The sequence below is a fragment of the Schistosoma haematobium genome, chromosome 2, assembly GCF_000699445.3.
Source record: "Schistosoma haematobium chromosome 2, whole genome shotgun sequence".
Taxonomy (NCBI): domain Eukaryota; kingdom Metazoa; phylum Platyhelminthes; class Trematoda; order Strigeidida; family Schistosomatidae; genus Schistosoma; species Schistosoma haematobium.
Genome location: NC_067197.1, coordinates 3,691,063 through 3,835,241, shown reverse-complemented (window position 1 = coordinate 3,835,241; position 144,179 = coordinate 3,691,063). Strand labels below are relative to the sequence as shown.

Below are 144,179 nucleotides of genomic sequence, written 5' to 3'. Positions count from 1 at the left end.
CAAAGCAAGGGCCGCATCCCTACAATTAAAGAACATATGGAACTCAAAGCAACTATCAACCAATATCAAAGTGATAATCTTCAATACGAACGTCAAGGCAGTCCTACTGTACGGAGCTGAAAATTGGAGAACTACTACAACCATCATCAAGAATGTACGAGTATTTATAAATAGATGTCTACGCAGGATACTCAACATCCATTGGCCGGGTACTATCAACAACAGCCTACTGCAGGATAGAACAATTCAGCTTCCAACTGAAGAAGAAATTAGGAAAAGACGATGGAAATGGATAGGACATACATTACGCACATAATCAAACTACATCATGAGGTAAGCGTTAACGTGGAATCGTGAGGAGAAGCGGAAAAGAGGAAGTCCAAAGAACACATTACGTCGGAAAATTGAAGCTAATATGAAAATGATGAATAACAACTGGAAAGGGCTAGAAAGGTTTGCCCAGGACAGGGTTGGAGGGAGAGTGCTGTTTGGCGGCCTATGCTCCTCCACAAGGAGTAATAGGCTTAAGTAAGTAAGAACGTAACTATAAAACTGTACATTTTTACTATAACACTCTGAAAAATAATTTCCATTGTTATTGTTACTCTTTTAAAAATGTTCTATGTTAGAAAGGTTTCGCCTTCGTTGTTAATCAATTGAAAGATTTACGAATTCACCTCGAAAATTCATAAATTTACCACGAATTAATAGATTTCATTGATAATGAAAATTCTGATTGATCAAGCTTCAATCTATTTAATCGCTTTCAAATTTAATCATTAGGACTAATCATACTCTTTTATTGCCCGAAACGATGTAGATAGAGTTGAGTCTAACCTGACACTTATTGTTTGTAAGTCGGCTGCTTTGATTATTATTCCTTTCAATGGAGGAATACGAATGAGGATAATATGAGGCTGATGACCTCGCTAGGGATTAAACCCAAAATCCGCAAATTTTTGTCATTATTAGATCATTTAGTCGACAAGCAGAGATTCAGTGTTTTCAGTTTTAATCAGTTGACTTTTCTGAAACAAGATCATCCATCGCCATTGATGAAACAAGCTATTACTGAAGTTACATTTCAGTACACTACATTACTGAAGTTACATTACAGTCGATCGAAAACTAACCTCCATTATCTGCAACCACAGTATTAAAGTTTTAAAACCTAATCAATCATTATATTAAAGTTATATGGTGGCGAGTTTCATTCTATATACGACTCACCAGATGGATATATGTATATTAAATTGATGATGTTTCACTCAGATTCAAACCTTCGCTTTAAATGTCAACATATTGTCTACTGATCTACTAAATCCGAATATTAAACAATTGTTGTAAGTATCCAAGATGAGGTTCGTACTACTGATAATAATCTAATCATAATTTTAGTAAAACGTATAAGCGAATTTGTTTTGTAATATTATGATGCAAATTACTTGGTTTGGGTGCGCGCGACTATTGCAACTAATGGTTGGAGAATCTGGGTGACATGGCTCAGAAATGATCACAGTGGTGTAGGTGCACACACTCTTTGTCTTCCCTTAAACTATGAGATTGGAATTACTTTATATCTTTCTGTCTATGAACTAATTCTTTCTCCCTGTCTCATATCGTGATACACAACCTTTCTTTTATATATATCACTATCATTGATGTAGCTGCTTCGACGAATTTTCCGATCATTATGTTGTGCTAATGAGGTATGGCAACTTGGATCGATGCATATAAGTGCCTAATCCTACATTATACATGACTGACTGTAATATTATAAACTTTGAGTGCAAGTGCATCCACTCCTTGTGTTCTCTCAAATTTTAATCTTCTGAATTCTTCATGTCCCTTTCTTTTTTTCTTTTTCCAAATTTATTTCACTGGATTATAGTGCTTGAGTAACATCTTCAAACGCGTATGTTTCCGATTACTGCTTATACGTTTACTACCTCTACCGCTATGTGATTTGGATCGAAAACTGTATTTTTGTGCTAATGTGGTATGGCAACTTGAACTGATGTATGTACGTAGGAAGCTCTACGTGATTGCTGACTAACTGACTGCTTAACTCCTTAACAACATGATTAATACTTCATATGGATATTGGAAAATTGTCATTTGTTTTTTTCGAAAAAGTCTCCGATAAAATATTTTCATATTTATTTTACAATTAGATACAACTCGTACACCACGTAAAGATGAAGTGAATGGAAAAAATTATTATTTTATTTCACATGATGAAATGATACGTGATATTGCTAATAATGAATACTTAGAATATGGTTCACATGAAGGAGCAATGTATGGTACAAAATTGGATACAATAAGACAAATACATGCAACTAGTTTAATTGCTATATTGGATGTTGAACCACAAGCATTGAAAATATTACGTACTGCTGAATTTGCTCCATGTATTGTATTTATTGCAGCTCCAACTCTCACTAATATCACTAATGGACAGAATAATAATAACAATAATGGTAATGATAATGTGAGTTGCGTAATATCATTTTTACAAACGGATTTATAACTTTTTCAGTTATGCCTTCCTTCTTTAAACTTCAGCACTGAATTTTTAATGTTTTCATTAACGATCAATCTGTTCAGGATTCTTGGAATTTTTTTCGAGATCATGAATCGACCGATATTATACCACTATTGGTAGCGTGGAAGCATTGGGTGACCGTTTCTTCCTAGTGTGGGTCACCTCAGTAATGCACATCCACTATATCTCACATGGGATTCGAAATCAGAACCTTCGGTTTCACTCAAACATCGATCGGTTCATGATCACAAAAAAAATTCAGCTGTTTCCATAAATGTATACTGATTTCTACCAATTAAAAATTGTAATGCTATTACACTGTAATTAGGCTCCAATTCATTTCATTCATTTCTATTTGGGTAATCTTTGACCTTTTGTGTAGACGAGGCTAGAGAGGTGGAATACTTAGAAATATTTGATTTATATGTTTGAAGAAAAACGCTGAACATGCTTCCATATTGACAGCGATTATTTATTCACAATCGTGTTTGCCTTTAACCTGATTCCGGACAATCAAAATGACTGCACAAATAGTGACATCATGTGGAATGAAAACAGTCTATTCAATGTAATATGGGCACAATAAGATTTTTGTTAATAGTGGAGGGATTCTGAAACTCCATTTTTTTTAAAAGTATAAACTGATTAGGATATTGTTCAAAAAGGCAGTGCGAAATTTAAAGTTAAGCCACTCGAATCAAAAAGTGCACTAAAATTCCGATTGTACAACCGAATGTATTTGAGCAAAAAATTACAAAGCATCAAAATAAAATCTGAGAAGCATACAGTAAATACTTTATTTGCATAGTGTCAGTCAATCGTCTCCAACTTCATCGTTCCTTCGTTTCCACACCAATCTTTTTTTGTTCTCGTCTTCTTTCCTTTGATCTTCTTAACCTTCTGCTGCCAGACATTTCACTTTTGATGGATGATGCATACTACTGATATATGTTGACATCAGTAGCATACATCACATTATCATAAGCTACAAATCCATGTAATTATCTTATAAATATTAATTTACTTGGTATTGTTTAACTTGAATCTTACCATTGATGTTTAGGACTGAAATTGATCAGTCTCGTATTGGCATATGTGCATACTGTGCGTATTGCCTCGATATTGCCTTAATTTACAAGCATTCTAAGCAACGATGGATGGTGGATAGCAGTAGAATCCAAGACGATTGATGTTAGACCACCATTAAAAACTTTGGAAAACTGGATGGTCGTTTCGTCCTATTGTGGGACTCCTCAGCAGTACGCAACCAAGATCCCACTCGTGGGAATAGAAACTAGGGCATTAGGTCTCGCACGCGAACATTGAACCTCAAAACTACTGAGCCAGAGATTATCCAGAACGACACGATATTCAAGGATATTCAGTATTTAGATTATCTAACGAACAGGGCAAAACACCAGAATATATGGGCACTGTTAAAATAAGTATTTCTTGACTTGCCTAGATCCATGATTTGACAGCACCTTTCAACTCAATTCTCAAACAGTGGCTACTAAGATTAAGACAGATAAGCATATGACTGACAGCTATAAATTCTTTTATTGAAATCCCATATATAATTACTGAGAAACAACCAGTCACGGCACTTAAGTAACTTTCCTACTGGTCTATCACTTTTATATTGGCCTCTCAAATTCATAGAAGGTCATTTTTGTGTTCATTTAAATACGTGGAGACATTTTTGGTTTCAAAATTGACTTCATGGATTTGAAGCCACCAATACCGTAGTTGCAGTTGGTAGTTTAACAAAAACGCAAAGTATTCATAACTGAGGGCTGGAAATTTCAAGAGCTTATTAGAAATTATCATATGACAACTTTTAAACTTCTCAAAGTCATCTGTCAAACTGAATGCAAATTTTTCCACACGCCGGTTCATAGCCACAATGATGAGTTGCTAAGATACTGCTATAACTCGTAAATTACATCAGTTTTTGTATTATGTGTTGTTACTAGAGAGATTTTTACATAAATAAATTCAAGTCAACTGATCTAGTGGTCTGGAACATAGTATGTACAACTACGGGAAGCACACTTTATGAAAGCCGTCTTGGTTATTGTTGAATAATGTTGCCTAGCATTCCTAAGTACACTTATTTAGACCTGACTGTGAATATAACATCTATTACTTTTTCAAATGGAATAAGTGGAATATGTCTAGCAGTGAAACCTAAAACTCTCGTCTCACTTGGGATTCGTCGGCCAAATATATCACTAACAGTTAAGCTATTGGTTTTTGGTTACTAGTGTTCTTTTCATATATACTATCGGCTACATTTGTGAACCATTCACAGACGTTAACCTAACATACTAATCAGCAAAAACAGGGTACCAAGTGAACAATAAAATTCATCACCAGTTTTCAGTTTCAACAGGATTCCCGTTAAAATAATTTCTGGCAGGATTAGAAAATTAGTTGTCGCCTAATTTTATTGATAAGCTGTCTTTATATTGTAAACACATTATTAACACATGCATTTTGAGTGTGAAAGAAGCTATTATCAATTTTCTACTAAGCGTGTTTGATATCTCTCATTTAAGAATCAAAATTACTTGTGAAAGACAAGAATATCACTGTAGTTCATCAGTTGATTTCCTACCAACAGAAAAGTAAGAGGCAATGTTAGTCATACAGTGACAATAAAAGGAATACTGAACAAATTATAAAAGGTGGTTATCCCAAACAACGTATGTGGTTTTACAATTAAAATCATATTTGGAAATCATTTTAAACTTTTAATTAGGTAAAGGCTACATTTGACTGCTGTTTTAAAAGAAATAATTATCGAATAGCTAAAATAAGAAGAGATACAAGTAAATCAATATTTCAATTGACGCCATGTTTCATATAAACGCGTGCTGCGTACTGCAAATACAAGTAAGGATTCAAGTTCAACTATCTCCATATTCATTTTTTGAATTAATTACTCACTCCGAAAATGCTAAGTTGGCCAAACGACCCAACAAAATTTGATATACCACAGATGTTCGGCGCTCGTTAACGCTTTTATCTGCAAAACCTTGGTAATTGAAGGATTTCAACCCAGTAAACTCAGAAGTCGGGGATGATGAACGTGTTTACAGCGTGATTTTCCAGCTTGTTCGTATGTTAGGAAGGGGTTAATCTATGCTGGTTTGTGATTGCAAGGGTTGCATAGCAACGGATATCCACTGGTAATCCGGTGCACATGTTTGACTGAATGCCTTGATCTAAAGTGCGTCCAGTCAAACTGGTGAGGTCGTTATCAGTTTCAAACGCTAATAGCGCTATTTATCTTGAGATGGTGGATTCATTCACCGCTACAAGTTCACTGTTTGGTTTCCAAGTGTGGTTTACTGTAACCAAGTTAAAGATTAGATAAGCCTAGTGGAAATTTATCACTGTCGCATATGAAATATAAAAGCGATAAGAGCTCAGCTTGCAGTGCTGAACAAAAAGTTTTAATGAAGCTTTCAAGTCCACGACAAGTTCCCTCGAATTACAGACCCGCAAGCCTCACCAGTGTTGTAGTTAAAATACTGGAAAGAATAATCAAACTGACCATAACGGCATTTATGGAAACCAATAACTTGCTGAACATGGCACAACATGTTTTTAGAAAGGGTCTATCCTGTACAGCGAACCTCCTTATAGCTGGGGATTTCTGGATTAATGCGCTAGACAACAGAAACTCAGTGGATGTTGTCTACATAGACTTCAGTAAGGCTTTTGACAAGGTGTCAACTAATAGACTGCCATTGAAGTTGGAAAACCTTGGTATTGCCAGACCTCTTTTAAAATAGATTAAGGATTTCCTAGTAGGTCGTAGACAAAAAGTAAGAATAAATTCCAAGTGCTCCATCTGGAGACCAGTACTTAGTGGAGTACTCCAAGGTTCCGTCCTAGGTCCTTTACTTTTTATAATGTACTTTAATGATCTTACAAGTACAGTACAGTCTCCAATGTTATTATACGCTGACGATGTAAAACGTTGGCGAGTAATAACTGGAGATACAGACGCATTTAATCTTCAGGCAGACTTAAATAATATGATAAACTGGTCTCAAGAGTGGCTGATGCCTATCAACTCGGAAAAGTGTGTCTACATGCACTTGAGGGATTCAAAGGTTAATAAGTACAACATAGGGGATGTGTCATTACCCGTATTCCGGCCTCATAAGGATCTAGGGGTGACAGTGAGTCATGATCTTAAGACGATGGCCCATTGCCGGGAGGTCGCAGTTAAGGGGTTTCGAACCCTCTGGGCTTTGAAAGGGACATTCACCAAGTTAGATACTACCATGTTCACCACAGTATACACATCCTTAGTGAGAACTAAGCTAGAGAACTGCGTTCAGGCTGCAAGCCCTTGCTTAAAAGGTGACTCAGACATACTAGAAAAAATACAGAGGGCGGCTACGCGTGCAATTCCGGAACTCCGGGGTTTATCATACAAGGAGCGGCTTGAAAAACTGAACCTCTTTACTCTGTCCTATCGCAGACTAAGGCGAGATCTAATTTTGATGTACAGAATACTAAGAAGTGATTTCGGACCTAACTTATTCTCTCTCTTTCTTCCCACTAGATCGGGACACCTCAGAGGACATAACAGGCGAGCAGAAAAGCCAAGAACGGACAAAATACCGGTGGCATACAGGTTTTCACACCGAGTCATCAATACTTGGATTTTGCTGCCTGAAGCAGTGGTGTCCGCACTTTCAATTGACTCTTTCAAGAGAAGACTGGACACTCACAGAAGCATATTAGAAAAGGAATGACATAGGCCGTAGACCTACTGTCCTTACTACACAAATCTGAATCTGAATCTGAAATCTTATACTTATCCAGTTATCAAGCATCTCAAGAGCAGTGAGAATAAAAATCCTTCGATTAAACTCACTCAAACCTGTATTCTCTTGTTATTTGATTTGCATTACTGTTTTTACTAACTTTGCTTTTCATAGTATCCGCTCGAAATTTTAATATTTTACTCGTTTCATTACACCTGCGCCCCCCGCAGATAGACAAATTTTCAAAACTCCGTGCACATATTCTCATGAATCTACCAGGAATTTCATTACCACTTTACACAATAACTTGCCTACATTTATGTTAAATCTGTCAACAACAACAATAGGTTAAACGTCATGGACAGATAGTTGTAGATGTAAAACGTGATGGTTAATTGCCGAAAATATATATTTCCTTATGCTATTTATCGAATGAATCACAATAAGGATTTGAAAGTCAAATTCAGGTCTCTTATCATCTATTTAAACCGGAAACGCTGAAGATGAACTTGCTATTTGGTAAAAATACAAAGATTTCTCGAATATTGTATTCAAAATACATCAACTCGACAAGCGCAAAGTGGTCAAACACAATTTTATAGAGAACGAACAAAACAATTGATTTCATCCACACTACATGGTAAATAAAGTTAAAAGGTGTCGATCGTCCATACTGAAATTTTCTCTAAACACTGACTAACATCAATTGCTTCACCGTTTATTTTCACAGATAACTTTGTGATGTTCATTACATATTTTCCTCACAATTTCAAACTGCGAAGCAGCATCAATGGCTGTCTCCCAAAGCTCCGGACTTGACCGTTCCATGTTTCTAAGAAACATGCGAAAAAGATCATCTTCTCCGTTATTAGTAATAATAAGACAACGTACCACTAATTTCGATAAGTTTTTCCTCGACTTTTCTTATGTTTGATTTTATCATTTCAACTTGTGCATACATAGTCGTATAAACTTCGCTTTTACTTTATGTAGAGGCTTCAGCATTGCTATACAGCTTTATTTTTAAGTCATTGTTGTCATACCTCATCATGAATTGAAGAACGCATTTACACCTAACCCTTTTTAAAAGAGGCACCAAAAATGGTCCAAATATTTCAAGTGGTTCAAATGGTTGTGGACGGAATAGAAGAAGCTTTCACAATTGATTGATCACTGGGTGGTGATCAATCTCATGCTTGTCTAGTCCTTATTAGTGCAGATCGAATGCTATCGATCATGTTGCAATGTGGCCACCAGTCTAGGTGACTCGACACTGCGAGCACTATGTAATGAGATTAGATGGTGGTTGGAGGTAGTCAACAGGAAACCCTGGACCCGGTTTTCGTGCTACTTGGCACTCGTCAGCAAGGTGTACCTGTAATCTTGAGGGAACTGGTGCTCCCTGGCGGATTCGATCTCGTGTCACCCAGCTTCACAGTCAGAGACGTTACCACTGAGCTATCCGAGCAGTGACTAACCTCCTGTAGGACTGAGATGTAATCACAATTGATTGATCACTGGGTGGTGATCAATCTCATGCTTGTCTAGTCCTTATTAGTGCAGACTGGTGGCCACATTGCAACATGATCGATAGCATTCGATCTGCACTAATAAGGACTAGACAAGCATGAGATTGATCACCACCCAGTGATCAATCAATTGTGATTACATCTCAGTCCTACAGGAGGTTAGTCACGGCTCGGATAGCTCAGTGGTAACGTCTCTGACTGTGAAGCTGGGTGACACGAGATCGAATCCGCCAGGGAGCACCAGTTCCCTTAAGATTACAGGTACACCTTGCTGACGAGTGCCAAGTAGCTTGAAACCCGGGTCCAGGGTTTCCTGTTGACTACCTCCAACCACCATCTAATCTCAGAAGAAGCTTTCGCTTAACAGGCTTCTGTGTCTAGTAGCAGAGATCATCAAATCCTCCAGGCAGGAACCTAGGTATGTTAACGATAAAAGAGGAAAAGAAATTGGTAAATCATAGTGTGATGCTGTCCATGATCCTTAAGAATAGGTCAAGTTGCCGCTTGAAAGACTCCTGAGAAGTCGCTTGGAATAGCTGATCCGGTAGCGAATTCCAGCTTTTGACAACTCTTAAGGAGTAGAGGTTGTGTCTACATTCCGTCTTGCTATGTTGTGTTTCCAGTTTCTGGGTGTTACCCCTTAGGTTGTTATTCGAACTAAGCTTAAGTAGGTGTTTAAGAGGATGTCCAGAAGTGTTAAGAATACTATAAGCCATTAATAAATCACCTCAAAGACGCCTATATTCTAATGGGTAAACGTCTAGTGAATTGAGGCGTTCTTCGTAAGGTTTAGATTTCAGTCCTCGAACTGATTTCCTGGCTCGCCGTCGGATACGCTCCAGAGTGTCCTTATCCTTTTGGAGTCAGGGAGGAAATACTGTAGTGGCATTGGACAATAGCCACACAATCCACAAAGCTGTGAACACGAGACTACTCAGGAAATAGATATTCAATATTTAACGCGGAGAAATACCTAACAATGGAGAAGGCGCGAAGAATTGAATTGAATGGACTGGAGTTGATCGGATGGCATGGCTCGACCATGCAGGCGTGGTTCATCTGAATATTACCTTATATCTTCTATTCATATTAAATATGTTGTTCCTTCTCTAGCCTAACCTTGTTCTACATCATGTATTGGTAATTGATACGACACAGTGAGTTGGTGTAGTCGATGATGTGACTTCCACGTAAGATCTTATAGATTAGGCAGTTATATCATGACAAATCTACAAATTTAGGATTAGGTCTATTGTTAGAGCAGCACTAATATCATAGTAGACCATAGTTCTACATTGGTGAGCCCAGCTAAAGAAACGCAAGCCATTACTGTTAATCCTTATTTCCACCTTAACCTTCTCAGTCGGTTTTTATTTTTGTAAACCCAGTATTCTAATAGTCCTTTGATTAATGGTCACATATATTATCGTAATGTTATATCTACTAGTTCACATAACTTACTAGCTCAATCGATAATAAAAGTTGATCATCTATATCAACTAATTAGCTTTGATGGTTCGTTAACTAGCTTTAATAGCATTTACATACTTCAGCGACATAGACTTGTTTAAACATCAAGCTCTAGCAAATATGACCTGTAAATAGCGTAAATATACATTGACTAACAATTCAATCAAGGACTGAATAGTTATCTGGATCTAATTCTCAGTGTTCCTTCACTTAACACCTCATCCGGTTTTAAACTACGCACTATCCTGTAATACCTTTTCTTCCGACCACTGCCTGCCTAATTTCATATTCTCGAGTTCCATTGCCAAACAACAAGGATGACACTTCTCCAAAAAATACGGTGAGTTCCAGCTATAAGTTTTCTGCAATCATAAGTTCATTTTAGATGGCTCATTCATTGGCACACACAATTATCTGGATTCATTCAGTTGTTCTGATCAGAGCGAGTCCCAAAAACTTCAACAGCATCAAGCACCCTGGAAGTGATTGCCATACTGCATGTTTTATTCTGGATGCTTTTGGATCATTTCTACTCCTCACGAATGGCGTTATATATGTCGTCCACTGAATAATCTGATTTTCAAAAAAAACCAAGGCGAGTTCAACTATTTTACTTAATGATTTTTTTAAGTTAACATGTATATGTTTTCCGGTTCCTTTTGCTATATATTTGTAAGTGTCCCTAGGTTAAATGCAGTAACTTCTTATGGAATGTTTATAACGCGTCATATTCCTGCCTGAAGTTTCACAAGCAGTCTTAACTTGGAATTTATTTATCTGGTCATGTTCATTATTTTTAAATTGTCATATACGTCAACAACCTGTTTGTTAACCTGGCCCGCACATACGTTACACTATATCTTCATGTCTTCTAAGTTTAGAAATCATCTGGATCGCCTTTAACATTTATCAATTAATCAATCATAGTCGTTGTTGCTAATCGTATTTGAGTTTATGGATTGATTTATCATATTAGCAGCCTAAAATGCGAACATAGTTTAGATAATAAGATTGAAAATTTAGGTACTATCAACTACACTAGTAAAATAACTAAATCCCTAGGTAGCTGTGGGCTAAACAAACGTTTAAAATCAAAACTCCACAGCCTACTAGAATTAACACTAAACGAATCTTTCTGAATTGAAATTTATAATTAAATTAGGCGTCTCGGATTCTTTAATGTTACAAATTTCTGATAATTTCGAATCACCTAAAGCAACAATACCTATTTTTCCACTGACCAATCCTCATTCAACACTGAAAGTAGTTAAACATAACAGTTTCAGGATATCGTCATAAAGCATTGTCATGACTTGACAATCACGTAATATGATTGATAAAATTAATGAAACTATTAACAAAATCGGTCAGCAAACTGACTTGTAACTATCACTAGTGTTGTTTTTCTTTTACCTTCATTCACTACAGATGATTACTGTATGTTTCTTTATCAGTTGCTCATTCAGTAAATATCTCAAAACCTTGTCAGTGTAATTGATGGTTTAGCGACACAATCATGCATGCAAATAATCAGTATAAGCAGTCGAGCAAATCTCCTGCAAACTGAAAATATCAATGTCGAATTTACCCCAACACTGACTAAGGTTCAAGCCATTACCATAGACGTGAGTTGGGAGTGTACTCCCCTTGGTTACAACTTATGTTCTCCCTGATAATCACATGAGCATCACTGACGGTTAACCTTGTAAAAACTTATTTAGCCAAATACATCTTGCAGCATCATATCACTTAGTAATATGATACATAGGCTTGACTGATGTCAATAACTTATAACCACTATATCTCAATTAGATCGTATTCCGCCTTATAATAAACTGCATACTTGCAACTAACTTGTATGCCAAATCAACCGGCAAGTATAAATATAAATAAATAGTCTGCCGCAGGTCAGAACATTGAGTCTAGAGCATGTCTCTTACGAATACACTCATGTTTAACGATTTGTTCCTAGCTATCTGTCCAAAATTCGTACAATTATCACTAACGTATTTAAATTTTGTTTTGATCACCATTCATGTGTATTGGTAGTATACTAAATTCTATCACGGTCAAGTAAAAATGAGGTTGAGGAAATCTCCCCGTAACTAAATAAACCGTATCAAACTAACTGGAACACTAGTTGGAATTCTTTTCCACGTTATTACTTTTGTTCCTTCAGTTAGCCTACTAATACAGATGCAATTGGAAATCAACTCATATGGACAACCTACCGGCATAATCGTTATTTGATTTCATAATTTAAACCAAAACTAATACCAATATTAACATTTCTACAATATTCATTACTTTAATATTTCTAAACACAAAATACTTACTACCTATACGTTAAGTTATTAACCAGCGGCTATTAACACGCATCGTTTTATTATTATTTTTATTATTATTGTAATCCCATTTTTTATGGCTCAAATAATCTTCACCCAAATTTTTATTTCAAGCATGTTAAGCATAAAGGCAGATATTTTAAAATTATTACATGTATTTCCCGACCAGATGCTGCCGCCTTCTTTTTGATTTATCTTTCAGCTTACCAATACCCGGAGGATTCTTATTATCCTTGGTAACCTCCGGCGCGCGACGACCCCATCCAATTTGGTATCGAACCAACATCACGTTGATTCTGGTGTTAGAGTAGTGTAGTGGCATTGGACAATAGCCACACAATCCACAAAGCTGTGAACACGAGACTACTCAGGAAATAGATATTCAATATTTAACGCGGAGAAATACCTAACAATGGAGAAGGCGCGAAGAATTGAATTGAATGGACTGGAGTTGATCGGATGGCATGGCTCGACCATGCAGGCGTGGTTCATCTGAATATTACCTTATATCTTCTATTCATATTAAATATGTTGTTCCTTCTCTAGCCTAACCTTGTTCTACATCATGTATTGGTAATTGATACGACACAGTGAGTTGGTGTAGTCGATGATGTGACTTCCACGTAAGATCTTATAGATTAGGCAGTTATATCATGACAAATCTACAAATTTAGGATTAGGTCTATTGTTAGAGCAGCACTAATATCATAGTAGACCATAGTTCTAAAATACTATGTTTCCGTACCGTAAATGGGGACGAATAAAACTGTTGAAGATTATGTGGAAAGTTCTTCCGTCAAACTGTCCAAAAATGCGCTTCAACGTTAACAGTGCAAGGTTTGCTCGAAAGGGATTTCTGTCACAGTCAGCGTAGGACTTCAAATCACAGGGTGAGAGGACTCATAAATCTTTTTCGACTCAGGATACTTCTAGAGAAATGTTGCTCAAATTGTAACTGTAGACTATAACATGTCGCGGATGGACTACTTTACACTTTGAAGTGTTGAAGGTAAGTCCGTTGTCGCCTGCCCAACTTTGAAGTCGAGTCAGATCCTCCTGAAGTGCCTGTATATCGTCTTGATTGCGTATCTCTCTCCAAAGTTTCACATCGTCGGCAAAGAGTAATATTTCTGACGTTACCTGTTGAGGAAGATCGTTTATGTAGATCAAGAAGAGAAGAGGCCCTAGTACTGAGCCCCGGGACCCCACTTGTACATTCCATAGCCTGAGATAAAGTGAAATTAACCCTAACCTTAAAGTGTCGATTTTTTAGGTATGAAGTAAGCCGATCGATTAGAGGTGGTTTGATACCTAGTCGTTTGAGCTTATTGATAAGACACAAGTGGTTAACCTTATCAAAAGCTTTTGAGAAATCAAGGTAAATAATATCGACCTTTCCCTTGCGATCGAGGATGCTTGTCCATCTGTCCACCGCTGTCAGCAGGTTGGTTATACAAGAGTAACCCTTCCTGAAACCATGCTGTTGGGGTGAGAAGAAATTTAAGGAGAGTAGATAGTCGTTTAAAACGTCGCATATCATGGACTCCATGAATTTTGAAGGTAATGACAGAAGAGCCACTGGCCGATAACTTGAAGGTTTATTGCGTCGACCTCCTTCGAAAATTGGTGTGATGTGAGCCAACTTCCGATTTTCCGGTAATTTGCCTCGGCTAAGCGAGTGTGAAAACATCACGCTAAGCGGCATTGCCAGGATTGAGGCTGCCTCCCTCAGTATGGCAGGATGAACCATATCCGGGCCAGAAGACGTATCTAGTCTTAAGTGCTGCAATTTCTGGAACACCAAGTCAGCGCTCAGGTTCACTTTGGAAAGTCTTCTGGAGTTGCAGATGAAGCTTTCGTCAGTGAAGTTGATGTCAGCCGGTTGAAATGTTTGAGAGTAATGTGCCGCCAGAAGGTTAGCGGCGTCGCCATCGTTGTTGGTCGAGCCGTTAAGACCTAGCAGTTGAGAAACTCCTGTTTTGGCTTGACAAAGAGAGGCCGCATAACAGAGCACCATATGAATTCCTCAGGATTGTTAAACTCGAGGTTGTGAACTTGGTGCACCTCCAAGCAAGAGCTTATATATATGGCTACTCCGCCCCCAATTCCTGTTTTTCTGTCGTTGCGGAACAAAGTCATCCCAGGTAATGCTAACTCTTGGTCCGAGAACTGAGAAGATATCCAGGTTTCAGATATTCCTATCAGATGGGCCTTATTAGCATTGCTAAGTTCACGTAATTCATCCAGTTTGTTTGGTAGACTCGCGGCGTTCATATATAAGCAGTTTATGCTTTCAATTTGGAACGCGTGAGCTTCGTCCTGTTGTTCTGTATGAGCCTTATGTGAATGGACAGGTAGCCCACCTATATGAGGTTTGCCGAGGTGGTAGGCTCTGTCCTTTACACGTTTTTTATCATTTAGACAGTCCACAAGTGGAATGGTCAGCTCCAACTTGCCTTTGTGTTTGGTCCTAGCTTCATATGGCCTATCCGGGTTCATGTGGATTCCAGGTGGCAATCGACGTCTGTTGGCACGTAATGCTTCCAGAACTGCAGCCACCATGTGGGAAGATGGGAAGGTTATCTTCATTAGACGGGGTCTAGGGTCACCGTCCTTCTTGGCTAGTCTCGTCACGTGCTGAGTCAGTATGTGTTTGAGCCTCAAGGACTGTTTGATGAATTTCCATTTCCTGATGTCAGAATGTGATTGAGTAGGGTCTGCATTTTCCGGTATACCTTGAACAATTATGTTTCTACCGCGGAAAAACTTCTCGCGAGATTCTTTAGGGATGTTTCGTATGATATTGCGCTCAGAGTACGGTATGTCGGGCAATATTCTTACGTTACCATCTGATTTCAGCAAGTGACTTGCTAGCAAGACGTCCTCTACGTCGGTAGCATTCTTAAATGTTACTCGGAGAAGCCTCGGGTGATTTAGATGCTTAGAATCCTTTCCTCGAGTGAGCCGGGTGACCGTCAAAGGCTCTATTCTAGGAAGTTCAAGCTTCTTGTTCAATTCACCCCAGAGCATCCTGTCATTTTTGTCCTGCAGACTGAGAGGAAGGTCAGGATTGTCAACGAGGTTCATGATAATGAGAGAATCGTCACGAACTGATGTTAATTTACCAGGTTTCACGATGGGTTCAGGTTTAATAACTTGTTGTTTGGAGGTCAGTGTGCGTTTTTGAATCTTGGGCTCTTTATTGACCGGACGAACAGTCTTGGGGGTAGACTGTGCGACTAATTCACCAGTTATTTTCCGTGCAGCAACACTTGGGTTGTTCGGCTTAGGCGGTGATGCCTGATTCTTTTGTACTCTCTTAACGTAGGTCGAATCACCTACAGGGTTCTTTGGAACCACTGTTGTGTTCAGGGACCCTGAGCTGGGAGACCCGGGCTTGCTTAGGGAGTCTAATACCGTCAACGTAATGGTGGTGCTGAGCCTCGACACGTCATCATTAGTGTTGATGGATGCTCCATCGATGGTATACCTGTCGACATCCCCACTTTTGTATCCGTCGCACGCTCTTGTTTGTCTACCGGTTTTTTACTATCGTTATATAAATTAACCGACAACTTGTTCCGCAGACCTCTCAGTAAGACAATGATGTTACTGAGCAAGAATACAGCGTCCATGCTGCACGTGACACATACCCACTTTTGGTCTGACTTGCTGAGTCGGTTGTAAGCAGTTGCTGTCAGATCTGTGCATGCTTCGTGGGACCAACCTTTGCAGTTGTCGCACTGCATGCCAGTTGTAACAGCAAAATGGCATCCCCAACGTTCGCATGAGTTTTTCATGACTATGTTGAAGCAAACTGCTATAGATGCTTGCAAAAGCCTAAGACCTTTGAAAAACACTAAAAAGCACACTGAAAACGGACAAAAATGGATAAAACGAGTGATATAAACTGAAACTATTCTTTACGTTAAAAACAAAAAGAAACCTAATAGTAAGCTGGTACAAAACCACAGGTAACTATTAAATATGGTGAAACTCAAACAAAAAAGTTATTTACCGAACGTATAGCTCAGGAAAGATTCTTAAGAACTGAAATGGTACTTTTGTTGCGTAAGAACGAGGCTAAAGTTTGATAAATGCAAATCACGTTAGGACTAAACTTCCCGTTCGAAAAGCGCGCTAGCGGAAATGCTTCCGCTTAACATGATTTTGCATCTAATAGCAGCGTATCAACAATACTTCATGGCAGGAATCTAGGTACATTAAAGTTAATAGACGAAAAAAGAAAACGGTAAGGCATAAAAAGATTTTATCCTAAGTCTTTAAGAATAGGTCGAGTTTCCTCTTAAAGGACTCCTGGGAAGTCGCTTACACTAGTTCAGTAGGCAGTGAATTCCAGCATTTGACAACTCTTAAGGAGTAGAGGTTGTGTCTACAGTCCGTTCTGCTCTATTGTGTCTCCCGTTTCTGGGTGTTACCCCTTAGGTTTGTATTGGGACTAAGCCTAGGTAGATGTTTGGGGAATGTCCAGAAGTGTTAAGGATACTGTAAGCCATTAGAAAGTCACCTCTAAGACGCCTATATTCTAATGAGTAGAATGTCGAGTGATTAGACGCGCTCTTCATAAGGTTTGAATTTCGGTCCTCGAACTGATTTCCTGGCTCGCCGTCGGATACGCTCCAGAGGGTCCTTATCCTTTTGGAGTCAGGGAGGAAATACTATGTTTCCGTACCGTAAATGGGGACGAATAAAACTGTTGAAGATTATGATGGTTGCATAGCAACTGATATCCACTGGTAATCCGGTGCACATGTTTGACTGAATGCCTTGATTTAAAGTGCGTCCAGTCAAACTGGTGAGGTCGTTATCAGTTTCAAACGCTAATAGCGCTATTTATCTTGAGATGGTGGATTCATTCACCGCTACAAGTTCACTGTTTGGTTTCCAAGTGTGGTTTACTGTAACCAAGGTAAAGATTAGATAAGCCTAGTGGAAATTTATCACTGTCGCATATGAAATATAAAAGCGATAAGAGCTCAGCTTGCAGTGCTGAACAAAGAGTTTTAATGAAACATTCAAGTCTTGTCTTGTACCAGTGATTGTTTTACTGTACTTGTTTGTTCAACTGTTGATTGTGACCTTTCACGAACTCGGTTACGCTCAGTAACCACACTTATAACCTGTCACCATCTCGGTATTCTTTTGATACGACGAGATCGTCAACAAATACATCTCGACTACAGATATCAACTGCCTTCTGATATCTTATCTGTTAACTGGCACGTAGTCCTCTTGTAGTGTTGATCATAATCAACCGCGACTCAACGCCGTACTACTCCTGTATCCTCTTGTTATTTGATTTGCATTACTGTTATTACTAACTCTGCTATTCATATTATCTGCTCAAGCTTTTTATTAGTTTACTGGTTTCATTAGTCTTATGCCTCCCCAGATAGACAATTTTTTCAAAATTCTATACACATATTCTCATGAATCTATCACAAGCTCCATCATCAGTTTACGCAATAATTTGCATACATTTATTTTCGATCTCTCAACAATAAAAACAGCTTGAACGCTGCGGATTGATATTTGTTATGTTATTTGTCGAATGAGTCACAATAAGAATATGAGGTTCAAATCAAGGTATCCTGACGTTTCCTCAGATTAAAAACGCTGAAACTGACCCCATTATGTAGTTAAAATACCAAAAACTTTTAAATGCAGTATTTAAAAGACGACCACTCGGCAAATGAAAAACGAACAATGGGAATTTTAGTAGATAGGATCAATACAATTGGTTGCATACAAAGTATACGATAGACAAAAGTGAAAAGCGCTGATCATCCATACTGAACATTTTTCTGAACCTTTATTAACCCCGAGCGCTTTACTATTTATTATCACAGATAACTTTGTGACGCTCATTACATATTTTCCTCACAATTTCGAACTGTGAAGCAGCATCGAAGGCCGTCTTCAGAAGCTTCGGACTTGACCGTTCCATGTTCCTAAGACACACAACGAAGAAAGCATCTTCCACACTATTATTAATAATAAAACAACGTACCACTTACATCGAGACGTTTTCCTTCGAATTTTATTAATTTTGATGTTATCGTTAGTCTTTAAGAAAACGTCGGGGTTTCCGCTCCAGTGAAGTCGCTTGGACTAGTTCAGTCGGCAGTGAATTCCAGCATTTGACAACTCTTAAGGAGTAGAGTAATAAGTCTGACGATACCTGTTGTGGAAGATCATTTATATAAATCAATAACAGAAGAGATCCTAGTACTGAGCCCTGGGGTAACCAACTAGGACATTCCATAGCCTAAGATAAAGTGAAGTTAACTAAGTGTATCCCAACCATGGGTTTTGATTAAAGCAGTATTCATACTAACCACAAACGTAAGAGAGCCTAACATCACAAAAGGAGGGAGGGTGGCGTTACTGACCACCAAACATGATGGTGGGGATATAACTTCAATCCACCCGTGTCTGTAGGGCAGAAGATTTTGTTTCATTACGGCTCCTTATGGTCAAGTGAGATGTCACGAACTTATGGTATTGATGCTGATTTATCATGCAAAATACCTTAATAAATCGTGTTTGGAACGTCGGGTTGGTTTTACTTCCTACCCAGTAATCCTATTACAAGCAAACTACACAATTCACTAATATACAAAGCCTACTCAAGACCCTATAAAATCTATAAAAAACTGATATAAAGATAAAAAGGCTCCAATAGCTTCAATAGAAAAGGAGATAGTCAACTTTGTACCACAGTACTGTCTTTAGCTTTATATTTTATAACTGCATATAATCCCACACTCTCTTCTCCTTGCTGAACCACCTCAGATATTGAAAAGCGGTATAAAATTGCGATTTCTAGAAGCGCACACCTTCAGTGGAACTATCCCTGACCATCAGTTGCACGTCGCAGCTCCACTATCATGAAGCGAGCCAAATATTACACTGACAACAACCATTTACATTTCGTATTTTATAAATTATCAACCCTGCAGAGAAATTTACTACAGTGCATATTGTATCATTTGTAAAAACTTGATCTCGCATGTAAACTGGCATGCTTCCTGTAACAACAGTTATTTGAGAATAAAATATTATTGTTATTATAATAAGATGTTGTCCCTGGTCCTTAAGAGTAGGTCGAGTTTCCTCTTAAAGGACTCCTGGGAAGTCGCTTACACTAGTTCAGTAGGCAGTGAATTCCAGCATTTGACAACTCTTAAGGAGTAGAGGTTGTGTCTACAGTCCGTTCTGCTCTATTGTGTCTCCCGTTTCTGGGTGTTACCCCTTAGGTTTGTATTGGGACTAAGCCTAGGTAGATGTTTGGGGAATGTCCAGAAGTGTTAAGGATACTGTAAGCCATTAGAAAGTCACCTCTAAGACGCCTATATTCTAATGAGTAGAATGTCGAGTGATTAGACGCGCTCTTCATAAGGTTTGAATTTCGGTCCTCGAACTGATTTCCTGGCTCGCCGTCGGATACGCTCCAGAGGGTCCTTATCCTTTTGGAGTCAGGGAGGAAATACTATGTTTCCGTACCGTAAATGGGGACGAATAAAACTGTTGAAGATTATGATGGTTGCATAGCAACTGATATCCACTGGTAATCCGGTGCACATGTTTGACTGAATGCCTTGATTTAAAGTGCGTCCAGTCAAACTGGTGAGGTCGTTATCAGTTTCAAACGCTAATAGCGCTATTTATCTTGAGATGGTGGATTCATTCACCGCTACAAGTTCACTGTTTGGTTTCCAAGTGTGGTTTACTGTAACCAAGGTAAAGATTAGATAAGCCTAGTGGAAATTTATCACTGTCGCATATGAAATATAAAAGCGATAAGAGCTCAGCTTGCAGTGCTGAACAAAGAGTTTTAATGAAACATTCAAGTCTTGTCTTGTACCAGTGATTGTTTTACTGTACTTGTTTGTTCAACTGTTGATTGTGACCTTTCACGAACTCGGTTACGCTCAGTAACCACACTTATAACCTGTCACCATCTCGGTATTCTTTTGATACGACGAGATCGTCAACAAATACATCTCGACTACAGATATCAACTGCCTTCTGATATCTTATCTGTTAACTGGCACGTAGTCCTCTTGTAGTGTTGATCATAATCAACCGCGACTCAACGCCGTACTACTCCTGTATCCTCTTGTTATTTGATTTGCATTACTGTTATTACTAACTCTGCTATTCATATTATCTGCTCAAGCTTTTTATTAGTTTACTGGTTTCATTAGTCTTATGCCTCCCCAGATAGACAATTTTTTCAAAATTCTATACACATATTCTCATGAATCTATCACAAGCTCCATCATCAGTTTACGCAATAATTTGCATACATTTATTTTCGATCTCTCAACAATAAAAACAGCTTGAACGCTGCGGATTGATATTTGTTATGTTATTTGTCGAATGAGTCACAATAAGAATATGAGGTTCAAATCAAGGTATCCTGACGTTTCCTCAGATTAAAAACGCTGAAACTGACCCCATTATGTAGTTAAAATACCAAAAACTTTTAAATGCAGTATTTAAAAGACGACCACTCGGCAAATGAAAAACGAACAATGGGAATTTTAGTAGATAGGATCAATACAATTGGTTGCATACAAAGTATACGATAGACAAAAGTGAAAAGCGCTGATCATCCATACTGAACATTTTTCTGAACCTTTATTAACCCCGAGCGCTTTACTATTTATTATCACAGATAACTTTGTGACGCTCATTACATATTTTCCTCACAATTTCGAACTGTGAAGCAGCATCGAAGGCCGTCTTCAGAAGCTTCGGACTTGACCGTTCCATGTTCCTAAGACACACAACGAAGAAAGCATCTTCCACACTATTATTAATAATAAAACAACGTACCACTTACATCGAGACGTTTTCCTTCGAATTTTATTAATTTTGATGTTATCGTTAGTCTTTAAGAAAACGTCGGGGTTTCCGCTCCAGTGAAGTCGCTTGGACTAGTTCAGTCGGCAGTGAATTCCAGCATTTGACAACTCTTAAGGAGTAGAGTAATAAGTCTGACGATACCTGTTGCGGAAGATCATTTATATAAATCAATAACAGAAGAGATCCTAGTACTGAGCCCTGGGGTAACCAACTAGGACATTCCATAGCCTAAGATAAAGTGAAGTTAACTAAGTGTATCCCAACCATGGGTTTTGATTAAAGCAGTATTCATACTAACCACAAACGTAAGAGAGCCTAACATCACAAAAGGAGGGAGGGTGGCGTTACTGACCACCAAACATGATGGTGGGGATATAACTTCAATCCACCCGTGTCTGTAGGGCAGAAGATTTTGTTTCATTACGGCTCCTTATGGTCAAGTGAGATGTCACGAACTTATGGTATTGATGCTGATTTATCATGCAAAATACCTTAATAAATCGTGTTTGGAACGTCGGGTTGGTTTTACTTCCTACCCAGTAATCCTATTACAAGCAAACTACACAATTCACTAATATACAAAGCCTACTCAAGACCCTATAAAATCTATAAAAAACTGATATAAAGATAAAAAGGCTCCAATAGCTTCAATAGAAAAGGAGATAGTCAACTTTGTACCACAGTACTGTCTTTAGCTTTATATTTTATAACTGCATATAATCCCACACTCTCTTCTCCTTGCTGAACCACCTCAGATATTGAAAAGCGGTATAAAATTGCGATTTCTAGAAGCGCACACCTTCAGTGGAACTATCCCTGACCATCAGTTGCACGTCGCAGCTCCACTATCATGAAGCGAGCCAAATATTACACTGACAACAACCATTTACATTTCGTATTTTATAAATTATCAACCCTGCAGAGAAATTTACTACAGTGCATATTGTATCATTTGTAAAAACTTGATCTCGCATGTAAACTGGCATGCTTCCTGTAACAACAGTTATTTGAGAATAAAATATTATTGTTATTATAATAAGATGTTGTCCCTGGTCCTTAAGAGTAGGTCGAGTTTCCTCTTAAAGGACTCCTGGGAAGTCGCTTACACTAGTTCAGTAGGCAGTGAATTCCAGCATTTGACAACTCTTAAGGAGTAGAGGTTGTGTCTACAGTCCGTTCTGCTCTATTGTGTCTCCCGTTTCTGGGTGTTACCCCTTAGGTTTGTATTGGGACTAAGCCTAGGTAGATGTTTGGGGAATGTCCAGAAGTGTTAAGGATACTGTAAGCCATTAGAAAGTCACCTCTAAGACGCCTATATTCTAATGAGTAGAATGTCGAGTGATTAGACGCGCTCTTCATAAGGTTTGAATTTCGGTCCTCGAACTGATTTCCTGGCTCGCCGTCGGATACGCTCCAGAGGGTCCTTATCCTTTTGGAGTCAGGGAGGAAATACTATGTTTCCGTACCGTAAATGGGGACGAATAAAACTGTTGAAGATTATGTGGAAAGTTCTTCCGTCAAACTGTCCAAAAATGCGCTTCAACGTTAACAGTGCAAGGTTTGCTCGAAAGGGATTTCTGTCACAGTCAGCGTAGGACTTCAAATCACAGGGTGAGAGGACTCATAAATCTTTTTCGACTCAGGATACTTCTAGAGAAATGTTGCTCAAATTGTAACTGTAGACTATAACATGTCGCGGATGGACTACTTTACACTTTGAAGTGTTGAAGGTAAGTCCGTTGTCGCCTGCCCAACTTTGAAGTCGAGTCAGATCCTCCTGAAGTGCCTGTATATCATCTTTGTAGTTATATGTCACGGTATAACAGCGGACGTACGCTACCGCACCATATCCAGTTTCCGTGTCATCACTGAATGCATGAAGCTTCAGGAGCGATAGATCTTGTTGTGGAAACCATCATTCTGAAGGTCGCTTAAAAATTCCAACAAACGATTTCTTTCGTGTACTAAAGTCTAATCATTTCAGCCTAGTCCAAATTCGCACAAACGTTGAAGTAACTGCTTCTTGGGAAGCATGAACAGTGCTAACAAAGTTTATAACCTGTACGTCTGAGTCTATTACATTAATACTATTCTTATCGCTATCCGTCATGTCGAGTTATTGCCAGAATATTATATATTAAAAAATATCAATATGAAAATATGCGACAGATGTAGATAGATAAGTAATAGACTCACCGCGATTGACTTCTTTGGAAGGTTTGGTTGCGATTGCCAAGTGTTCGTAATTTCAGGTTCACCAGTTGTAGCGTGGCGTCGAGTCGCATTTGACTATGATCACCACTACAGGATGAGCGTGTACCAGAAAATCAGAAGGCGAAAGGAGATTGTAATCAGATTTATTCGTCGGTGATCTCGTGGTATCGAAAGTATACCAAGATCGTGCCAAAGTAAATACAAGTGGAATCAATGGGCGACCGTGCGGGCGTCACAGTCCACGGAAGAAGAATGGAGGAATAATGGATGTCTTTAGTACAGTTAAACAGAAAAGCACAGTAAAAAAATTACTGCTACAGTTGGTTATAATAATGATTGTTTCCATTAAACCAATCGCGTTCTCTTGATAAAAGTATGTCTCTACAAACATGAACAAACAAGTTCAAAAGTCGAGTAAAACGAATACATCCAAAAATTCGGTAAAATCATTATTATTTAATATAAAAGTTTTTAATCAGCCAAATGTTTTCAGTTCTCCTGTAACAGTGATCGTGACATTGTTTACTAAACGGTTAAGCGAATATTGACTAGTCTCCGAGAATAGAATGTGGGATGCTGAATTAGTATCTTATCTGGGGCTAAGTGATAATTCACTGGTAAAGCAACTTCCCCGAAGTCCTTACTGGAGAAACTTGATACACTTCTAAGTACATAGAACAGCAGTTCACACAAAGCAATATCTATGCTTCTTTTACTTAGCCCATTTGAGCGGCATATAACTACAAAGATGATATACAGGCACTTCAGGAGGATCTGACTCGACTTCAAAGTTGGGCAGGCGACAACGGACTTACCTTCAACACTTCAAAGTGTAAAGTAGTCCATCCGCGACATGTTATAGTCTACAGTTACAATTTGAGCAACATTTCTCTAGAAGTATCCTGAGTCGAAAAAGATTTATGAGTCCTCTCACCCTGTGATTTGAAGTCCTACGCTGACTGTGACAGAAATCCTTTTCGAGCAAACCTTGCACTGTTAACGTTGAAGCGCATTTTTGGACAGTTTGACGGAAGAACTTTCCACATAATCTTCAACAGTTTTATTCGTCCCCATTTACGGTACGGAAACATAGTATTTCCTCCCTGACTCCAAAAGGATAAGGACCCTCTGGAGCGTATCCGACGGCGAGCCAGGAAATCAGTTCGAGGACCGAAATTCAAACCTTATGAAGAGCGCGTCTAATCACTCGACATTCTACTCATTAGAATATAGGCGTCTTAGAGGTGACTTTCTAATGGCTTACAGTATCCTTAACACTTCTGGACATTCCCCAAACATCTACCTAGGCTTAGTCCCAATACAAACCTAAGGGGTAACACCCAGAAACGGGAGACACAATAGAGCAGAACGGACTGTAGACACAACCTCTACTCCTTAAGAGTTGTCAAATGCTGGAATTCACTGCCTACTGAACTAGTGTAAGCGACTTCCCAGGAGTCCTTTAAGAGGAAACTCGACCTACTCTTAAGGACCAGGGACAACATCTTATTATAATAACAATAATATTTTATTCTCAAATAACTGTTGTTACAGGAAGCATGCCAGTTTACATGCGAGATCAAGTTTTTACAAATGATACAATATGCACTGTAGTAAATTTCTCTGCAGGGTTGATAATTTATAAAATACGAAATGTAAATGGTTGTTGTCAGTGTAATATTTGGCTCGCTTCATGATAGTGGAGCTGCGACGTGCAACTGATGGTCAGGGATAGTTCCACTGAAGGTGTGCGCTTCTAGAAATCGCAATTTTATACCGCTTTTCAATATCTGAGGTGGTTCAGCAAGGAGAAGAGAGTGTGGGATTATATGCAGTTATAAAATATAAAGCTAAAGACAGTACTGTGGTACAAAGTTGACTATCTCCTTTTCTATTGAAGCTATTGGAGCCTTTTTATCTTTATATCAGTTTTTTATAGATTTTATAGGGTCTTGAGTAGGCTTTGTATATTAGTGAATTGTGTAGTTTGCTTGTAATAGGATTACTGGGTAGGAAGTAAAACCAACCCGACGTTCCAAACACGATTTATTAAGGTATTTTGCATGATAAATCAGCATCAATACCATAAGTTCGTGACATCTCACTTGACCATAAGGAGCCGTAATGAAACAAAATCTTCTGCCCTACAGACACGGGTGGATTGAAGTTATATCCCCACCATCATGTTTGGTGGTCAGTAACGCCACCCTCCCTCCTTTTGTGATGTTAGGCTCTCTTACGTTTGTGGTTAGTATGAATACTGCTTTAATCAAAACCCATGGTTGGGATACACTTAGTTAACTTCACTTTATCTTAGGCTATGGAATGTCCTAGTTGGTTACCCCAGGGCTCAGTACTAGGATCTCTTCTGTTATTGATTTATATAAATGATCTTCCACAACAGGTATCGTCAGACTTATTACTCTACTCCTTAAGAGTTGTCAAATGCTGGAATTCACTGCCGACTGAACTAGTCCAAGCGACTTCACTGGAGCGGAAACCCCGACGTTTTCTTAAAGACTAACGATAACATCAAAATTAATAAAATTCGAAGGAAAACGTCTCGATGTAAGTGGTACGTTGTTTTATTATTAATAATAGTGTGGAAGATGCTTTCTTCGTTGTGTGTCTTAGGAACATGGAACGGTCAAGTCCGAAGCTTCTGAAGACGGCCTTCGATGCTGCTTCACAGTTCGAAATTGTGAGGAAAATATGTAATGAGCGTCACAAAGTTATCTGTGATAATAAATAGTAAAGCGCTCGGGGTTAATAAAGGTTCAGAAAAATGTTCAGTATGGATGATCAGCGCTTTTCACTTTTGTCTATCGTATACTTTGTATGCAACCAATTGTATTGATCCTATCTACTAAAATTCCCATTGTTCGTTTTTCATTTGCCGAGTGGTCGTCTTTTAAATACTGCATTTAAAAGTTTTTGGTATTTTAACTACATAATGGGGTCAGTTTCAGCGTTTTTAATCTGAGGAAACGTCAGGATACCTTGATTTGAACCTCATATTCTTATTGTGACTCATTCGACAAATAACATAACAAATATCAATCCGCAGCGTTCAAGCTGTTTTTATTGTTGAGAGATCGAAAATAAATGTATGCAAATTATTGCGTAAACTGATGATGGAGCTTGTGATAGATTCATGAGAATATGTGTATAGAATTTTGAAAAAATTGTCTATCTGGGGAGGCATAAGACTAATGAAACCAGTAAACTAATAAAAAGCTTGAGCAGATAATATGAATAGCAGAGTTAGTAATAACAGTAATGCAAATCAAATAACAAGAGGATACAGGAGTAGTACGGCGTTGAGTCGCGGTTGATTATGATCAACACTACAAGAGGACTACGTGCCAGTTAACAGATAAGATATCAGAAGGCAGTTGATATCTGTAGTCGAGATGTATTTGTTGACGATCTCGTCGTATCAAAAGAATACCGAGATGGTGACAGGTTATAAGTGTGGTTACTGAGCGTAACCGAGTTCGTGAAAGGTCACAATCAACAGTTGAACAAACAAGTACAGTAAAACAATCACTGGTACAAGACAAGACTTGAATGTTTCATTAAAACTCTTTGTTCAGCACTGCAAGCTGAGCTCTTATCGCTTTTATATTTCATATGCGACAGTGATAAATTTCCACTAGGCTTATCTAATCTTTACCTTGGTTACAGTAAACCACACTTGGAAACCAAACAGTGAACTTGTAGCGGTGAATGAATCCACCATCTCAAGATAAATAGCGCTATTAGCGTTTGAAACTGATAACGACCTCACCAGTTTGACTGGACGCACTTTAAATCAAGGCATTCAGTCAAACATGTGCACCGGATTACCAGTGGATATCAGCGCCAATCGATTAACTTTTGACGGAGATTTGGGAGATGTAGAAACCTTTACATATCTGTGCAGCATCATTGATGAACACGATGGATCTGATGCAGATGTGGAGGTGCGAATCGGCAAAGCAAGAGCAGCATATCGACAACTGAAGAACATCCGGAGCTCAAAACGTCTATCAATCAACATCAAACTCAAAATTTTCAATACAAATGTCAAAACAGTTCTAATGTATTGGGTGAAAACTTGGAGAACTACGAAAGCCATCATCTAGATGATGTCTATTAACAGAAGTCTACACAAAATACTTCGAATCGATTGGCTAGACAGTATCAGCAACAACCTAATATGGGAGAGAACAAACCTGATCCCAATGGAATAAGGAATCAGAAAGAAACGCTGGGAGTGGATAGGGCAAATATTGAGGAAAGCACTCAACTGCGTCACATGGCAAACGCTCACAAGGAACCCTCAAGGCCAAAGGAAAAGAGGAAGAATTAAAAAACAGATTACGACGAGAAATGGAGGCAGACAGACATGAAAAGAACAAACAACAATTGGATAGAACTACAATGGAAGCCCCATGGCAGGGTGAGTTGGAGAATGCTGGTCGCCGGCCTATGCTTCATTAGAAGTAACAGGCGTAAGTAAGTATGCAGGTGAAAAAAAAGGATTCGAATGAAACCGAAATCAAGTTGAACAGCTAAGGCAGAATTATGACTGAATGCTTAGGAGATTGCTACAACCAAGATTAATACCAATTCTACGACTTGATACAGAAAATTTTACTTTTCAATATGGATATAAAACTTGTGTGGCAACCACCATAATCACGCACATTAGTTGCTTGGTATGTTTAAAAAATGAGAACAAAGTATCCACGGTAATTAAAGAGTGGTTTGCACAACGTATTATTATAATCTTCGAAGATAACTAAGGAATTCTTTTATATTTTGGAGACAGTGTCAATTAGAGTTCTTTATAGTTAGAAAACAGGCATATTTTATTGATGTGAAGCGCTGACATATTTCTGTTTTGTTTTGGCGGCACTGTGACCTGATAAGCATTTTATTATTTTTATGGAATTCATTTATTTTATATATGGTAATTAATATCAGATTGATTAGTCTATATTAGTCTATATATATTTGTTATTTGTGTATATAAGCAGCTTATATTGATAAACTCAGTCAATCTTCTTCATACTTCTGGATGAAAATGCTACTTTCTCAATTATCCAGACGACAGAAAATTTTATTATTTGTTCTTGTCATCAGTGTAGCTTGTGCGGCGATTGTTGGAATCGCATTATTCGTATATTTCTCGAAGAGACATTCATCTGGTATGTTTTTCAAAACTATTTCATTTTACTTATATCATGATGATCTTGCTTTAGTTGGTTATTTGATGACATAACATGGTACATAAGATTAACTTTGACTGTATTGTTAGTTGTTAGATTATTATGCTACCTCTTATTTTGTGTTTTTTGTAAATTCGAACATCTGGTTAAACAGAGTTTAGTGAAAAAAGTCAAACCACAAGAAAACTGGATTCTTGATTGTATTGTCACATTTCCTTACGAATTACCATGGAATTCCATTTTCAAGTTATATTTTTATTTCGCATAGTCCTTGAATATCTAAGTGACTAGTGATTTCATGTAAATGGAATTTACATTTCAAAACATCAAGATTCTCTGTTTGGAATAACAAAGCGGAAATCAAAGAAGACATGCGCTTCATCATGAAAATATATCCACAAGACGTATCTATTTGTCAGAAGACAATTTCATATGTAGTGATGGTGGCCAGTATGAACAGAATATACGTTCAGTAATTTCTACTGATTATTTAGAACCTACTCATAACAAGTACACAGTGATGTTATACTAAATAACAGATTGATTGAATTGAAGGAAATCATTATATTCTCCATGAGGTGAATTAAGAACATGAAAACTGTTGACAGTGAAGACATATCGATTTTAAAACACGATGATCATAGACAGTAATAATAAATATATATACATATATAATATAAAGTTCGCCTATGAAACATAACAGAATAATAATGACGATACACTTCACACCAACACTGCCACATAGTTTTCTCCCAGTGAACTGAATTATTCGTGAAATGGTACATTGGCTTTTGGTCTTGGTAGAGTGAACTGTGTTATCCGGTACGGCAGTTGCTAAATATTCCTCTTATCTTTGAATAATTAATTGTAAGATTTTTAGAGATTCAGTCAATGAATGTTACCCTACATTCCTAAATTTACGATAATTGTACTCATTCTCAAGAGTGTGAATTTATTACTTCGTTGTTTCGACTTGAGTGATAAGCATGAAGTAACACTTACTCTGTATGAAATTTGCTTTGTCCTCTCTCGTTTAAAGTAAAACTGTGCATCAATGATAACTGTTCAACTGCTAATACCACTGGTAGTATCGATATAATCTGTGATAGTTTTGAGCAACACTCTTGTGACAAACACTCCCAAAATGATTATCCGGATAATCTGCCAGTTAAAACAGATGATATCATCATGAAGATGTGTGAGTTTCATATATTTTGTCTCGTGGTTACATTTGTTCAAACGTGATCTATTTACAATTAGTTAACGTCGATTTGGTTTGTGCTCGTTTTCATTGAATCCCATGCTTTGTATTCATAAGTATGTGATGGTTGTTGTTAAGAACTCGTCATTCGTTAAGCAGCATATATATGGAATTACACAACCAGGTACATCTAGTCATATTTATAAACGAAGGCTAGTTCTGAAGTATACATCACCATGGAGGTTGGTGCTGAATAAAACGAATAAGCAACGTGATACCGAAGTTACTAGTTTTCACGAGTCCAAAATAGATGTTGTCGTGCTTGCATTCTGACTTGCTACTTTTCAACTCTTGCTCTGAACTCTTATTAGAAACAATTTAGGAAAACTAGATCCGGACATTTATAAACAAGTTTGTTGAAATTAAACAGTTTGCTTGAATAAGTGTGACAGCTAGAAAGGTAGCATTAGCAGTTGGAACACAATTCATAAAGCGCTGATTGGATCAATGTCGTTCATCACCATTCAAAACATTATATATCTAATACTTCAATTCAAGTTTCATGTACGGTTAACACTTCATGCACAAATCCAATCAGAATCAAGCCCAACAATTCATCCGAGCACTTCATTGCTTTTAATCTGTTCATTTTTCTGAATATTGATCATTCAGCTCAAAATTCGGTGTTGTTAGCAGTCTAAATTAATGTAGCTAGAAAGAGAATGTAAAGAACAGTTGTCTGCACATTCATTGAAAACTGAACATTGGAAACTGAACAATGGCTGGAATGCACCAAATAATTTGATGCGGTCTTCCAGTGTTTTGTATTGTCATTCAAAAGTTGAAAATTAAAACAGCTGTGTACTCCGCCTCGTCTTGTTTCTCTGGTCGTGCCTCGAGAATAATTGTGTCCTAACTGGCTTAAAAAGCACTTTCATAATAGCGTATCTATTGGTGAAAACGTGTGTTCAGCTACGTAAACCGCCTCAATGCAATCATTATCTATGGAATATATAGTGATTCTTCGAAATAACAACACGGCGTTCAGAATGACGAACAAGAAGAATCTCAAACATCGGAGAGTGTGTTGGAAAACGAAAAGTACTGTTCAACACAACAACATCGGGAAAATGAGTTGCTCAGGTTTGTATGTCTGAATCTCAACAACTGAATTCAGCGTCCTCTCCTGCATGAATGAACGTGATGACTGATATGTGGAATACAACGAGATTAATAAACGAATTGAATGATTTAATGGAGCAGTGTACTGCAAACCATCATGTATTGCCAAATATATAAATAGGTATTAAATAGATAAACATCACTAAAACCCACTTGACATTATCAATTTATGGATTTCTTTCACTTTTAGTTGAAAGTACAGAATTTAAAAATTCATCGAGTATTAATGCAGCTAAAACTTTCTACAAAACTTGCACGATCGACCATTCGATGGAAAAATCGTTCATTCAGTCGAAAGTTCATGAAATGGCAGAAGAACTTTTCAACGGATGGAGGATGTCATCAGATGAGAAACAGTATAAAGATTTCTCGGAAAATGTTCTCAGACCTGAACACTTTAATCTGACCGCTTACGTTTTACCACTGATATTTCAAAGTGGTAGAACAACTTTCTTTTCCATCAATCTAACTGAAGGTTATTCACAAGGAGATGATCGATTAATTCATGTAAGATTTCAAACAATACATGATTTAGTTATTTTCATGCATATTAAGTTCTAAATACATAGTTTAGATACTCTGTTCAGCTTACAATGCCAGCAATCTGAATTCTGATTGAAAACCAGTAAAATGACTGAACAGGTTATCAAGTACGTGAGTTATTCTTGAATAAATTTTAAGCGAGTCAGATTTTTCTGTGAGCAATTTCCCATTCAGTCTATTGATGAGTTTGACAACAGTACCGTCATGTACTGATAACTTCTAGTACATTGGTCTAATGATTTGTCCTAAAGTGCAAGTTGGCGTATTTTCTCGCTGTTCCATAAATCAATAGAATCTACTTATTCTACTTATTCCAAATCTGTGCACCTTTGTTCGATGATGAAACACCATTTGATTTTGCCAATGACGTTATCTAATTCAGCGAATCAGACATGTTTATTTTCTTCATAATGAGCGAATAAGAATATCAATGAATAACACACATTGAATGAAGTATGCGGTGAATGAGAGTTTGATGATTTCTGACAATAACTTGCGGTTATTACAGTTTTCATTTTGACCCTTTCTAAAAGTGAACGTAAATTTGTTCTTCCAGATTTACTCAGGATCGCTCGACGCATTTGACAAGGAGAAGTTAAACATGGTGAGATGAAACTGACATACGTATTCAATCATATTCATTGCAGTGATTAAGAAATTTTTGTTTATTAGTTTTTTGTTAACATGTTGCTAGCTGTGATATTCAAAACACGAAATAGTTTGTCAAGTTTATTTGAACAACTAGAGGAGTAAACGCGGTTCGAAGAAATTCATGAAATGATTCGACTAAGGGAATGTTGTGTACACTATTCCTCATGTTGATGTTTGAATGGAATTACACGTCGGTCAGGTCGAGCGTTATTCTCAGGCATCTATTGATAAAATGTTCATCAACACTTCACCAAAATAGAGTCTTGTCTGTCTTTTGATATTTTACCCATGATTACGCGGAACATTAAAATGTGACTGGTAACTGATGATTTGAGAGTAAATAATGAGAAATACAGGAGGTTACATATACAGGTAAGCAGAATGAGGAAAGCCAAACTTCCGATGATACGATTTGACTATTTTGAGCGCCTAATAATTCAACATTGTTACCGGTTGTGTCGATCTTTGCGACGATTAAATACAATTACTAGTTGAGATTTGTGAATTGAACAAGAATAAACCCAGTAAACATTGTCATAGGTCTATCAGAGCAGAGCTGACAAATAGGATCTATAGCTTCGATGTCTATAAAGTTAAGTTTGATGAAACCGGTAATCACTATTGAATAAAAGTCACAAACTGAACATTGCCAGTCAGGTTTGTATTCTGATTTCGAACAGAGTTGACGCCGAATGCAATTCATGATCTTGATATCTTACCGTAATTGCAACCCTGGTTGTATTTTGATCTGTTAGTTTTCATTTCACATCAAAGATTCCCATAAACAATATCCGTGGAATTTCCTGCAATGTCTTTGATGTGTTTTCCCAATTTCCTCTTTGACTGAATGCTTGTTTGTTGTTTATCAGAGTAGATTAGTGCTATTGGTCTACGGTCAATGGATTCGGAGTACCTTGAGTGGGCAGTTAGATGTATATATACCTTATTTTGCTAATGATCTTAATAGCTATCCAAGTTTCAGCTTTGTACAATGGAGCCGCCTTGACATTAGTGTTGAAAATTCTATCTTCGGTCATGTGTAACACTTCTTTTGAGTTTCAGGTCAACCTCAATTTCAGAAACGTTTTCCTTATACTGATGCTTTGTGCCTCACACCTGCAAAGACTTCATCTCTCCCCACCACGTTCCCATGTACACGCTGTCGAATGCTCTCTCGTGATCAAAGATGGTCTACTGAATTCTTGTAGTATCACCTGTACAACTCTTCAACGATTACTCATTATCATGTTTAGTTTGACGACGATCGTGTGATGGCCTGATGATATAACAGGTCCTTTCTTTGTTATGACGTCTTCCATGAACATTGTTAGCCGTCTATTAACGAAAGTACGTCTTATCTGGCTTCGTGCTGGTTTGAAGGTTGGGATTTTCATAGTTCGTATGTGAATTTGTAAAAGAGAACGTGACTGCGTGTAACTTAGTTTTCAATAACACATGCAGACAACAACCACTCGCCATTGTTGTTCTCTCCACAAGTCCACGTCATGATATGAAGCGTTCATACTTGGTGTTCTCCATCATGCCCATGATGTTTATCCTGCACATATGATAAGAAACAAATTTGTGTCTTGTGCTTTCCATTTCCAACAGTCAGGTCCATGGGACCACGAGGTCGGAGAACAAATTTTCAAATATATAGAAAAAGTAGGGGCTCGTGAACAGAGGAAATTAATAATGAGCAGTATTTTGAAATTCTATTCGAAAATCAATAAAGTGAGTAAACCGATAATGATTTGTCAATTTTTATTCACAGTGGTAATTTCAAATAATTTATGGATTACAGTACTTAACAGAAGGTGAACTAAGTAGTTGTTGAGTAGAACATATATATTCAGTCGGTGAAAACCATGGCATTTGGCTAGTACAATAGAGGTCTTTATCGGTTATCATCAGATTGAACTTTTGATACGGAATTTGCAGGAACAAGTGAATAAACGGACACTCAACTTCCTACTTCACAATGACACATTTGAGTATGTTGTTTGCTGAGTATAAAACAGTATGTGATTTTGTTATCAGAGAGATAAATATGAAACCAATGAGTCATTTTCACAAGCGATCATAGACTTCAGATTTCGCAGGGAATCAAACCAACACTGGTAGTGTTGAAAAACACGAGGCTGTCAGAAAACTCGACAATACTGATCATACTGTTTAAACCTCCTTGAATATCATGTATGAAATAACTGGTATTGTTTATCATGTGGACATATTGTCTTAGATACAGGAGGAAACCGCGTTTGGTGAAGCAACGCCTGTCAGTATTGAAGAACTGGAAGGAATCTGTCCAATAGTAAGTTGAGAATGAGGTCGATTTTACAGTAATTTGCTAACAACCCTGACATGAGTATTAATGTGAGGAATTAGATGTTCTTTACCCCGATTCGCAAGTGTGTGAATACAAAGGTTATATGATATTTTCAGGTATTTGAGATAACGATGGATTGAAGGTCAGATTGAACTGGAATTTTTGTGTATTACTATCATTGATTAAAATATTCTATTAAAAGTCACTTCATTCGCAGTAAGTGTGTGGTTGTGTCCATGGTTAGAACGAGGTAAAGCACAATCAAAAATTAGACGAACTAAGGGTAAAACACTTACTTCACGTTTGGTTCATGGAAGCAGATAAAACATTCTCGTGAAAGCATTCGAGTGTTATATATGTAGTGAATGAAGACTTGGTGGGGATAACCAATCCATTGTTTAATGCAAAGTCTTACATAATTTGTGAAAACCATACAGTGAACACATCGTTTGCGAATGTTTTATCAATTGTCCTTTACATCCCTCATGTTTCTTACATTTCTCAATTCCTTTACGATTCTCTTCCTGTTTTCTCAAGTGAAATCTTCTCAGTCTTCTTTTGACAGGCATCCAACTTCTGATTATTGTTACATATTGCTTAGGTAGACAGACAAACCTAGCACACACAACAGTATGCAGTCTACGTAAATGACTGTGTCAGACAACATGATAACAGTGGAATTTTGTGTTAATGTGTGAAAATATTGTTGTCAAACATAACATGCCTCGTTGAACTTGTAAATTAAATTCAAATTATTTATTTTGATCAGATCAATTGGAAGGTTTTATTTGAAAATGTATACATGAATGAATCGTATAACAAATCGCGAGTTATTGTCCAACATAAAGAAGTCTTGCGGAAGATTTGCGAAACTGTCAGATCAGAAATGACATATAAATATGGGAAAAAGTAATTTTATCAAAATTTTTTTTTGCTTTTATAAACATGAGCGAAACATTATTTCATGGGCGACCATTAACGAATCTTTAGTCACTCTGAAGTATATTAGTCAATCAGGAAACAGTTAGTGCAGAGTAAAAATACAGTATACAAAACCAAAGAGTTAATAAGGATACACTGCTTGAACATGGTTCAAAATCTTGTCAAGGTTAGAAAGTGGGTCATATGACCCAAAATCGTAATGCATATGGTAGAGGAACTCATCCATATGGCTCCATAATTGTCGACCGTTGGAGCCATGTCATGATTGTAAAACTCTGTCAGCCTCGACCGCATAGCTTCAATATGATTTGTGTGCAGTCCGGTTGTGTAAGCTTTTCATTTTTATCACGTATATATTTCTACAATACTCAATCCAATGAACAGCAGAAGCTTCAGTAACATTTACAAATGTTGCAACCTTTGTTATACGGTTTCCAACAATTATGATGGCTTGCCTTAGTCTCAGTATGGATCGAGCAAAATAGTTCCTATTCTATCAAACTTCTTCCTTCAACATATATTACGTCGAAAGACAACATCATCATGTTAGTCTGCACAAATTCCATATGTCATTTGATTACCCTAATTACAAATAAAGGAAAGTCTTAGTAGTCCAGTTAGTTATAGCTGCTCAATTGTCACGTCTTCGCTATCATCCTCTGTGAACAGATTGAACGTAAGAGTCAGGTATTCAAATTGACGCTGAGATTTTCATATTCACTAAACGCGTGTCATCGTCTCGTCCATAAATTATAATCTCACCGAAACAAGTTGCTTACATAAATACCATGTTATCATATCCTGTCTGTATCCTGTTGTTCTCATTCATGTACACGAATTTCAAATTAATTTAGTTGAACATGTGAATGATGCATGAGAATCTCAGAGATTCATCTATGTTTATTATAAGAAATACTATTTGATGTAGATATTGCTAACAACAGACTAATTTATTCTCATTGGTTACTTAAATCAACATTATAACCGGCTGAATTCGAGTCTCTATATATACACCTTAGGCGTAAAACGGAACAACGTTAATAATTTTCATTAGAAAATAAGATGACAGTTTGACATGTCTTTCAATACACATCAATCATTTTGTCTTCACACAATCTTCATATGGACTGAAGGTGTATGATTATCTACAGGATCCTCTCAATCTGTAACCACAATTTGCTTCATAGCATCCAGGGAGAATGAAGTGTGTGGAAAATGATAAGAATATCATATGACCTGGTTAAAATCACATTATTCACTGTATATATAGAGAGTATACAAATGGCTATTATATCAGTCGATTTCTCATCAAAACTACGGACAAGGAAATATATGAAGAGAGTTTATTGTGTTTATTCCATATCACGTCTTTCTGATAAACCTAGATGTTGAAGTATATCGACATCGACTCTTAGGAACCACAATCACTGTTGATTTTAAATCAAATGCCATTTGTACATGAGTGGAGAAAACGGTCTTTGTAATTTTTCTTGTAGTGGAATACACACTATGTTAGTGATAGATTTCTTGTACAAAATGCGACCTTACTTGAAGAAATATGTCGAAGATTTTTATCCTTCAGATATTGGTAAGTACCATTGCTAGTTACATAAGCAAAATTATACTGGACGTTTTCTAGGCTAATTACTTTATCTCTAAATAAAGTTGTAAATTAGATAGAAGACAAATAAACATAAACGATGTTTTGTTATTTGATGATACATCCAACAAGATATGTGTCGACTTTATTTGGACACAAGCCGGAAAACAAATCTGGACAGGGAAATTGGGAGAACTGTTCAAGTAGCCAGAAAACAAATTTGCAGATAAATTAGCTTCATTTATCCACACTTAATGCATAGTGAGATTAGTTAAAGTGCCAAATCTTGTACTTCAGTCACATTGTTCCTCTCTTCTCGTGTTTATATGGTTTTCCGCATGATTTGAACGATAAAATATAATTCAAATGAAAGTCATGACGTTGTTTGTCATTTCAAACTATACCGTTAATAGGAAATATACAAATACAGTAGACGAATTATGAACACCATGATCCATATGATCTGAGAATGAAATAGGTTGTGTTCCTTTCAATTAATTATGATTAATGATGTTGAAAGTTATCTGTTTATAACTTGAAGTATGTGTAACTACATGTTGATGTTGATGATGTCACAGGTATTCAGTGTTTTACAACGCTTCTATCAGTAACACCTAATATATTTCGTTCCCACTCAGAGAAATCAGAAGACAGATTCGAGGAGATCGGAAGAGTATATTTGGCGATGACCAGTATATCGGAATTCTCTGATCTAATCTGGCTAGCGATTGCGGTTGATGTTGAGCACGGCGTTGCCACACGTGATCTAGTGCGGATGGCTGACCGAGCGCCTTCAGCTAGATGAGTCCACTGAAACATATGGTCAGCATCCAATGTCGAAAACGTACAGAGCTATTTATTTTGGGGATTTATTTACTGCTACAGATCACTCCCCCCTAGTGGGACAGTGACGACCCTAAGACGTGGCCAGCCAGAAGTTTAAACTCAACGAGTTTGTCGTTGGTAAACACTCTTCTGATAGCTTACTAAATTTAGCAGCGTCTGGTCGTCTTACCCTACTATATGGGACCGAGGTACAACATAGCAAAAAAGAAAAAGTTACAACGAAAAATTCGACTCCTCGTTAACTGCATTGTTCTTTTCCAGCCGTCCTGGAAAAGAAAAAAGAAAGTGTAAGTGCATGTCGAAATACTCTCGTATGTGCGTCAAAACACAGTGTCGGCGAAAAAAAAGGGAGAATAAACCCAAGCACACGTAATAGCGTTAAAAAAATAATTTTTTGTTTTTTGATTTTTTAAAATTAAAATATAAATATATAGGCATATTAAAATTTTTTTAGATATTATATATCGTAAAAAGAAAAATCGAGATAATATAAAATGTCGAGCACTGCCTTACGTGCTGTAGTCGTTTATATGTTCTGGAAATCTTACTCTTCTTCCAGAACGCGTCGTTTTAGGTATATTTTCAGATACATTCGGAGTATCATCGCTAGTGTTGGTTGTCGGTTGAGGAATGAGTGTAGGAGTCGTGTTTTGCGATTGTACCGAAGGAAAGTCGACGTGAATAGGATTTCCTTCTAAATACGCTGCTTTTAAGCGATCGATGCTGATTCTATCGTTTGTTCCGTTCTTATCGACTACATAGTACTTAGATTCATGTTGTAGAACTTTGAAGGGTCCTTCGTATGCTGATTCGAATGGTCGTCGATCCGAGTCTCGACGAACGAAAACGTGTGTACTATATCGTAAGTCAGGTTGAACGAAAACATCGGTTGATTGTGGTCGAGTGGAAGCAGGTTTAACTGAACGCATTGCGTTTGTAAGCCTGTTCGTGTAGGAGGTTAGACCCATGTTCATTGAAGAGGACGAAGGATCCACGAATTCTCCTGGAAGTCGAAGTGTCGTTCCATAAACGAGTTGAGTCGCAGTGTATCCAATGTCAGCTTTCACTGCATTGCGGATACCTACTAAGACGAGTGGAAGAGCGTCGGTCCACTGTGAAATGTTTGCAGCTGATAGTGAAGCTTTGAGTTGTCGGTGAAAGCGTTTTACCAACCCGTTTGATTGTGGGTGGTAGGCGGTCGTTCGGAAGCGAGTGCTTCCTAAAAGTGTGGTCAGACGACGGAAAATTTCAGATTCAAACTGACGTCCGCAGTCTGTAGTGATGGTTGAAAGGCAGCCGAAGTTTGCTACCCATCGTTCGACGAATGTGCGGGCCACTGTTTCAGCAGTGATGTCCTTGATAGGTACTGCTTCTGGCCATCGAGTGAAACGGTCTACGCAGGTTAAGAGGTAAGAGTATCCATTTGAATCTGGTAAAGGCCCTACCAAATCCAGATGAACATGGTCGAAACGGGCATCGGGAGTTTTAAACGAGCCTAAGGGACATTTATTGTGTCTGATAACCTTAGATTTTTGGCAGCTTACACAGGAGCGTGCCCACTCCCTCACGTCTTTATTCATGCCAGGCCAGCAAAACCGTTCTGCTATGAGATTGATGGTTGCACGAACACCTGGATGAGAAAGTTTGTGCAATGTATTGAAGACATTGCATCGATAATTTTTCGGCACGATTGGGCGATCCCTACCTGTAGATGTGTCGCAAAGTAAGGTTTCCTTACCTGTTCCCATCTGTTTGATGCGTAGTTTAAGGCTTGTGGACGATAACTCGTGCTGAAGATCAGTATCTTCTTTTTGAAGCTCGGCAAGTTTAAGAAGGTCGATTCCTTGGAAACTGTTCAAGGAAGTTATGCGAGATAAGGCGTCTGCAACTACATTGTTTGCTCCAGAGATGTGTTGAATATCTGAAGTAAACTGCGAAATGTAGTCCAGTTGTCGAGACTCACGGGGAGAGTACTTGTCAGAAGGAGAGCTTAACGAGAAAGTGAGCGGTTTATGGTCCGTGAAAAGAGTGAATTCACGGCCTTCGATATAGTGTTGGAAATGCCGTACAGCACAATACATAGCTAGGAGTTCCCTACCGAATGTGCTGTACCTCGATTCGGTGTCTAGCAACCTTCTAGAGAAAAATGCCAAGGGTTGCCAAGAGTTGTTAACCCATTGTTGTAAGACGCCACCGATTGCCGAGTCGGATGCGACTACTGCGATGCTAATGGGTGCTCGTGTGTCCTGATGTGAGAGCATTGTTGCTTTAGCAATCAGTTCCCTAACTGTGGAGAATGCTTTTCGTGCGGTGTCGTCCAAATTGATGGATTTCGCATTTCCACGAAGTTGGTCGGTCAGAGGTTTCATAAGTAATGCGCATTTCGGTATGAAACGTCTATAGAAACTTACCAGGCCGTTAAACGTGCGTAATTGCTTGACGGTGGTCGGTTCTGGGTAATCCAGAATGGCCGCCACTTTGGTTCTAAGGGGTCGGATACCTTGAGCATCGATAGTGTGTCCCAGAAAGTCTAATGAGTCGGTTCCGAATTGGCATTTCTGAACGTTTACAGTAATGCCATGTTTTTGTAATCGTTCGAAAACAAGATCCAGATGCTTGAGATGTGATTCTCTGTCCGGACTTGCGATTAGACAGTCGTCAACATACGCGTGTACGAAGTTGAGACCTCGAAAAACGTCGTCTATGAATCTTTGGAATGTTTGAGCAGCATTTCTTAGACCGAAAGGCATTCGCAAAAATTCATAGAGTCCGAAAGGAGTAATTATGGCGGTTTTTGGTAAGTCGTCAGTGGCCATGGAAATTTGGTTATACGCTTTAACCAAGTCGATTTTCGAAAAGACAGTTGTACCTTTCAAGGTAGCTGTCAAGTCGTGAATGTGAGGCAACGGGTAACGATCGGGAATGGTTTTCGCGTTCAATCGCCGATAGTCACCAGTTGGACGCCAATCATTGCTGTCCTTTTTAGGGACCATGTGCAACGGAGATGCATATGGGCTACTTAACGGTCGTATGATCCCTAAGTCTATCATATGGTCGAACTCGTTTTTCGCTAACCTTAGCTTTTCGAAAGCTAGTCGTCGTGCTTTAGAAAATACAGGTGGTCCTGTAGTCGTGATGTGATGTGTAACGTTGCTGGTTACACACAGTAGTTTCGGTTGCGTTTGTTGTATCCCAGGATACTTATCGAGAAGTGGCTGATAGAGTGGGTCTATCATATGTTTAATTGTGACTGGGGATAATTTGCAACCAGTAAAAGAAGTTACGCAAACGGATAACTTAGTGTTTCCGTCTACTAGCCTCCTTTTGCGCGTATCGATGATCAGATTGTGGTGTTGTAGAAGGTCCATACCAATGATTGGAATAGAAACATCTGCAACAACGAAGATCCAGTGAATGGGTTCGCGTAAACCCACGTTAAGGTAAACGTACCTTTTGCCATACGTAGCGATCGGTTTTCCGTTTGCCGCCTGTAAGTTTAGGGTCGATTCGTGAAGTCGGTCGTTAGGATTTGCTGGGAGAACGCTAACTTCTGCGCCAGTGTCGACGAGGTAGCGAACTCTCGCTGTAACATCTGTGACGTATAACAGACGGCTATGTTCGCCGGCTACGGTTGCCGTTAACGCGTGCCGGCTTGGAAGTTTCCCGAACTGTTTTTCGAATCAGTCGGTTTCGTGTTGGGAAAATTGCGGCGTTTTCTGCAATTTCTGGAAAACTTCACATACTAGTTATGATACCAGCACCAGTCGGGGTTATCTGTCTCTCGTGGTCTAGAGACAGATCGCTTACGTGAAATGCTTCTACGTGGGGTGCGCGATCTCTTACGGTCAGTACGAAGATTGAGACAACGCGTGAGTGTATGACATAACTCGGTTATGTCATTCTGAGTCCTTTGAGGTTTTTCTTTGATTGAAAATACCTCGGTGGTAGAAGGTTTCGTAATTTCTAAAATGCGGTCGGCAGATGCAGCTAGTTCGTCTAAGGCGTTGTTCTGGAACGAGACCAGAACTGCTTGCACCTGTTGGGGAAGTTTTGACAAGAAGAGTTGTTTGAATAGAACTTCGTCGAAAGTTCTTGGGCCTATAACCTCTCTCATCCGTTGCAGCATGTCCGTCGCAGAACCGTGTTGCAGGTCGATGTTATTGAAGAGTTGATCTAACCTTTGTCGATCGGTTAGATCTCCTCGTTTAAGAATCGAACGTTACAAGTTTTCGTAAGTTTCGGAAACATCACTAGTAAACATACTAGGTGTTACGTACCTGTTGAATTTGCGCGGTAGTGCCTTGACTACTGCGAGGAATTGTGCACGTGTGTCGATCACGCCGTGCTCGGAGAAGTCGGCTTCTGCGTAGCAAAACCAGGCTTCGATGTTGTCGGGCCAGAAGGGCATCAGTTGAAACGAAGGCGGGGACAAAGTCTTAAGCTTGAGTACTTTAGGTGTCTGTTCAGTCATGATGAAGTATGAAGTACGATAATGAACGAGGGGAAAATATATATATATCCAAGAAAAAACACGAAAAAAAATCACAATGTTTAAAAAATAAAAAAATTAGGCAAAGATATATAAAAATCCCAAAAAGGAACAGACTCACAGTTGCAATTTGGTGTACCAGATCACGTCGGTCTCACCAATGATGATGTCACAGGTATTCAGTGTTTTACAACGCTTCTATCAGTAACACCTAATATATTTCGTTCCCACTCAGAGAAATCAGAAGACAGATTCGAGGAGATCGGAAGAGTATATTTGGCGATGACCAGTATATCGGAATTCTCTGATCTAATCTGGCTAGCGATTGCGGTTGATGTTGAGCACGGCGTTGCCACACGTGATCTAGTGCGGATGGCTGACCGAGCGCCTTCAGCTAGATGAGTCCACTGAAACATATGGTCAGCATCCAATGTCGAAAACGTACAGAGCTATTTATTTTGGGAATTTATTAACCGCTACAATGTATTTCAATAAACATTTCAGATGAGACGCCACCAAGTTGCATTCAGGAATTGAAGGAGAATTTCTGGTGGACAATAAACAAACAGCACGAATATTCTAGTATAAGTAAGGGTACAAAAGATGAAGTGAGTTCCGATTTCAATAATTTATCATTTACCAATTGTTCATAATTGAAAGTATGACAGGTTATTACAATGACACGATTTACTTTTTGTGTTGAAGAAACTGGCGGATAATGTAAGGCGTAGTTTGAAAATTGAATTTTCTCTGTGAACATGAATTTGATTGGATGGTTCAATTAAGTCTGTGTGATTCAACAACTGGAACAATTATGAGATATGCTGGATAATAGGAAAGAGTGTAAATCAATTCTTCCGTTATCTATTCAGTTCCTAACTAGCTTACAGTCATGTAATAAAGTACGAATAACCTCTGGTGACATGTATCATTTATTTTGTCACTTTGATCGTTATGTCTGTTTGTACGCAATAGGTGATTCAAATGTTTGACGGAATGAAGCGCAAATTGACTGAATTATTCTCTCAAGGATCGTGGAGGAGTGAAGATGACAAACAAAAAGCTATTTCAACGGTTTGTTTAGTTTTGATAGTGTGAATAATAACCGATTGTATTATTCAGGTTTCCAATATGAAAGTATTAATAATGGATTCAGAATCCTTGAGTGAGGAATACAAAGGCCGAGATAAAATACTCGAAGTACGTTCCTCAAGTGTAACACTGGATATTTTATTATTGCTTAACGTAATGATCAATGACTCAGCTAGATAATTGGCTGACTGTTTATGATTGAGAAAATATTATTTCTTTCTATCAATCTTTTCACCATCTGACTTGTGTGATTGTTTCCAACTCATGAATAGAACAAAATCAGAATATATATAGACAAGTATTACCATATTTCGAAGTGTTGAATTTGTCAAGCTAGATGGTTTGATTGCAGTGCCTTATTTATTCGTTCTGAATGGCATCTTCAGTGCTCACCCCATGCAAACGTATTAGTGTTTCTTTTGAAGGTTCCTATTGCTAACGTCTCTATTTCACGTCCTACACCCACTTCACTTAAGACAGCCTATTACGTTCGCCTTACGTTGTCTAACGTTACCGACACGAAACGTTTTTGCTATCCAAGGCGCATTGCAAACAAGCTTATTTTGCGGCTAAACAGAACGACACATAGAAGCAAAGACTACTAAACGAATAAAATGGCGTATAAATTTGACATCGCATAAGCATATAAAACTATCTTGAACCAAAAATGATGTGTCGAGCTTCGATGTGTCGAGCTTTGATGTGTCGAGTTCTTTAGAAAACATTCACAGACGTTCACAAACGCTTATAAATAATAGAATAAATATTCGTAATTACTTGCACATGACTGAAGCTTATCGGAGTGATATCAATATGTGACGACAAAGCTTCATTTTCAACTGTGTCGATGAATACGTAAAGAAAAATTCAAGAAAACGTTTGCACCTACATTTCAAATCTAACATTGAATGAAAACAATATTGCAACCAAAATGGTAAAGGATTTGCGCTAAAAAAGAATAACTAACATATAAACTAGTATACGTTTCCTAGCAGCTAAACTTGCTCAACATTAAGATTATGAAATTGAAATAAGAATGAATGCAGATATGATACTATTAATCATTCGATTCTGTATCGATCATTTAGTCAACGATTGCAGTTGCGTATATCCTTCGTTACACTACGTGTTTCATTTTCTTGATTCATTATCTATTACGTCTGTAAATCGCATTTCGATTTGAGACTTTTCATAGGAAGGAAATATAGAGAGTAGAAGCAACTTCACTCGTTCTCACACATTATTCTTCTTCAGAGGTGCCATCATTCAGAGAAAATATTTCAATGTGTCCTGAGTAACCTTAACAATTACCATTACTTCTGTAACTGAATTAAGCCAGATGTACAACAATAGAAATGAAAGTCTTCCATCAAGCTATCCTACTTATTATGCCTCAAATCTCCGAACATATGTAGATTGATCTTCAAAAGATTGAATTGTTTATGGTTTACACAGTTGTTTGCTTCATGTTTGTCCAGTGTATGTTATACTGTCACCAACAGAATGTAGATTATTGTGAAATATAAAAACGCATTAACCATTTTGAAATGGACTATCATTTAGTATGCATCGTTTTCCTCATAGTTCATATCTGATGCCAGTTTTGTTTTAATTGATCTTCCAAGCAAAAGTGATCCATCATATCAGTCAGTCTGTCGTTGTTATTTTATGTACCTTCCATGGAATTGCAATGAAATGACTTCCGCATTTAAATAAATGAAAGTTGATATGTTGAAACGTCTGTATGATTACGATTTCTTTCATTTAGTAAATCAGTAACTTTGAAGGTAATAAAGAAATCATTTTATTTCAGTTTCAGAATAAACTTTCTGCAGATAACTATCTTATAAATGCATACTACTCGATGAAAGCTAAATTTCTAACATCATTGAAGGCCACTTCGCGCAGATACGAATTGTGAGTTGTTCTTTGTTACTATGGCTTTTTAATCACTACTGACTCTCATGTAAAATAAACTCTTTGTTCATAGAACAAACACTATTTATGGCATCGTGATTCACAACTGGTTATGTTTCAAATAGTGATTTTATGAATGATGGTAAAATGGGTGAAATCGCTCAATTTAGAAGAAAACGAAACGTGTTTGTCAGTATTTCAGTGTAATGTAGTTGCATAGCATTTAGGGAGCAAACTTCATACGGTACAATCTACTTTGATCTAATGTAATCAAATAAGGCAAATTTACAACGATTCAATGAAAGTGTAAACACATTTAATTAGGAGATCAAATATGATCACGTGCGTTTATTGATACTATTAGATGGGATTCAATAAGTTGTTATTCTAAAATAATTGACAAATTCTCGTTCCATACACCCTAATTCAATTCACCAATGTACATTTACTTTGCAAAATAAGTATGTCAACAGGATCGAAACATAAGGCACCAGTTTTTATACTATTCATCCAACATTACTTCTCCTGCACACCACATATAAGTAGATTATGACTACTGTGTTGATTTCTGGGACTTAAGTCTTTCGATACATAATCACTACTGCATGTGTAGTTTTACTGGTCCTATCCACACATCCTCAAAGCTGAACATGAGATAACTGGGAAGATGGATATTCAACATTGAACACGATGAGAAGGCCAATAACAGTGAACGGGGGAATACTCACTCAATTTGATGGCATGGCTCAGCATTGCTGACGTGATCGTTCTATATAACTTATCTTTATTCGCATTAAATATATTATCCTCTCTTCAGCTCAGACGTGTTCTTCAAAAATGCCAAGTATCATATTGCTAATTGTTACGACACGATGATTGAGTATAGATAATGACTTGACTTCCACGTAAGATCTTATAGATTAGGCAGTCACATCATGACATACGTAAAATGTTAGGAATAAGTCTGTTATCATAGCAGTGCTAATAACGATCTCTGAAATATTATCATACATATTATCTCATTTTGTGTCGTACTTTGGATGCATCTATCATCATGAGGACGGTTGATCTCAAATAGTTGCATTCGGTTACGCAAATTGAATCCCATTCCTTGAAATAGGATATTCACTGTACAACATATCATTAATAAATAGACTTACACAAAATTATTATTGACAGGTTCATTCATCCACTCATTTTTCACGATTTATTAGTTCATTGATCTCTCTGAATAAATTAATGTTCGTTGTTTGTTTATAAATATTTAGACCTGGTTTCTTCACCTTCCAACCGCACATATTTGACAAAAATCTTACCGTGGTTATGACATCCGGATTATTACATCCACCGTTTCTAAATACATCACAAATAATGCCGGAAAAGTATGGAATTCTTGGTTGGCTTCTCGGTCGTCAGATTATGTCTGCAGGTAGGTTTCAAGATATCACTCCATGTCGGTGAACCACAATGGTATCACAATCAGGTATTAGGAATTGGTCACTAACAATTGAGAAATGTGCGTGTATGTGAACTGTTTATGTGAATCTACGAAATCTCTATGAACTGAGACCAATGGTGCTTATAGTAGATGTTTTAGCGCAATTTCGATACTGACGGTAATGTGGTTTTTCTGAATTACTCATCCGGATGCAAACAGTATGAATGAAGATGTGCCATCCACATGCAATCTATCACAATTCACAAGATAGTGGTTCGGTTAAGTTATTCAACCGAATTCAAGCAGTATTAACAATGAATAATTGTTATTTAAACTTGTATTATTAGATGAGACGGCATCTGATTTCTGTGCAAATTGAAACTTTTTATTCCGAATATTCCTCATATTGATGGAGAACTATTCTCACATGAATGTGGCAAGTGGAATCTGAGTGTAGTTATTCTGATTTGATATATAAGTGATTGTATCTGCAATAAGATGGACAGTAATATATTAGTAACGAAAGTTATTATCGTCAGGCATAAATATACTATTTTAGGTCATCAAGAGTTAGCATGTTAAGAGGAATGGTTTTCATTGCGATGTTGTCTTGTTAGCTGTAATATATGGAATACTATTCACACTTGACAAAGAAACCACTATAGCACTCATCCTATTTCCAATTCACGTTATATATACATGTATATTGATTCTCGAAAACCCAGTGCAATAAACGGATATTTACATTACAGTTTTCAGAAATGAACACGTACAAAATCAATCAGAATATCAGTCAAAGTGTTCACCAAATGCTTCTACACCGTTAAGAACTCAACTGTGTTGTTTATCAGAACAAGTCAACTCTGAAAGACTTCAGAAAGAAGTAAGAAAAATTTAAACGTACTTTTAATCCAAGAATTGTTTCGAATCTTTACACAGTTTTCGGCATTTCAATTTCGAAATGATTTTTAAGGAATCCATACTGAAAGATGACTGGTATATATGGAAGGTGTAATTCATTCAAATTGTAATGAATATTATGATAATAAAATACAGAGATATAATGGACTTGTCATCTGTACATAGTTTCCGAATGATAAGTTGATCAGTCTTTCAGTAAAATAGAAAAATAGTTAAAAGCAGATGTGAATATTGATATCAATAACTTGCTAGAAATATCAAGTTAAGGAAAACTGTAGAATTGTATTCATCCAATATGTGAGTTCAGGTGAAATGTCAACCCAAAACCAAATTATTTGACGGTTTATCGTGTCTATTTTCTCACTGTTGCCTTTGTCGAGTTTCTTGGGATTATTGTCAATAATATTGAAAACTTCAATTAACAAAACGTCTTACAAAATGAACTCTTCTTCACAATCGGAAGTTATAACGATCTAGTATAGTGTCATGTTGTTACTTCAGGGAAGACAAGTACTACGACTTAATCTTATATGAGGATCCACAAAACTTGATAATTTATGACTCGTTCAATTTGTCAAGCTAACATAGTTGAAATCACTTAACATTGTTGTGCTTAAATGTTCCAACAAATGCAGTGAATCACATATATGAGCAGTTGTTAGTGTAATAGTCATCTAATAATCAGTTGTCACATACTGCGCAAAGATATTCAATATCTTCTCTGAAATATAACTAGAATAATGGACGTGATTATTTGAAACCTTCCGACATTGCCAGAACTGTCGACAACTGATCAATCTCATAAGTCGCCACGCTGTATTTCAATCTACATACAGGCACCTAAGAATTCAACTTCTTTGAGCGTTTTTCATGCCTAATCGTTACATCTTACTTGTCAACGAGACCATATAAGTTGAACGTAGAAAACGTGATGTATATGTGGCAGACGTTATATAAATTTATGTGATCTCAACTATTTTCATACTCACTAGAATTTGGAACAATTGTCAGCTGGTATAAATGGTCTTATGCTATCGTTCGAAGTAAGTGAATTTGAATAACACAGTATTCATTTTATTCCTCAATCGCTAATATTGACAATTAACACATGCATTCTGTATACGCTCTCTAGATTCAGAGTAAACGAACTCATTGCTTGGATTTAAATTTCATTGAATAATTTTCGAATGCAATATACAGTTGACCACGCTCGCATTTCACAATAAAGTGGTGAATAAATAGATGATATTTCGCTAGTGTTTGATTAGCTGTCTAATACGACGAAATAATGATATATTTATGATATTCAGGAGAGCGAAACATAAGATATTTGACTTTCCGAGATTTATTTTAGGTCGGTTCTCCAGTGTAGATAAGCAAAACTAGTCGATGTCTGGGACATGACTAGTCAGAGCAATTTGTAGATGGTGAAGATAGGATCTGTCATAGACGTATTGAGAGAATGACGAAGCTGTCCGATGTCAGAGAGATGCAGGAAAAGGCGACAATCATAGGGACACTACTGGGGAGCAGGTCGTGGGTGACGCTTCATAGAGTGACTCTTGTGAACAAGATAGCACCTTGGAATGTCCTCGATACGAATAGGCATGAAACATGATGTCAGATTCTTTGAGTGTAGAAACGTCGTAATTTATAAATGACGGAAACGAAACTTGTTTAAACGTTACCACATGCCTTTTGTTCTTCGAAAGGAGCTTGTGGTTATTGAGTTATCCGGTAGATGTTCACTGTACAGAAGGATTCGAGTTATTGGCAACATGTTAGCTTGCATAGTTGATACGAACACAGCAAAACCGTTGATAGACGAAGAAAACTGTGGTAGAATAGGTCGTCTATTGTTCAGCGCCATAAAGTAAAAGCACAAGGGCGATAAAACACTCGAAAACCAGACTCGAAGAAAGTTCTAGCTGCAGAAGGCACGAAAAGATTCAAATGGGTGACCAAAGTGTATAGATACTTATTAACTAAACACAGAAAGCTCTCTCGTCAACATTCGTCTACCCAATGCCTTGTTCAACAGCGGGATACTTTTCAATATATAATATTCTTTATTGTTAATTTACCCACATTTATTTCAGACATACAAGAGAAGTTTAACTGGAACACGTGAAAGCTTAAATGAAATGAAGTTGTTTTTCTCAGCATTTGCGAAAGTAAGTTAAGCACACTGTTCAAAATTCATTTGAACAAAATCTCACTTTCCAATGATTCATGCTAAATGTGGTGAGCTGTAGTCAATATTGAGCTTAGTAGTGGCACATTTAAATTTCAACCATCTTATGAGTAAAAATGTTATGCACAAAAGAAACTGATGATAGAGACATCTTTGAGTAAGCGGAGTATACCACTTGAGAAATAAAACTGTGAAAGATCGATTCAGAAATGGGTTCTTGTTCTGTCGAATTTATATTCAAGTTTTGCAATCTCAAATATAAATCTGTTTCACAGAGCGATAATCAACGTTATGTCTGCTAGTTACAATCGAAATAACTACGACTATAATGAGAAGTTTATGGATATGGCAAGGAATATATTAAGTTGACAAGGAATCAAAATTGTTATTCTCATTAATAAACTCTAAATGCGGTTGCTTTGAACTTGAGCATTCACGAACAACGAATATTAATTGTGAAGGAGAGGTTGCGTGACGTGATAAGATGTAGCGTTGAATTTGAGATGAACTATGATCAGAAAGAGAGTGGACGGGCTTGCCAATAACTCACGATTCTAGAATTATAGGGTTGATTTCCAAGCAATCGGTGGCAACCAGTACAATTTGTTCACTCTGTTTTATTTTAATAAAACAGTTTACAAGTAAGAATAAATTATCACTCCTTCAGTCAACTGTCGTTTTTCTGCTTCAACAATAACTTCACTGGGAATTTTAGAGCCTAATATGTCAATCATAATAAGAATTTCCATTCATTGGCAGCCACGGTCCGAGATCTACTGACACTATAAAAGAAGGACAATTACTCACTGAGAAACGACAAATATGTCACATCTTGCAGAACCAAAAATGATGATGTTGATTTTCGCGTTGGTTCATTTATTTGAATGAATAACAATTACCCAGTACTTCGGTGTATCCTCGCTCCTTAAGTTGTTTATCTTAATGTGTAAGAAAACGTAGTTGAAAGCGTCTTTTCAGTTTTCTCGAAGTAACTTTCCTGTCTCATGACGTTGTGAAATGATCATTAGTTGCCTTCATTGAATTATAACTACAATGCACCAATACACTTTTGATTATTCTCTTCATTTCGCCTATCCTTGATAACTGAAGATGGTGTGCGGCGGCTTATCATCACAAATTGTTGATGACGATTTACGGTCGTCAATCCAAGTCTACAAATCCAGGTAATTCATTTGTATTTTCATAAGTTCATTCAAATATGTGGCCATGACATATATTTAAAATATTGGCAGTCAGTTGTGGGCTGTAACCACTATCATGGAATCTTTGATTTTCACTCGGTTATTTGATACAGGAAAAGCTCATGCTACAAATATGCTCTCATTTCAAGCGTAGTCTCAACAATGCAGATGTGATTGTAAACGTCATCCAATGCAAATATTGAACATACATTCGTTGACATTAAATAAATACTGTCAACATTTGCGTGGTGTCCATGAATGAATTGTCGCAACAGCATATTAACTTTTTCATTAATAGTTCCATATAGTTTGTTCTAATTTTCTTCGTTTTCAGTGTGAACGATGTTGTGAAACACAGTCAAGGATTTTCAGAAACGTACCAATGTAAGAGTGGTTCCGCAATGAATCCTATGCGCAAATGCATTATTTAAAATAAAACATTCATCATGTGTGTGTGTGTGCAAAAATATTCGTTTTTCTGTTTAATTGATTCCGTAATTAAAACTTTTGAAATGTCTCACTTTAATTCATTGAATAGTAAACATTTTAAAACTGTAAATAATGTCGATGGAATAGTCTCATAATGATTTTTAATAGGTTCTACACATTATGTCACTATAATTGTACTCCTTACTGGAATAGGTGCTCGTGAAATTTTCTCAAGTAATATCATTTCTGCATTTCGTCAGAAGTTCCAGTGGTACTGTAGTGGATCTTGGTAAATCACTGTAGATTCGCAAAACATTTTCTCGAGATTACACTTATTGTAAGAGCTACAATCAGGAAGGTAGTTCATTAGAATATCAGGCCTGTAGGCAAACGAAAATCAGTCGTTTTTCAAGCAAGCGAATAGCATCAAGACTTGAAGAAGTTCAGCTTGACATGAGTATCAATGATGAATGACGAAGGGGAATGCAATTCATACTGGAGTGCGATAGCAGGCTACAAGCGTTCTACATACTGTCACATCACAGTGGTACGCTTCTTCGTTCAAATATGTAAAACGTAGACAGTTGATAATATGTTTTATATAATAGTGCACAGGCTTACAAATTGGCACAACGACGATACTGTCAGGTTAATTGCAATTATAGAGAATTTGAGAAAACACCTTAGTGCTGTCCTACATTATATCCGTCGGTAGCACGGATTCGTTCCTGGAAATCAGCTTGGCAATTTCAGCATAAATGTTATTGAACCAATCTTTGAGATACGGCCTGACAAAATGAAGATGCTTGCCCGGTCAATGTTTCTCACGTGTGTCACAGAAAACAATCTCGGTCACCATATAACGGTGTCCGTGAAACTCAGGAAGAAAGTTGCTTGTAAACTGGCAATGCATCCATCATCTTTCGTTGGAATTTTGATGAAGAAACCTTCTAAGTCAGTCTCATAGTATAAACTATGTAGTCGTATATGTTTCAGAACAACATGATAACAAATCACATTTGTTTGATATTAAAGAGATGGAAATAGTGCGCGCAATAAGAATAACTTTCGGGTACATTGTTGAACCAGTTTCTCAAATGTCAATTTGACGTTTCCTAAAAACATAATGCTCACTGTTATGAAGTGTTATGATCTATCTGTAGCTAAAATATTCTGAATCAAAACGCGAGACTAAGTGTGATAGTGAGAACAAACGAGAGCAAAACATATATTTGCATTGATAGACTAAACTTCAATTGATATTTTCATCAGCATTTGGGTTTGTCCTGATTGTAGAGCTGATTAGTCCACTGCATCGCCTGTCCTTAGTTAAACAACCATCGAAAACTTGGAAAAGGTGCATAGTTGATTCGTCTAGACACGGGATTTCAAATAAGTACCCATTCGTGAATATCATCTTTTCAGGTTCTACACGTACATACGATCGTTTTGAATATAATCATTTCCGAACCAGCAAACTAAAGTAGCAAATTGAGTTTCTTTAAGAGCGGTAACAAAATGGTTAACTGCCGATATTATCCACGGTTTTCCTCTTGATCATAATGTTATCAAAATATACATAGCCACGATCACACGATTGGTGTGTTTTCAATGAAAGTATCTGTCCGAGTCATGAAGTACCTGAACAGTAATGGAATTTTCTTTATATGTTTCTATGTACCAGTTTTTAACGAAGTCTGAACAATTAAGATCTCAATCTGTTTATTTATTTCGTAGATGATGTTATATTTGATTTCGTTTGTTATTTCATCCTTTGATTTGCATAGGGTTGATTGCACTACTTTTGTCGGTTTGTATGCCACACCTATCGTGAAGGTTTTCAGCAGTCTCGTTGCGGTTTCTGATATGTCTTTTAGTATGGTAGGGCGATCCTTTTGTTGATTTCTGTGCCTGACTTGGGTTCTGATGTTGCATGCCGTTGGTAATTTTTGATGAAACTTATCGAGTAGCAGTTCTTTTGAAATACGTCCCTCAGGTATTGCTCTTCATCTTTTCGTGCTGCCAGTGTGCTGCAGTTTGTCTTCAACCTCTTGAACAAAGTTTGTACGCAGTTGATTTCGTGACCTATTGGGTCATTGCCATTGTAGTTGAGAATTTGATCTGTATGGGTCGGTTTCCTATACACTTGAGTTTCCATTTTTCCTGTGTCGGTTCTAGTGAATAATATATCCAGGGATGATAGTTTGTTGTTTGACTCCTGTTCAATTATGAACTTAATGTCATCGAAAACGTTGTTGATCAGCTTGTAAGTGTTTTCTAGTTCATTCTTTTCGACGATGATGAACGTGTCGTCAACATGGCGAATCCATATTTTTAGCTTGATCACTGGAAATATCGCGGCTTCTACTCTTTGCATCACTGCTTCTGCGGTCAGTCCTGTGTGGTGTTTGAAGGAACTAATGATTCCTTTGTACCTGTTGGATGCTTGATTTCAGATTCTAAATACAGTACATTCGTTCATGCTTGTATGGTACTTCTTGATTAGATTGCGTTATTTCTTGGATTCTTAGTTTATACTATAATTCAAATACTCCTGATTATCACATTGGCGTCGCGATGGAGCCTGTGATGGAACGGTTGGACATTCATTCAGATTTTGATGCTTATAAGGATTACTTTGAAAGGTTCGAAATTTGAGCTATGACCAAGGAAGATGATGAGGATGCTAATATTGTAGCACTTTTCCTCACATTCATCGGATAAGAAGCATATAACTTATTAAAAACTCTGGCTTTACCGGGAAAGCCCACTTCGCTTTCTTTTACAACTCTCAAGGAACTGCTGCTAGACTATGTTCAATATACAAATGTCGAATGTGGTAAAGGAGGACGATTTCGTAGAATGATTATGGGGATATAAAAAATTCCGCTACATTACGCAATCCCAATCCAGTGTATACTGAAGGTTATGTAGATAATTTATTGAGGAGTTGCGATGCAGTTCACGAAAATGGGTACAAGTCTGGCCAATGTTTGCCCTGTGGCAAGTTCCACTCTTTTAATTCATGTAAATCTAGTAATTCTGAGTGCTTCAAATGTTGTAATACTGAACATATTAAGTCAGTTTGTAATACTACTGTTCATCTTGCTGCAATGAATATTAGGTCTTGTAATTCTGATTCTATTTCAGAAGAGTCAAAGCTTGATATCATGCCAAATATTACTTGTCCTCATAATGAATTAATTTCTTGTGGGAAGCTTGTTCAATGCAAAGCACAAGTACTAAATGACCTCGATTTTGATTAGTATTCGGATGATTTCATATCAACTTCTGTTTATCCTTATCACAAAATTACTTCTAATGTTTACTCTAACCAATGTGAGAAATATATTTTAAGTGAAGCCACATCACTCATAAATACGGGATATAGAGAGTCAACATTATTTGATGGGGGCGGATAGTCTAAATGTCTATGGTTCAAATTCTAGGTAGCAGCTGTTTCAGTACACAACCGAAATGATGATCGTACAAAATCCCAGGAAGCAGATGAGTCTGTTCCGATTTCGGTTGTTAATTCCAATACTAATGAGCACATCCTAGATAATACAGAGTCTATATTCAATACACTGTCGGACAAACACAGGATGAACTTAAGAAGAAGACGTACAATCAATTACAGACAGACTCCAATTTAAGCGGTGGCGGATGTGGTGTTTGAATGAACTAGTGATTCCTTTGTACTTGTTGGATACTTGATTTCAGATTCTAAACACAGTACTTTCGTTCGCGCTCGTATGGTACTTCTTGATTGGATTGCGTTATTTCTGGGATTCTTAGTTCATACTATAATTCAAATACTCTTGATCATCACATCCTGATATTTGTTATCCCATTGATGTCCCTTTCATTTGTTCGTAGATTTTGTTGTTGAATTAAATATATGTTCTTAGGCATAATTCAATGAGTTCTAGTAGAATTTGAGTTTGAAGCTTCGTATACTTAGTGAGATTTGTTTCGTTGGTGAGAAGCAGGGATATAGTTTCTTTTGCTAATTTTGGTTCAATCGAGGTGAATGACGCTTTTACAGCGAAGGATATCATCAGTTCGTCGTTGTTTATTTGAATTTCTCTAATTTGGTCTGGGAATTATGTCGGAGGTTTGATGGAGTGGTTGGATGAATCTACTAAATGTTTCAGTATTCGTGAAATTTCTTTTGAAAAATTGTATCTTGGCGTTCCGGGGATCGCTACAGTTAGACGTAGTGGAATGTTTGGTTTGCGTATTTTGGGTCTCTCGTAGAATCGAGGGAGTAATGGTCCATTGGATTTCATCCTCTATTGGTCTTGTTTTGTTATTTCTCCTGATTTGATTAGCTTGTTTAAAGTCTTTGAGATTCGGTTGTCCAATTTGTTCACGGGATTTATATCCATCCGTTTGTATGTACTCATATCTTCAAGTAGTTCCTCGAGTTTTTGACGTTTCCTTCTTTGTGCATAATTACTGTGGTGCGTCCTTTGTCCGCTGGAACTATGATAATACCCTTTCTAGTTCTGAGATTCTTCAAAGCTTTTTCTTTTTGTGGCGTCAGTCGATTGTTTTCCTTCACCTGTTGAGTTAGCGGTACTAAAGTTTGTCTTATTTCCTGCTGTTTCTTCGCTGATTCCGGAAGTCTTGAGTGATGATTCTAGTTCTACGAAGAATTCCAATTTTGAGGCGTTGCTTGTGTTGTGGTTTGATCCTTTTCGGAGTAGGTGTTCTTCCGTATTTTTAGTGGTTCTTTTGACAGATTGATCACGAACTTGTTTGTGTTTTCTTACATGAATGGTTTTGAGATCTTGATTTGTTTTTAACTTAAGGTGTTTCTTCTTTGTTCTCTGTGTCGTTCGCATGATCTCTCGATGGCTGTTTTCAAGATTTCCAAATGTTCTGACGTGAGTGTCATTTGTAGCTTACAAATTTTAGTCCTCTATGAACTCTATGAGCTACAAATCTTCTCCACCATCTCAAAAATTTTTCCTAATGGCTTTTTACCAGATGCTACTTTGTTGGAAGTTCAAACAAAACATTTGCTGAACTTGGAAAACTCGCCTCGAGCCAACTTTACTGCAACATTGACACTATTGTTAGACAAAGCAGGTTTATTATTACAGCACTCTTACATTTCAGTCCCAGGATTGATGCAAATATGTATAACGCGTTTTGTTCCCGTTAGGTGACAATTGTTCATATGGTTCCTACCCTCCTTCTCACTATTCCTCAAAAACATATCAGTAATGTAGTCGCCCGAGATTTCAACATACAACTGATTTAGTTGACCTGCACACTTATTCGGATATTGTGGAAGCAATATTTCCGAATAATTCTTCAACTGGATTAAAACCATATTGTTCCCATGAGTTGGCTTTTCAGAATCGATTCACCCAATTGTATCAATCAAATATTCAACTTTACGTAAAATTTAAAAATGTTTACTATTCAATGAATTAAAGCGAGACATTTCAAAAGTTTTAATTACGGAATCAATTAAACAGAAAAACGAATATTTTTGCACACACACACACATGATGAATGTTTTATTTTAAATAATGCATTTGCGCATAGGATTCATTGCGGAACCACTCTTACATTGGTACGTTTCTGAAAATCCTTGACTGTGTTTCACAACATCGTTCACACTGAAAACGAAGAAAATTAGAACAAACTATATGGAACTATTAATGAAAAAGTTAATATGCTGTTGCGACAATTCATTCATGGACACCACGCAAATGTTGACAGTATTTATTTAATGTCAACGAATGTATGTTCAATATTTGCATTGGATGACGTTTACAATCACATCTGCATTGTTGAGACTACGCTTGAAATGAGAGCATATTTGTAGCATGAGCTTTTCCTGTATCAAATAACCGAGTGAAAATCAAAGATTCCATGATAGTGGTTACAGCCCACAACTGACTGCCAATATTTTAAATATATGTCATGGCCACATATTTGAATGAACTTATGAAAATACAAATGAATTACCTGGATTTGTAGACTTGGATTGACGACCGTAAATCGTCATCAACAATTTGTGATGATAAGCCGCCGCACACCATCTTCAGTTATCAAGGATAGGCGAAATGAAGAGAATAATCAAAAGTGTATTGGTGCATTGTAGTTATAATTCAATGAAGGTAACTAATGATCATTTCACAACGTCATGAGACAGGAAAGTTACTTCGAGAAAACTGAAAAGACGCTTTCAACTATGTTTTCTTACACATTAAGATAAACAACTTAAGGAGCGAGGATACACCGAAGTACTGGGTAATTGTTATTCATTCAAATAAATGAACCAACGCGAAAATCAACATCATCATTTTTGGTTCTGCAAGATGTGACATATTTGTCGTTTCTCAGTGAGTAATTGTCCTTCTTTTATAGTGTCAGTAGATCTCGGACCGTGGCTGCCAATGAATGGAAATTCTTATTATGATTGACATATTAGGCTCTAAAATTCCCAGTGAAGTTATTGTTGAAGCAGAAAAACGACAGTTGACTGAAGGAGTGATAATTTATTCTTACTTGTAAACTGTTTTATTAAAATAAAACAGAGTGAACAAATTGTACTGGTTGCCACCGATTGCTTGGAAATCAACCCTATAATTCTAGAATCGTGAGTTATTGGCAAGCCCGTCCACTCTCTTTCTGATCATAGTTCATCTCAAATTCAACGCTACATCTTATCACGTCACGCAACCTCTCCTTCACAATTAATATTCGTTGTTCGTGAATGCTCAAGTTCAAAGCAACCGCATTTAGAGTTTATTAATGAGAATAACAATTTTGATTCCTTGTCAACTTAATATATTCCTTGCCATATCCATAAACTTCTCATTATAGTCGTAGTTATTTCGATTGTAACTAGCAGACATAACGTTGATTATCGCTCTGTGAAACAGATTTATATTTGAGATTGCAAAACTTGAATATAAATTCGACAGAACAAGAACCCATTTCTGAATCGATCTTTCACAGTTTTATTTCTCAAGTGGTATACTCCGCTTACTCAAAGATGTCTCTATCATCAGTTTCTTTTGTGCATAACATTTTTACTCATAAGATGGTTGAAATTTAAATGTGCCACTACTAAGCTCAATATTGACTACAGCTCACCACATTTAGCATGAATCATTGGAAAGTGAGATTTTGTTCAAATGAATTTTGAACAGTGTGCTTAACTTACTTTCGCAAATGCTGAGAAAAACAACTTCATTTCATTTAAGCTTTCACGTGTTCCAGTTAAACTTCTCTTGTATGTCTGAAATAAATGTGGGTAAATTAACAATAAAGAATATTATATATTGAAAAGTATCCCGCTGTTGAACAAGGCATTGGGTAGACGAATGTTGACGAGAGAGCTTTCTGTGTTTAGTTAATAAGTATCTATACACTTTGGTCACCCATTTGAATCTTTTCGTGCCTTCTGCAGCTAGAACTTTCTTCGAGTCTGGTTTTCGAGTGTTTTATCGCCCTTGTGCTTTTACTTTATGGCGCTGAACAATAGACGACCTATTCTACCACAGTTTTCTTCGTCTATCAACGGTTTTGCTGTGTTCGTATCAACTATGCAAGCTAACATGTTGCCAATAACTCGAATCCTTCTGTACAGTGAACATCTACCGGATAACTCAATAACCACAAGCTCCTTTCGAAGAACAAAAGGCATGTGGTAACGTTTAAACAAGTTTCGTTTCCGTCATTTATAAATTACGACGTTTCTACACTCAAAGAATCTGACATCATGTTTCATGCCTATTCGTATCGAGGACATTCCAAGGTGCTATCTTGTTCACAAGAGTCACTCTATGAAGCGTCACCCACGACCTGCTCCCCAGTAGTGTCCCTATGATTGTCGCCTTTTCCTGCATCTCTCTGACATCGGACAGCTTCGTCATTCTCTCAATACGTCTATGACAGATCCTATCTTCACCATCTACAAATTGCTCTGACTAGTCATGTCCCAGACATCGACTAGTTTTGCTTATCTACACTGGAGAACCGACCTAAAATAAATCTCGGAAAGTCAAATATCTTATGTTTCGCTCTCCTGAATATCATAAATATATCATTATTTCGTCGTATTAGACAGCTAATCAAACACTAGCGAAATATCATCTATTTATTCACCACTTTATTGTGAAATGCGAGCGTGGTCAACTGTATATTGCATTCGAAAATTATTCAATGAAATTTAAATCCAAGCAATGAGTTCGTTTACTCTGAATCTAGAGAGCGTATACAGAATGCATGTGTTAATTGTCAATATTAGCGATTGAGGAATAAAATGAATACTGTGTTATTCAAATTCACTTACTTCGAACGATAGCATAAGACCATTTATACCAGCTGACAATTGTTCCAAATTCTAGTGAGTATGAAAATAGTTGAGATCACATAAATTTATATAACGTCTGCCACATATACATCACGTTTTCTACGTTCAACTTATATGGTCTCGTTGACAAGTAAGATGTAACGATTAGGCATGAAAAACGCTCAAAGAAGTTGAATTCTTAGGTGCCTGTATGTAGATTGAAATACAGCGTGGCGACTTATGAGATTGATCAGTTGTCGACAGTTCTGGCAATGTCGGAAGGTTTCAAATAATCACGTCCATTATTCTAGTTATATTTCAGAGAAGATATTGAATATCTTTGCGCAGTATGTGACAACTGATTATTAGATGACTATTACACTAACAACTGCTCATATATGTGATTCACTGCATTTGTTGGAACATTTAAGCACAACAATGTTAAGTGATTTCAACTATGTTAGCTTGACAAATTGAACGAGTCATAAATTATCAAGTTTTGTGGATCCTCATATAAGATTAAGTCGTAGTACTTGTCTTCCCTGAAGTAACAACATGACACTATACTAGATCGTTATAACTTCCGATTGTGAAGAAGAGTTCATTTTGTAAGACGTTTTGTTAATTGAAGTTTTCAATATTATTGACAATAATCCCAAGAAACTCGACAAAGGCAACAGTGAGAAAATAGACACGATAAACCGTCAAATAATTTGGTTTTGGGTTGACATTTCACCTGAACTCACATATTGGATGAATACAATTCTACAGTTTTCCTTAACTTGATATTTCTAGCAAGTTATTGATATCAATATTCACATCTGCTTTTAACTATTTTTCTATTTTACTGAAAGACTGATCAACTTATCATTCGGAAACTATGTACAGATGACAAGTCCATTATATCTCTGTATTTTATTATCATAATATTCATTACAATTTGAATGAATTACACCTTCCATATATACCAGTCATCTTTCAGTATGGATTCCTTAAAAATCATTTCGAAATTGAAATGCCGAAAACTGTGTAAAGATTCGAAACAATTCTTGGATTAAAAGTACGTTTAAATTTTTCTTACTTCTTTCTGAAGTCTTTCAGAGTTGACTTGTTCTGATAAACAACACAGTTGAGTTCTTAACGGTGTAGAAGCATTTGGTGAACACTTTGACTGATATTCTGATTGATTTTGTACGTGTTCATTTCTGAAAACTGTAATGTAAATATCCGTTTATTGCACTGGGTTTTCGAGAATCAATATACATGTATATATAACGTGAATTGGAAATAGGATGAGTGCTATAGTGGTTTCTTTGTCAAGTGTGAATAGTATTCCATATATTACAGCTAACAAGACAACATCGCAATGAAAACCATTCCTCTTAACATGCTAACTCTTGATGACCTAAAATAGTATATTTATGCCTGACGATAATAACTTTCGTTACTAATATATTACTGTCCATCTTATTGCAGATACAATCACTTATATATCAAATCAGAATAACTACACTCAGATTCCACTTGCCACATTCATGTGAGAATAGTTCTCCATCAATATGAGGAATATTCGGAATAAAAAGTTTCAATTTGCACAGAAATCAGATGCCGTCTCATCTAATAATACAAGTTTAAATAACAATTATTCATTGTTAATACTGCTTGAATTCGGTTGAATAACTTAACCGAACCACTATCTTGTGAATTGTGATAGATTGCATGTGGATGGCACATCTTCATTCATACTGTTTGCATCCGGATGAGTAATTCAGAAAAACCACATTACCGTCAGTATCGAAATTGCGCTAGAACATCTACTATAAGCACCATTGGTCTCAGTTCATAGAGATTTCGTAGATTCACATAAACAATTCACATACACGCACATTTCTCAATTGTTAGTGACCAATTCCTAATACCTGATTGTGATACCATTGTGGTTCACCGACATGGAGTGATATCTTGAAACCTACCTGCAGACATAATCTGACGACCGAGAAGCCAACCAAGAATTCCATACTTTTCCGGCATTATTTGTGATGTATTTAGAAACGGTGGATGTAATAATCCGGATGTCATAACCACGGTAAGATTTTTGTCAAATATGTGCGGTTGGAAGGTGAAGAAACCAGGTCTAAATATTTATAAACAAACAACGAACATTAATTTATTCAGAGAGATCAATGAACTAATAAATCGTGAAAAATGAGTGGATGAATGAACCTGTCAATAATAATTTTGTGTAAGTCTATTTATTAATGATATGTTGTACAGTGAATATCCTATTTCAAGGAATGGGATTCAATTTGCGTAACCGAATGCAACTATTTGAGATCAACCGTCCTCATGATGATAGATGCATCCAAAGTACGACACAAAATGAGATAATATGTATGATAATATTTCAGAGATCGTTATTAGCACTGCTATGATAACAGACTTATTCCTAACATTTTACGTATGTCATGATGTGACTGCCTAATCTATAAGATCTTACGTGGAAGTCAAGTCATTATCTATACTCAATCATCGTGTCGTAACAATTAGCAATATGATACTTGGCATTTTTGAAGAACACGTCTGAGCTGAAGAGAGGATAATATATTTAATGCGAATAAAGATAAGTTATATAGAACGATCACGTCAGCAATGCTGAGCCATGCCATCAAATTGAGTGAGTATTCCCCGTTCACTGTTATTGGCCTTCTCATCGTGTTCAATGTTGAATATCCATCTTCCCAGTTATCTCATGTTCAGCTTTGAGGATGTGTGGATAGGACCAGTAAAACTACACATGCAGTAGTGATTATGTATCGAAAGACTTAAGTCCCAGAAATCAACACAGTAGTCATAATCTACTTATATGTGGTGTGCAGGAGAAGTAATGTTGGATGAATAGTATAAAAACTGGTGCCTTATGTTTCGATCCTGTTGACATACTTATTTTGCAAAGTAAATGTACATTGGTGAATTGAATTAGGGTGTATGGAACGAGAATTTGTCAATTATTTTAGAATAACAACTTATTGAATCCCATCTAATAGTATCAATAAACGCACGTGATCATATTTGATCGCCTAATTAAATGTGTTTACACTTTCATTGAATCGTTGTAAATTTGCCTTATTTGATTACATTAGATCAAAGTAGATTGTACCGTATGAAGTTTGCTCCCTAAATGCTATGCAACTACATTACACTGAAATACTGACAAACACGTTTCGTTTTCTTCTAAATTGAGCGATTTCACCCATTTTACCATCATTCATAAAATCACTATTTGAAACATAACCAGTTGTGAATCACGATGCCATAAATAGTGTTTGTTCTATGAACAAAGAGTTTATTTTACATGAGAGTCAGTAGTGATTAAAAAGCCATAGTAACAAAGAACAACTCACAATTCGTATCTGCGCGAAGTGGCCTTCAATGATGTTAGAAATTTAGCTTTCATCGAGTAGTATGCATTTATAAGATAGTTATCTGCAGAAAGTTTATTCTGAAACTGAAATAAAATGATTTCTTTATTACCTTCAAAGTTACTGATTTACTAAATGAAAGAAATCGTAATCGTACAGACGTTTCAACATATCAACTTTCATTTATTTAAATGCGGAAGTCATTTCATTGCAATTCCATGGAAGGTACATAAAATAACAACGACAGACTGACTGATATGATGGATCACTTTTGCTTGGAAGATCAATTAAAACAAAACTGGCATCAGATATGAACTATGAGGAAAACGATGCATACTAAATGATAGTCCATTTCAAAATGGTTAATGCGTTTTTTATATTTCACAATAATCTACATTCTGTTGGTGACAGTATAACATACACTGGACAAACATGAAGCAAACAACTGTGTAAACCATAAACAATTCAATCTTTTGAAGATCAATCTACATATGTTCGGAGATTTGAGGCATAATAAGTAGAATAGCTTGATGGAAGACTTTCATTTCTATTGTTGTACATCTGGCTTAATTCAGTTACAGAAGTAATGGTAATTGTTAAGGTTACTCAGGACACATTGAAATATTTTCTCTGAATGATGGCACCTCTGAAGAAGAATAATGTGTGAGAACGAGTGAAGTTGCTTCTACTCTCTATATTTCCTTCCTATGAAAAGTCTCAAATCGAAATGCGATTTACAGACGTAATAGATAATGAATCAAGAAAATGAAACACGTAGTGTAACGAAGGATATACGCAACTGCAATCGTTGACTAAATGATCGATACAGAATCGAATGATTAATAGTATCATATCTGCATTCATTCTTATTTCAATTTCATAATCTTAATGTTGAGCAAGTTTAGCTGCTAGGAAACGTATACTAGTTTATATGTTAGTTATTCTTTTTTAGCGCAAATCCTTTACCATTTTGGTTGCAATATTGTTTTCATTCAATGTTAGATTTGAAATGTAGGTGCAAACGTTTTCTTGAATTTTTCTTTACGTATTCATCGACACAGTTGAAAATGAAGCTTTGTCGTCACATATTGATATCACTCCGATAAGCTTCAGTCATGTGCAAGTAATTACGAATATTTATTCTATTATTTATAAGCGTTTGTGAACGTCTGTGAATGTTTTCTAAAGAACTCGACACATCAAAGCTCGACACATCGAAGCTCGACACATCATTTTTGGTTCAAGATAGTTTTATATGCTTATGCGATGTCAAATTTATACGCCATTTTATTCGTTTAGTAGTCTTTGCTTCTATGTGTCGTTCTGTTTAGCCGCAAAATAAGCTTGTTTGCAATGCGCCTTGGATAGCAAAAACGTTTCGTGTCGGTAACGTTAGACAACGTAAGGCGAACGTAATAGGCTGTCTTAAGTGAAGTGGGTGTAGGACGTGAAATAGAGACGTTAGCAATAGGAACCTTCAAAAGAAACACTAATACGTTTGCATGGGGTGAGCACTGAAGATGCCATTCAGAACGAATAAATAAGGCACTGCAATCAAACCATCTAGCTTGACAAATTCAACACTTCGAAATATGGTAATACTTGTCTATATATATTCTGATTTTGTTCTATTCATGAGTTGGAAACAATCACACAAGTCAGATGGTGAAAAGATTGATAGAAAGAAATAATATTTTCTCAATCATAAACAGTCAGCCAATTATCTAGCTGAGTCATTGATCATTACGTTAAGCAATAATAAAATATCCAGTGTTACACTTGAGGAACGTACTTCGAGTATTTTATCTCGGCCTTTGTATTCCTCACTCAAGGATTCTGAATCCATTATTAATACTTTCATATTGGAAACCTGAATAATACAATCGGTTATTATTCACACTATCAAAACTAAACAAACCGTTGAAATAGCTTTTTGTTTGTCATCTTCACTCCTCCACGATCCTTGAGAGAATAATTCAGTCAATTTGCGCTTCATTCCGTCAAACATTTGAATCACCTATTGCGTACAAACAGACATAACGATCAAAGTGACAAAATAAATGATACATGTCACCAGAGGTTATTCGTACTTTATTACATGACTGTAAGCTAGTTAGGAACTGAATAGATAACGGAAGAATTGATTTACACTCTTTCCTATTATCCAGCATATCTCATAATTGTTCCAGTTGTTGAATCACACAGACTTAATTGAACCATCCAATCAAATTCATGTTCACAGAGAAAATTCAATTTTCAAACTACGCCTTACATTATCCGCCAGTTTCTTCAACACAAAAAGTAAATCGTGTCATTGTAATAACCTGTCATATTTGCAATTACGAACAATAGATAAATGATAAATTATTGAAATCGGAACTCACTTCATCTTTTGTACTCTTACTTATACTAGAATATTTGTGCTGTTTGTTTATTGTCCACCAGAAATTCTCCTTCAATTCCTGAATGCAACTTGGTGACTTTTCATCTGAAATGTTTATTGAAATACATCAAAATATTGTTACACATAGTTCAAGTTATAAACAGATAACTTTCAACAATATTAATCATAATTAATTGAAAGGAACACAACCCATTTCATTCTCGGATCATATGGATCATGGTGTTCATAATTCGTCTACTGTATTTGTATATTTTCTATTAACGGTATAGTTTGAAATGACAAACAACGTCATGACTTACAGTTGAATTATATTTTATCGTTCAAATCATACGGAAAACGAAATAAACATGAGCAGTGAGGAACAATCTGACTGAAGTACAAGATTTGACGCTTTAAGAAATCTCACTATGCATTAAGTGTGGATAAATGAAGCTAATTTATCTGCGAATTTGTTTACTGTCTACCTGAACAGTTCTCCCAATTACTTTGTCCAGATTCGTTTTCCGGCTTGTATTCAAATAAAGTTGACACATATCTTGTTGGATGTATCATCAAATAACAAATCATAAGAGAATTGAGATATGGAAGAAACATGAAAGATTCAAAGGACGATTGATAAAAGATTTGCAAACGGTGTGTTCACTGTATGATTTTGACAAATTATGTAAGACTGCATTAAACAATGGATTGGTATTCCTTACCAAGTCTCCATTCACTGCCTACATAACGCTCAAAAGCTTTCACGAGAATGTTTTATCTGCTTCCATGAACCAAAACAGAGGGAAGTGTTTTACCCTTAGTTCTCCTAATTTTTTATTGTGCTTTACCTCGTTCTAACCATGGACACAACCACACATTTACTGCGAATGAAGTGACTTTTAATAGAATATTTTAATCAATGATAGTAATACACACAAATTCCAGTTCAATCTGACCTTCAATCCATCGTTATCTCAAACACCTGAAAATATCATATAACCTTTGTATTCACACACTTGCGAATCGGGGTAAAGAACATCGAATTCCTCACATTATTAGTGTAGTCAGTGAGTTAGCATACTACTGTGAAATCGACCTCATTCTCAACTTACTATCGAACAGAAATCTTCCAGTTCTTCAATCCTGACAGGCGTTGCTTCACCAACCGTGGTTTCATCCTGTATCTAAGACATCATAAACGATACCAGTTATTTCATGCACGATATTCAAGGAGATTTAAATAGCTTGATTATGAATTGTCATTGATTTCAGAACTTGACAAAAATGTTGCTCAATGCTTGTTAGTTTAGACTGGTCCTGGCGTCAATCTTCCCAGGAATTTTATTGATCTAATTTTGCAGTCTACGTTATAGGACCATGAATGCTATTGTTGATTTTTCTGACAGCCTCGTGTTTTTCGACACTACCAGTATTGGTTCGATTGACTACGGTATTTGAAGTCAGTGATCGTTTGTGAAAATGACTCATTAGTTTCATATTTATCTCTCTGATAACAAAATCACATACTGTTTTATACTCAGCAAACAACATATTCAAATGTGTCATTGTGAAGTAGGAAGTTGAGTGTCCGTTTATTCACTTGTTCCTGCAAATTCCGTATCAAAAGTTCAATCTGATGATAACCGATAAAGACCTCTATTGTACTAGCCAAATGCCATGGATTTCCACCGACTGAATATACGTTCTACTCAACTACGACTTATTTCACTTATTTCTGTTAAGTACTGTAATCCATAAAAATTATTTGAAATTACCACTGTGAATAAAAATTGACAAATCATTATCGGTTTACTCACGATTTTAATTTTTGAATACAATTCGAAGACTTCCTCCATCAATCTTTTATTATCTTCACGAGCACCTACTTTTTGTAGATGTTTGAAAATTTGTTCTTTGACTTCGCTGTCCGATCGATCTGACTGTTGAAGATGAAAAACGCACGACAAATTTGTTTCTCATCAAATACCACAAGAATTCAAAAATATGATGATGTGGAGGATAAACACCATGGGCATGATGGGGAACACGAAGTATGAACGCTTCATATCATGACGTGGACTTGTGGAGAGAACAGGAATGGCGAGTGGTTGTTATCTGCATGTGTTATTTAAAACTAAGTTACACGCAGTCGCGTTCTCTTTTACAAATTCACATACGAACTATGAAAATCCCAACCTTCAAACCAGCACGAAGCCAGATAAGACGTACTTTCGTTAATAGACGGCTAACAATGTTCATGGAAGACGTCATAACAAAGAAAGGACCTGTTACATTATCAGACCATCACCTGGTCGTGGTCAAACAAAACATCATAACGAACAATCGTTGAAGAGTTGTACAGGTGATACTACAAGAATTCAGTAGACCATCTTTGATCACGAGAGAGCATTCGACAGCGTGTACATGGGAACGTGGTGGGGAGAGATGAAATCTTTGCAGATGTGATGCACAATTCAGCAGAATAAGGAAAACGTTCCTGAAATTGAGGTTGACCTGAAACTCAAAAGAAGTGTTACACATGACCTAAGATAGAATTTTCAACACTAATGTCAAGGTGGCTCCATTGTACAAAGCTAAAACTTGGATAACTATAAGGACCATTAGCAAAATAAGGTATATATACATCTAACTGCCCACTCAAGGTACTCCGAATCCATTGACCGTAGACCAATAGCAATAATCTACTCTGATAAACAACAAACAAGCATTCAGTCAAAGAGGAAATTGAGAAAACACATCAAAGACATTGCAGGACATTCCACGAATATTGTTTATGGGAGTCTTTGAAATGAAATGAAAACTAACAGATCAAAATACAACCAGGTTCGCAATTACGGTAAGATATCAAGATCATGAATTGTACTCGACGTCAACCCTGTTCAAAATCAGAGTACAAACCTGACTGACAATGTTCAGTTTGTGACCTTTGTTCAAGAGTGATTATTGGTTTCACCAACACAACTTTACTGACATTGAAGCTATAGATCCTATTTATCAACTCTGCTTTAATAGACCTATGACAATGTTTACTGGGTTTATTCTTGTTCAATTCACAAATCTCAACTAGTAATTGTAATTAATCGTCGACAAGATCCACACAATTGATAACAATATTGAATTATTGGGCGCTCAAAATAGTCAAATCGTATCATCGGAAGTTTGGCTTTCCTCATTCTGCTTACCTGTATATGTAACCTCCTGTATTTCTCATTATTTACTCTCAAATCATCAGTTACCAGTCACATTTTAATGTTCCGCGTAATCATGGGTAAAATATCAAAAGACAGACAAGACTCTATTTTGGTGAAGTGTTGATGAACATTTTATCAATAGATGCCTGAGAATAACGCTCGACCTGACCGACGTGTAATTCCATTCAAACATCAACATGAGGAATAGTGTACACAACATTCCCTTAGTCGAATCATTTCATGAATTTCTTCGAACCGCGTTTACTCCTCTAGTTGTTCAAATAAACTTGACAAACTATTTCGTGTTTTGAATATCACAACTAGCAACATGTTAACAAAAAACTAATAAACAAAAATTTCTTAATCACTGCAATGAATATGATTGAATACGTATGTCAGTTTCATCTCACCATATTTAACTTCTCCTTGTCAAATGCGTCGAGCGATCCTGAGTAAATCTGGAAGAACAAATTTACGTTCACTTTTAGAAAGGGTCAAAATGAAAACTGTAATAACCGCAAGTTATTGTCAGAAATCATCAAACTCTCATTCACAGCATACTTCATTCAATGTGTGTTATTCATTGATATTCTTATTCGCTCATTGTGAAGAAAATAAACATGTCTGATTCGCTGAATTAGATAACGTCATTGGCAAAATCAAATGGTGTTTCATCATCGAACAAAGGTGCACAGATTTGGAATATCGTTAAACTCTACATATTCATGTGGCCGTCTCATTCAGGTCAGCAAAAATAAACAATTCGACGATGTAGTTGGAGATAAAAGAAACAGTGACAGTAAATCATACCGATTTTGTTGATTACGAGTGTGTTTATTCACAACTGCGTTTAGTGACACAAACTGAATAAAGTAATGGGAACTACTAATAGATTGAAATCGAATTTGTGCTTTATAAGTAGATTCTATTGATTTATGGAACAGCGAGAAAATACGCCAACTTGCACTTTAGGACAAATCATTAGACCAATGTACTAGAAGTTATCAGTACATGACGGTACTGTTGTCAAACTCATCAATGGACTGAATGGGAAATTGCTCACAGAAAAATCTGACTCGCTTAAAATTTATTCAAGATTAACTCACGTCCGTGATTATTTGTTCAGTCATTTTACTGGTTTTCAATCAGAATTCAGATTGCTGGCATTGTAAGCTGAACAGAGTATCTAAACTATGTATTTAGAACTTAATGTGCATGAAAATAACTAAATAATGTATTGTTTGAAATCGTACATGAATTAATCGATCGTCTCCTTGTGAATAACCTTCAGTTAGATTGATGGAAAAGAACGTTGTTCTACCACTTTGAAATGTCAGTGGCAAAATGAAAGCAGTCAGATTAAACATTTCAGTTGCAAGAATCTGGTTCCAGAAAAAGGCTGCCCGGTTATTATCTAATGAAATTGCCCATCCGTTGAAAAGTTCTTCTGCCATTTCACGAACTTTCGACTGAATGAACGATTTTTCCTTCGAATAGTCAATCGTGCAAGTGTTGTAGAAAGTTTTAGCTGCATTAATACTCGATAAATTTTTAAATTCTGTACTTTCAACTAAAAGTGAAAGAAATCCATAAATTGATAATGTCAAGTGGGTTTTAGTGATGTTTATCTATTTAATACCTATTTATATATTTGGCAATACATGATGGTTTGCAGTACACTGCTCCATTAAATCATTCAATTCGTTTATTAATCTCGTTGTATTCCACATATCAGTCATCACGTTCAGTCATGCAGGAGAGGACGCTGAATTCAGTTGTTGAGATTCAGACATACAAACCTGAGCAACTCATTTTCCCGATGTTGTTGTGTTGAACAGTACTTTTCGTTTTCCAACACACTCTCCGATGTTTGAGATTCTTCTTGTTCGTCATTCTGAACGCCGTGTTGTTATTTCGAAGAATCACTATATATTCCATAGATAATGATTGCATTGAGGCGGTTTACGTAGCTGAACACACGTTTTCACCAATAGATACGCTATTATGAAAGTGCTTTTTAAGCCAGTTAGGACACAATTATTCTCGAGGCACGACCAGAGAAACAAGACGAGGCGGAGTACACAGCTGTTTTAATTTTCAACTTTTGAATGACAATACAAAACACTGGAAGACCGCATCAAATTATTTGGTGCATTCCAGCCATTGTTCAGTTTCCAATGTTCAGTTTTCAATGAATGTGCAGACAACTGTTCTTTACATTCTCTTTCTAGCTACATTAATTTAGACTGCTAACAACACCGAATTTTGAGCTGAATGATCAATATTCAGAAAAATGAACAGATTAAAAGCAATGAAGTGCTCGGATGAATTGTTGGGCTTGATTCTGATTGGATTTGTGCATGAAGTGTTAACCGTACATGAAACTTGAATTGAAGTATTAGATATATAATGTTTTGAATGGTGATGAACGACATTGATCCAATCAGCGCTTTATGAATTGTGTTCCAACTGCTAATGCTACCTTTCTAGCTGTCACATTATTCAAGCAAACTGTTTAATTTCAACAAACTTGTTTATAAATGTCCGGATCTAGTTTTCCTAAATTGTTTCAAATAAGAGTTCAGAGCAAGAGTTGAAAAGTAGCAAGTCAGAATGCAAGCACGACAACATCTATTTTGGACTCGTGAAAACTAGTAACTTCGGTATCACGTTGCTTATTCGTTTTATTCAGCACCAACCTCCATGGTGATGTATACTTCAGAACTAGCCTTCGTTTATAAATATGACTAGATGTACCTGGTTGTGTAATTCCATATATATGCTGCTTAACGAATGACGAGTTCTTAACAACAACCATCACATACTTATGAATACAAAGCATGGGATTCAATGAAAACGAGCACAAACCAAATCGACGTTAACTAATTGTAAATAGATCACGTTTGAACAAATGTAACCACGAGACAAAATATATGAAACTCACACATCTTCATGATGATATCATCTGTTTTAACTGGCAGATTATCCGGATAATCATTTTGGGAGTGTTTGTCACAAGAGTGTTGCTCAAAACTATCACAGATTATATCGATACTACCAGTGGTATTAGCAGTTGAACAGTTATCATTGATGCACAGTTTTACTTTAAACGAGAGAGGACAAAGCAAATTTCATACAGAGTAAGTGTTACTTCATGCTTATCACTCAAGTCGAAACAACGAAGTAATAAATTCACACTCTTGAGAATGAGTACAATTATCGTAAATTTAGGAATGTAGGGTAACATTCATTGACTGAATCTCTAAAAATCTTACAATTAATTATTCAAAGATAAGAGGAATATTTAGCAACTGCCGTACCGGATAACACAGTTCACTCTACCAAGACCAAAAGCCAATGTACCATTTCACGAATAATTCAGTTCACTGGGAGAAAACTATGTGGCAGTGTTGGTGTGAAGTGTATCATCATTATTATTCTGTTATGTTTCATAGGCGAACTTTATATTATATATGTATATATATTTATTATTACTGTCTATGATCATCGTGTTTTAAAATCGATATGTCTTCACTGTCAACAGTTTTCATGTTCTTAATTCACCTCATGGAGAATATAATGATTTCCTTCAATTCAATCAATCTGTTATTTAGTATAACATCACTGTGTACTTGTTATGAGTAGATTCTAAATAATCGGTAGTAATTACTGAACGTATATTCTGTTCATACTGGCCACCATCACTACATATGAAATTGTCTTCTGACAAATAGATACGTCTTGTGGATATATTTTCATGATGAAGCGCATGTCTTCTTTGATTTCCGCTTTGTTATTCAAAACAGAGAATCTTGATGTTTTGAAATGTAAATTCCATTTACATGTAAGTTCTAGTCACTGATGAATTCAAGAACTATGCGAAGTAAAAATGTAACTTAAAAATTGGATTCTATGTTAATTCGTAGAGAAATGTGACAATACAACCAAGAATCCAGTTTTCTTGTGGTTTGACTTTTTTCACTAAACTCTGTTTAACCAGATGTTCGAATTTACAAAAAGCACACAATAAGAGGTAGCAAATATCCGCAAAATAATCTAACAACTAACAATACAGTCAAAGTTAATTTTATGTACCATGTTATGTCATCAAATAACTAACTAAAGCAAGATCGTCACGATATAAGTAAAATGAAATAGTTTTGAAAAACATACCAGAAGAATGTCTCTTCGAGAAATATACGAATAATGCGATTCCAACAATCGCCGCACAAGCTACACTGATGACAAGAACAAATAATAAAATTTTCTGTCGTCTGGATAATTGAGAAAGTAGCATTTTCATCCAGAAGTATGAAGAAGATTGACTGAGTTTATCAATATAAGCTGCTTATATACACAAATAACAAAAATATATGTAGACTAATATTGACACGTCTATCTGATATTAATCACCATATACAGAATAAATGAATTCCATGAAAACAATAAGATGCTTATCAGGTCACAGTGCCGCCAAAACAAAACGGAAGTATGTCAACGCTTCACATCAATCAACTATGCCTATTTTCTAACTAAAAAGAATTCTAATTAACTCTGTCTCGAAATATAAAAGAATTCCTTAGTTATCTTCGAAGATTATAATAATATATAATGCAAACCACTCTTTAATTAACGTGGATACTTTGTTCTCATTTTTTTTAAACATACCAAGCAACTAATGTGAGTCATCATAGTGGTTGCCACACAAGTTTTATATCCATATTGAAAAGTAAAATTTTCTGTATCAAGTTGTAGAATTGGTATTAATCTTGGTTGTAGCAAACGACTAAGCATTCAGTCATAATTCTGTTTAATCTGTTCACCTCTATTTCTGTCTTATTCTATTCCTTCTTCTTCTTGTTCTTTACTACAAACCAATTCTTATCAATCATTACTGTCAATTATTATTGTTCAGCCCAAAGGTTAGAGGCGTCGCTGTTGTTATTGTTTGGGCCATTAGGGCCTATCAGTTAGGAAACTTCAGTTTTGGCTTGACGACGAGAAGCTGCATAACGGTACAAGCTTATCGGATTGGAGACACATTTATCCATAAGCTTTATCTGGTACTGGAGTCTATCTTCTCTTATAGCCTTCGTGCATACGTTCTTAATATGGTTGTATTACCTGTACGCGCCGTTGTTGTCAGTTCGCTTGTACTCTGCTCAAAAGTGTCTTTTGTGGCCTAGAAAACAAAGAGTGAGGTTCTTGATGATTGTAGCTATTGAGGACCGTTTGAGTAACTGAGTGCTTTGTAGCACACAAGAGCGTGTGCAGTAAAAAGGCTCAATGAAAATCTACATCAAGTTGAGGGTGAACATCCCAATCCACCTGACGAAACCGAAGTCTATCACGGCTTGATCGCTTTTCCTCAGGGAGGCCAGAATTGAGAGGTTGCCAACTAGAAATTTTTCGTTTGTAAATACCCAGTCTAAGCACGACTGTATCCAAAGGTTTTCCAACGACTTGCTGACTTCACATTTTTGCATAATCTCAGATTCTCGATGAGGTTAAAGAACCGAGCTACAGTTGAGTTTGCGAATACGAATGTTTCGCGAATTTGGCTCTAGGGAGATTGAAGTCTGCTAGAATCATTCAGTTATTGACATTCTATTTTGCTATGTCATTTTGTATTCATTGAGTTTATTAATCAATTAGAAAATGGTTCTAGTCGAATAATCATTAAATATCTCTTTAAATCTTGATCAATCAATATACTTCTGTAAAGAAACAAAACTCGTGTTGTGGTTCTTTCATATGAGGCTTTGGTAAATGAAATGACTTAGTTTACAAAGATTTTACCCCTCTCAAAATCTTATTATTTAAATGTTCAATAATTTCAGTATACAGTTTCCATTATTATCATTATATCTATTAACATGATAAAAAGTTTGTTATTTCAGGCATTATTACAAACGTATGATGTAATAGCTCAAGAAGTTTATGGCCCTGAAGCTATTTGTGTCACTCCACCACCATTGTCATCATTTTTAAATGGTGATGAAGATGATCATATGGAATCAGATACAGATCAACCACAAGTAACACGTGTACGTCTGGTACAATTTCAAAAGAGTACAGATGAACCAATGGTAAGAAATTAAAAGAGATAATCTTCATTTATAAACAAATTCAATCTTTAAAACTAATAAAACTCTCTGGTGGAGGATATTTGTAGCTGAGGTGGATGATTTTGATAGAGTTTTGTTCTCTGAGCTGGATAGTTTGGTCGTGAAGATTTCATCGTTCTTCTGAACGACATCATCAGCACAAACTTCAACGTCAAGGTGTACAGGACAAACAGTGAAACGCATAAAGCGAAATTCAAACACTTCACTTCCATCTGAAGTTTGTGCTGAAATATTCATTCTAGACATCACTACGCATTAGGGTGCGCCACTGCCCGTGTGCCCAAACCGAAACTGATGATTTCCTTAAGGGGCCACAACCGGAGCCTTCGACCCAAAGATTTGATCCATAAGGCGATGGAGAGACGTCAGGAGATGCAGTCTCATGGTAGCCAGTGACCAACAATAGGATCCTTCAGGATACTGGAGCCCATGTGCACCATTGGTTTGAAATCAGGGTTTTCTGACTTTCCTAGGTGAATCCATCATATTCACCGACCCGGTTAAAGTGCCGGACATACAATTTCGTAAATAGCATCATCGCCGTGAGAAGGCAGTGAGTAGGATTTCGCTAGCAGTGGTTGTGTGCACGTGGCCTTGTGAGAGCATTTCAAGAGGAAGAGCTGAGTTTCCCCACTCTCGGCCGTATCAAAGCATAAATCGAATGATTTATGAGGCTCATATCTATTTGGTGTCTCCTTGTACCAATATTTATATGTTTAGATAATTAAATAAATAAACGCATTACGGTTAAGTAATGGCTATTCATAAATTTTGCATTTCACAAATACATGTCGATTGAAAAGATTTCAAAAAGTTTTAACACTGAACTTTTACCACTCAAAATTTCTAGTTCTATAGATTTTAAGTTTGATATATGTAAGCTGAAAGTTCCCATTTTTCAACACTTTTGATAAAAAATAAATCATTGATCTTGACTCATAATTTATCAGTTATATAATATACCCTGGTGGGCCAGGGTAATTTTACATTGGTTTTCAGGGGAACCAGACACCATCCGGACTTTCACGTGACAACCCAAACAGAACAGCTCAACCCCGTTTAGCAGGAGAAACAGATACCGTATAGGCTTTAACGCTACAATCTGAATAGCACAGCACAATCCCGTGGCGCAACCACACAGGTATCAAGCACCCTGTCTTCAGCACCGGGTTGGGCACCCAGGCAGTATCACAGCCCTCACACATATTGAATGAGATCTGTGTGGCGCATATGTATTTGGTGTCTCCTTGTACCAATATCTATGTGTTAAATAAATAAATAAAAAAGTAAATAAATAATCTTGCATTAACAACTTTGTCAAACGTGTAATCACCAACTAACTTTATAAAACTTTTTTTAATTAGTACTTCATGACAAGTTTTATTTCACGTTTACAAATGTTTAGAAAGAAGAAAGAGCATAAGTGTTAGGTCCCGATAAACATGATGATTGGTAACTTTGAAATCCTTTTATGAACCAATACTAAACGTATATTTTTATCGTATAATTGTTAAATAACTAAACAATTCATAATCATATTCCTCTTATTATAAACTTTATTTTGACCTAAAGACTACTGTTATACGACTTACTGTTATACCCAGTCTATTAATTATTATCTCCCATATTCACAGCTACATTTGGCCAAATTTTGTACAAATGTTATTTTCTATTTTATGCTACGTTGTGGTCTGTTTGATTAGTATATAAACTCAGTATGTTTGAAATATAACGATTCATCTTGCAGAGGCTGTGACTGGTGTTCTGGACTTAACTGACTGGGCTAGGCAACAAGCAGGACCAATAAGGACTCTAGGCTGCTCGCACGTGTTTTACGCGTCCTTGGTCCGATCGGTTATTCGCTACTTCTGATTGGCGGCTTTGAGCCATAACAATAAGTTACATTTTCATCTTCCGTAGAGCTTTACAATGCCTGATTACATTTCAAACAAATATCAACATTCAATAATATGATTTGACAATAACATGGATATTTTGAAAGCATAAATTGTACTTCATTTTTTTGTAATTTAATATCACACCTATGAAGAAGTTAGTTCTATCACTAAGAGTCCAACATAAGAATAATGACTTATACTTTTGGATCAAGCCAATATCAACACGCCAACATCCGTTTGTATGATCTTTTATATCATCAAATGGCTAAAATACACACACATACACACTTACCTCTACTTTGTGTACTTGTTACAGTGACTTCATTGAAATGATTATTATTTCATGATCTGATTGAAATGAAAAACCCTTAAATCCCATTTACCACAACTTTTCCATTGATTATTTAAGGTCAATTGTTTTATTTTCCTTCAACAATTTATTTTGCTGTAATTCAAGGTTATGTGAACAATATTTAATCGGTAATATTTGTCCCTACAAGAGCTTTCCTCTCTCTCTTTCTCTCGAGACAGTAAACGTTTTCGTACAAAAACTAGTTCATATTTTTTTCTGTGTGTGTACCAATGAGCTTTTTGGGATTATTAATGATACTTGTGTAAATGTTATCATTGTATTAGATTTGTAGTAGAAGTAACTGTTGTCGCTTGCTCATACCCCCCCTCGAAAATGAATCTATACCCCTCTTCAACGTTTATGCGAATAGTTGACTGAAATAGTGGTGGGTTAAGCAAAAGCCAGCAAATTAAAATGTAATATCAGTTCATGAAGTCATCGACTGTTAATCCTAGACGTGTTGGCTTCCTTTTGATAACTACGATCAATGGTTGGTGACGTTGGTTGAAATGGCTACAAATTATCCACATTTGTTTACATGAATTCACTTTTTATCTTTCTGTCAATTTTGAGTTTCAGTATTTCTTGTTACACACCTTGTCATTCTTTCTTCGGGAACCAAAGTCTCAATGTCCAATCTTTCCTACCATTATTCTTACTGTATCACATAGATCTGTTTTGTTACTCATCTTCCTAAATTTCTATCGTTATATTGATGTGGTATAGGAACTTGGGTTAATCGACGAAGCTTTATGCAATTTGACAAACTTAATTAATCAAGTACATAACTTAGTCAGTAGAATTGTATGGAAATGCCGAATATCTCTGCGTCTTCCAATGACTTTTATCTCGGATGATCACTTAATCAGATGTAAGTTGAAAATGCAAAGATATGAAAATGACGAAAACTTTAAAATAACACTGGCGGACTGCTTGAATACTTGGGCTACCTGTTACTGTCATACAGATATTTCAACAAGTTATATGTTTTTGTTTGTTTTATCACATAATTATGTCTACTAATCGCATAACCTATTCATCTGCATTTATGAAAACGTTTACAACCTTTCTCTGTACAAGTTGCAAAATAGTGCAATCCGAAACATCGTGGTGTTAGGCAATATGCATTAGAATGAATGTACGTTATTCAGATGTCGTTTCCTTACTTGCTACTATCACTCGATATTTATCTCAGGATCGATCAAGAAATAAGAAGATGAAACCTGTTGAAATACTTTGCTTGAAACTCTTTATTATACGAAAAATATAATATTGAATAAGGTCATTAATAATAATAAAGGAATAATCAGTTTTGATTGTGGAGATTGTTGAGTTTCGATTGAGACCAGAAATCGATCAATTTTAGACCACCTTTGAATACCTGGAAGCATTGGACGCCCTTTCAACCTAGTAAGGGATGCGCATTGCTGAGAAGTCTAATACTAGGACGAAATGACCGTCCAGTACTTTCTGGTTTTCAATGATGATCTAACATTGTTCGATTCATGATATCAATAAAAAATAATACAGAAACTGTTAGAAATATAACTAAATTTGAAAAAACTACGCTCGAACTTCAAGTGTACGTTGGTAATTTTTTTCTTGCTAAAATGCTAATAAAATATTCATAATAAAAGCCAATTGAATCGGTAAATTCAACTTACTTACCTCCTTACGGCTGTTGCTCCCCGTGGATGAGCATAGGCCGCCAAACAGCACTCTCCATTCAACCACCTCCAGCTCTTTCCAGTTCTTATTCATCCTCTTCATATCTGATTCTATTTCCCGATTTAATGTATTCTTTGACCTTCCTCTTTTTCCCTTCTCTTCACGATTCCAAGTTAGGGCTTGTCTCGTGATGCAGTTTGGTGATTTCCTCAAAGTATGTCCTATCCATTTCCACCGTCGTTTCCTTATTTTTTCGTTAAACCAATCTTATTTACTTATGAGTAATCAGATATTTTATACTTAATTTTCTATTCAAAGCGTAATGCTCGTGGAAATGTGAGTTTGAAAATTATTCCCAGTTATAGAACACATCCATTACAATGTGAAGTAAGTGGTTATTTTTAAATGAATGATTGAATATGTAAAATTCATTACGAATATCAAAACTTTGTTTGATTTGTTATAATAAAATTTTCAGCAAGACTATATAAGATATAAGATATAAGATAACGAGTCACGAATTTTTGGCGCGAGATTCATCCATCCATTTGAATAAATAGAGTTTTGGTATTATAGCTGATGTCAGTTCGTGATGTAAATCCTAAATCTAATTTCTAACACAAACCATCAATTGTGCATGAGAATTCTAACTGCTTTATAACTGTCATTTAGTCCTAATCTGTAGGTGTTCACGTTCATGGTGTCACTTCAGTATCTCTCAAAGGTCGTCCATAAATTATAGTTTCAACATATTTTCTACAATGATGTCGTAATCTGTCTTAAGTAGAATGGTCAAGTTTACAGTTTGTGTTCTTCAAAGCTTTTGATGAATAAGTGAATTTTAAAGTTTTCTTTCTCATATCTTCAGCAAAGGTTGAATGTTATACGTAGAGATAAAAAACAATGGACTTTTAACCAAGTGAAACATAACAAAGTGAATTGTGGATAATGAATTTTTTTATTTTTCACCTAATAGACTGTACTAATTCGATTTTGTTGACAGTATTCTTTGTCTATTTACAATTCCTTAGATTTGATCGATTTAAAATTACAAGTATTATATGTTTAATTGATCTTTGAGTCAAGACCAGTATCTTAATTGTGTAGTGATATAGTACTGATCGAATTCTATTGTGATCAAACTGCAATGTCACCATTGATTTAAGTGACTCAATGTTATATAAACTGAGTTGAAATGTCAGAAAATATCCATTATCCAAGATTGTGAATACGCTTTGCTAAAGATTGTCATCTGACATGAAACTGAAGCCCAGAGTTTTCTTACATTTTATTACAACCATCCACCAACTCAATAATATGATATGTGTTTATAAATTCCCGACCGTTGTTGCTACCTTGACGTGGTGGTCTGGCTTGCCTATCAGGATGAAGCAACCGAGCTATATTGGCTGGAACAACCGTTCCTCTAGGTCCTACCATGTCAGACAGGTCAGTTGAAGGGCGGTAAAACTATAAGCAACAAACCTAAGGTCCGGAGGCGAAGTCGTACTGCTGACTGTACAGAGGTGTGACAGCGATGCTACCTTCCCAAATGGAGGAGTGGGGTTAGAAAAGGTCGACCCTAAAAATGCACACCTCGCCTTATCCCACGGATATCTGTCTCTGGCGGTAATGGTCTCAGCAAGTACGGAGCTAACACAAAAATTACCCATAAAAAGGTCGTGTGTGACCGACCTTAAGCAGTTGTCCCTTGAGCACTGTGGTCACGCTGTCAGGTCACTAAGACCACCACTAATCTAATTTCCTTTTCAGGCACCTCCAGAACAACCCTTCCATGGTGTGGGCAACCGGGAAGTGATAACCGCCCTCAAACCACTAACAGCACTCAAGACCACTGACTGACTGACTGTATATAAATTAAAAATATGACAGATCGATTACTTGGTTATCTTATCTTTTATAGACTACTCAAAACGTAATATACTTTTGAAAATGAATTCATCATTAGACTATTGTGTTATTTCAGAAGGGGGTTTACGGAGATTGTAATAATTTCAATAATTGAAATCATAAGTCAATTGATATTGTGTTATTTCTTTGTTAAGAAATATGGCAGATCATCAAAAAGATTCAGTAGGTTATCCCATAACAAAAGTTTACCACGAATGAAAACTAGTCGATTAACATTAATGTCAAGATTGGACATGATCATTTTAAATAAATGGAGCATTAGATAAGAATTTAAATATAAATGTATTTCCTTGTTATATTCCAATGAGGAGGAAAATGAATACAGTGACTGGTCATACAAATTCACCTTGACCAAGAATAACTTAACATTGACCTATTCAGACCTAATATGATTTTGATTGTACTGAAAAACAAATAAACTATTCTGCATTATTTCCTTTGTACTACTTACACTTGTGTTTATTTAATGTTAGTTATTTTATTTACTCTGAAGAAATGGTTTACATTCGGTTACAAAACGTCGTCAGTAAATGTTACGTCCCGATCTGCATAATGTATGGTAACTTTTGTGATCCATCTATGGATCAATACTATATGTACATTTTCATCGTATAATTGTTGAATAAGTAAAGTATGCATATTCATGTCTCTCTTGTCATGAGCTTTATTTTGACCTATGAACCATTATTATACGATTTACCATTCTTGAATTATGCCCTGTCTATTAGTCACTGCCTCCCACTTTTGGCCAAATCTTGTACAAATGTGTATTTTCTATTTATTGGTACGTTGTGGTCTATTTGATTGGTATATAAACTCAGTATGTTTTAAATATAATGATTCATATTGCAGACGCTGAGATTGATGTTGTGAACTTAACTGGCTGGGCTAGGCGGAAAGCAGGACCAAGCAGGACACTAGACTGCTCATACAGGTTCACGCGTCATTGATTTGATTGATAAGCCACTGCTCTCTAAACGGCAGTCACAAGTTAAAACAGAAATATAATGAAAATATATTTATTATTTTTTTTGTCATGTTATTAATTAGAATGAATAGACATTTATCATTTTGACTTTCATTGTTCAGTGTAGTTAATAAATAGCTGTGCTTCTAGAGGTAAATATTGATTTTTGAAGGTGAATTGTTACCACACTTATTATCAAATACATAGAACTGAACTTGTATTAAACGTTTTTTTAAACTTGGGAATCGGGTACTACAACTCTTTTTTTTCTCGGATTGATCAACTGTGTAATAACTAACATCCTATTTAGTCTCCAATGTTGGTCGATTTTTACAGAAGGTCAGTTACATCCTGAATAGCTCAGTAATGATGCCTTCAAATGAGATAGCGGATGTAATGGGTTCATACTTTAAAACGTACATTAACATGATACTTAAATTCAAAGTTTTCTTGTGATTACCTCCAGTTACGGAAAACTTACTGGAATTTTATGTATAACTATTGGAAACTGAGATACATTTGGTAGCTGTAGTTTTTAGTTTCTACGATTCTAGAGAACTTTAAACTCACAGCTTCATATTCATAGAGAGGATCTATGAATCTGTAAGGTTTAATGTCATCTATTATCATGAATGAATGAATGAATAACTAATCAATCTCATAGAATATAAATGTAAAGATTCCTTGAAGTTAGTCATTTCACTCTGTCAAGAAAATGAACTTCAACCGATGAATAAAATTCTTTTGAAAAAAATACATTTTAAAGCCCGTTAAATTATATATATTTTCTTTTGTTTAGATCTATGTTCGTGCAATGTTTGATTATAGTCCTGAAAATGATGATTTAATACCATGTACTCAAGCTGGTATACATTTTCATATTGGTGATATATTACAAATTATTAGTAAAGATGATCATTATTGGTGGCAAGTAAGAAATAGATATTCATTATAATCATTTATCATATACTCATTTAAAATGAAAGCACTGGAAGGCCGTTTCGTTCTATTGTGGGACTCCTCAGCAGTGCGCAAACCAGTAGGTCCTGGGTTCAAATCCCGAGATCGTGGATGCGCACTGCCCAGGAATGTCACAATAGGACGGAACGACCATCCAGTGCTTCCAGGTTTTCCATGGTGGTCTGGCTTCAACTGAATCATGATCTTAACCATTGAAATTACTATAATATCCACAAAACTCATGTGATATAAATCAATAATAATCTGTAATTAAAGGTCTTAGACATGAATGTGAACAATGTTAAGGTTAAACTCAGTGTATTTGGGAAAAATGAAAAAAATCTGTTTAGGAAGCTGTCACACTCCACCTACTGAAATGGTTAACACATGTATATTATGTTTCTCTAATCAAAATCTATCTCGATGTACGTTATTTCTTAGTGTAGACACAGGTCGGAAGAAAGCTGGGGACGGTCAAATTAAAACGTAGAATCAGTTCATGAAGCCATGAATATGATTGTGTTCACATTTCTTTAATTCTGACATTGTATCTTGTTACATTCTTTCCTTGTTATGTCAGTCTAAGGTGTAGACAACATATAGACTAATACATTTATCTACCATATCTTACAATGCTAATATGTGTATCTGTCATTAAATTTATCATATAATTTAACTGTTTTTAATGATACTAAGGAAACCTTTTATATATTCTTTGTTAGTGATTGAATCTATGACTAATATATTTCTTAACAGTTGTATTCACAAGTTGAACTAAGCTAGACCTGGAAGCACTGGATGACCTTTTCGTTCTAGTGTGGGACTCTTAAACAGTTCTCATCCACGATGCCGCACGCGAGACCTGAACACAGGACCTTCGGTCTCGCGCGCGTACACTTAACTTGTAGGCCACCGATCCAGCATCCAAAGGTGTTATTGTCTATCATCAATCGATCTCACAACCGACACAGTTTATTCTTCAATGATGATCTAGTTTAGATCGACTCGTGAATTCAACTATTGAAATACTACAATCTCCAGAAATCCCTATACTTATAATGTGTTTCTATATTTGAAGAATGTGTAGATATTTTCATTCAAATTTATCAACTCATTTGTTTTTATGTGAAAATAGTTTCATTATGATCATGTGTATAATTGAATTGTGTTTTACAATGAGAACCCCAAACACTTGTTTCATTCTATTTGAAAGATTTGTCATCTGAATGTATTTGTGACCTCAATGTTAATACAGTCAGATTGATAGTTTAAACCCCGGTACTTATTTCTTCAAATTCTACCATTAAGCTATTGATTCATAGTGCTCACTCATTTGTTTAATGGATTCATAATGTATTCATAAAACCTTATGCTATTCCATCTTTTTGATATTTTGTACTGGAATTGTCCGGTTCCTGTTGAGATTGATTTACTTTATTTGAAAGCTTCGATTTAACTTGCGAATTACTAGCTTGTAGTGTGTTTAGATTATTGTTGGCAGTAAGGTAATACAAACCCCTACCAATAGTTATAGAGCTATTAAATTTAGACAGACGATCAGTAATTTGTCTATCATAACGCCTTTAAATGTCCTTGTACGGCCAAGAGTGGGGAGAGTCAGCTCTCCCTCTCTAAATGCTCTCACATGACCACATGCATACAACTGCTGACAGGGAAGTTCTACTCAATGCCTCCTTGAGGCCACGCTGTTAGTTACGACCTTGAAAGGACAAAAAGCGAATGTCCAGCGCTTGAACCGGGTTAGTGGACAAGGAGAGCCCACGTAGGGAAGTTGGAAAACCCTGATTCCAAACCAGTGGTGCACATGGGCTCCAGTACCCCGAGGGAACAAATAGTGGTCACTGGCTACCATGGGACTGCATCTCCTGACGTTGCTCCACTGCCTTGTGGATCGGATCTTTGGATCAAAAGCTCCGGGTGTGGCTTCCTAAGAAAACCACCTGGTTCGATTTGGGCACCCAGGCAGTATCACAGCCCTCACACAAATTGAATGATTTATGTGATGTATATCTATTTAATGCTTCCTTGTACTAATGTTTATGTGTTTAAATAATAAATAATAATAATAATAATGTCTGTCATATCATTTGGTTTTATTAATTAAAATGTTCAGTGTGAAGCTACTAAGCCAAGTTACAGAGACTCTATACTACTACGTTGTATTGATTGTCGAGTAGTTTACAAAATCGGGCCAGTTAATAATTGCCACTTTCGTTAAAATTTTGGAAGCTGTTTTAGATAATCATGTTTCTTGTATAAACATTTTTGAACGTTCGAATTACTTCTCAATTCCTTGTGTATAGTTTGCAAATAAATCCTAACAAGCGCAAAACGTAGGTCATAGTCTACAGAAATCTCATTGAAAACCTTTCGTGATTTGTGACGTTATAAGAGAATAGGCAAGTAGTACCATCGTACATATTTAATTGTTGTTGAGAAAAAAGGATTAGAACTATAGAAAAAAAAGAAGAGTTGTACATTTTGATTTTGCACGTAAATTTCTTTGGGGTAACGTGTTCAAAGTTGATGAGTTACCCCTCTTAAAATCCATATTGGATAATCTTCTGAATGTTTATTATTATCTTTTAAATTATATCTACACATAAACACCGTTCTTTTTTTATTTGGTTCAGGCTCGTTTATGGGGTTCGGATTGTCAAGCACCAGCGGGGTTAATTCCTAGTCCAGAACTTCAAGAATGGCATATGGCAAATAAGGCAGCTGAATTATCACATGAAATGGGTATTACACATTGTGGTGCATGGTTTAAACGTCGTAAACGTCATTTTAAAGATAAATACAAAAATAGACATTCAGCTATTTATGATCAATTAGATTTAGTTACTTATGAAGAAGTTGTCAGATTACCACAATTTCGTCGTAGAACATTAGTATTACTTGGTGCACATGGTGTTGGACGACGTCATATTAAAAATTGTTTAATTCAATCATCACCTGATAAATCTGCATATCCTATTCCTCGTGAGTTATAAATACATAATGATAGAAGTTAATCGTATTTTATAATTTTTCATAAGCTAATTGTTTACTGAATAAAATGATTGCGAACAACAATCCAATAATAATTAATGGTGAAACTGTGGAAGACGTAGATTCCTTCACGTACCTGGGAAGCATCATCGATGAACAAGGAAGATCAGATGCTGACGTATAGGCAAGGATTGGCAAAGCAAGGGCCGCATCTCTACCATTGAAGAACATATGGAACTCAAAACAACTATCTATCAACCAATATCAAAGTGAGAACTTCCAAAACGAACGTCAAGGCAGTCCTACTGTACGGAGCTGAAACTTGAAAAACTACTACAACCATCATCAGGAATGTACGAGTATTTATAACCATCAACAGCAATGGCCTTCTGTGGGAGAGAACAAACCAGCTTCCAGCCGAGGAAACAATTAGGAAGAGGCGATGGAAATGGATAGGACATACAATGAGCAGACCACCAAACTGCATCACGAGACAAGCCCTAACTTGGAATCGTGAAAAGAAGCGGAAAAGAGGGAGGCCAAAGAATATGAAAAGGCTGAATAACAACTGGATAAACCTGGAAAGGACTGGATGGAGAGTGTTGTTTGTTGGCTTATGCTCCTCCACAAGGAGTAACAGGTTTAAGTAAGTAAGTAAGTAAGTAAGAACGTAGCCATAAAACTGTACTTTTTACTATGAAACTCTGAAAATACTTTCCACTGCTATTGTTACTCTTTTTAAAATGTTCTATGTTAGAAAGGTTTCACCTCGAAAATCCATAGATTTATCACGAATTAATAGATTTGAGTGATAATGAAGATTTCGATTGATCAAGCTTCAATCGATTTATTCGCTTTATATCTTTCTGTCTATGAACTAATTCTTTCTCCCTGTCTCATATCGTGATACACAACCTTTCTTTTATATATCACTATCATTGATGTAACTGCTTCTATCAATTTGATGAGCATTTTGTTGTGCTAATGAGGTATGGCAACTTGGATCGATGCATATAAGTGCCTAATCCTACATTATACATGACTGACTGTAATATTATAAACTTTGAGTGCAAGTGCATCCACTCCTTGTGTTCTCTCAAATTTTAATCTTCTGAATTCTTCATGTCCCTTTCTTTTTTTCTTTTTCCAAATTTATTTCACTGGATTATAGTGCTTGAGTAACATCTTCAAACGCGTATGTTTCCGATTACTGCTTATACGTTTACTACCTCTACCGCTATGTGATTTGGATCGACAACTGTATTTTTGTGCTAATGTGGTATGGCAACTTGAACTGATGTACGTACGTACATAGCTCTACGTTGCTGCTGACTAACTGACTGCTTAACTCCTTAACAACATGATTAATACTTCATATAGATATTGGAAAATTGTCATTTGTTTTTTCGAAAAAGTCTCCAATAAAATATTTTCATATTTATTTTACAATTAGATACAACTCGTACACCACGTAAAGATGAAGTGAATGGAAAGAATTATTATTTTATTTCACATGATGAAATGATACGTGATATTGCTAATAATGAATACTTAGAATATGGTTCACATGAAGGAGCAATGTATGGTACAAAATTGGATACAATAAGACAAATACATGCAACTAGTTTAATTGCTATATTGGATGTTGAACCACAAGCATTGAAAATATTACGTACTGCTGAATTTGCTCCATGTATTGTATTTATTGCAGCTCCAACTCTCACTAATATCACTAATGGACAGAATAATAATAACAATAATGGTAATGATAATGTGAGTTGAGTAATATCATTTTTACAAACGGATTTATAACTTTTTCAGTTATACCTTCCTTCTTTAAAACTCGGCACTGAATTTTTAATGTTTTCATTAACGATCAATCTGTTCAGGATTCTTGGAATTTTTTCGAGATCATGAATCGACCGATATTATACCACTATTGGTAGCGTGGAAGCATTGGGTGACCGTTTCTTCCTAGTGTGGGTCACCTCAGTAATGCACATCCACTATATCTCACATGGGATTCGAAATCAGAACCTTCGGTTTCACTCAAACATCGATCGGTTCATGATCACAAAAAAAATTCAGCTGTTTCCATAAATGTATACTGATTTCTACCAATTAAAAATTGTAATGCTATTACACTGTAATTAGGCTTCAATTCATTTCATTCATTTCTATTTGGGTAATCTTTGACCTTTTGTGTAGACGAGGCTAGAGAGGTGGAATACTTAGAAATAGTTAATTTATATGTTTGAAGAAAAACGCTGAACATGCTTCCATATTGACAGCGATTATTTATTCACAATCGTGTTTGCCTTTAACCTGATTCCGGACAATCAAAATGACTGCACAAATAGTGACATCATGTGGAATGAAAACAGTCTATTCAATGTAATATGGGCACAATAAGATTTTTGTTAATAGTGGAGGGATTCTGAAACCCCATTTTTTTTAAAAGTATAAACTGATTAGGATATTGTTCAAAAAGGCAGTGCGAAATTTAAAGTTAAGCCACTCGAATCAAAAAGTGCACTAAAATTCCGATTGTACAACCGAATGTATTTGAGCAAAAAATTACAAAGCATCAAAATAAAATCTGAGAAGCATACAGTAAATACTTTATTTGCATAGTGTCAGTCAATCGTCTCCAACTTCATCGTTCCTTCGTTTCCACACCAATCTTTTTTGTTCTCGTCTTCTTTCCTTTGATCTTCTTAACCTTCTGCTGCCAGACATTTCACTTTTGATGGATGATGCATACTACTGATATATGTTGACATCAGTAGCATACATCACATTATCATAAGCTACAAATCCATGTAATTATCTTATAAATATTAATTTACTTGGTATTGTTTAACTTGAATCTTACCATTGATGTTTTGGACTGAAATTGATCAGTCTCGTATTGGCATATGTGCATACTGTGCGTATTGCCTCGATATTGCCTTAATTTACAAGCATTCTAAGCAACGATGGATGGTGGATAGCAGTAGAATCCAAGACGATTGATGTTAGACCACCATTAAAAACTTTGGAAAACTGGATGGTCGTTTCGTCCTATTGTGGGACTCCTCAGCAGTACGCAACGAAGATCCCACTCGTGGGAATAGAAACTAGGGCATTAGGTCTCGCACGCGAACACTGAACCTCAAAACTACTGAGCCAGAGATTATCCAGAACGACACGATATTCAAGGATATTCAGTATTTAGATTATCTAACGAACAGGGCAAAACACCAGAATATATGGGCACTGTTAAAATAAGTATTTCTTGACTTGCCTAGATCCATGATTTGACAGCACCTTTCAACTCAATTCTCAAACAGTGGCTACTAAGATTAAGACAGATAAGCATATGACTGACAGCTATAAATTCTTTTATTGAAATCCCATATATAATTACTGAGAAACAACCAGTCACGGCACTTAAGTAACTTTCCTACTGGTCTATCACTTTTATATTGGCCTCTCAAATTCATAGAAGGTCATTTTTGTGTTCATTTAAATACGTGGAGACATTTTTGGTTTCAAAATTGACTTCATGGATTTGAAGCCACCAATACCGTAGTTGCAGTTGGTAGTTTAACAAAAACGCAAAGTATTCATAACTGAGGGCTGGAAATTTCAAGAGCTTATTAGAAATTATCATATGACAACTTTTAAACTTCTCAAAGTCATCTGTCAAACTGAATGCAAATTTTTCCACACGCCGGTTCATAGCCACAATGATGAGTTGCTAAGATACTGCTATAACTCGTAAATTACATCAGTTTTTGTATTATGTGTTGTTACTAGAGAGATTTTTACATAAATAAATTCAAGTCAACTGATCTAGTGGTCTGGAACATAGTATGTACAACTACGGGAAGCACACTTTATGAAAGCCGTCTTGGTTATTGTTGAATAATGTTGCCTAGCATTCCTAAGTACACTTATTTAGACCTGACTGTGAATATAACATCTATTACTTTTTCAAATGGAATAAGTGGAATATGTCTAGCAGTGAAACCTAAAACTCTCGTCTCACTTGGGATTCGTCGGCCAAATATATCACTAACAGTTAAGCTATTGGTTTTTGGTTACTAGTGTTCTTTTCATATATACTATCGGCTACATTTGTGAACCATTCACAGACGTTAACCTAACATACTAATCAGCAAAAACAGGGTACCAAGTGAACAATAAAATTCATCACCAGTTTTCAGTTTCAACAGGATTCCCGTTAAAATAATTTCTGGCAGGATTAGAAAATTAGTTGTCGCCTAATTTTATTGATAAGCTGTCTTTATATTGTAAACACATTATTAACACATGCATTTTGAGTGTGAAAGAAGCTATTATCAATTTTCTACTAAGCGTGTTTGATATCTCTCATTTAAGAATCAAAATTACTTGTGAAAGACAAGAATATCACTGTAGTTCATCAGTTGATTTCCTACCAACAGAAAAGTAAGAGGCAATGTTAGTCATACAGTGACAATAAAAGGAATACTGAACAAATTATAAAAGGTGGTTATCCCAAACAACGTATGTGGTTTTACAATTAAAATCATATTTGGAAATCATTTTAAACTTTTAATTAGGTAAAGGCTACATTTGACTGCTGTTTTAAAAGAAATAATTATCGAATAGCTAAAATAAGAAGAGATACAAGTAAATCAATATTTCAATTGACGCCATGTTTCATATAAATGCGTGCTGCGTACTGCAAATACAAGTAAGGATTCAAGTTCAACTATCTCCATATTCATTTTTTGAATTAATTACTCACTCCGAAAATGCTAAGTTGGCCAAACGACCCAACAAAATTTGATATACCACAGATGTTCGGCGCTCGTTAACGCTTTTATCTGCAAAACCTTGGTAATTGAAGGATTTCAACCCAGTAAACTCAGAAGTCGGGGATGATGAACGTGTTTACAGCGTGATTTTCCAGCTTGTTCGTATGTTAGGAAGGGGTTAATCTATGCTGGTTTGTGATTGCAAGGGTTGCATAGCAACGGATATCCACTGGTAATCCGGTGCACATGTTTGACTGAATGCCTTGATCTAAAGTGCGTCCAGTCAAACTGGTGAGGTCGTTATCAGTTTCAAACGCTAATAGCGCTATTTATCTTGAGATGGTGGATTCATTCACCGCTACAAGTTCACTGTTTGGTTTCCAAGTGTGGTTTACTGTAACCAAGTTAAAGATTAGATAAGCCTAGTGGAAATTTATCACTGTCGCATATGAAATATAAAAGCGATAAGAGCTCAGCTTGCAGTGCTGAACAAAAGGTTTTAATGAAGCTTTCAAGTCCACGACAAGTTCCCTCGAATTACAGACCCGCAAGCCTCACCAGTGTTGTAGTTAAAATACTGGAAAGAATAATCAAACGGACCATAACGGCATTTATGGAAACCAATAACTTGCTGAACATGGCACAACATGTTTTTAGAAAGGGTCTATCCTGTACAGCGAACCTCCTTATAGCTGGGGAGTTCTGGATTAATGCGCTAGACAACAGAAACTCAGTGGATGTTGTCTACATAGACTTCAGTAAGGCTTTTGACAAGGTGTCAACTAATAGACTGCCATTGAATTTGGAAAACCTTGGTATTGCCAGACCTCTTTTAAAATAGATTAAGGATTTCCTAGTAGGTCGTAGACAAAAAGTAAGAATAAATTCCAAGTGCTCCATCTGGAGACCAGTACTTAGTGGAGTACTCCAAGGTTCCGTCCTAGGTCCTTTACTTTTTATAATGTACTTTAATGATCTTACAAGTATAGTACAGTCTCCAATGTTATTATACGCTGACGATGTAAAACGTTGGCGAGTAATAACTGGAGACACAGACGCATTTAATCTTCAGGCAGACTTAAATAATATGATAAACTGGTCTCAAGAGTGGCTGATGCCTATCAACTCGGAAAAGTGTGTCTACATGCACTTGAGGGATTCAAAGGTTAATAAGTACAACATAGGGGATGTGTCATTACCCGTATTCCGGCCTCATAAGGATCTAGGGGTGACAGTGAGTCATGATCTTAAGACGATGGCCCATTGCCGGGAGGTCGCAGTTAAGGGGTTTCGAACCCTCTGGGCTTTGAAAGGGACATTCACCAAGTTAGATACTACCATGTTCACCACAGTATACACATCCTTAGTGAGAACTAAGCTAGAGAACTGCGTTCAGGCTGCAAGCCCTTGCTTAAAAGGTGACTCAGACATACTAGAAAAAATACAGAGGGCGGCCACGCGTGCAATTCCGGAACTCCGGGGTTTATCATACAAGGAGCGGCTTGAAAAACTGAACCTCTTTACTCTGTCCTATCGCAGACTAAGGCGAGATCTAATTTTGATGTACAGAATACTAAGAAGTGATTTCGGACCTAACTTATTCTCTCTCTTTCTTCTCACTAGATCGGGACACCTCAGAGGACATAGCAGGCGAGTAGAAAAGCCAAGAATGAACAAAATACCGGTGGCATACAGGTTTTCACACCGAGTCATCAATACTTGGATTTTGCTGCCTGAAGCAGTGGTATCCGCACTTTCAATTGACTCTTTCAAGAGAAGACTGGACACTCACAGAAGCATATTAGAAAAGGAATGACATAGGCCGTAGACCTACTGTCCTTACTACACAAATCTGAATCTGAAATCTTATACTTATCCAGTTATCAAGCATCTCAAGAGCAGTGAGAATAAAAATCCTTCGATTAAACTCACTCAAACCTGTATTCTCTTGTTATTTGATTTGCATTACTGTTTTTACTAACTTTGCTTTTCATAGTATCCGCTCGAAATTTTAATATTTTACTCGTTTCATTACACCTGCGCCCCCACAGATAGACAAATTTTCAAAACTCCGTGCACATATTCTCATGAATCTACCAGGAATTTCATTACCACTTTACACAATAACTTGCCTACATTTATGTTAAATCTGTCAACAACAACAATAGGTTAAACGTCATGGACAGATAGTTGTAGATGTAAAACGTGATGGTTAATTGCCGAAAATATATATTTCCTTATGCTATTTATCGAATGAATCACAATAAGGATTTGAAAGTCAAATTCAGGTCTCTTATCATCTATTTAAACCGGAAACGCTGAAGATGAACTTGCTATTTGGTAAAAATACAAAGATTTCTCGAATATTGTATTCAAAATACATCAACTCGACAAGCGCAAAGTGGTCAAACACAATTTTATAGAGAACGAACAAAACAATTGATTTCATCCACACTACATGGTAAATAAAGTTAAAAGGTGTCGATCGTCCATACTGAAATTTTCTCTAAACACTGACTAACATCAATTGCTTCACCGTTTATTTTCACAGATAACTTTGTGATGTTCATTACATATTTTCCTCACAATTTCAAACTGCGAAGCAGCATCAATGGCTGTCTCCCAAAGCTCCGGACTTGACCGTTCCATGTTTCTAAGAAACATGCGAAAAGATCATCTTCTCCGTTATTAGTAATAATAAGACAACGTACCACTAATTTCGATAAGTTTTTCCTCGACTTTTCTTATGTTTGATTTTATCATTTCAACTTGTGCATACATAGTCGTATAAACTTCGCTTTTACTTTATGTAGAGGCTTCAGCATTGCTATACAGCTTTATTTTTAAGTCATTGTTGTCATACCTCATCATGAATTGAAGAACGCATTTACACCTAACCCTTTTTAAAAGAGGCACCAAAAATGGTCCAAATATTTCAAGTGGTTCAAATGGTTGTGGACGGAATAGAAGAAGCTTTCACAATTGATTGATCACTGGGTGGTGATCAATCTCATGCTTGTCTAGTCCTTATTAGTGCAGATCGAATGCTATCGATCATGTTGCAATGTGGCCACCAGTCTAGGTGACTCGACACTGCGAGCACTATGTAATGAGATTAGATGGTGGTTGGAGGTAGTCAACAGGAAACCCTGGACCCGGTTTTCGTGCTACTTGGCACTCGTCAGCAAGGTGTACCTGTAATCTTGAGGGAACTGGTGCTCCCTGGCGGATTCGATCTCGTGTCACCCATCTTCACAGTCAGAGACGTTACCACTGAGCTATCCGAGCCGTGACTAACCTCCTGTAGGACTGAGATGTAATCACAATTGATTGATCACTGGGTGGTGATCAATCTCATGCTTGTCTAGTCCTTATTAGTGCAGACTGGTGGCCACATTGCAACATGATCGATAGCATTCGATCTGCACTAATAAGGACTAGACAAGCATGAGATTGATCACCACCCAGTGATCAATCAATTGTGATTACATCTCAGTCCTACAGGAGGTTAGTCACGGCTCGGATAGCTCAGTGGTAACGTCTCTGACTGTGAAGCTGGGTGACACGAGATCGAATCCGCCAGGGAGCACCAGTTCCCTTAAGATTACAGGTACACCTTGCTGACGAGTGCCAAGTAGCACGAAACCCGGGTCCAGGGTTTCCTGTTGACTACCTCCAACCACCATCTAATCTCAGAAGAAGCTTTCGCTTAACAGGCTTCCGTGTCTAGTAGCAGAGATCATCAAATCCTCCAGGCAGGAACCTAGGTATGTTAACGATAAAAGAGGAAAAGAAATTGGTAAATCATAGTGTGATGCTGTCCATGATCCTTAAGAATAGGTCAAGTTGCCGCTTGAAAGACTCCTGAGAAGTCGCTTGGAATAGCTGATCCGGTAGCGAATTCCAGCTTTTGACAACTCTTAAGGAGTAGAGGTTGTGTCTACATTCCGTCTTGCTATGTTGTGTTTCCAGTTTCTGGGTGTTACCCCTTAGGTTGTTATTCGAACTAAGCTTAAGTAGGTGTTTAAGAGGATGTCCAGAAGTGTTAAGAATACTATAAGCCATTAATAAATCACATCAAAGACGCCTATATTCTAATGGGTAAACGTCTAGTGAATTGAGGCGTTCTTCGTAAGGTTTAGATTTCAGTCCTCGAACTGATTTCCTGGCTCGCCGTCGGATACGCTCCAGAGTGTCCTTATCCTTTTGGAGTCAGGGAGGAAATACTGTAGTGGCATTGGACAATAGCCACACAATCCACAAAGCTGTGAACACGAGACTACTCAGGAAATAGATATTCAATATTTAACGCGGAGAAATACCTAACAATGGAGAAGGCGCGAAGAATTGAATTGAATGGACTGGAGTTGATCGGATGGCATGGCTCGACCATGCAGGCGTGGTTCATCTGAATATTACCTTATATCTTCTATTCATATTAAATATGTTGTTCCTTCTCTAGCCTAACCTTGTTCTACATCATGTATTGGTAATTGATACGACACAGTGAGTTGGTGTAGTCGATGATGTGACTTCCACGTAAGATCTTATAGATTAGGCAGTTATATCATGACAAATTTACAAATTTAGGATTAGGTCTATTGTTAGAGCAGCACTAATATCATAGTAGACCATAGTTCTACATTGGTGAGCCCAACTAAAGAAACGCAAGCCATTACTGTTAATCCTTATTTCCACCTTAACCTTCTCAGTCGGTTTTTATTTTTGTAAACCCAGTATTCTAATAGTCCTTTGATTAATGGTCACATATATTATCGTAATGTTATATCTACTAGTTCACATAACTTACTAGCTCAATCGATAATAAAAGTTGATCATCTATATCAACTAATTAGCTTTGATGGTTCGTTAACTAGCTATAATAGCATTTACATACTTCAGCGACATAGACTTGTTTAAACATCAAGCTCTAGCAAATATGACCTGTAAATAGCGTAAATATACATTGACTAACAATTCAATCAAGGACTGAATAGTTATCTGGATCTAATTCTCAGTGTTCCTTCACTTAACACCTCATCCGGTTTTAAACTACGCACTATCCTGTAATACCTTTTCTTCCGACCACTGCCTGCCTAATTTCATATTCTCGAGTTCCATTGCCAAACAACAAGGATGACACTTCTCCAAAAAATACGGTGAGTTCCAGCTATAAGTTTTCTGCAATCATAAGTTCATTTTAGATGGCTCATTCATTGGCACACACAATTATCTGGATTCATTCAGTTGTTCTGATCAGAGCGAGTCCCAAAAACCTCAACAGCATCAAGCACCCTGGAAGTGATTGCCATACTGCATGTTTTATTCTGGATGCTTTTGGATCATTTCTACTCCTCACGAATGGCGTTATATATGTCGTCCACTGAATAATCTGATTTTCAAAAAAAACCAAGGCGAGTTCAACTATTTTACTTAATGATTTTTTTAAGTTAACATGTATATGTTTTCCGGTTCCTTTTGCTATATATTTGTAAGTGTCCCTAGGTTAAATGCAGTAACTTCTTATGGAATGTTTATAACGCGTCATATTCCTGCCTGAAGTTTCACAAGCAGTCTTAACTTGGAATTTATTTATCTGGTCATGTTCATTATTTTTAAATTGTCATATACGTCAACAACCTGCTTGTTAACCTGGCCCGCACATACGTTACACTATATCTTCATGTCTTCTAAGTTTAGAAATCATCTGGATCGCCTTTAACATTTATCAATTAACCAATCATAGTCGTTGTTGCTAATCGTATTTGAGTTTATGGGTTGATTTATCATATTAGCAGCCTAAAATGCGAACATAGTTTAGATAATAAGATTGAAAATTTAGGTACTATCAACTACACTAGTAAAATAACTAAATCCCTAGGTAGCTGTGGGCTAAACAAACGTTTAAAATCAAAACTCCACAGCCTACTAGAATTAACACTAAACGAATCTTTCTGAATTGAAATTTATAATTAAATTAGGCGTCTCGGATTCTTTAATGTTACAAATTTCTGATAATTTCGAATCACCTAAAGCAACAATACCTATTTTTCCACTGACCAATCCTCATTCAACACTGAAAGTAGTTAAACATAACAGTTTCAGGATATCGTCATAAAGCATTGTCATGACTTGACAATCACGTAATATGATTGATAAAATTAATGAAACTATTAACAAAATCGGTCAGCAAACTGACTTGTAACTATCACTAGTGTTGTTTTTCTTTTACCTTCATTCACTACAGATGATTACTGTATGTTTCTTTATCAGTTGCTCATTCAGTAAATATCTCAAAACCTTGTCAGTGTAATTGATGGTTTAGCGACACAATCATGCATGCAAATAATCAGTATAAGCAGTCGAGCAAATCTCCTGCAAACTGAAAATATCAATGTCGAATTTACCCCAACACTGACTAAGGTTCAAGCCATTACCATAGACGTGAGTTGGGAGTGTACTCCCCTTGGTTACAACTTATGTTCTCCCTGATAATCACATGAGCATCACTGACGGTTAACCTTGTAAAAACTTATTTAGCCAAATACATCTTGCAGCATCATATCACTTAGTAATATGATACATAGGCTTGACTGATGTCAATAACTTATAACCACTATATCTCAATTAGATCGTATTCCGCCTTATAATAAACTGCATACTTGCAACTAACTTGTATGCCAAATCAACCGGCAAGTATAAATATAAATAAATAGTCTGCCGCAGGTCAGAACATTGAGTCTAGAGCATGTCTCTTACGAATACACTCATGTTTAACGATTTGTTCCTAGCTATCTGTCCAAAATTCGTACAATTATCACTAACGTATTTAAATTTTGTTTTGATCACCATTCATGTGTATTGGTAGTATACTAAATTCTATCACGGTCAAGTAAAAATGAGGTTGAGGAAATCTCCCCGTAACTAAATAAACCGTATCAAACTAACTGGAACACTAGTTGGAATTCTTTTCCACGTTATTACTTTTGTTCCTTCAGTTAGCCTACTAATACAGATGCAATTGGAAATCAACTCATATGGACAACCTACCGGCATAATCGTTATTTGATTTCATAATTTAAACCAAAACTAATACCAATATTAACATTTCTACAATATTCATTACTTTGATATTTCTAAACACAAAATACTTACTACCTATACGTTAAGTTATTAACCAGCGGCTATTAACACGCATCGTTTTATTATTATTTTTATTATTATTGTAATCCCATTTTTTATAGCTCAAATAATCTTCACCCAAATTTTTATTTCAAGCATGTTAAGCATAAAGGCAGATATTTTAAAATTATTACATGTATTTCCCGACCAGATGCTGCCGCCTTCTTTTGATTTATCTTTCAGCTTACCAATACCCGGAGGATTCTTATTATCCTTGGTAACCTCCGGCGCGCGACGACCCCATCCAATTTGGTATCGAACCAACATCACGTTGATTCTGGTGTTAGAGTAGTGTAGTGGCATTGGACAATAGCCACACAATCCACAAAGCTGTGAACACGAGACTACTCAGGAAATAGATATTCAATATTTAACGCGGAGAAATACCTAACAATGGAGAAGGCGCGAAGAATTGAATTGAATGGACTGGAGTTGATCGGATGGCATGGCTCGACCATGCAGGCGTGGTTCATCTGAATATTACCTTATATCTTCTATTCATATTAAATATGTTGTTCCTTCTCTAGCCTAACCTTGTTCTACATCATGTATTGGTAATTGATACGACACAGTGAGTTGGTGTAGTCGATGATGTGACTTCCACGTAAGATCTTATAGATTAGGCAGTTATATCATGACAAATCTACAAATTTAGGATTAGGTCTATTGTTAGAGCAGCACTAATATCATAGTAGACCATAGTTCTAAAATACTATGTTTCCGTACCGTAAATGGGGACGAATAAAACTGTTGAAGATTATGTGGAAAGTTCTTCCGTCAAACTGTCCAAAAATGCGCTTCAACGTTAACAGTGCAAGGTTTGCTCGAAAGGGATTTCTGTCACAGTCAGCGTAGGACTTCAAATCACAGGGTGAGAGGACTCATAAATCTTTTTCGACTCAGGATACTTCTAGAGAAATGTTGCTCAAATTGTAACTGTAGACTATAACATGTCGCGGATGGACTACTTTACACTTTGAAGTGTTGAAGGTAAGTCCGTTGTCGCCTGCCCAACTTTGAAGTCGAGTCAGATCCTCCTGAAGTGCCTGTATATCGTCTTGATTGCGTATCTCTCTCCAAAGTTTCACATCGTCGGCAAAGAGTAATATTTCTGACGTTACCTGTTGAGGAAGATCGTTTATGTAGATCAAGAAGAGAAGAGGCCCTAGTACTGAGCCCCGGGACCCCACTTGTACATTCCATAGCCTGAGATAAAGTGAAATTAATCCTAACCTTAAAGTGTCGATTTTTTAGGTATGAAGTAAGCCGATCGATTAGAGGTGGTTTGATACCTAGTCGTTTGAGCTTATTGATAAGACACAAGTGGTTAACCTTATCAAAAGCTTTTGAGAAATCAAGGTAAATAATATCGACCTTTCCCTTGCGATCGAGGATGCTTGTCCATCTGTCCACCGCTGTCAGCAGGTTGGTTATACAAGAGTAACCCTTCCTGAAACCATGCTGTTGGGGTGAGAAGAAATTTAAGGAGAGTAGATAGTCGTTTAAAACGTCGCATATCATGGACTCCATGAATTTTGAAGGTAATGACAGAAGAGCCACTGGCCGATAACTTGAAGGTTTATTGCGTCGACCTCCTTCGAAAATTGGTGTGATGTGAGCCAACTTCCGATTTTCCGGTAATTTGCCTCGGCTAAGCGAGTGTGAAAACATCACGCTAAGCGGCGTTGCCAGGATTGAGGCTGCCTCCCTCAGTATGGCAGGATGAACCATATCCGGGCCAGAAGACGTATCTAGTCTTAAGTGCTGCAATTTCTGGAACACCAAGTCAGCGCTCAGGTTCACTTTGGAAAGTCTTCTGGAGTTGCAGATGAAGCTTTCGTCAGTGAAGTTGATGTCAGCCGGTTGAAATGTTTGAGAGTAATGTGCCGCCAGAAGGTTAGCGGCGTCGCCATCGTTGTTGGTCGAGCCGTTAAGACCTAGCAGTTGAGAAACTCCTGTTTTGGCTTGACAAAGAGAGGCCGCATAACAGAGCACCATATGAATTCCTCAGGATTGTTAAACTCGAGGTTGTGAACTTGGTGCACCTCCAAGCAAGAGCTTATGTATATGGCTACTCCGCCCCCAATTCCTGTTTTTCTGTCGTTGCGGAACAAAATCATCCCAGGTAATGCTAACTCTTGGTCCGAGAACTGAGAAGATATCCAGGTTTCAGATATTCCTATCAGATGGGCCTTATTAGCATTGCTAAGTTCACGTAATTCATCCAGTTTGTTTGGTAGACTCGCGGCGTTCATATATAAGCAGTTTATGCTTTCAATTTGGAACGCGTGAGCTTCGTCCTGTTGTTCTGTATGAGCCTTATGTGAATGGACAGGTAGCCCACCTATATGAGGTTTGCCGAGGTGGTAGGCCCTGTCCTTTACACGTTTTTTATCATTTAGACAGTCCACAAGTGGAATGGTCAGCTCCAACTTGCCTTTGTGTTTGGTCCTAGCTTCATATGGTCTATCCGGGTTCATGTGGATTCCAGGTGGCAATCGACGTCTGTTGGCACGTAATGCTTCCAGAACTGCAGCCACCATGTGGGAAGATGGGAAGGTTATCTTCATTAGACGGGGTCTAGGGTCACCGTCCTTCTTGGCTAGTCTCGTCACGTGCTGAGTCAGTATGTGTTTGAGCCTCAAGGACTGTTTGATGAATTTCCATTTCCTGATGTCAGAATGTGATTGAGTAGGGTCTGCATTTTCCGGTATACCTTGAACAATTATGTTTCTACCGCGGAAAAACTTCTCGCGAGATTCTTTAGGGATGTTTCGTATGATATTGCGCTCAGAGTACGGTATGTCGGGCAATATTCTTACGTTACCATCTGATTTCAGCAAGTGACTTGCTAGCAAGACGTCCTCTACGTCGGTAGCATTCTTAAATGTTACTCGGAGAAGCCTCGGATGATTTAGATGCTTAGAATCCTTTCCTCGAGTGAGCCGGGTGACCGTCAAAGGCTCTATTCTAGGAAGTTCAAGCTTCTTGTTCAATTCACCCCAGAGCATCCTGTCATTTTTGTCCTGCAGACTGAGAGGAAGGTCAGGATTGTCAACGAGGTTCATGATAATGAGAGAATCGTCACGAACTGATGTTAATTTACCAGGTTTCACGATGGGTTCAGGTTTAATAACTTGTTGTTTGGAGGTCAGTGTGCGTTTTTGAATCTTGGGCTCTTTATTGACCGGACGAACAGTCTTGGGGGTAGACTGTGCGACTAATTCACCAGTTATTTTCCGTGCAGCAACACTTGGGTTGTTCGGCTTAGGCGGTGATGCCTGATTCTTTTGTACTCTCTTAACGTAGGTCGAATCACCTACAGGGTTCTTTGGAACCACTGTTGTGTTCAGGGACCCTGAGCTGGGAGACCCGGGCTTGCTTAGGGAGTCTAATACCGTCAACGTAATGGTGGTGCTGAGCCTCGACACGTCATCATTAGTGTTGATGGATGCTCCATCGATGGTATACCTGTCGACATCCCCAATTTTGTATCCGTCGCACGCTCTTGTTTGTCTACCGGTTTTTTACTATCGTTATATAAATTAACCGACAACTTGTTCCGCAGACCTGTCAGTAAGACAATGATGTTACTGAGCAAGAATACAGCGTCCATGCTGCACGTGACACATACCCACTTTTGGTCTGACTTGCTGAGTCGGTTGTAAGCAGTTGCTGTCAGATCTGTGCATGCTTCGTGGGACCAACCTTTGCAGTTGTCGCACTGCATGCCAGTTGTAACAGCAAAATGGCATCCCCAACGTTCGCATGAGTTTTTCATGACTATGTTGAAGCAAACTGCTATAGATGCTTGCAAAAGCCTAAGACCTTTGAAAAACACTAAAAAGCACACTGAAAACGGACAAAAATGGATAAAACGAGTGATATAAACTGAAACTATTCTTTACGTTAAAAACAAAAAGAAACCTAATAGTAAGCTGGTACAAAACCACAGGTAACTATTAAATATGGTGAAACTCAAACAAAAAAGTAATCTACCGAACGTATAGCTCAGGAAAGATTCTTAAGAACTGAAATGGTACTTTTGTTGCGTAAGAACGAGGCTAAAGTTTGATAAATGCAAATCACGTTAGGACTCAACTTCCCGTTCGAAAAGCGCGCTAGCGGAAATGCTTCCGCTTAACATGATTTTGCATCTAATAGCAGCGTATCAACAATACTTCATGGCAGGAATCTAGGTACATTAAAGTTAATAGACGAAAAAAGAAAACGGTAAGCCATAAAAAGATTTTATCCTAAGTCTTTAAGAATAGGTCGAGTTTCCTCTTAAAGGACTCTTGGGAAGTCGCTTACACTAGTTCAGTAGGCAGTGAATTCCAGCATTTGACAACTCTTAAGGAGTAGAGGTTGTGTCTACAGTCCGTTCTGCTCTATTGTGTCTCCCGTTTCTAGGTGTTACCCCTTAGGTTTGTATTGGGACTAAGCCTAGGTAGATGTTTGGGGAATGTCCAGAAGTGTTAAGGATACTGTAAGCCATTAGAAAGTCACCTCTAAGACGCCTATATTCTAATGAGTAGAATGTCGAGTGATTAGACGCGCTCTTCATAAGGTTTGAATTTCGGTCCTCGAACTGATTTCCTGGCTCGCCGTCGGATACGCTCCAGAGGGTCCTTATCCTTTTAGAGTCAGGGAGGAAATACTATGTTTCCGTACCGTAAATGGGGACGAATAAAACTGTTGAAGATTATGATGGTTGCATAGCAACTGATATCCACTGGTAATCCGGTGCACATGTTTGACTGAATGCCTTGATCTAAAGTGCGTCCAGTCAAACTGGTGAGGTCGTTATCAGTTTCAAACGCTAATAGCGCTATTTATCTTGAGATGGTGGATTCATTCACCGCTACAAGTTCACTGTTTGGTTTCCAAGTGTGGTTTACTGTAACCAAGGTAAAGATTAGATAAGCCTAGTGGAAATTTATCACTGTCGCATATGAAATATAAAAGCGATAAGAGCTCAGCTTGCAGTGCTGAACAAAGAGTTTTAATGAAACATTCAAGTCTTGTCTTGTACCAGTGATTGTTTTACTGTACTTGTTTGTTCAACTGTTGATTGTGACCTTTCACGAACTCGGTTACGCTCAGTAACCACACTTATAACCTGTCACCATCTCGGTATTCTTTTGATACGACGAGATCGTCAACAAATACATCTCGACTACAGATATCAACTGCCTTCTGATATCTTATCTGTTAACTGGCACGTATTCCTCTTGTAGTGTTGATCATAATCAACCGCGACTCAACGCCGTACTACTCCTGTATCCTCTTGTTATTTGATTTGCATTACTGTTATTACTAACTCTGCTATTCATATTATCTGCTCAAGCTTTTTATTAGTTTACTCGTTTCATTAGTCTTATGCCTCCCCAGATAGACAATTTTTTCAAAATTCTATACACATATTCTCATGAATCTATCACAAGCTCCATCATCAGTTTACGCAATAATTTGCATACATTTATTTTCGATCTCTCAACAATAAAAACAGCTTGAACGCTGCGGATTGATATTTGTTATGTTATTTGTCGAATGAGTCACAATAAGAATATGAGGTTCAAATCAAGGTATCCTGACGTTTCCTCAGATTAAAAACGCTGAAACTGACCCCATTATGTAGTTAAAATACCAAAAACTTTTAAATGCAGTATTTAAAAGACGACCACTCGGCAAATGAAAAGCGAACAATGGGAATTTTAGTAGATAGGATCAATACAATTGGTTGCATACAAAGTATACGATAGACAAAAGTGAAAAGCGCTGATCATCCATACTGAACATTTTTCTGAACCTTTATTAACCCCGAGCGCTTTACTATTTATTATCACAGATAACTTTGTGACGCTCATTACATATTTTCCTCACAATTTCGAACTGTGAAGCAGCATCGAAGGCCGTCTTCAGAAGCTTCGGACTTGACCGTTCCATGTTCCTAAGACACACAACGAAGAAAGCATCTTCCACACTATTATTAATAATAAAACAACGTACCACTTACATCGAGACGTTTTCCTTCGAATTTTATTAATTTTGATGTTATCGTTAGTCTTTAAGAAAACGTCGGGGTTTCCGCTCCAGTGAAGTCGCTTGGACTAGTTCAGTCGGCAGTGAATTCCAGCATTTGACAACTCTTAAGGAGTAGAGTAATAAGTCTGACGATACCTGTTGTGGAAGATCATTTATATAAATCAATAACAGAAGAGATCCTAGTACTGAGCCCTGGGGTAACCAACTAGGACATTCCATAGCCTAAGATAAAGTGAAGTTAACTAAGTGTATCCCAACCATGGGTTTTGATTAAAGCAGTATTCATACTAACCACAAACGTAAGAGAGCCTAACATCACAAAAGGAGGGAGGGTGGCGTTACTGACCACCAAACATGATGGTGGGGATATAACTTCAATCCACCCGTGTCTGTAGGGCAGAAGATTTTGTTTCATTACGGCTCCTTATGGTCAAGTGAGATGTCACGAACTTATGGTATTGATGCTGATTTATCATGCAAAATACCTTAATAAATCGTGTTTGGAACGTCGGGTTGGTTTTACTTCCTACCCAGTAATCCTATTACAAGCAAACTACACAATTCACTAATATACAAAGCCTACTCAAGACCCTATAAAATCTATAAAAAACTGATATAAAGATAAAAAGGCTCCAATAGCTTCAATAGAAAAGGAGATAGTCAACTTTGTACCACAGTACTGTCTTTAGCTTTATATTTTATAACTGCATATAATCCCACACTCTCTTCTCCTTGCTGAACCACCTCAGATATTGAAAAGCGGTATAAAATTGCGATTTCTAGAAGCGCACACCTTCAGTGGAACTATCCCTGACCATCAGTTGCACGTCGCAGCTCCACTATCATGAAGCGAGCCAAATATTACACTGACAACAACCATTTACATTTCGTATTTTATAAATTATCAACCCTGCAGAGAAATTTACTACAGTGCATATTGTATCATTTGTAAAAACTTGATCTCGCATGTAAACTGGCATGCTTCCTGTAACAACAGTTATTTGAGAATAAATTATTATTGTTATTATAATAAGATGTTGTCCCTGGTCCTTAAGAGTAGGTCGAGTTTCCTCTTAAAGGACTCTTGGGAAGTCGCTTACACTAGTTCAGTAGGCAGTGAATTCCAGCATTTGACAACTCTTAAGGAGTAGAGGTTGTGTCTACAGTCCGTTCTGCTCTATTGTGTCTCCCGTTTCTAGGTGTTACCCCTTAGGTTTGTATTGGGACTAAGCCTAGGTAGATGTTTGGGGAATGTCCAGAAGTGTTAAGGATACTGTAAGCCATTAGAAAGTCACCTCTAAGACGCCTATATTCTAATGAGTAGAATGTCGAGTGATTAGACGCGCTCTTCATAAGGTTTGAATTTCGGTCCTCGAACTGATTTCCTGGCTCGCCGTCGGATACGCTCCAGAGGGTCCTTATCCTTTTAGAGTCAGGGAGGAAATACTATGTTTCCGTACCGTAAATGGGGACGAATAAAACTGTTGAAGATTATGTGGAAAGTTCTTCCGTCAAACTGTCCAAAAATGCGCTTCAACGTTAACAGTGCAAGGTTTGCTCGAAAGGGATTTCTGTCACAGTCAGCGTAGGACTTCAAATCACAGGGTGAGAGGACTCATAAATCTTTTTCGACTCAGGATACTTCTAGAGAAATGTTGCTCAAATTGTAACTGTAGACTATAACATGTCGCGGATGGACTACTTTACACTTTGAAGTGTTGAAGGTAAGTCCGTTGTCGCCTGCCCAACTTTGAAGTCGAGTCAGATCCTCCTAATATGGGAGAGAACAAACCTGATCCCAATGGAATAAGGAATCAGAAAGAAACGCTGGGAGTGGATCGGGCAAATATTGAGGAAAGCACTCAACTGCGTCACATGGCAAACGCTCACAAGGAACCCTCAAGGCCAAAGGAAAAGAGGAAGAATTAAAAAACAGATTACGACGAGAAATGGAGGCAGACAGACATGAAAAGAACAAACAACAATTGGATAGAACTACAATGGAAGCCCCATGGCAGGGTGAGTTGGAGAATGCTGGTCGCCGGCCTATGCTTCATTAGAAGTAACAGGCGTAAGTAAGTATGCAGGTGAAAAAAAAGGATTCGAATGAAACCGAAATCAAGTTGAACAGCTAAGGCAGAATTATGACTGAATGCTTAGGAGATTGCTACAACCAAGATTAATACCAATTCTACGACTTGATACAGAAAATTTTACTTTTCAATATGGATATAAAACTTGTGTGGCAACCACCATAATCACGCACATTAGTTGCTTGGTATGTTTAAAAAATGAGAACAAAGTATCCACGGTAATTAAAGAGTGGTTTGCACAACGTATTATTATAATCTTCGAAGATAACTAAGGAATTCTTTTATATTTTGGAGACAGTGTCAATTAGAGTTCTTTATAGTTAGAAAACAGGCATATTTTATTGATGTGAAGCGCTGACATATTTCTGTTTTGTTTTGGCGGCACTGTGACCTGATAAGCATTTTATTATTTTTATGGAATTCATTTATTTTATATATGGTAATTAATATCAGATTGATTAGTCTATATTAGTCTATATATATTTGTTATTTGTGTATATAAGCAGCTTATATTGATAAACTCAGTCAATCTTCTTCATACTTCTGGATGAAAATGCTACTTTCTCAATTATCCAGACGACAGAAAATTTTATTATTTGTTCTTGTCATCAGTGTAGCTTGTGCGGCGATTGTTGGAATCGCATTATTCGTATATTTCTCGAAGAGACATTCTTCTGGTATGTTTTTCAAAACTATTTCATTTTACTTATATCGTGACGATCTTGCTTTAGTTAGTTATTTGATGACATAACATGGTACATAAGATTAACTTTGACTGTATTGTTAGTTGTTAGATTATTATGCTACCTCTTATTGTGTGTTTTTTGTAAATTCGAACATCTGGTTAAACAGAGTTTAGTGAAAAAAGTCAAACCACAAGAAAACTGGATTCTTGATTGTATTGTCACATTTCCTTACGAATTACCATGGAATTCCATTTTCAAGTTATATTTTTATTTCGCATAGTCCTTGAATATCTAAGTGACTAGTGATTTCATGTAAATGGAATTTACATTTCAAAACATCAAGATTCTCTGTTTGGAATAACAAAGCGGAAATCAAAGAAGACATGCGCTTCATCATGAAAATATATCCACAAGACGTATCTATTTGTCAGAAGACAATTTCATATGTAGTGATGGTGGCCAGTATGAACAGAATATACGTTCAGTAATTTCTACTGATTATTTAGAACCTACTCATAACAAGTACACAGTGATGTTATACTAAATAACAGATTGATTGAATTGAAGGAAATCATTATATTCTCCATGAGGTGAATTAAGAACATGAAAACTGTTGACAGTGAAGACATATCGATTTTAAAACACGATGATCATAGACAGTAATAATAAATATATATACATATATAATATAAAGTTCGCCTATGAAACATAACAGAATAATAATGATGATACACTTCACACCAACACTGCCACATAGTTTTCTCCCAGTGAACTGAATTATTCGTGAAATGGTACATTGGCTTTTGGTCTTGGTAGAGTGAACTGTGTTATCCGGTACGGCAGTTGCTAAATATTCCTCTTATCTTTGAATAATTAATTGTAAGATTTTTAGAGATTCAGTCAATGAATGTTACCCTACATTCCTAAATTTACGATAATTGTACTCATTCTCAAGAGTGTGAATTTATTACTTCGTTGTTTCGACTTGAGTGATAAGCATGAAGTAACACTTACTCTGTATGAAATTTGCTTTGTCCTCTCTCGTTTAAAGTAAAACTGTGCATCAATGATAACTGTTCAACTGCTAATACCACTGGTAGTATCGATATAATCTGTGATAGTTTTGAGCAACACTCTTGTGACAAACACTCCCAAAATGATTATCCGGATAATCTGCCAGTTAAAACAGATGATATCATCATGAAGATGTGTGAGTTTCATATATTTTGTCTCGTGGTTACATTTGTTCAAACGTGATCTATTTACAATTAGTTAACGTCGATTTGGTTTGTGCTCGTTTTCATTGAATCCCATGCTTTGTATTCATAAGTATGTGATGGTTGTTGTTAAGAACTCGTCATTCGTTAAGCAGCATATATATGGAATTACACAACCAGGTACATTTAGTCATATTTATAAACGAAGGCTAGTTCTGAAGTATACATCACCATGGAGGTTGGTGCTGAATAAAACGAATAAGCAACGTGATACCGAAGTTACTAGTTTTCACGAGTCCAAAATAGATGTTGTCGTGCTTGCATTCTGACTTGTTACTTTTCAAATCTTGCTGTGAACTCTTATTTGAAACAATTTAGGAAAACTAGATCCGAAAATTTTTAACAAGTTTGTTAAAATGAAACAGTATGCTTGAATGAATATGACAGCTAGAAAGGTAGCATTAGCAGTTGGAACACAATTCATAAAGCGCTGATTGGATCAATGTCGTTCATCACCATTCAAAACATTATATATCTAATACTTCAATTCAAGTTTCATGTACGGTTAACACTTCATGCACAAATCCAATCAGAATCAAGCCCAACAATTCATCCGAGCACTTCATTGCTTTTAATCTGTTCATTTTTCTGAATATTGATCATTCAGCTCAAAATTCGGTGTTGTTAGCAGTCTAAATTAATGTAGCTAGAAAGAGAATGTAAAGAACAGTTGTCTGCACATTCATTGAAAACTGAACATTGGAAACTGAACAATGGCTGGAATGCACCAAATAATTTGATGCTGTCTTTCAGTGTTTTGTATTGTCATTCAAAAGTTGAAAATTAAAACAGCTGTGTACTCCGCCTCGTCTTGTTTCTCTGGTCGTGCCTCGAGAATAATTGTGTCCTAACTGGCTTAAAAAGCACTTTCATAATAGCGTATCTATTGGTGAAAACGTGTGTTCAGCTACGTAAACCGCCTCAATGCAATCATTATCTATGGAATATATAGTGATTCTTCGAAATAACAACACGGCGTTCAGAATGACGAACAAGAAGAATCTCAAACATCGGAGAGTGTGTTGGAAAACGAAAAGTACTGTTCAACACAACAACATCGGGAAAATGAGTTGCTCAGGTTTGTATGTCTGAATCTCAACAACTGAATTCAGCGTCCTCTCCTGCATGAATGAACGTGATGACTGATATGTGGAATACAACGAGATTAATAAACGAATTGAATGATTTAATGGAGCAGTGTACTGCAAACCATCATGTATTGCCAAATATATAAATAGGTATTAAATAGATAAACATCACTAAAACCCACTTGACATTATCAATTTATGGATTTCTTTCACTTTTAGTTGAAAGTACAGAATTTAAAAATTCATCGAGTATTAATGCAGCTAAAACTTTCTACAAAACTTGCACGATCGACCATTCGATGGAAAAATCGTTCATTCAGTCGAAAGTTCATGAAATGGCAGAAGAACTTTTCAACGGATGGAGGATGTCATCAGATGAGAAACAGTATAAAGATTTCTCGGAAAATGTTCTCAGACCTGAACACTTTAATCTGACTGCTTTCATTTTGCCACTGATATTTCAAAGTGGTAGAACAACTTTCTTTTCCATCAATCTAACTGAAGGTTATTCACAAGGAGACGATCGATTAATTCATGTAAGATTTCAAGCAATACATGATTTAGTTATTTTCATGCATATTAAGTTCTAAATACATAGTTTAGATACTCTGTTCAGCTTACAATGCCAGCAATCTGAATTCCGATTGAAAACCAGTAAAATGACTGAACAGGTTATCAAGTACGTGAGTTATTCTTGAATAAATTTTAAGCGAGTCAGATTTTTCTGTGAGCAATTTCCCATTCAATCTATTGATGAGTTTGACAACAGTACCGTCATGTACTGATAACTTCTAGTACATTGGTCTAATGATTTGTCCTAAAGTGCAAGTTGGCGTATTTTCTCGCTGTTCCATAAATCAATAGAATCTACTTATAAAGCACAAATTCGATTTCAATCTATTAGTAGTTCCCATTACTTTATTCAGTTTGTGTCACTAAACGCAGTTGTGAATAAACACACTCGTAATCAACAAAATCGGTATGATTTACTGTCACTGTTTCTTTTATCTCCAACTACATCGTCGAATTGCTTATTTTTGCTGACCTGAATGAGACGGCCACATGAATATGTAGAGTTTAACGACGAAATTTGTTGGACGATATTCCAAATCTGTGCACCTTTGTTCGATGATGAAACACCATTTGATTTTGCCAATGACGTTATCTAATTCAGCGAATCAGACATGTTTATTTTCTTCACAATGAGCGAATAAGAATATCAATGAATAACACACATTGAATGAAGTATGCTGTGAATGAGAGTTTGATGATTTCTGACAATAACTTGCGGTTATTACAGTTTTCATTTTGACCCTTTCTAAAAGTGAACGTAAATTTGTTCTTCCAGATTTACTCAGGATCGCTCGACGCATTTGACAAGGAGAAGTTAAACATGGTGAGATGAAACTGACATACGTATTCAATCATATTCATTGCAGTGATTAAGAAATTTTTGTTTATTAGTTTTTTGTTAACATGTTGCTAGTTGTGATATTCAAAACACGAAATAGTTTGTCAAGTTTATTTGAACAACTAGAGGAGTAAACGCGGTTCGAAGAAATTCATGAAATGATTCGACTAAGGGAATGTTGTGTACACTATTCCTCATGTTGATGTTTGAATGGAATTACACGTCGGTCAGGTCGAGCGTTATTCTCAGGCATCTATTGATAAAATGTTCATCAACACTTCACCAAAATAGAGTCTTGTCTGTCTTTTGATATCTTACCCATGATTACGCGGAACATTAAAATGTGACTGGTAACTGATGATTTGAGAGTAAATAATGAGAAATACAGGAGGTTACATATACAGGTAAGCAGAATGAGGAAAGCCAAACTTCCGATGATACGATTTGACTATTTTGAGCGCCCAATAATTCAATATTGTTATCAATTGTGTGGATCTTGTCGACGATTAATTACAATTACTAGTTGAGATTTGTGAATTGAACAAGAATAAACCCAGTAAACATTGTCATTGGTCTATCAGAGCAGAGTTGATAAATAGGATCTATAGCTTCGATGTCTATAAAGTTAAGTTTGATGAAACCGGTAATCACTATTGAATAAAAGTCACAAACTGAACATTGCCAGTCAGGTTTGTATTCTGATTTCGAACAGAGTTGACGCCGAATGCAATTCATGATCTTGATATCTTACCGTAATTGCAACCCTGGTTGTATTTTGATCTGTTAGTTTTCATTTCACATCAAAGATTCCCATAAACAATATCCGTGGAATGTCCTGCAATGTCATTGATGTGTTTTCCCAATTTCCTCTTTGACTGAATGCTTGTTTGTTGTTTATCAGAGTAGATTAGTGCTATTGGTCTACGGTCAATGGATTCGGAGTACCTTGAGTGGGCAGTTAGATGTATATATACCTTATTTTGCTAATGATCTTAATAGCTATCCAAGTTTCAGCTTTGTACAATGGAGCCACCTTGACATTAGTGTTGAAAATTCTATCTTCGGTCATGTGTAACACTTCTTTTGAGTTTCAGGTCAACCTCAATTTCAGGAACGTTTTCCTTATACTGATGCTTTGTGCCTCACACCTGCAAAGACTTCATCTCTCCCCACCACGTCCCCATGTACACGCTGTCGAATGCTCTCTCGTGATCAAAGATGGTCTACTGAATTCTTGTAGTATCACCTGTACAACTCTTCAACGATTACTCATTATCATGTTTAGTTTGACGACGATCGTGTGATGGCCTGATGATATAACAGGTCCTTTCTTTGTTCTGACGTCTTCCATGAACATTGTTAGCCGTTTATTACCAAAAATACGTCTTATCTGGCTTCATGTTGGATTGAAGGTTGAGACGTTCATAGTTCGTATGTGAATTTCTAAAAGAGAACGCGACTGCGTGTAACTTAGTTTTCAATAACACATGCAGACAACAACCACTCGCCATTCCTGTTCTCTGCACAAGTCCACGTCATGATATGAAGCGTTCATACTTGGTGTTCTCCATCATGCCCATGATGTTTATCCTGCACATATGATAAGAAACAAATTTGTGTCTTGTGCTTTCCATTTCCAACAGTCAGGTCCATGGGATCACGAGGTCGGAGAACAAATTTTCAAATATATAGAAAAAGTAGGGGCTCGTGAACAGAGGAAATTAATAATGAGCAGTATTTTGAAATTCTATTCGAAAATCAATAAAGTGAGTAAACCGATAATGATTTGTCAATTTTTATTCACAGTGGTAATTTCAAATAATTTATGGATTATAGTACTTAACAGAAGGTGAACTAAGTAGTTGTTGAGTAGAACATATATATTCAGTCGGTGAAAACCATGGTATTTGGCTAGTACAATAGAGGTCTTTATCGGTTATCATCAGATTGAACTTTTGATACGGAATTTGCAGGAACAAGTGAATAAACGGACACTCAACTTCCCACTTCACAATGACACATTTGAGTATGTTGTTTGCTGAGTATAAAACAGTATGTGATTTTGTTATCAGAGAGATAAATATGAAACCAATGAGTCATTTTCACAAGCGATCAAAGACTTCAGATTTCGCAGGGAATCAAACCAACACTGGTAGTGTTGAAAAACACGAGGCTGTCAGAAAACTCGACAATACTGATCATACTGTTTAAACCTCCTTGAATATCATGTATGAAATAACTGGTATTGTTTATCATGTGGACATATTGTCTTAGATACAGGAGGAAACCGCGTTTGGTGAAGCAACGCCTGTCAGTATTGAAGAACTGGAAGGAATCTGTCCAATAGTAAGTTGAGAATGAGGTCGATTTTACAGTAATTTGCTAACAACCCTGACATGAGTATTAATGTGAGGAATTAGATGTTCTTTACCCCGATTCGCAAGTGTGTGAATACAAAGGTTATATGATATTTTCAGGTATTTGAGATAACGATGGATTGAAGGTCAGATTGAACTGGAATTTTTGTGTATTACTATCATTGATTAAAATATTCTATTAAAAGTCACTTCATTCGCAGTAAGTGTGTGGTTGTGTCCATGGTTAGAACGAGGTAAAGCACAATCAAAAATTAGACAAACTAAGGGTAAAACACTTACTTCACGTTTGGTTCATGGAAGCAGATAAAACATTCTCGTGAAAGCATTCGAGTGTTATATATGTAGTGAATGAAGACTTGGTGGGGATAACCAATCCATTGTTTAATGCAAAGTCTTACATAATTTGTGAAAACCATACAGTGAACACATCGTTTGCGAATGTTTTATCAATTGTCCTTTACATCCCTCATGTTTCTTACATTTCTCAATTCCTTTACGATTCTCTTCCTGTTTTCTCAAGTGAAATCTTCTCAGTCTTCTTTTGACAGGCATCCAACTTCTGATTATTGTTACATATTGCTTAGGTAGACAGATAAACCTAGCACACACAACAGTATGCAGTCTACGTAAATGACTGTGTCAGACAACATGATAACAGTGGAATTTTGTGTTAATGTGTGAAAATATTGTTGTCAAACATAACATGCCTCGTTGAACTTGTAAATTAAATTCAAATTATTTATTTTGATCAGATCAATTGGAAGGTTTTATTTGAAAATGTATACATGAATGAATCGTATAACAAATCACAAGTTATTGTCCAACATAAAGAAGTCTTGCGGAAGATTTGCGAAACTCTCAGATCAGAAATGACATATAAATATGGGAAAAAGTAATTTTATCAAAATTTTTTTTTGCTTTTATAAACATGAGCGAAACATTATTTCATGGGCGACCATTAACGAATCTTTAGTCACTCTGAAGTATATTAGTCAATCAGGAAACAGTTAGTGCAGAGTAAAAATACAGCATACAAAACCAAAGAGTTAATAAGGATACACTGCTTGAACATGGTTCAAAATCTTGTCAAGGTTAGAAAGTGGGTCATATGACCCAAAATCGTAATGCATATGGTAGAGGAACTCATCCATATGGCTCCATAATTGTCGACTGTTCGAGCCATGTCATGATTGTAAAACTCTGTCAGCCTCGACCGCATAGCTTCAACATGATTTGTGTGCAGTCCGGTTGTGTAAGCTTTTCATTTTTATCACGTATATATTTCTACAATACTCAATCCAATGAACAGCAGAAGCTTCAGTAACATTTACAAATGTTGCAACCTTTGTTATACGGTTTCCAACAATTATGATGGCTTGCCTTAGTCTTAGTCTGGATCGAGCAAAATAGTTCCTATTCTATCAAACTTCTTCCTTCAACATATATTACGTCGAAAGACAACATCATCATGTTAGTCTGCACAAATTCCATATGTCATTTGATTACCCTAATTACAAATAAAGGAAAGTCTTAGTAGTCCAGTTAGTTATAGCTGCTCAATTGTCACGTCTTCGCTATCATCCTCTGTGAACAGATTGAACGTAAGAGTCAGGTATTCAAATTGACGCTGAGATTTTCATATTCCCTAAACGCATGTCATCGTCTCGTCCATAAATTATAATCTCACCGAAACAAGTTGCTTACATAAATACCATGTTATCATATCCTGTCTGCATCCTGTTGTTCTCATTCATGTACACGAATTTCAAATTAATTTAGTTGAAAAAGTGCATCATGCATGAGAATCTCAGAGATTCATCTATGTTTATTATAAAAAATACTGTTTGATGTAGTTATTCCTAACAACAGACTGATTTATTCTCATTGGTTACTTAAATCAACATTATAACTGGCTGAATTCGAGTCTCAATATGTACACCTTAGGCGTGAAACGAGACAACGATAATAATTTTCATTGCAAAATATGATGACAGTTTGACATGTCTTTCAATACACACTAATCATTTTGTCCTCATCCAATCTTCATATGGACTGGAGGTGTATGATTATCTACAGGATCCTCTCAATCTGTAACCACAATTTGCTTCATAGCATCCAGGGAGAATGAAGTGTGTGGAAAATGATAAGAATATCATATGACCTGGTTAAAATCACATTATTCACTGTATATATAGAGAGTATACAAATGGCTATTATATCAGTCGATTTCTCATCAAAACTACGGACAAGGAAATATATGAAGAGAGTTTATTGTGTTTATTCCATATCACGTCTTTCTGATAAACCTAGATGTTGAAGTATATCGACATCGACTTTTAGGAACGACAATCACTGCTGATTTTAAATCAAATGCCATTTGTACATGAGTGGAGAAAACGGTCTTTGTAATTTTTCTTGTAGTGGAATACACACTATGTTAGTGATAGATTTCTTGTACAAAATGCGACCTTACTTGAAGAAATATGTCGAAGATTTTTATCCTTCAGATATTGGTAAGTACCATTGCTAGTTACATAAGCAAAATTATACTGGACGTTTTCTAGGCTAATTACTTTATCTCTAAATAAAGTTGTAAATTAGATAGAAGACAAATAAACATAAACGATGTTTTGTTATTTGATGATACATCCAACAAGATATGTGTCAACTTTATTTGAATACAAGCCGGAAAACAAATCTGGACAGGGAAATTGGGAGAACTGTTCAAGTAGCCAGAAAACAAATTTGCAGATAAATTAGCTTCATTTATCCACACTTAATGCATAGTGAGACTAGTTAAAGTGCCAAATCTTGTACTTCAGTCACATTGTTCCTCTCTTCTCGTGTTTATATGGTTTTCCGCATGATTTGAACAATAAAATATAATTCAAATGAAAGTCATGACGTTGTTTGTCATTTCAAACTATACCGTTAATAGAAAATATACAAATACAGTAGACGAATTATGAACACCATGATCCATATGATCTGAGAATGAAATAGGTTGTGTTCCTTTCAATTAATTATGATTAATGATGTTGAAAGTTATCTGTTTATAACTTGAAGTATGTGTAACTACATGTTGATGTTGATGATGTCACAGGTATTCAGTGTTTTACAACGCTTCTATCAGTAACACCTAATATATTTCGTTCCCACTCAGAGAAATCAGAAGACAGATTCGAGGAGATCGGAAGAGTATATTTGGCGATGACCAGTATATCGGAATTCTCTGATCTAATCTGGCTAGCGATTGCGGTTGATGTTGAGCACGGCGTTGCCACACGTGATCTAGTGCGGATGGCTGACCGAGCGCCTTCAGCTAGATGAGTCCACTGAAACATATGGTCAGCATCCAATGTCGAAAACGTACAGAGCTATTTATTTTGGGGATTTATTTACTGCTACAGATCACTCCCCCCTAGTGGGGCAGTGACGACCCTAAGACGTGGCCAGCCAGAAGTTTAAACTCAACGAGTTTGTCGTTGGTAAACACTCTTCTGATAGCTTACTAAATTTAGCAGCGTCTGGTCGTCTTACCCTACTATATGGGACCGAGGTACAACATAGCAAAAAGAAAAAGTTACAACGAAAAATTCGACTCCTCGTTAACTGCATTGTTCTTTTCCAGCCGTCCTGGAAAAGAAAAAAGAAAGTGTAAGTGCATGTCGAAATACTCTCGTATGTGCGTCAAAACACAGTGTCGGCGAAAAAAAGGGAGAATAAACCCAAGCACACGTAATAGCGTTAAAAAATAATTTTTTGTTTTTTGATTTTTTAAAATTAAAATATAAATATATAGGCATATTAAAATTTTTTTTAGATATTATATATCGTAAAAAGAAAAATCGAGATAATATAAAATGTCGAGCACTACCTTACGTGCAGTAGTCGTTTAAATGTTCTGGAAATCTTACTCTTCTTCCAGAACGCGTCGTTTTAGGTATATTTTCAGATACATTCGGAGTATCATCGCTAGTGTTGGTTGTCGGTTGAGGAATGAGTGTAGGAGTCGTGTTTTGCGATTGTACCGAAGGAAAGTCGACGTGAATAGGATTTCCTTCTAAATACGCTGCTTTTAAGCGATCGATGCTGATTCTATCGTTTGTTCCGTTCTTATCGACTACATAGTACTTAGATTCATGTTGAAGAACTTTGAAGGGTCCTTCGTATGCTGATTCGAATGGTCGTCGATGCGAGTCTCGACGAACGAAAACGTGTGTACTATATCGTAAGTCAGGTTGAACGAAAACATCGGTTGATTGTGGTCGAGTGGAAGCAGGTTTAACTGAACGCATTGCGTTTGTAAGCCTGTTCGTGTAGGAGGTTAGATCCATGTTCATTGAAGAGGACGAAGGATCCACGAATTCTCCTGGAAGTCGAAGTGTCGTTCCATAAACGAGTTGAGCCGCAGTGTATCCAATATCAGCTTTCACTGCATTGCGGACACCTAGTAAGACAAGTGGAAGAGCGTCGGTCCACTGTGAAACGTTTGCAGCTGATAGTGAAGCTTTGAGTTGTCGGTGAAAACGTTCTACCAACCCGTTTGATTGTGGGTGGTAGGCGGTCGTTCGGAATCGAGTGCTTCCTAATAGTGTGGTCAGACGACGGAAAATTTCAGATTCAAACTGACGTCCGCAGTCTGTAGTGATGGTTGAAAGGCAGCCGAAGTTTGCTACCCATCGTTCGACGAAGGTGCGGGCCACTGTTTCAGCAGTGATGTCCTTGATAGGTACTGCTTCTGGCCATCGAGTGAAACGGTCTACGCAGGTTAAGAGGTAAGAGTATCCATTTGAATCTGGTAAAGGCCCTACCAAATCCAGATGAACATGGTCGAAACGAGCATCTGGAGTTTTAAATGAGCCTAAGGGACATTTATTGTGTCTGATAACCTTAGATTTTTGGCAGCTTACACAGGAGCGTGCCCACTCCCTCACGTCTTTATTCATGCCAGGCCAGCAAAACCGTTCTGCAATAAGCTTGATGGTTGCACGAACACCTGGATGAGAAAGTTTGTGCAATGTATTGAAGACATTGCATCGATAATTTTTCGGCACGATTGGGCGATGCCTACCTGTAGATGTGTCGCAAAGTAAGGTTTCCTTACCTGTTCCCATCTGTTTGATGCGTAGTTTAATTCTTGTGGACGATAACTCGTGCTGAAGATCAGTATCTTCTTTTTGAAGCTCGGCGAGTTTAAGAAGGTCGATTCCTTGGAAACTGTTCAAGGAAGTTATGCGAGATAAGGCGTCTGCAACTACATTGTTTGCTCCAGAGATGTGTTGAATATCTGAAGTAAACTGCGAAATGTAGTCCAGTTGTCGAGACTCACGGGGAGAGTACTTGTCAGAAGGAGAGCTTAACGAGAAAGTGAGCGGTTTATGGTCCGTGAAAAGAGTGAATTCACGGCCTTCGATATAGTGTTGGAAATGCCGTACAGCACAATACATAGCTAGGAGTTCCCTACCGAATGTGCTGTACCTCGATTCGGTGTCTAGCAACCTTCTAGAGAAAAATGCCAAGGGTTGCCAAGAGTTGTTAACCCATTGTTGTAAGACGCCACCGATTGCCGAGTCGGATGCGTCTACTGCGATGCTAATGGGTGCTCGTGTGTCCTGATGTGAGAGCATTGTTGCTTTAGCAATCAGTTCCCTAACTGTGGAGAATGCTTTTCGTGCGGTGTCGTCCAAATTGATGGATTTCGCATTTCCACGAAGTTGGTCGGTCAGAGGTTTCATAAGTAATGCGCATTTCGGTATGAAACGTCTATAGAAACTTACCAGGCCGTTAAACGTGCGTAATTGCTTGACGGTGGTCGGTTCTGGGTAATCCAGAATGGCCGCCACTTTGGTTCTAAGGGGTCGGATACCTTGAGCATCGATAGTGTGTCCCAGAAAGTCTAATGAGTCGGTTCCGAATTGGCATTTCTGAACGTTTACAGTAATGCCATGTTTTTGTAGTCGTTCGAAAACAAGATCCAGATGCTTGAGATGTGATTCTCTGTCCGGACTTGCGATTAGACAGTCGTCAACATACGCGTGTACGAAGTTGAGACCTCGAAAAACGTCGTCTATGAATCTTTGCAATGTTTGAGCAGCATTTCTTAGACCGAAAGGCATTCGCAAAAATTCATAGAGTCCGAAAGGAGTAATTATGGCGGTTTTTGGTAAGTCGTCAGTGGCCATGGAAATTTGGTTATACGCTTTAACCAAGTCGATTTTCGAAAAGACAGTTGTACCTTTCAAGGTAGCTGTCAAGTCGTGAATGTGAGGCAACGGGTAACGATCGGGAATGGTTTTCGCGTTCAATCGCCGATAGTCACCAGTTGGACGCCAATCATTGCTGTCCTTTTTAGGGACCATGTGCAACGGAGATGCATATGGGCTACTTGACGTTCGTATGATTCCTAAGTCTATCATATGGTCGAACTCGTTTTTCGCTAACCTCAGCTTTTCAGGAGCTAGTCGGCGTGCTTTAGAAAATACAGGTGGTCCTGTAGTCGTGATGTGATGTGTAACATTGCCGGTTACACACGGTAGTTTCGGTTGAGTTTGTTGTATCCCAGGGTACTTGTCGAGTAGTGGTTGATAGAGTGGGTCTATCATATGCTTAACTGTGACTGGGGATACTCTGCAACCAGTAAAAGAAGTTACGCAAACGGACAAATTAGTGTTTCCGTCTACTAGCCTCCGTTTGAGAGTGTCGATGATCAGATTTTGGTGTTGTAGAAGGTCCATACCAATGATTGGAATAGAAACATCTGCAACAACGAAGATCCAGTGAATGGGTTCGCGTAAACCCACGTTAAGGTAAACGTACCTTTTGCCATACGTAGCGATCGGTTTTCCGTTTGCCGCCTGTACGTTTAGAGCCGATTCGTTAAGCCGGTCGTTGGGATTTGCTAGGAGAACGCTAACTTCCGCACCAGTGTTAACTAGGTAGCGAACTCTCGTTGTCACATCTGTGACGTATAACAGACGGCTATGTTCGCCGGTTACGGTTGCCGTTAACGCGTGCCGGCTTGAAGGTTTCCCGAACTGTTTTTCGAATCAGTCGGTTTCGTGTTGGGAAAATTGCGGCGTTTTCTGCAATTTCTGGAAAACTTCACATACTGGTTATGATACCAGCACCAGTCGGGGTTATCTGTCTCTCGTGGTCTAGAGACAGATCGCTTACGTGAAATGCTTCTACGTGGGGTGCGCGATCTCTTACGGTCAGTACGAAGATTGAGACAACGCGTGAGTGTATGACATAACTCGGTTATGTCATTCTGAGTCCTTTGAGGTTTTTCTTTGATTGAAAATACCTCGGTGGTAGAAGGTTTCGTAATTTCTAAAATGCGGTCGGCAGATGCAGCTAGTTCGTCTAAGGCGTTGTTCTGGAACGAGACCAGAACTGCTTGCACCTGTTGGGGAAGTTTTGACAAGAAGAGTTGTTTGAATAGAACTTCGTCGAAAGTTCTTGGGCCTATAACCTCTCTCATCCGTTGCAGCATGTCCGTCGCAGAACCGTGTTGCAGGTCGATGTTATTGAAGAGTTGATCTAACCTTTGTCGATCGGTTAGATCTCCTCGTTTAAGAATCGAACGTTACAAGTTTTCGTAAGTTTCGGAAACATCACTAGTAAACATACTAGGTGTTACGTACCTGTTGAATTTGCGCGGTAGTGCTTTGACTACTGCGAGGAATTGTGCACGTGTGTCGATCACGCCGTGCTCGGAGAAGTCGGCTTCTGCGTAGCAAAACCAGGCTTCGATGTTGTCGGGCCAGAAGGGCATCAGTTGAAACGAAGGCGGGGACAAAGTCTTAAGCTTGAGTACTTTAGGTGTCTGTTCAGTCATGATGAAGTATGAAGTACGATAATGAACGAGGGGAAAATATATATATATCCAAGAAAAAACACGAAAAAAAAATCACAATGTTTAAAAAATAAAAAAATTAGGCAAAGATATATAAAAATCCCAAAAAGGAACAGACTCACAGTTGCAATTTGGTGTACCAGATCACGTCGGTCTCACCAATGATGATGTCACAGGTATTCAGTGTTTTACAACGCTTCTATCAGTAACACCTAATATATTTCGTTCCCACTCAGAGAAATCAGAAGACAGATTCGAGGAGATCGGAAGAGTATATTTGGCGATGACCAGTATATCGGAATTCTCTGATCTAATCTGGCTAGCGATTGCGGTTGATGTTGAGCACGGCGTTGCCACACGTGATCTAGTGCGGATGGCTGACCGAGCGCCTTCAGCTAGATGAGTCCACTGAAACATATGGTCAGCATCCAATGTCGAAAACGTACAGAGCTATTTATTTTGGGAATTTAATTACCGCTACAATGTATTTCAATAAACATTTCAGATGAGACGCCACCAAGTTGCATCCAGGAATTGAAGGAGAATTTCTGGTGGACAATAAACAAACAGCACAAATATTCTAGTATAAGTAAGAGTACAAAAGACGAAGTGAGTTCCGATTTCAATAATTTATCATTTACCAATTGTTCATAATTGAAAGTATGACAGGTCATTACAATGACACGATTTACTTTTTGTGTTGAAGAAACTGGCGGATAATGTAAGGCGTAGTTTGAAAATTGAATTTTCTCTGTGAACATGAATTTGATTGAATGGTTCAACTAAGTCTGTGTGATTCAACAACTGGAACAATTATGAGATATGCTGGATAATAGGAAAGAGTGTAAATCAATTCTTCCGTTATCTATTCAGTTCCTAACTAGCTTACAGTCATGTAACAAAGTACGAATAACCTCTGGTGACATGTATCATTTATTTTGTCACTTTGATCGTTATGTCTGTTTGTACGCAATAGGTGATTCAAATGTTTGACGGAATGAAGCGCAAATTGACTGAATTATTCTCTCAAGGATCGTGGAGGAGTGAAGATGACAAACAAAAAGCTATTTCAACGGTTTGTTTAGTTTTGATAGTGTGAATAATAACCGATTGTATTATTCAGGTTTCCAATATGAAAGTATCAATAATGGATTCAGAATCGTTGAGTGAGGAATACAAAGGCCGAGATAAAATACTCGAAGTACGTTCCTCAAGTGTAACACTAAATATTTTATCATTGCTTAACGTAATGATCAATGACTCAGCCAAATAATTGACTGACTGTTTATGATTGAGAAAATATTATTTGTTTCTATCAATCTTTTCACAATCTGACTTGCGTGATTGTTTCCAACTCATGAATAGAACACAATCAGAATATTTATAGACAAGTATTACCATATTTCGAAGTGTTGAATTTGTCAAGCTAGATGGTTTGATTGCAGTGCCTTATTTATTCGTTCTGAATAGCATCTTCAGTGCTCACCCCATGCAAACGTATTAGTGTTTCTTTTGAAGGTTCCTATTGCTAACGTCTCTATTTCACGTCCTACACCCACTTCACTTAAGACAGCCTATTACGTTCGCCTTACGTTGTCTAACGTTACCGACACGAAACGTTTTTGCTATCCAAGGCGCATTGCAAACAAGCTTATTTTGCGGCTAAACAGAACGACACATAGAAGCAAAGACTACTAAACGAATAAAATGGCGTATAAATTTGACATCGCATAAGCATATAAAACTATCTTGAACCAAAAATGATGTGTCGAGCTTCGATGTGTCGAGCTTTGATGTGTCGAGTTCTTTAGAAAACATTCACAGACGTTCACAAACGCTTATAAATAATAGAATAAATATTCGTAATTACTTGCACATGACTGAAGCTTATCGGAGTGATATCAATATGTGACGACAAAGCTTCATTTTCAACTGTGTCGATGAATACGTAAAGAAAAATTCAAGAAAACGTTTGCACCTACATTTCAAATCTAACATTGAATGAAAACAATATTGCAACCAAAATGGTAAAGGATTTGCGCTAAAAAGAATAACTAACATATAAACTAGTATACGTTTCCTAGCAGCTAAACTTGCTCAACATTAAGATTATGAAATTGAAATAAGAATGAATGCAGATATGATACTATTAATCATTCGATTCTGTATCGATCATTTAGTCAACGATTGCAGTTGCGTATATCCTTCGTTACACTACGTGTTTCATTTTCTTGATTCATTATCTATTACGTCTGTAAATCGCATTTCGATTTGAGACTTTTCATAGGAAGGAAATATAGAGAGTAGAAGCAACTTCACTCGTTCTCACACATTATTCTTCTTCAGAGGTGCCATCATTCAGAGAAAATATTTCAATGTGTCTTGAGTAACCTTAACAATTACCATTACTTCTGTAACTGAATTAAGCCAGATGTACAACAATAGAAATGAAAGTCTTCCATCAAGCTATTCTACTTATTATACCTCAAATCTCCGAACATATGTAGATTGATCTTCAAAAGATTGAATTGTTTATGGTTTACACAGTTGTTTGCTTCATGTTTGTCCAGTGTATGTTATACTGTCACCAACAGAATGTAGATTATTGTGAAATATAAAAACGCATTAACCATTTTGAAATGGACTATCATTTAGTATGCATCGTTTTCCTCATAGTTCATATCTGATGCCAGTTTTGTTTTAATTGATCTTCCAAGCAAAAGTGATCCATCATATCAGTCAGTCTGTCGTTGTTATTTTATGTACCTTCCATGGAATTGCAATGAAATGACTTCCGCATTTAAATAAATGAAAGTTGATATGTTGAAACGTCTGTACGATTACGATTTCTTTCATTTAGTAAATCAGTAACTTTGAAGGTAATAAAGAAATCATTTTATTTCAGTTTCAGAATAAACTTTCTGCAGATAACTATCTTATAAATGCATACTACTCGATGAAAGCTAAATTTCTAACATCATTGAAGGCCACTTCGCGCAGATACGAATTGTGAGTTGTTCTTTGTTACTATGGCTTTTTAATCACTACTGACTCTCATGTAAAATAAACTCTTTGTTCATAGAACAAACACTATTTATGGCATCGTGATTCACAACTGGTTATGTTTCAAATAGTGATTTTATGAATGATGGTAAAATGGGTGAAATCGCTCAATTTAGAAGAAAACGAAACGTGTTTGTCAGTATTTCAGTGTAATGTAGTTGCATAGCATTTAGGGAGCAAACTTCATACGGTACAATCTACTTTGATCTAATGTAATCAAATAAGGCAAATTTACAACGATTCAATGAAAGTGTAAACACATTTAATTAGGCGATCAAATATGATCACGTGCGTTTATTGATACTATTAGATGGGATTCAATAAGTTGTTATTCTAAAATAATTGACAAATTCTCGTTCCATACACCCTAATTCAATTCACCAATGTACATTTACCTTGCAAAATAAGTATGTCAACAGGATCGAAACATAAGGCACCAGTTTTTATACTATTCATCCAACATTACTTCTCCTGCACACCACATATAAGTAGATTATGACTACTGTGTTGATTTCTGGGACTTAAGTCTTTCGATACATAATCACTACTGCATGTGTAGTTTTACTGGTCCTATCCACACATCCTCAAAGCTGAACATGAGATAACTGGGAAGATGGATATTCAACATTGAACACGATGAGAAGGCCAATAACAGTGAACGGGGAATACTCACTCAATTTGATGGCATGGCTCAGCATTGCTGACGTGATCGTTCTATATAACTTATCTTTATTCGCATTAAATATATTATCCTCTCTTCAGCTCAGACGTGTTCTTCAAAAATGCCAAGTATCATATTGCTAATTGTTACGACACGATGATTGAGTATAGATAATGACTTGACTTCCACGTAAGATCTTATAGATTAGGCAGTCACATCATGACATACGTAAAATGTTAGGAATAAGTCTGTTATCATAGCAGTGCTAATAACGATCTCTGAAATATTATCATACATATTATCTCATTTTGTGTCGTACTTTGGATGCATCTATCATCATGAGGACGGTTGATCTCAAATAGTTGCATTCGGTTACGCAAATTGAATCCCATTCCTTGAAATAGGATATTCACTGTACAACATATCATTAATAAATAGACTTACACAAAATTATTATTGACAGGTTCATTCATCCACTCATTTTTCACGATTTATTAGTTCATTGATCTCTCTGAATAAATTAATCTTCGTTGTTTGTTTATAAATATTTAGACCTGGTTTCTTCACCTTCCAACCGCACATATTTGACAAAAATCTTACCGTGGTTATGACATCCGGATTATTACATCCACCGTTTCTAAATACATCACAAATAATGCCGGAAAAGTATGGAATTCTTGGTTGGCTTCTCGGTCGTCAGATTATGTCTGCAGGTAGGTTTCAAGATATCACTCCGTGTCGGTGAACCACAATGGTATCACAATCAGGTATTAGGAATTGGTCACTAACAATTGAGAAATGTGCGTGTATGTGAACTGTTTATGTGAATCTACGAAATCTCTATGAACTGAGACCAATGGTGCTTATAGTAGATGTTCTAGCGCAATTTCGATACTGACGGTAATGTGGTTTTTCTGAATTACTCATCCGGATGCAAACAGTATGAATGAAGATGTGCCATCCACATGCAATCTATCACAATTCACAAGATAGTGCTTCGGTTAAGTTATTCAACCGAATTCAAGCAGTATTAACAATGAATAATTGTTATTTAAACTTGTATTATTAGATGAGACGGCATCTGATTTCTGTGCAAATTGAAACTTTTTATTCCGAATATTCCTCATATTGATGGAGAACTATTCTCACATGAATGTGGCAAGTGGAATCTGAGTGTAGTTATTCTGATTTGATATATAAGTGATTGTATCTGCAATAAGATGGACAGTAATATATTAGTAACGAAAGTTATTATCGTCAGGCATAAATATACTATTTTAGGTCATCAAGAGTTAGCATGTTAAGAGGAATGGTTTTCATTGCGATGTTGTCTTGTTAGCTGTAATATATGGAATACTATTCACACTTGACATAGAAACCTCGATATCACTCATCCTATTTCCAATTCACGTTATATATACATGTATATTGATTCTCGAAAACCCAGTGCAATAAACGGATATTTACATTACAGTTTTCAGAAATGAACACGTACAAAATCAATCAGAATATCAGTCAAAGTGTTCACCAAATGCTTCTACACCGTTAAGAACTCAACTGTGTTGTTTATCAGAACAAGTCAACTCTGAAAGTCTTCAGAAAGAAGTAAGAAAAATTTAAACGTACTTTTAATCCAAGAATTGTTTCGAATCTTTACACAGTTTTCGGCATTTCAATTTCGAAATGATTTTTAAGGAATCCATACTGAAAGATGACTGGTATATATGGAAGGTGTAATTCATTCAAATTGTAATGAATATTATAGTAATAAAATACAGAGATATAATGGACTTGTCATCTGTACATAGTTTCCGAATGATAAGTTGATCAGTCTTTCAGTAAAATAGAAAAATAGTTAAAAGCAGATGTGAATATTAATATCGATAACTTGCTAGAAATATCAAGTTAAGGAAAACTGTAGAATTGTATTCATCCAATATGTGAGTTCAGGTGAAATGTCAACCCAAAACCAAATTATTTGACAGTTTATCGTGTCTATTTTCTCACTGTTGCCTTTGTCGAGTTTCTTGGGATTATTGTCAATAATATTAAAAACTTCAATTAACAAAACGTCTTACAAAATGACCTTTTCTTCACAATCGGAAGTTATAACGATCTAGTATAGTGTCATGTTGTTACTTCAGGGAAGACAAGTACTACGACTTAATCTTATATGAGGATCCACAAAACTTGATAATTTATGACTCGTTCAATTTGTCAAGCTAACATAGTTGAAATCACTTAACATTGTTGTGCTTAAATGTTCCAACAAATGCAGTGAATCACATATATGAGCAGTTGTTAGTGTAATAGTCATCTAATAATCAGTTGTCACATACTGCGCAAAGATATTCAATATCTTCTCTGAAATATAACTAGAATAATGGACGTGATTATTTGAAACCTTCCGACATTGCCAGAACTGTCGACAACTGATCAATCTCATAAGTCGCCACGCTGTATTTCAATCTACATACAGGCACCTAAGAATTCAACTTCTTTGAGCGTTTTTCATGCCTAATCGTTACATCTTACTTGTCAACGAGACCATATAAGTTGAACGTAGAAAACGTGATGTATATGTGGCAGACGTTATATAAATTTATGTGATCTCAACTATTTTCATACTCACTAGAATTTGGAACAATTGTCAGCTGGTATAAATGGTCTTATGCTATCGTTCGAAGTAAGTGAATTTGAATAACACAGTATTCATTTTATTCCTCAATCGCTAATATTGACAATTAACACATGCATTCTGTATACGCTCTCTAGATTCAGAGTAAACGAACTCATTGCTTGGATTTAAATTTCATTGAATAATTTTCGAATGCAATATACAGTTGACCACGCTCGCATTTCACAATAAAGTGGTGAATAAATAGATGATATTTCGCTAGTGTTTGATTAGCTGTCTAATACGACGAAATAATGATATATTTATGATATTCAGGAGAGCGAAACATAAGATATTTGACTTTCCGAGATTTATTTTAGGTCGGTTCTCCAGTGTAGATAAGCAAAACTAGTCGATGTCTGGGACATGACTAGTCAGAGCAATTTGTAGATGGTGAAGATAGGATCTGTCATAGACGTATTGAGAGAATGACGAAGCTGTCCGATGTCAGAGAGATGCAGGAAAAGGCGACAATCATAGGGACACTACTGGGGAGCAGGTCGTGGGTGACGCTTCATAGAGTGACTCTTGTGAACAAGATAGCACCTTGGAATGTCCTCGATACGAATAGGCATGAAACATGATGTCAGATTCTTTGAGTGTAGAAACGTCGTAATTTATAAATGACGGAAACGAAACTTGTTTAAACGTTACCACATGCCTTTTGTTCTTCGAAAGGAGCTTATGGTCTAACGTTCAGCGCCATAAAGTAAAAGCACAAGGGCGATAAAACACTCGAAAACCAGACTCGAAGAAAGTTCTAGCTGCAGAAGGCACGAAAAGATTCAAATGGGTGACCAAAGTGTATAGATACTTATTAACTAAACACAGAAAGCTCTCTCGTCAACATTCGTCTACCCAATGCCTTGTTCAACAGCAGGATAATTTTCAATATATAATATTCTTTATTGTTAATTTACCCACATTTATTTCAGACATACAAGAGAAGTTTAACTGGAACACGTGAAAGCTTAAATGAAATGAAGTTGTTTTTCTCAGCATTTGCGAAAGTAAGTTAAGCACACTGTTCAAAATTCATTTGAACAAAATCTCACTTTCCAACGATTCATGCTAAATGTGGTGAGCTGTAGTCAATATTGAGCTTAGTAGTGGCACATTTAAATTTCAACCATCTTATGAGTAAAAATGTTATGCACAAAAGAAACTGATGATAGAGACATCTTTGAGTAAGCGGAGTATACCACTTGAGAAATAAAACTGTGAAAGATCGATTCAGAAATGGGTTCTTGTTCTGTCGGATTTATATTCAAGTTTTGCAATCTCAAATATAAATCTGTTTCACAGAGCGATAATCAACGTTATGTCTGCTAGTTACAATCGAAATAACTACGACTATAATGAGAAGTTTATGGATATGGCAAGGAATATATTAAGTTGACAAGGAATCAAAATTGTTATTCTCATTAATAAACTCTAAATGCGGTTGCTTTGAACTTGACCATTCACGAACAACGAATATTAATTGTGAAGGAGAGGTTGCGTGACGTGATAAGATGTAGCGTTGAATTTGAGATGAACTATGATCAGAAAGAGAGTGGACGGGCTTGCCAATAACTCACGATTCTAGAATTATAGGGTTGATTTCCAAGCAATCGGTGGCAACCAGTACAATTTGTTCACTCTGTTTTATTTTAATAAAACAGTTTACAAGTAAGAATAAATTATCACTCCTTCAGTCAACTGTCGTTTTTCTGCTTCAACAATAACTTCACTGGGAATTTTACAGCCTAATATGTCAATCATAATAAGAATTTCCATTCATTGGCAGCCGCGGTCCGAGATCTACTGACACTATAAAGGAAGGACAATTACTCACTGAGAAACGACAAATATGTCACATCTTGCAGAACCAAAAATGATGATGTTGATTTTCGCGTTGGTTCATTTATTTGAATGAATAACAATTACCCAGTACTTCGGTGTATCCTCGCTCCTTAAGTTGTTTATCTTAATGTGTAAGAAAACATAGTTGAAAGCGTCTTTTCAGTTTTCTCGAAGTAACTTTCCTGTCTCATGACGTTGTGAAATGATCATTAGTTGCCTTCATTGAATTATAACTACAATGCACCAATACACTTTTGATTATTCTCTTCATTTCGCCTATCCTTGATAACTGAAGATGGTGTGCGGCGGCTTATCATCACAAATTGTTGATGACGATTTACGGTCGTCAATCCAAGTCTACAAATCCAGGTAATTCATTTGTATTTTCATAAGTTCATTCAAATATGTGGCCATGACATATATTTAAAATATTGGCAGTCAGTTGTGGGCTGTAACCACTATCATGGAATCTTTGATTTTCACTCGGTTATTTGATACAGGAAAAGCTCATGCTACAAATATGCTCTCATTTCAAGCGTAGTCTCAACAATGCAGATGTGATTGTAAACGTCATCCAATGCAAATATTGAACATACATTCGTTGACATTAAATAAATACTGTCAACATTTGCGTGGTGTCCATGAATGAATTGTCGCAACAGCATATTAACTTTTTCATTAATAGTTCCATATAGTTTGTTCTAATTTTCTTCGTTTTCAGTGTGAACGATGTTGTGAAACACAGTCAAGGATTTTCAGAAACGTACCAATGTAAGAGTGGTTCCGCAATGAATCCTATGCGCAAATGCATTATTTAAAATAAAACATTCATCATGTGTGTGTGTGTGCAAAAATATTCGTTTTTCTGTTTAATTGATTCCGTAATTAAAACTTTTGAAATGTCTCACTTTAATTCATTGAATAGTAAACATTTTAAAACTGTAAATAATGTCGATGGAATAGTCTCATAATGATTTTTAATAGGTTCTACACATTATGTCACTATAATTGTACTCCTTACTGGAATAGGTGCTCGTGAAATTTTCTCAAGTAATATCATTTCTGCATTTCGTCAGAAGTTCCAGTGGTACTGTAGTGGATCTTGGTAAATCACTGTAGATTCGCAAAACATTTTCTCGAGATTACACTTATTGTAAGAGCTACAATCAGGAAGGTAGTTCATTAGAATATCAGGCCTGTAGGCAAACGAAAATCAGTCGTTTTTCAAGCAAGCGAATAGCATCAAGACTTGAAGAAGTTCAGCTTGACATGAGTATCAATGATGAATGACGAAGGGGAATGCAATTCATACTGGAGTGCGATAGCAGGCTACAAGCGTTCTACATACTGTCACATCACAGTGGTACGCTTCTTCGTTCAAATATGTAAAACGTAGACAGTTGATAATATGTTTTATATAATAGTGCACAGGCTTACAAATTGGCACAACGACGATACTGTCAGGTTAATTGCAATTATAGAGAATTTGAGAAAACACCTTAGTGCTGTCCTACATTATATCCGTCGGTAGCACGGATTCGTTCCTGGAAATCAGCTTGCCAATTTCAGCATAAATGTTATTGAACCAATCTTTGAGATACGGCCTGACAAAATGAAGATGCTTGCCCGGTCAATGTTTCTCACGTGTGTCACAGAAAACAATCTCGGTCACCATATAACGGTGTCCGTGAAACTCAGGAAGAACGTTGCTTGTAAACTGGCAATGCATCCATCATCTTTCGTTGGAATTTTGATGAAGAAACCTTTTAAGTCAGTCTCATAGTATAAACTATGTAGTCGTATATGTTTCAGAACAACATGATAACAAATCACATTTGTTTGATATTAAAGAGATGGAAATAGTGCGCGCAATAAGAATAACTTTCGGGTACATTGTTGAACCAGTTTCTCAAATGTCAATTTGACGTTTCCTAAAAACATAATGCTCACTGTTATGAAGTGTTATGATCTATCTGTAGCTAAAATATTCTGAATCAAAACGCGAGACTAAGTGTGATAGTGAGAACAAACGAGAGCAAAACATATATTTGCATTGATAGACTAAACTTCAATTGATATTTTCATCAGCATTTGGGTTTGTCCTGATTGTAGAGCTGATTAGTCCACTGCATCGCCTGTCCTTAGTTAAACAACCATCGAAAACTTGGAAAAGGTGCATAGTTGATTCGTCTAGACACGGGATTTCAAATAAGTACCCATTCGTGAATATCATCTTTTCAGGTTCTACACGTACATACGATCGTTTTGAATATAATCATTTCCGAACCAGCAAACTAAAGTAGCAAATTGAGTTTCTTTAAGAGCGGTAACAAAATGGTTAACTGCCGATATTATCCACGGTTTTCCTCTTGATCATAATGTTATCAAAATATACATAGCCACGATCACACGATTGGTGTGTTTTCAATGAAAGTATCTGTCCGAGTCATGAAGTACCTGAACAGTAATGGAATTTTCTTTATATGTTTCTATGTACCAGTTTTTAACGAAGTCTGAACAATTAAGATCTCAATCTGTTTATTTATTTCGTAGATGATGTTATATTTGATTTCGTTTGTTATTTCATCCTTTGATTTGCATAGGGTTGATTGCACTACTTTTGTCGGTTTGTATGCCACACCTATCGTGAAGGTTTTCAGCAGTCTCGTTGCGGTTTCTGATATGTCTTTTAGTATGGTAGGGCGATCCTTTTGTTGATTTCTGTGCCTGACTTGGGTTCTGATGTTGCATGCCGTTGGTAATTTTTGATGAAACTTATCGAGTAGCAGTTCTTTTGAAATACGTCCCTCAGGTATTGCTCTTCATCTTTTCGTGCTGCCAGTGTGCTGCAGTTTGTCTTCAACCTCTTGAACAAAGTTTGTACGCAGTTGATTTCGTGACCTATTGGGTCGTTGCCATTGTAGTTGAGAATTTGATCTGTATGGGTCGGTTTCCTATACACTTGAGTTTCCATTTTTCCTGTGTCGGTTCTAGTGAATAATATATCCAAGGATGATAGTTTGTTGTTTGACTCCTGTTCAATTATGAACTTAATGTCATCGAAAACGTTGTTGATCAGCTTGTAAGTGTTTTCTAGTTCATTCTTTTCGACGATGATGAACGTGTCGTCAACATGGCGAATCCATATTTTTAGCTTGATCACTGGAAATATCGCGGCTTCTACTCTTTGCATCACTGCTTCTGCGATCAGTCCTGTGTGGTGTTTGAAGGAACTAATGATTCCTTTGTACCTGTTGGATGCTTGATTTCAGATTCTAAATACAGTACATTCGTTCATGCTTGTATGGTACTTCTTGATTAGATTGCGTTATTTCTTGGATTCTTAGTTTATACTATAATTCAAATACTCCTGATTATCACATTGGCGTCGCGATGGAGCCTGTGATGGAACGGTTGGACATTCATTCAGATTTTGATGCTTATAAGGATTACTTTGAAAGGTTCGAAATTTGAGCTATGACCAAGGAAGATGATGAGGATGCTAATATTGTAGCACTTTTCCTCACATTCATCGGATAAGAAGCATATAACTTATTAAAAACTCTGGCTTTAACGGGAAAGCCCACTTCGCTTTCTTTTACAACTCTCAAGGAACTGCTGCTAGACTATGTTCAATATACAAATGTCGAATGTGGTAAAGGAGGACGATTTCGTAGAATGATTATGGGGATATAAAAATTCCGCTACATTACGCAATCCCAATCCAGTGTATACTGAAGGTTATGTAGATAATTTATTGAGGAGTTACGATGCAGTTCACGAAAATGGGTACAAGTCTGGCCAATGTTTGCCCTGTGGCAAGTTCCACTCTTTTAATTCATGTAAATCTAGTAATTCTGAGTGCTTCAAATGTTGTAATACTGAACATATTAAGTCAGTTTGTAATACTACTGTTCATCTTGCTGCAATGAATATTAGGTCTTGTAATTCTGATTCTATTTCAGAAGAGTCAAAGCTTGATATCATGCCAAATATTACTTGTCCTCATAATGAATTAATTTCTTGTGGGAAGCTTGTTCAATGCAAAGCACAAGTACTAAATGACCTCGATTTTGATTAGTATTCGGATGATTTCATATCAACTTCTGTTTATCCTTATCACAAAATTACTTCTAATGTTTACTCTAACCAATGTGAGAAATATATTTTAAGTGAAGCCACATCACTCATAAATACGGGATATAGAGAGTCAACATTATTTGATGGGGGCGGATAGTCTAAATGTCTATGGTTCAAATTCTAGGTAGCAGCTGTTTCAGTACACAACCGAAATGATGATCGTACAAAATCCCAGGAAGCAGATGAGTCTGTTCCGATTTCGGTTGTTAATTCCAATACTAATGAGCACATCCTAGATAATACAGAGTCTATATTCAATACACTGTCGGACAAACACAGGATGAACTTAAGAAGAAGACGTACAATCAATTACAGACAGACTCCAATTTAAGCGGTGGCGGATGTGGTGTTTGAATGAACTAGTGATTCCTTTGTACTTGTTGGATACTTGATTTCAGATTCTAAACACAGTACTTTCGTTCGCGCTCGTATGGTACTTCTTGATTGGATTGCGTTATTTCTGGGATTCTTAGTTCATACTATAATTCAAATACTCTTGATCATCACATCCTGATATTTGTTATCCCATTGATGTCCCTTTCATTTGTTCGTAGATTTTGTTGTTGAATTAAATATATGTTCTTAGGCATAATTCAATGAGTTCTAGTAGAATTTGAGTTTGAAGCTTCGTATACTTAGTGAGATTTGTTTCGTTGGTGAGAAGCAGGGATATAGTTTCTTTTGCTAATTTTGGTTCAATCGAGGTGAATGACGCTTTTACAGCGAAGGATATCATCAGTTCGTCGTTGTTTATTTGAATTTCTCTAATTTGGTCTGGGAATTATGTCGGAGGTTTGATGGAGTGGTTGGATGAATCTACTAAATGTTTCAGTATTCGTGAAATTTCTTTTGAAAAATTGTATCTTGGCGTTCCGGGGATCGCTACAGTTAGACGTAGTGGAATGTTTGGTTTGCGTATTTTGGGTCTCTCGTAGAATCGAGGGAGTAATGGTCCATTGGATTTCATCCTCTATTGGTCTTGTTTTGTTATTTCTCCTGATTTGATTAGCTTGTTTAAAGTCTTTGAGATTCGGTTGTCCAATTTGTTCACGGGATTTATATCCATCCGTTTGTATGTACTCATATCTTCAAGTAGTTCCTCGAGTTTTTGACGTTTCCTTCTTTGTGCATAATTACTGTGGTGCGTCCTTTGTCCGCTGGAACTATGATAATACCCTTTCTAGTTCTGAGTTTCTTCAAAGCTTTTTCTTTTTGTGGCGTCAGTCGATTGTTTTCCTTCACCTGTTGAGTTAGCGGTACTAAAGTTTGTCTTATTTCTTGCTGTTTCTTCGCTGATTCCGGAAGTCTTGAGTGATGATTCTAGTTCTGCGAAGAATTCCAATTTTGAGGCGTTGCTTGTGTTGTGGTTTGATCCTTTTCGGAGTAGGTGTTCTTCCGTATTTTTAGTGGTTCTTTTGACAGATTGATCACGAACTTGTCTGTGTTTTCTTACATGAATGGTTTTGAGATCTTGATTTGTTTTTAACTTAAGGTGTTTCTTCTTTGTTCTCTGTGTCGTTCGCATGATCTCTCGATGGCTGTTTTCAAGATTTCCAAATGTTCTGACGTGAGTGTCATTTGTAGCTTACAAATTTTAGTCCTCTATGAACTCTATGAGCTACAAATCTTCTCCACCATCTCAAAAATTTTTCCTAATGGCTTTTTACCAGATGCTACTTTGTTGGAAGTTCAAACAAAACATTTGCTGAACTTGGAAAACTCGCCTCGAGCCAACTTTACTGCAACATTGACACTATTGTTAGACAAAGCAGGTTTATTATTACAGCACTCTTACATTTCAGTCCCAGGATTGATGCAAATATGTATAACGCGTTTTGTTCCCGTTAGGTGACAATTGTTCATATGGTTCCTACCCTCCTTCTCACTATTCCTCAAAAACATATCAGTAATGTAGTCGCCCGAGATTTCAACATACAACTGATTTAGTTGACCTGCACACTTATTCGGATATTGTGGAAGCAATATTTCCGAATAATTCTTCAACTGGATTAAAACCATATTGTTCCCATGAGTTGGCTTTTCAGAATCGATTCACCCAATTGTATCAATCAAATATTCAACTTTACGTAAAATTTAAAAATGTTTACTATTCAATGAATTAAAGCGAGACATTTCAAAAGTTTTAATTACGGAATCAATTAAACAGAAAAACGAATATTTTTGCACACACACACATGATGAATGTTTTATTTTAAATAATGCATTTGCGCATAGGATTCATTGCGGAACCACTCTTACATTGGTACGTTTCTGAAAATCGTTGACTGTGTTTCACAACATCGTTCACACTGAAAACGAAGAAAATTAGAACAAACTATATGGAACTATTAATGAAAAAGTTAATATGCTGTTGCGACAATTCATTCATGGACACCACGCAAATGTTGACAGTATTTATTTAATGTCAACGAATGTATGTTCAATATTTGCATTGGATGACGTTTACAATCACATCTGCATTGTTGAGACTACGCTTGAAATGAGAGCATATTTGTAGCATGAGCTTTTCCTGTATCAAATAACCGAGTGAAAATCAAAGATTCCATGATAGTGGTTACAGCCCACAACTGACTGCCAATATTTTAAATATATGTCATGGCCACATATTTGAATGAACTTATGAAAATACAAATGAATTACCTGGATTTGTAGACTTGGATTGACGACCGTAAATCGTCATCAACAATTTGTGATGATAAGCCGCCGCACACCATCTTCAGTTATCAAGGATAGGCGAAATGAAGAGAATAATCAAAAGTGTATTGGTGCATTGTAGTTATAATTCAATGAAGGCAACTAATGATCATTTCACAACGTCATGAGACAGGAAAGTTACTTCGAGAAAACTGAAAAGACGCTTTCAACTATGTTTTCTTACACATTAAGATAAACAACTTAAGGAGCGAGGATACACCGAAGTACTGGGTAATTGTTATTCATTCAAATAAATGAACCAACGCGAAAATCAACATCATCATTTTTGGTTCTGCAAGATGTGACATATTTGTCGTTTCTCAGTGAGTAATTGTCCTTCCTTTATAGTGTCAGTAGATCTCGGACCGCGGCTGCCAATGAATGGAAATTCTTATTATGATTGACATATTAGGCTGTAAAATTCCCAGTGAAGTTATTGTTGAAGCAGAAAAACGACAGTTGACTGAAGGAGTGATAATTTATTCTTACTTGTAAACTGTTTTATTAAAATAAAACAGAGTGAACAAATTGTACTGGTTGCCACCGATTGCTTGGAAATCAACCCTATAATTCTAGAATCGTGAGTTATTGGCAAGCCCGTCCACTCTCTTTCTGATCATAGTTCATCTCAAATTCAACGCTACATCTTATCACGTCACGCAACCTCTCCTTCACAATTAATATTCGTTGTTCGTGAATGGTCAAGTTCAAAGCAACCGCATTTAGAGTTTATTAATGAGAATAACAATTTTGATTCCTTGTCAACTTAATATATTCCTTGCCATATCCATAAACTTCTCATTATAGTCGTAGTTATTTCGATTGTAACTAGCAGACATAACGTTGATTATCGCTCTGTGAAACAGATTTATATTTGAGATTGCAAAACTTGAATATAAATCCGACAGAACAAGAACCCATTTCTGAATCGATCTTTCACAGTTTTATTTCTCAAGTGGTATACTCCGCTTACTCAAAGATGTCTCTATCATCAGTTTCTTTTGTGCATAACATTTTTACTCATAAGATGGTTGAAATTTAAATGTGCCACTACTAAGCTCAATATTGACTACAGCTCACCACATTTAGCATGAATCGTTGGAAAGTGAGATTTTGTTCAAATGAATTTTGAACAGTGTGCTTAACTTACTTTCGCAAATGCTGAGAAAAACAACTTCATTTCATTTAAGCTTTCACGTGTTCCAGTTAAACTTCTCTTGTATGTCTGAAATAAATGTGGGTAAATTAACAATAAAGAATATTATATATTGAAAATTATCCTGCTGTTGAACAAGGCATTGGGTAGACGAATGTTGACGAGAGAGCTTTCTGTGTTTAGTTAATAAGTATCTATACACTTTGGTCACCCATTTGAATCTTTTCGTGCCTTCTGCAGCTAGAACTTTCTTCGAGTCTGGTTTTCGAGTGTTTTATCGCCCTTGTGCTTTTACTTTATGGCGCTGAACGTTAGACCATAAGCTCCTTTCGAAGAACAAAAGGCATGTGGTAACGTTTAAACAAGTTTCGTTTCCGTCATTTATAAATTACGACGTTTCTACACTCAAAGAATCTGACATCATGTTTCATGCCTATTCGTATCGAGGACATTCCAAGGTGCTATCTTGTTCACAAGAGTCACTCTATGAAGCGTCACCCACGACCTGCTCCCCAGTAGTGTCCCTATGATTGTCGCCTTTTCCTGCATCTCTCTGACATCGGACAGCTTCGTCATTCTCTCAATACGTCTATGACAGATCCTATCTTCACCATCTACAAATTGCTCTGACTAGTCATGTCCCAGACATCGACTAGTTTTGCTTATCTACACTGGAGAACCGACCTAAAATAAATCTCGGAAAGTCAAATATCTTATGTTTCGCTCTCCTGAATATCATAAATATATCATTATTTCGTCGTATTAGACAGCTAATCAAACACTAGCGAAATATCATCTATTTATTCACCACTTTATTGTGAAATGCGAGCGTGGTCAACTGTATATTGCATTCGAAAATTATTCAATGAAATTTAAATCCAAGCAATGAGTTCGTTTACTCTGAATCTAGAGAGCGTATACAGAATGCATGTGTTAATTGTCAATATTAGCGATTGAGGAATAAAATGAATACTGTGTTATTCAAATTCACTTACTTCGAACGATAGCATAAGACCATTTATACCAGCTGACAATTGTTCCAAATTCTAGTGAGTATGAAAATAGTTGAGATCACATAAATTTATATAACGTCTGCCACATATACATCACGTTTTCTACGTTCAACTTATATGGTCTCGTTGACAAGTAAGATGTAACGATTAGGCATGAAAAACGCTCAAAGAAGTTGAATTCTTAGGTGCCTGTATGTAGATTGAAATACAGCGTGGCGACTTATGAGATTGATCAGTTGTCGACAGTTCTGGCAATGTCGGAAGGTTTCAAATAATCACGTCCATTATTCTAGTTATATTTCAGAGAAGATATTGAATATCTTTGCGCAGTATGTGACAACTGATTATTAGATGACTATTACACTAACAACTGCTCATATATGTGATTCACTGCATTTGTTGGAACATTTAAGCACAACAATGTTAAGTGATTTCAACTATGTTAGCTTGACAAATTGAACGAGTCATAAATTATCAAGTTTTGTGGATCCTCATATAAGATTAAGTCGTAGTACTTGTCTTCCCTGAAGTAACAACATGACACTATACTAGATCGTTATAACTTCCGATTGTGAAGAAAAGGTCATTTTGTAAGACGTTTTGTTAATTGAAGTTTTTAATATTATTGACAATAATCCCAAGAAACTCGACAAAGGCAACAGTGAGAAAATAGACACGATAAACTGTCAAATAATTTGGTTTTGGGTTGACATTTCACCTGAACTCACATATTGGATGAATACAATTCTACAGTTTTCCTTAACTTGATATTTCTAGCAAGTTATTGATATCAATATTCACATCTGCTTTTAACTATTTCTCTATTTTACTGAAAGACTGATCGACTTATCATTCGGAAACTATGTACAGATGGCAAATGTATTATATCTCCGTATTTTATTACTATAATATTCATTACAATTTGAATGAATTACACCTTCCATATATACCAGTCATCTTTCAGTATGGATACCTTAAAAATCATTTCGAAATTGAAATGCCGAAAACTGTGTAAAGATTCGAAACAATTATTGGATTAAAAGTACGTTTAAATTTTTCTTACTTCTTTCTGAAGTCTTTCAGAGTTGATTTGTTCTGATAAACAACACAGTTGAGTTCTTAACGGTGTAGAAGCATTTGGTGAACACTTTGACTGATATTCTGATTGATTTTGTACGTGTTCATTTCTGAAAACTGTAATGTAAATATCCGTTTATTGCACTGGGTTTTCGAGAATCAATATACATGTATATATAACGTGAATTGGAAATAGGATGAGTGATATCGAGGTTTCTATGTCAAGTGTGAATAGTATTCCATATATTACAGCTAACAAGACAACATCGCAATGAAAACCATTCCTCTTAACATGCTAACTCTTGATGACCTAAAATAGTATATTTATGCCTGACGATAATAACTTTCGTTACTAATATATTACTGTCCATCTTATTGCAGATACAATCACTTATATATGAAATCAGAATAACTACACTCAGATTCCACTTGCCACATTCATGTGAGAATAGTTCTCCATCAATATGAGGAATATTCGGAATAAAAAGTTTCAATTTGCACAGAAATCAGATGCCGTCTCATCTAATAATACAAGTTTAAATAACAATTATTCATTGTTAATACTGCTTGAATTCGGTTGAATAACTTAACCGAACCACTGTCTTGTGAATTGTGATAGATTGCATGTGGATGGCACATCTTCATTCATACTGTTTGCATCCGGATGAGTAATTCAGAAAAACCACATTACCGTCAGTATCGAAATTGCGCTAGAACATCTACTATAAGCACCATTGGTCTCAGTTCATAGAGATTTCGTAGATTCACATAAACAGTTCACATACACGCACATTTCTCAATTGTTAGTGACCAATTCCTAATACCTGATTGTGATACCATTGTGGTTCACCGACACGGAGTGATATCTTGAAACCTACCTGCAGACATAATCTGACGACCGAGAAGCCAACCAAGAATTCCATACTTTTCCGGCATTATTTGTGATGTATTTAGAAACGGTGGATGTAATAATCCGGATGTCATAACGACGGTAAGATTTTTGTCAAATATGTGCGGTTGGAAGGTGAAGAAACCAGGTCTAAATATTTATAAACAAACAACGAAGATTAATTTATTCAGAGAGATCAATGAACTAATAAATCGTGAAAAATGAGTGGATGAATGAACCTGTCAATAATAATTTTGTGTAAGTCTATTTATTAATGATATGTTGTACAGTGAATATCCTATTTCAAGGAATGGGATTCAATTTGCGTAACCGAATGCAACTATTTGAGATCAACCGTCCTCATGATGATAGATGCATCCAAAGTACGACACAAAATGAGATAATATGTATGATAATATTTCAGAGATCGTTATTAGCACTGCTATGATAACAGACTTATTCCTAACATTTTACGTATGTCATGATGTGACTGCCTAATCTATAAGATCTTACGTGGAAGTCAAGTCATTATCTATACTCAATCATCGTGTCGTAACAATTAGCAATATGATACTTGGCATTTTTGAAGAACACGTCTGAGCTGAAGAGAGGATAATATATTTAATGCGAATAAAGATAAGTTATATAGAACGATCACGTCAGCAATGCTGAGCCATGACATCAAATTGAGTGAGTATTCCCCCGTTCACTGTTATTGGCCTTCTCATCGTGTTCAATGTTGAATATCCATCTTCCCAGTTATCTCATGTTCAGCTTTGAGGATGTGTGGATAGGACCAGTAAAACTACACATGCAGTAGTGATTATGTATCGAAAGACTTAAGTCCCAGAAATCAACACAGTAGTCATAATCTACTTATATGTGGTGTGCAGGAGAAGTAATGTTGGATGAATAGTATAAAAACTGGTGCCTTATGTTTCGATCCTGTTGACATACTTATTTTGCAAGGTAAATGTACATTGGTGAATTGAATTAGGGTGTATGGAACGAGAATTTGTCAATTATTTTAGAATAACAACTTATTGAATCCCATCTAATAGTATCAATAAACGCACGTGATCATATTTGATCGCCTAATTAAATGTGTTTACACTTTCATTGAATCGTTGTAAATTTGCCTTATTTGATTACATTAGATCAAAGTAGATTGTACCGTATGAAGTTTGCTCCCTAAATGCTATGCAACTACATTACACTGAAATACTGACAAACACGTTTCGTTTTCTTCTAAATTGAGCGATTTCACCCATTTTACCATCATTCATAAAATCACTATTTGAAACATAACCAGTTGTGAATCACGATGCCATAAATAGTGTTTGTTCTATGAACAAAGAGTTTATTTTACATGAGAGTCAGTAGTGATTAAAAAGCCATAGTAACAAAGAACAACTCACAATTCGTATCTGCGCGAAGTGGCCTTCAATGATGTTAGAAATTTAGCTTTCATCGAGTAGTATGCATTTATAAGATAGTTATCTGCAGAAAGTTTATTCTGAAACTGAAATAAAATGATTTCTTTATTACCTTCAAAGTTACTGATTTACTAAATGAAAGAAATCGTAATCGTACAGACGTTTCAACATATCAACTTTCATTTATTTAAATGCGGAAGTCATTTCATTGCAATTCCATGGAAGGTACATAAAATAACAACGACAGACTGACTGATATGATGGATCACTTTTGCTTGGAAGATCAATTAAAACAAAACTGGCATCAGATATGAACTATGCGGAAAACGATGCATACTAAATGATAGTCCATTTCAAAATGGTTAATGCGTTTTTTATATTTCACAATAATCTACATTCTGTTGGTGACAGTATAACATACACTGGACAAACATGAAGCAAACAACTGTGTAAACCATAAACAATTCAATCTTTTGAAGATCAATCTACATATGTTCGGAGATTTGAGGTATAATAAGTAGAATAGCTTGATGGAAGACTTTCATTTCTATTGTTGTACATCTGGCTTAATTCAGTTACAGAAGTAATGGTAATTGTTAAGGTTACTCAAGACACATTGAAATATTTTCTCTGAATGATGGCACCTCTGAAGAAGAATAATGTGTGAGAACGAGTGAAGTTGCTTCTACTCTCTATATTTCCTTCCTATGAAAAGTCTCAAATCGAAATGCGATTTACAGACGTAATAGATAATGAATCAAGAAAATGAAACACGTAGTGTAACGAAGGATATACGCAACTGCAATCGTTGACTAAATGATCGATACAGAATCGAATGATTAATAGTATCATATCTGCATTCATTCTTATTTCAATTTCATAATCTTAATGTTGAGCAAGTTTAGCTGCTAGGAAACGTATACTAGTTTATATGTTAGTTATTCTTTTTTAGCGCAAATCCTTTACCATTTTGGTTGCAATATTGTTTTCATTCAATGTTAGATTTGAAATGTAGGTGCAAACGTTTTCTTGAATTTTTCTTTACGTATTCATCGACACAGTTGAAAATGAAGCTTTGTCGTCACATATTGATATCACTCCGATAAGCTTCAGTCATGTGCAAGTAATTACGAATATTTATTCTATTATTTATAAGCGTTTGTGAACGTCTGTGAATGTTTTCTAAAGAACTCGACACATCAAAGCTCGACACATCGAAGCTCGACACATCATTTTTGGTTCAAGATAGTTTTATATGCTTATGCGATGTCAAATTTATACGCCATTTTATTCGTTTAGTAGTCTTTGCTTCTATGTGTCGTTCTGTTTAGCCGCAAAATAAGCTTGTTTGCAATGCGCCTTGGATAGCAAAAACGTTTCGTGTCGGTAACGTTAGACAACGTAAGGCGAACGTAATAGGCTGTCTTAAGTGAAGTGGGTGTAGGACGTGAAATAGAGACGTTAGCAATAGGAACCTTCAAAAGAAACACTAATACGTTTGCATGGGGTGAGCACTGAAGATGCTATTCAGAACGAATAAATAAGGCACTGCAATCAAACCATCTAGCTTGACAAATTCAACACTTCGAAATATGGTAATACTTGTCTATAAATATTCTGATTGTGTTCTATTCATGAGTTGGAAACAATCACGCAAGTCAGATTGTGAAAAGATTGATAGAAACAAATAATATTTTCTCAATCATAAACAGTCAGTCAATTATTTGGCTGAGTCATTGATCATTACGTTAAGCAATGATAAAATATTTAGTGTTACACTTGAGGAACGTACTTCGAGTATTTTATCTCGGCCTTTGTACTCCTCACTCAAGGATTCTGAATCCATTATTAATACTTTCATATTGGAAACCTGAATAATACAATCGGTTATTATTCACACTATCAAAACTAAACAAACCGTTGAAATAGCTTTTTGTTTGTCATCTTCACTCCTCCACGATCCTTGAGAGAATAATTCAGTCAATTTGCGCTTCATTCCGTCAAACATTTGAATCACCTATTGCGTACAAACAGACATAACGATCAAAGTGACAAAATAAATGATACATGTCACCAGAGGTTATTCGTACTTTGTTACATGACTGTAAGCTAGTTAGGAACTGAATAGATAACGGAAGAATTGATTTACACTCTTTCCTATTATCCAGCATATCTCATAATTGTTCCAGTTGTTGATTAACACAGACTTAGTTGAACCATTCAATCAAATTCATGTTCACAGAGAAAATTCAATTTTCAAACTACGCCTTACATTATCCGCCAGTTTCTTCAACACAAAAAGTAAATCGTGTCATTGTAATGACCTGTCATATTTTCAATTATGAACAATTGGTAAATGATAAATTATTGAAATCGGAACTCACTTCATCCTTTGTACTCTTACTTATACTAGAATATTCGTGTTGCTTGTTTATTGTCCACCAGAAATTCTCCTTCAATTG

The 144,179-nt window shown here is 36.6% G+C and overlaps 3 protein-coding genes across 3 annotated transcripts; 2 read left to right on the top strand and 1 right to left on the bottom strand.

Moving 5' to 3' along the window:
* Positions 1 to 45,695: 45,695 nt before the first annotated feature.
* Positions 45,696 to 52,013, top strand: MS3_00000221 (uncharacterized protein; the record flags this gene model as incomplete). Its single annotated transcript, XM_051208070.1, has 7 exons — positions 45,696 to 45,799; positions 47,068 to 47,228; positions 47,990 to 48,120; positions 49,151 to 49,201; positions 50,258 to 50,332; positions 51,463 to 51,536; positions 51,889 to 52,013. Coding segments are annotated over 7 exons (693 nt in total), but the record flags the coding sequence as incomplete, so codon positions are not given.
* Positions 52,014 to 57,494: 5,481 nt separating this feature from the next.
* Positions 57,495 to 63,811, bottom strand: MS3_00000220 (uncharacterized protein; the record flags this gene model as incomplete). Its single annotated transcript, XM_051208069.1, has 7 exons — positions 57,495 to 57,619; positions 57,972 to 58,045; positions 59,176 to 59,250; positions 60,307 to 60,357; positions 61,388 to 61,518; positions 62,280 to 62,440; positions 63,708 to 63,811. Coding segments are annotated over 7 exons (693 nt in total), but the record flags the coding sequence as incomplete, so codon positions are not given.
* An 11,385-nt stretch (positions 63,812 to 75,196) lies between these two features.
* MS3_00010720 (uncharacterized protein) lies at positions 75,197 to 130,109 on the top strand (the record flags this gene model as incomplete). Its single annotated transcript, XM_051219114.1, has 17 exons — positions 75,197 to 75,409; positions 79,685 to 79,753; positions 83,065 to 83,196; positions 85,880 to 86,228; positions 87,691 to 88,010; positions 90,827 to 90,896; positions 109,618 to 109,934; positions 110,747 to 110,794; positions 112,453 to 112,575; positions 122,022 to 122,120; positions 122,169 to 122,246; positions 123,951 to 124,054; positions 125,322 to 125,482; positions 126,244 to 126,374; positions 128,382 to 128,456; positions 129,587 to 129,660; positions 130,013 to 130,109. The coding sequence occupies 17 exons, from the start codon at positions 75,197 to 75,199 to the stop codon at positions 130,107 to 130,109; spliced, it is 2,460 nt and encodes an 819-aa protein (XP_051067287.1).
* Between the last annotated feature and the right edge of the window lie 14,070 nt (positions 130,110 to 144,179).